This window comes from Mustela lutreola, chromosome 1 (genome assembly GCF_030435805.1).
Source record: "Mustela lutreola isolate mMusLut2 chromosome 1, mMusLut2.pri, whole genome shotgun sequence".
In the NCBI taxonomy this organism is placed as follows: Eukaryota; Metazoa; Chordata; class Mammalia; order Carnivora; family Mustelidae; genus Mustela; species Mustela lutreola.
Window position 1 is genome coordinate 43909238 of NC_081290.1, and position 144179 is coordinate 44053416.

Genomic DNA, 144179 nt, shown 5'->3' on the forward strand with positions numbered 1-144179 from the left:
TTTTCATTTTTTAAGAGAGAAAATCAACAAAAGCACACAACTCTCTATATAAATTTTAAAGCTTAAGAAATGTGCAAGATTTTCTGTCGAAGGGTTGGAACAAGACCTATTTGAGTTAAATGAGAAGAGTGAAGAGAGAAGTCTATTTCATAATATTTATTCATAGTGTGTGATATTATATTAATTAAATCTTGGGTTCTTCTTTGGGAAATGACTTCTTTCTTCCCATATTCCTCAGCATATTTAATTAATAGGCTTGGACTTAATATTTTCCTTCCATAATCTAATAGTCCACTTAAAATCTTCTCCTTATTCCTTCTTAGAATAGATAGCCAGAAGAGAGGCCTAATATATTAGACCCAGAGGAAACTAGGGATCTTGTAGGTCACCTCTGATTTTTCACTGTAGTGTTACTGAAGTCCCAGAGGGATTAATGAAGTGCTCTTCACTAGTAAATGTTTACAAAGCCATAAAAACTCAAGCTTTCCTTTGCCCTTGTCAAGTATCCTTCCCATTAAATAAAATAATTTTAAGAAATGCTGTTTAAAAGATTTTAGGATGTATAAACCAGGTAAAATTCTTTGGGCAAGAGAAGATCAGGTTTATACTTCAATGCAGTTTTAGTCTCTGAGCTAGGAGTCAAGGCAGTAGAACTGAATGAAAAGAATGAAAGAATATGCAACTTCTTTTCTTTCATAAACTCTTCCTGTTGTCACCAGGTCTGGGAAGATGAGTCTTAGTACCTTCTCTTCCTTTCTTTCTTTGTTTCTTTATTTTTTCTCTTCTTTCTTTCTTTCTTTCTTTCTTTCTTTCTTTCTTTCTTTCTTTCTTTCTTTCAAGTTTAACACCTTCCATGTATGTGAGTGAACATACTAATTTTTTCACTAATTGATAATAAAAGTGAGGTTATCCCTTTGTCTACAAAATTGTTTTTGTATTCAACAATTAGTCTTGAAAATCTATTCAGTAAATGTACACTACATTCATGGGGAACAGAGTAATAAAGCTTCTGTGGATTAAGGGGACAAGAAAAGAAACTCTAAGTATGATATTAGTCACTTACATGTTTAATGGAAAGTTATATTTATCTATTCATGTAAACATCTGAAGACCTCTATAGGTTATAATTGTATACATTTTGTATTGAATCAAATTCAGAATATGGATAACACACTACTCTCCCCAACACCAATATAATTAACTCCATATGGAAAATTGAACATCTCTTCTTGATTTCTCTAACAGTCAGAATTGCATTAAATATTATGAGTAGAAAGGATTTAATCCAAAGAGATATTAGAAGACTAGGTTCTGAACTGTGCCTCAGAACATTACACATTTAAATGATCAACCGAGGGAACTTTGATGTCTGACACAATCAGAAAAGTGGAAAATCAGGAGGCCACCATTGAACCACTGAGTCTGACATATTGGTTTGATGAACCAGAAAGTGGCGACACCTTCAAAACTATACTTAAGTAGCCGTGAAGCTAGAATTTGGATTCTGAAACAAAGTTACAAAACAAAATCACGTTGTTACAACTCATTTGCCATAAAAAACAACAGACCAGCCAAAATCAGCAGAAAGATAGCTTCTTATCACTTTTCCTTTTCAAAATGCTCTTACAAATGCATCTAATTGATACAACCTAGTTTGTTTCCAGTACATGCAAAAAAGTTTTTTTTTTTAAATAATTATTTTTATTTTTTTTATAAACATATAATGTATTATTAGCCCCAGGGGTACAGGTCTGTGAATCGACAGCACTCACCATAGCACATACCCTCCCCAATGTCCATAACCCCACCACCCTCTCCCTACCCCCGTCCCCCGCCCCCTCCCCCCACCCCCCCCCCCCCGCAACCCTAAGTTTGTTTTGTGAGATTAAGAGTCTCTTATGGTTTATCTCCCTTCCGATCCCATCTTGTCTACCCTCCAATGAATCTTACTTCACAAAAAAGTTTTTAACTCTCTGCTCTTATAGTAGAGAAAAACACCCTAGGAGGTGGTAGAAGTGGATCCTGATAATTGAGGATATTCAGCCCAGTTTATTGTAAAGTGCTCTAGTGTCTCTGTAGCTCTGAAGTTCAGTTCTGATTTGTTTGTCTAAATCATTGATAGCCTACTTAACTGCTTAAATTCTTCAAAAACCAGACATACTCCTTATATATAATCAGGCACTGTTCTGATAGGAATAGATACATATCAGAGCCACATATGATTTTATGTGTTCTTGCATTCTACTTTCAAATTCTATCATCTATCTATCTATCATCTAAATAACTTGATTTTTTTTTTTTTTGACCAAGATTTCCCATACACTAACCTATTTAATTTATGGAAAATGAATGAAAACATCTGGCCATCTCAGATTATTTTTAATTAAAACAACATCTTTAAGTTTGCAGGTAAATATATATTTGGACTTTTAAGCAAAATTTTTAAATTATAGATTTTTATATGTAAGTTTTCCTTGCTCAAAATTTGATCTTAGAATTTTACATTAGTTTGTTAGTACTGTTGTAATAAAATAGACCAGAACCTGGGTGGACTCAACAATGGAATTGTATTTTCACACAATTCTGGAGGCTGATAGTCTTAAACAAAGGTGCCAGAGGGATTAGTATCTCCTGAGGCCCAGCTCTTTGACTTGCAGGCAGCTGCTTTTTCACTATGTCCTTACATGGTCTTTTCTCTGTCACCCCACCTCCCTGATGTGTCCTCTTATTATTAGGACACTAGTGATACAGGATTGAGGCTCCAGGCTTAGGATCTCATTTAACCTTAATTAACTCTTTAAAGGCCCTTCCTCCAAAGACAGTCATATTGGAGCCTAGAGCTTCAAATGTGAATTTTGGGGGAACATGATTCGGTTTATATAAAATTTTATGGGATATCTGTGAATAAAGTAAAAATGCAAATAATTATAGATTCTGCGTTTTGAGTTAAAATAAAAACTCTCAACAAACAAAAGTCTAGGACCAAATAGAGTCACAAGTGGATGATACCGACTATTTACTTTTTTTTTTGTACCAACCATTTAAAGCAGACATAATGTCGATTCTCCTGAAACTATTACCAAAAAATAGAAGAGGAAGAACAGCTTTTCAATATATTCTACAAAGCCAACATTATGACCCTGATACCAAATCAAAAGACATGACATGAAAAAAAGAAAGATAGAAAGAAAGAAAACTGCAAGCTACTAGCCCTGATGCATATAGATGCAAAAGTCCTCAACAAAATATTAGGAAATCATATCCAACAATACATTAAAAGGACTACCACAGGGTACAGTGGGACTTATTCCAAGGATGCAAAAATAGTTAATACCAACAAATCAATATGATGTACCACATTTGCAAAATGAAATAAAAAAATCATGATCATCTCAAAAAAAGCATTCGACAAAATTCAAAATTCATCAGTAATAGAAAACATCAACAAATTGTTTTTACAGGTAATAGTAAAGATATATGATAAACTCACAGCCATCATCATTCTCAATGGGGAAAACAGAGCTTTTATTTTAAAATCAGGAACATCAGGACAAGACATAAATATCTGCTTTCACCATTTTTATTCAACATAGTACTGAAAGTTCTAACACAGCTATCAAATAAGAAAAAGAAATAAAAGGTATCCCAAATAGTACAGAAGAAGCAAAGTGTCACTATTTGAAGATAATATGATAGTATACAAAGAAAACCCTGAAGACTACACACACACACACACACACACACACACACACCCCTGGTAGAATAAATGAATTCAATAAAATGTTACAAAATTAATATACAGAAATCTGTTGGGTTTTTATATACTAATAATGAAGTAACAGAAAGAGAAATTAAGAAAACAATCCCATTTAGAACTGAATTAAAAAACAAACAAACAAACAAAAAACCTAGGCATAAACTTAATCAAAAAGGTAAAAGACCCGTCCTGAAAAGTATAAGATACAAATGAAACTGCCTGGGTGGCTCAGTTTTAAGCTTCTGCCTTGGGCTCAGATCACAATCCCAGGGTCTTGGGATCCAGCCCCAGCCCTGCATCAGGCTGTCTGCTCAGTGGGAAGGATGCTTCTTCCTCTCTCACTACCCCTGCTTGTATTCCCTCTCTTGCTGTGTCTCTCTCTGTCAAATAAATAAATAAATAAATAAATAAATAAATAAATTCTTAAAAAAAAAAAGATACTGATGAAACAAATTAAAGATGACAAACAAATGATAAAGTATCACATGATCAAGGATTAGAAGTATTGAATCCCTATGAAATGAAATTCCTATTAAAATTCCAATGGCATTTTTAACAGAACTAGAATAAATGATATTATAATTTGTATGGAATCACTAAAGACTTTGAATAGCCAAAGAAATCTCAAAAAGAATAAAGCTAGAGGTACCTCAATCCCATCCTTTAAGAAACACCAAAGTTATAGTCATCAAAGCAATAAGGTACTGGCACAAGAAAAGAAACCTAGATCAATGGAACTAAATAGAGAACCCAGAAATAAACCCATGTTTTTATGATCAGTTAATTTATGAAAACGAAGACAAGAATATACAAAGAGAAAAGACAGTTTTGTCAGTAAATGGTCTCCAAGCAAAACATAAAAAACAAACAAAAAACAAAAACAAACAAATAAAAAATCCCGAACCATTTTCTTAAGTCTTATAAAAAAATAAACTCAAAATGAAATAAAGATCTAAATGTGAGACCTGAAACCATAAAATTCCTAAAAGAAAACATAGGCAGAAATCTCTTGTACCTCAACCTTAACAACTATTTCTGGATAGGTCATTCAGGCAAGGAAAACAAAGTAAGACATAAACTATTTGGACTACACCAAAATAGAAATCATTTGCATAGTGAAGGAAACTATCAAAAAAACAAAAAAAAGTAACCTTCTAAATGGGAGAAGATATTTGCAATATAATCTGATAAGAAATTCATGTCCAAAATATATAAAGAACTTATAACGCACACACTTCAATTTGGTTTAAAAATGGGTAGAAGGGACGCCTGGGTGGCTCAGTTGGTTGGACGACTGCTTTCGGCTCAAGTCATGATCCCAGAGTCCTGGGATTGAGTCCCACACCGGGCTCCCAGCTCCATGGGCAGTCTGCTTCTCCCTCTGACCTTCTCCCCTCTCATGCTCTTTCTCACTGCCTCTCTCTCAAATAAATAAATATCTTAAAAAAAAATAAAAATAAAAATGGGTAGAAAACTTGAGTAAACTTTTTTTCTAAAGAAGACATTTGGATGGCAAACAGATACATTAAAACAAAAACAAAAACAAACAAACAAACAAAGATGCTGAATATCACTATCATCCTGGGAATGAAAATCAAAACTACATGGTTAACATCACCTCACACAAATCAGAATGGCTGGTTATCAAAAGACAAATAAGTGTTGGCAATGATGTGGAGAAAAGGAAAGTTTCATGCCTCGTTAATGATATTGTAAACTGGTGCAAACACTGTAGAAAACAATATGGAAGTTTCTTAAAAAAATAAAAATATAAATGCCATTTGATCCAGTAATTCCACTACTGAGTATTTACTTGGGAGAAAACCAAAATACAATTCAAAAAGATTTATGCACACTTATGAGTATTATAGCATTACTGACAATAGCTAAGATATGGAAACAACCTAAGTGTCCATCAATATATGAACAGATAAAGATGTGATATATAATGGAATATTACTCAGTCATAAAAAGAGATATTGCCATTTGTGAGTATATAGATGGATCTAAAGGGAATTATGCTAAGTGACATAATTCAGAGAGAAAAAGACAGAAACACTATATGATTTCACCTGTATGTGGAATTTATAAAACAAATGACCAAACAAAAACTGGTGGTTGACAGAGAGGAGGAATGGGGTGGTAGACAAAATGAGTTAAGGGGATTAGGACTATAACAGGACTATAACAGGACTCTGTTATAGAATGAGTACATCATGGGTGTGAAAAGTACAACATAGGGAATATAGTCAACGGTATTTTAATAGAATTATATGCTGACAGATAGTAACTACACTTATGGTGAGAATAGCATAACACAGAGTTGTTGAATTAGTACATTATATGCCTGGAACTAATGTAGCATTGTGTGTCAAATGTATTTCAATTTTTTAAAAGGGACAATGTATATGTCTTTGCCTTGTTATAGCATTTGTTTAGGCATTGAATATTAATAAATAACAAACAGATGGTAATTTAATTTTTTAATTTAGTAAAATAATTTTTCAAAATTATCCAGGTTATCTCTTGTTCATATTAGTACAAAATACATTGAATTAATACATGACAACTAAGGATGTGTTAGTTGCTCCTGTGACTGAATCTGCTTGGGTTCTGACCTTCTTGTTCCTACCATGCCCACACACTTCTGTTTAACCGGCTCACTTGCCAAACATTTTTAGTAATGTTTTATAAATATAAAACTTATCTTCAGATTATTTGTTTTGGGGTAATTATAAAAACACTACTTCTGTGCATTTACATTTAATGAACTAGATATAAGATATTCACAGTGGACATTCCAAGAGCATAATCTCGGTGCTCCCCCAAATATTTAAAAATATTAGCACTACCATTTTTCAGAAAGAAACAAATTTTTAGAAAATGTGTAGTGACTACATTAGAAGAAAAGAAAAGCCTAACTTTGTGAACTACTAATTCTGAAATCAGTTAAATATATTCCTAGTGAATTTATTTGTTCTTGATACTTTACTTGTAGTCCATCTGATTTCTATTTGTACTTCAAACAATAAAATGTTAAAAATTAAGGGTAAATCAGTTATCTTCAGCTTTTGTCATAAATAATTTTTTAAAAAAAGGTTGAACATATATAAAGTAAGGCAATGGAGAGACTAATTCCAAAATATTAGCACAGAGAATTTAATAATAAAACATGTTTAATGGGAAAGATTTTTTAGAAGATTTTGCTGTTAGGAGATTGGTTAAAGTTTAAATAAAGCCTTTCCTTTAACAATTGATGTATGTGCAAAACTTTGATATCTGTGCACAATCATGTCAAATTATGTTTTAAAATAGCTTGTCATTTTAGGATTTATGATAATGTGACTAAAGAATCTAACCTAACATGGTCTGGGTCCTATTCTGAAAAATGATTAATTAAGAGAAATGAAGATATTTTTAACTGCAGCCTACTTCTACATGATTTTAAATCATTGTTTCAAGAGAAATAAGCCAGGGGTGATGAGAATGAACACCTATAATAAAAAGACAGTGAGAATTTCCTGAGGAGACAATCTCACTAAAATGTTCATTCCACTGAAGGGTGGTTTCTGACACATCTGCCAATTAACAGCTGATCCTGAGAAGTAAAAGTAAACTTTCTAAGCTTTGGTTCTCAATAGTCTTTGCAGCCCTGAATCTTATTCATTGCCATTTTGACAGTATTGCTCCATGAATCAATTTCTTAAAAGCTGATTGAGGAAAAGTTGGAAAAAGAAGAAATGAGCTTCTCAGTACAAGCAGTATTCAAGGAGAGACCTAATTGGTAGGGTATTTTAGCTAAAAGACGATGGAGCCTTCTAATTGTGAGATTCTTTTCTATATGTCTGATAGAATTTTTTAATTCTGCTATTTACTTACACACATAAGTTTATTTTTTCTTTAATAATTCCTACACATAATAATTTTAAACTGGCTGCACATAATAAATACTCAATTATTCTCATTTTATAAATAGATTTTTTAAAAATATTTTGAAATAAGTCAAGCAGAGAAAGTCCATTATCATATGATTTCACTTCCTTGTGGAACATAAGGAATAATATGGAGGACATTAGGAAAAAGAGGAGAAAGATGAAGGGGGGGGGGAATCAGAGGGGGAGATGAACCATGGGAGACTATGGACTCTGAGAAACAAACTATGGGTTTTGGAGGGGTTGGGGTAGGGGTATGGGTGAGCCTGGTGGTGGGTATTGAGGAGGGCATGTATTGCATGGAGCCCTGGGTATTGTACGTAGATAATGAATATTGGAACACTACATCAAAAACCAATGATGTATGGTGACTAACATAAGACAATTAAAAAAAAAGAAATTCCAGTGTTATCAGTATTAATATTCAAAGAATATAAGTGGTTCTGGATGGTACTATAAATGGTACTGGATGTCAATTCAAAATAGGAGTTGAAACATACATTGCATGCTAATTTATTGAAAAAACCCCACATACTTGCAAAATAACAACAAAAAAAAAGTCAACAAAATTCAATGGCAGAATTTTAAAATGACTTTTATATCTTTTTTTTTTTTTTTTTAGTTTTCCCTAAAAACTAAAACACCATTTAAATTAAACTCCTACACCCATCAAAAATACCAGAAGGCTGATGACAAATTGGGTGAAGTAATAGGCAACATAAATAATTATAAATCTAGAATGACAGATTAATGAGGAAAGGCTAAATACATATATGAAATGGTGATATGTAGGTAAAAATCAGAGAAGTTTGATTTTGAATAAATAAATATACTAATTAATTTTAAATAAAAAGAAAAAGAAATATTTGAATAATCCAAACTTAAAAAAGGTACCTAGCATTTATAACTCTGAATATGTCATGAAGTTGATAAAATTAGTGTTTACTTTGAATACTAAATGCTCACATCCCCAATTTAACTCTGTTTTTATTATTAAAAAAAAATAAAACATTCATTTTTAATCATATAAAATAATCAAAATTTGTAAATACATTATATAGAAAAGCATGCATTTACTTTCCAAAATATAAATAAAATATTGAAATGTCCTATTTTTTAAAAGATTTTTATTTATTTATTTGACAGACAGAGATCACAAGTAGGCAAAGAAGCAGGCAGGGGAATGGGGAGAAGGCTCTCTGCCAAGCAGAGAACCTGATGTGGGGCTCCATCCCAGGACCCTGAGATCATGACCTGAGCTGAAGGCAGAGGCTTTAGCCCACTGAATCACCCAGGTGCCCCAAGAAATGTCCTTTATTAATTTGAAATGTACTTCAATATAGATTTTAATAAGTTTTAATTGTTCAAAAGTGAGGGATGTGATGTTCAAATTCATTAAATATTATACTTTCCTGTTAAGAAAATATATGATAGCTGATAGAGGAAATAAGTATTAAACTCTATTAACACTGAACAGCGAGGGATGTTGAAAAAGAAAATCAAAAGGGCATAACAATGCCTGACTTTAAAATGCTGTGGTCATCAAGACAGCATCATACTAGTACTAAAACAGACAAAAAGACCAATCGAACAGAAAAGAGAACCCAGAAATGGTCCCTCAACTCTATGGTCAACTAATCTTCAACAAGGCAGGAAAGAATATCCAATGGGAAAAAGGCAGTCCCTTCAATAAATGGTACTGGAAAACTGGGACAGCCACATCCAGAAGACTAAAACTGGACCATTCATTCTTTTACACCATAAACAAAGATAAACTCAAAATGGATGAAACACCTAAATGTTAGACAAGAATCCATCAAAATCTCGGGGAACACAGGCAAAAACCTCTTTGACCTTGATCACAGAAACTTCTTGAAAGACATTTCTCCAAACGCAAGGGAAACAAAAGCAAACATGAATTATTGGGACTTCATCAAGATAAAAAGTTTTTGCACAGCAAAGGAAAGAGTCAACAAAACTAAAGGGCAGCCTATGGAATGGGAGAAGATATTAACAAATGACATAACAGATAAAAGGCTGGTATTCAAGATCTATAAAGAACTTATCAAACTCAACATCCAAAAAACAAATAATCCTGTCAAGAAATAGGCAGAAGACATGAACAGACATTTCTCCAAAGAAGATACACAATGACCAAAAGACGCATGAAAAAATGCTCCACATAATTTGTCATCAGGGAAAAACAAATCAAAACCACAATGAGATATCACTTTTCACCAGTCAGAATGGCTAAAATTAACAAGACAGGAAACAACAAATGTTGGCAAGGATGCAACAAAATGTGAACCCTCTTACACTGTTGGTGGGAATGCAAGCTGGTACTGATGTTCTGGAATACAGTATGGAGGTTCTTCAAGAAATTAAAACTAGAACTACCTTATGACCCAGTAATTTCACTACATGATACTTACCACAAAGATTCAGATATAATGAAAAGAAGGGACACCTGCACCCCAAAGTTCATGGCAGCAATGTCCACAATAGTCAAACTGTGTAAGGAGCCAAGATGCCCTTCAACAGATGAATGGATAGAAGAAGATGTGATTCATATATACAATTAGCCATCAGAAAGGATGAATACCTAAAGTTTGCATTGACATGGATGGAACTGGAGGGTATTATGCTAAGCAAATTAGGCAATTAGAGAAAGACATTTTTCACATGGTTTCACTCATATGTGGACTATAAGAAACATCATAGAAGGGGCACCTGGGTGGCTCAGTCAGTTAAGCGACTGCCTTTGGGTCAGGTCATGATCCCAGGGTCCTGGGATCGAACCCCACATCGGGCTCCCTGCTCAGTGGAGAGCCTGCTTCTCTCTCTCTCTCCCTCTGCCTACCTGTGCTCTCTCTCTCTGTCAAATAAATAAATAAAATCTTAAAAAAAAAAAAAAAAAAACAGCAGAGAAGATCGTAGGAGAAGGAAGGGAAAACCAAATGGGAAAAAATCAGAGAGAGAGACAAAGCATGAGAGATTCTTGACTGTGGGAAACAAACTGAGGGTTGTGGAAGGGGAGATAGCTGAGGGGGTTGGAATAACTTGGTGATGGGTATGAAGAAGGACATATGATGTGATAAGCACTGAGTATTATACACAACTGATGAATCATTGAACGCTGCTTCAGAAACTAATGATGTAGTGTATGTTAACTAATTGAATCTAAATAAAAATAAAATAAATAAATAATTTAAAAGACACAAATAAAAACTTATTAAAAGACTAAACTTACCCCCAATCAATAAATATACAAACAAGTTCTAGAGAGAAAAAAGTAAATATGTAAAACAAACATCTAGAGAAAATTATATATTTAGAAAATAGACAAAGTGAATACCAGGTCCAAATATTTATAATTATCAGAAACAAAAATTTAAAAAGTAATGGAATAGAACATATTCTTGGGTATAGAATTCAATATAATTTTTAAAAAATTAAAGAAGTCTTGAACTCAACATTTTAAAGGACACCACAGTATGATTGTGAAAATGTCCTTGAATGTCTTCATCTGCATACACACCTCTAATTTAGGAAAAGTTTTGAGAGCATTTCATATCAAGTTTATTTATCTCCCTCTTCTACACGACACCATATTGATGGTATGCCTGCATACACAAACATTACTTTGAAGGACTGATTGCCAATTTCTATCTATGTGGTGTACTAGTTAAGAGGATTTAATTTATAGTTATTTTGCCTGAATTCAAATGCTAACTCTACCAACTACTACTTATGTGACCTTAGGTAATATGTCACTTTTCATGCCTTAATCTTCTCAGTTTGAAATTGCAGCAAATAATAATATTTATGTCCTCTTTTGGCATATGTAGTATGTTAATTAAAAGATAAATACATGTAAAATATGTACTGTGAATATAAAAAATGAGATGGTATGTATAGAACAGCTTTGAAAATTGGACTAGACAAAGTTAAGCTGGACATACACTTCCTATTAAGACTAATAGGGGTGCCCTGGGTGGCTCAGTGAGTTAAAACCTTTGCCTTTAGGTCAGGTCATGATCCCAAGGTTCTGGGATTGAGCCCCTCGTATTGTGCATCGGGCTCTCTGCTCAGCAGGGAGTCTACTTCCTGACCTCCCCACTAGACCCCACCTGCCTCTCTGACTACTTGTGATATTTGTCTGTCGAATAAATAAATAAAATCTTTAAAAAAGAGAGAGAGAGAATAATAATAAAACTATTCAATAAAAAAAAAAAAAATTCCAGGGCGCCTGGGTGGCTCAGTGGGTTAAGCCATTGCCTTCGGCTCAGGTCATGATCTCAGGGTCCTGGGATTGACTCCCGCATCGGGCTCTCTGCTCAGCAGGGAGTCTGCTTCCCTCTCTCTCTCTCTGCCTGCCTCTCTGCCTACTTGTGATTTCTCTCTGTCAAATAAATAAATAAAATCTTAAAAAAAAATTCCAACTCAGCTAAAAACTTTTCTGGAAACAAATGGAAAATATAATGCTAGCTTTGATTTAGAATGTTTAATTTTTTCACTTATCACTAGCAGGGTATTTAAAAAGTAACTTGGATGTTCTGAGTCTGTATTCTTATTGGTAAATTGTCAAAAATAAAAATAAAATGAAATGAAAATCCTAACTTTAGCATATTTCTTAAGAATGAAAAAAAAATCACCAAATTTTGACATAATTATACAGAATTTTAAACTTAGTATTATTTTGAAAGTGTGTGATTCAAGGTATTTTAATCATAATCAGATAATTCTTTTAAACAAGTTATCCCTCACTTAAAATGATATAGAATTATAGGGGTCCCAGAAGGAAAAGATGAAGATAGGAGCGGAATTCGTTTTTATTCGTTTTGGGGGTTTTTTTGTTTTGTTTTGTTTTAGATTTTGGTTAGGTTTATTCCTAGGTATCTTATGGTTTTGGGTGCAATTGTAAATGGGATTGACTCCTTAATTTCCCTTTCTTCTGTCTATTTATTTGAAAGACAGAGATCACAAGTAGGCAGAGAGGCAGGCAGAGAGAGAGGAAGGGAAGCAGACTCCCTGCTGAGCAGAGAGTCCAACGCGGGCTCGATCCCAGGACCCGGGATCATGACCTGAACTGAAGACAGAGGCTTTAACCCATTGAGCCACCCAGGCACTCCAGGAAGAGAATTCTTATTTGAAAAAATAATGACTAAAAATTTCCCAATTTGGAGCAGGAAACTGACATCCGGATCCAATAGACTTCCAAATAAGATGAACCCAAAAAAACCCACACCAGGATATATTCTAATTAAAATGCCAAAAGTTAAAGTTAAGAAGAGATTATTAAAAGCAGTGAGACAAAACAAAAACAAAAACTTGTTACATGTAAGGGAACCCTCATAAGACAATCAAATTTTTCAGCAGAAATTTTGCAGGCCAGAGGTCTGTACAACATAGTCAAAATGCTGAAAGAAAAAAAAAAATCTTTCAAGAATACTCTTGAAAAATCTAAGAATACTCTACTTAGCTTATAATTCAGAACTGAAAGAGATTAAGAGTTTTTCAGATAAACAAGAGAAAAAGGAATCCATCTTAAACCACTCATACAAGAAATTTTAAAGATGTCTTTAACAGAAAAGAAAGAGTGCTAATTAGTAACAAGAACATACGTAAAAGAATAAATTTCACTGGAAAACTAAATATACAGCAAATGTAGTGGATTAATTACTTATAAAAGTAGTATAAAAGTTATAAGACAAAAGTAGTAAGAATAACTATGATTATAACAATTAAGGGGTACACAAAATAAAAAAGACAAAATGTGACATTAAAAAGAATATGTGGGGGGCACCTGGGTGGCTCAGTGTGTTAAGCCTCTGCTTTCAGTTCAGGTCATGATCTCAGGGTCCTGGGATCAAGCCCCGTATCAGGCTCTCTGCTCAGCAGGGAGCCTGCTTCCCCCCTCTCTCTCTGCCTGCCTCTCTGCCTGCCTGTGATCTTTCTCTCTGTCAAATAAATAAATAAAATCTTTAAAGAAAAAAAAGAATATGTGAGGGAAAGTAAAAATTTTCAGCATTAAAATGAGATCATACTCAAGTTGTTACCAACATAAAATACATTGTTATAAATATAAGCTGTTATGTGTGTGCCTCATTGTAACAACAAAGCAAAAATCTATTTTAAATATGCAAAAGAGAAAGAGAAAAAAATATAATCATGCCACTAAAAAAGTCATCAAGCCCCAAAAGAGGAAAACAACAGGACAGAGGGACAAAGAAAGACTATAAAAATAACTAGGAAACAATTTTTAAAATGAGTAAGTACATACTTATCATTAATTACTTTAAATGTAAAAGGGCTTAATTCTCCAAACAAAAGACAGAGTGGCAGAATGGACATGAAAAATAAAACATTAAGAACAAACAACCAAAATCCCAAGACCATTTATTTGCTACCTACAAGAGACAGACTTTAGATATAAGGACACACACAGACTGAAAGTAAAGAAACGGAAAAAGATATTTCATGCAAATCAAAACTGAAAGAAACCTGGAGTAGCTATACTTAGACAAAAAAAACATTTTAAAACAAAGAGTATAATAAGTGAAAAAAAGGTATTACATAATGAGAAAATGACCAAATCAAGAAATGAAAATAATATTTATTAATTTCATGCACCCAACACAGGAATATCTAAATATGTGAAGCATATATTAGCAAACCTACAAGGAAAAATAGCAATACACAAATAGGGCACTTTGATGTTGCACCTACATCAATGGATAGGTCATCCATAAGAAGATCAACAAGGAAACATTGGCATTAAGTGACATGTAAGATCAGGGGTACTTGGGGGGCTCAGCTGGTTAAGTGTCTGACTCTTGGTTTTGGCTTAGGTTATGATTTCAGGATGTTGAGATTGAGCCTGGCATCAGGCTCCACTCTCAGCACCGAGTTTGCTGGAGATACTTTTCTCTCCCCTCCTCCCTCCCCCTGCCTTGCTCCTTCCTACTGCTCATGTATTCTTTCTTTAAAGTAAATAAATAAATAAATAGGATACAATAAATAGACTATTATTCAGCCATAAAAAATGAAACCTTATTATTGGTGAAAATCTGAATAGATCTCGAAGGCACATTATGTTAAGTGAAATAAGTCAGGCAGAAGGCAGGGGCAGTATGATCTCTCTTATGTGTGACGTCTACAAACAAAAACAAAAAAGCTAGCTCATAGAACAATTTGGTGGTTGCAAAAGGTGGGGGGTAAGGAGTGGGAGAAATGGGTGAACTGTTTTTGTGGGTTTTTCTTAGTTTAAATAAAAATATAAAATAAAATTATGCACAAATAAATATAACACAAATCTAAAGACCATTTTCTCTTTTACTCTATATGTTAAGTTGGGCTAAGAAAAGTTGAGGTCATTTTTTGAATATGTGTAATAATAAAATTATCAGTTAAATCCATTGTCATTTTTTAAAAAGAAAAACACCATAAACATTATAGAAAGTTTTGAATAATTAGCTAAATTCCACTGCAATTTACTTTCATCTTACCCTTGTCAATCACAAACTAACCTATAAACCTTAAACTGAGCTGTTTATATTAAGTTCACTAACCCTATCCTAAAGCGGCAGAAATCTGCAGTAAATATTGAAATTAAAATTGCATTATTTTATAAGCCGCCTGCTTGTCAAAAGTGAGTTAATGAATAACTGCTCTCCACTTTTTTTTTAATATTTAATTTATTTTTTTGACAGAGAGAGAGATCACAAGTAGGTAGAGAGGCAGGCAGAGAGAGAGGGCGAAGCAGGCTCCCTGCCAAGCAAAGAGCCCGATGCAGGGCTCCATCCCAGGACCCTAGGATCATGACCTGAGCCGAAGACAGAGGCTTAACCCACTGAGCCACCCAGGCACCCTTGCTCTCCATTTCTATCCATTTTTTTCTGTAAAAATAGATTTCCATTGGCTACATATTTAATAAAACAAGAGCATATCTTTATGGATCTATGCATTTTTAAAATATTATAATAAATGCATTGTCATAATTATTCAATACTCCCATGTAAAAATCCTGTTGATTGTCACTGTAGAATCTATAAATACATAGGGCAAATAAAAACTTTGGCCTCACAAATATATTGCCTACTGTTATGGGCTAAATTGTGGTCTCACAAATTTCACATGTGGACATCTTAACCACAGTATGAAAGTGACAGTATTTGGAGATAATGGACATAGGGTCTTTTAAAAGGTAATTACGTCAATGAAGTTATTAAGGTGATTAGGACACAAACATGAACAGAGGGAAGATCATGTAATACGCATCTATAATCCAGGAAAAGGCTTCTAGACATCTAGACATCTAGCTTCCAGAACTTTGAAAAAATATATTTTTCTTATTTTAGCCATCCTGTTAATGGCACTTTTTTGTGGCAGCCTTAGTGTCTCAGTCCGATTGGGCTGATATAACAAAAATATGGATTCAATGGCTTATAAACAATATAATTTATCTTTTAAAGTTCTGGAGTCTAAGAAGGCCAAGATCAAATCACCTCACACGGTAGGAAGCTTAGAATTTTCTGGCCCCAGTTTTATATGGGCAGTAATCGCATTCATGAGTGCTTCACCTTCAGGCCCTAATATCTCCCAAAAGCCTCACCTCTAAAAATCAACCCATTACAGATTGAATTTCAACATCTGAATATTGAGAGGTCATAAATATTCAGTCTCTGGCACCTTAGCAAGTTAATGTTCCTATTTGAGCGGCCACAATGTCATGTTGGGACCATTTCCTTCTCATCTAAGACCTAAGGATTCCTTTAAACTATCCTTTAAGTGCTAAGAAAAAGATTTTATTTTCTTTATTCTTCTTTTCTATTCTTCCTTCTTATTTTTTTATTTAACTAAATGAAAGATTACCCCCTTATTCATGTTTCATCATTAGGGTGCTTCTTTTCCCCTTTTTGAATTTGTATATACATACTGCAATAGAAAGATATTCAAAGCAATTTTCTCAGTAGTAATGTCATTTCATCTTTAGGATGACATGGATTCTGTTGATGATAATATTCTTCTTTGTTTTTGTTATTATCTAGTAGAACTGAGATATCTCTGTCTTCCAGTTTCTTCATCATTTTTTAACAAATGGCTATCTCGTTTATCCCTCCATACAAGTGTATTGCCTGACTTGCTTAACTACTTAACTAGCACGCATGACTCGATTGGAAGGTTTAGTTATAATAACATCTTTCCATTTTTAAAATTTTATTTAAATGTAGACTACTAGTCAAATGATTGGAAAATCAATAATATAAAATAGTGTTTAGAATTTCCTTCAGGTACAAGAGTACTTGCACTATGGGGGACATGATATTCTTGTGTGGCTAGGGTTAGTTAAAGGCTTCATCTGAGGCCATGTTAAGGGGTCTCTGTGCTCCTGGCCTGGCCCATAGTGTACTCAGGGAAGACAAACAACCGACTCTTCAGCCTTGGCTCCTGAGGACCCAGATCAGCTTTGGCTCCTCAGGAGAACCATGTTCCCATATCCTGCCCTATCATAACAAAATAATATATTTTATACTAATAAATTACTAATAACAATACACTGTAGGGGGGCTTATATTATTATTCCCACCAAGATAATAACAACAAAACTTTCCTTCCAAATTGCTCCACAAATGCAGTTATATAAGGCTTTATATTTCTACAGAGGTTTAATTATAAGAAGCCAAAGTATCTTTGTATGTAATTTAATGCTACTTATAAAGCCTAAATTTGTGTTTTTACTAATGACTAAACAACTGCTACCAGCCAGTTCTTCCACTGAAAATAGCAAGGAAACTTAACAAATAAACAAGGAAACTGAACTGAATAAAACAACTTTATAGTTATGTGATTCTTAACAAAGATAAACAAATAATGCAGCCTCTCCTTAATTGTCCCAACCTTTATCCCAATAAATTTAACAGATCCTAATATAGGAAGAGGAATTCATGCATAAGATGTCCATCCTGAATTAAGCAAAGGTTTAACCTAAGATGGAGAAGTTCAGATGGCTTGTATTTATGGTGGTTACAACTCTGAAGATAAGAGCTCAATTCAGAAAAAAAGAAAATGCTTCAGAAATCTATATGAATCCTTTTGTGTTCTTGCTTAATATCAAGATGTACATGTATAGGGTGAGAATCCACAGGCTCAGGAAAGGATAACTACCAGGAAAGTAATAAGCACTGGGGAGCTGACACAAGATTGAGAAACATTTCATTTCTGATCTGAATGGAAGTTTTTAAGAGTCCACCAAATATATTCCATAGATACACCAATCAAGCCATATTTTGGGACTCAAGTTTAACTATCTCTAGTGCCCAGATTAAAAGCTATTTCAGACTCAAAAAAATAATTTAGAAGATCTGATCTGCCAGCTTGGTATAAAAGTCAAACCAAACCAACCAAACAAATCCCAATATTCTTTAAATAAAAACCCACATTCAAAGTAAAATATTTACAATGTCTAGAATCCAGTCAAATATGACTAAAGAGGCCAAAGTAAAAGATGACTTGTAACCAAGAGAAAAATCAGTCAATTGAAAGTTCTAGAACTGAAAGAGATAAGTAATAATCCAACATTTTAAAAAATGGTAATTATAAAGATAGATCATTAAATAAATATTATAAATAAAGAGATAGAAACTCTATTAAAAAACAGATGTAACTTCCCCAGAGAAAAATACAGTTTTTGCAATTAAAAAAAAAAAATCAGCTTGGGCTCAAGAAAAGATTAGACACTTTTTAGAAAATTTCAGTGAATTTGAGAACATGGCAATAGAATTTGTCCAAACTAAAAAATAGAGGAAAAATGGCTGAAAAAAATTAATTTCAATAGACATATTGGGAAAATATTGAGTTTTCTGTTATATAAATGACAATACTTTGAGAATTGCAAGGGAATTTTAGAGAAAAATATATGTGAAGAAACAAGGACCAAAATTTTTCTAAATTTTATAACTACAAAAAAACCCCACATAATAATCAAGTCACTAAAAAGCACTGATGAATGAAATCATATATGTAGCCAAGGCGGCAGATAATAAATAATACAGAAGGAAACAAAAATAAAAACCACTGTGAACACCTCACGTCCAAAAAATGCAGTGTGGAAGACAACACATATTTAAAGTGTGGTGGTGGGTGTGGGGATGCCAATGAGAATGCAATATCTGCTCAAAATACACTTCAAAAATAAATAAAAGAATACAGCAAAACAGAAATTTCAAACTATTACATTGCAAGTGTTGCTTAAAGGTGTTTTTCATGCTGAGGGTAAATGATTTCAGATGGAAATTTTGATCCATAAAAAGGAATGGAGAGTACTAGACCTGGTATATGTATGGACTGAACGTTTTTTCTTTATGTAAGAAACACTGAAATTATGTTTGATGTTCAATAAAAAAAAAAGTGACAAATCATATTGTGGGTCAATGTTGATGTATAGAAGTGATTGGCAATAATAACATATGGTGTGTTGGGTTGGCCTGCAGCTGGTGTATGAAATTAAGAATATGCACTTTATAACCCACTGAATGAGAAGGCACAAACCACCCACAGGGGGCTGGTGAGTACCTCCCTCATCATCCACAATTCCACTCAGGGTTGTTTCAATTAAAAAAAAAAACAAGATTTACTACCTACAGATCTCAGAAGTGGGGGAGGTGTAAGGAGAAGTGTAAGAATAGTCAGTCCTCTCTGTCCTGTTCATGAGGAAGCAGGAAGTGGAGAGCAGAGTAGCAAGCATCTATTACTTATACGGTAGTCCTGAGGGAGGTAAGTAACTTTTAAGTGGGTATTTTAAAAGGTGTCCTGGAAAAAACAAATGGGAAGCACTGTAAAATGACAATTAGCAACTCAAAAGCTGTTTTTCCAACACACATGGGGCTGGAAGTATTCTGTTTTAAGGTTCTTACATAGGAACTGGTAAAACACTATAATTTTTTTTTCAATCACTTTGTTTCACCCTTGAAAGACCCTAAAACTGGTCATTCATTCAATACTTCCTTCATCCCTGGTTTTGTTGTTCTTGTTGTTGTTTCCTTGGAAGATTTTTCTACTGGATTTGAGTGTTTTCCAAATGTCCCTCATTCAATTGTGGGGTTTATAGGCAGCCAATAAAGCCTTTTTATTTTTTTTTTTTTTGACAAGGGGCACATTTTAATAGGTATGCTTTGTAAAGATTTGATTGTAATTTACAATAAATTTGAACAGTGATCTCCTTCAATTCCTAGGTCTTTGCTGCTCTCATCCAAAACAAAACAAACAAACAAAAACAGACAAAGGAAAACAGAAAGCTCACTTTTATATTCTACCAGAGACCTTTATGACCTTATATTTTATCCACCTTCCTTGTACATAATTAGTGTATTCATAAAATGAGTAGGAGTTTTTCCTTCCTCTTATAGTAAAATTTTCCAAATACTTATTTCCTTTGACTAATAAATGCTATTTCCTATTTACGTAATACTCCTATGCTTTGCAAAGTACTTTGTATTATCAGAAATATTTATTGGACCCTGTCTATAGGAAATCTGTGTTATTTGTTGCATTTCTCTTTCCAAGTAAATATCTTGACTTCACCATGATCTTCCTTGAAATTCAAGAATAGTGAAATTAAAGCAGACACACATTTAAAAACTACAAAGGATGTGATAAACAAAGGCTCTTTTATAAGCCATTTTGGATAAAGTATTACTGTGTTCAGTTATTAATTCATCATGTTTACTCTTATTCAGATCTTTAAATACTGTATTATAACTTATATGAGGTACTTTTTAATTCTTTGAAGCCCTCTTTTTTTTTCCTGAGAAGCCCTCTTATAACTACACAGTGTATTCATAGCAGTTTCATCACATGTTCACTATAGAACTTAACACATTACATTTCATAGTATAAAGTGGATTTATTCTTTATCACTTTTATTTTTCATTCCGCCCGGAAAGCATTTATTGTATAAATGATATGTTAAGTAGTCTGCTGGAAAGTTCTTAAAGAAAGAAAAAAATCATTTAAACACGTTAGTCTCCCTAATACTTGTAAGAAGTTGTAATAATATTTTCAAATGAATGACTGGAGAGGTGGATGAATGAATTTAAAAAGTTCCACTCTCTAGAATCTTTCTACATGGATATGGAGTTTTTAAAAAGTCACTGAACAGGAAGAAAATGTTTTTGTTTAACAAAAAAGTGAATGTTCAAATTTATAAAATGGTAATGACAACAAAGCCACAATTATAACATAAAACAATCATAACTGATTTTTTTTTACCTACCATAAAATTCAGTGGTAGAGGGGCGCCTGCGTGGTTCAGTGGGTTAAAGCCTCTGCCTTCGGCTCAGGTCATAGGTTCGAGCCCTGCATCGGGCTCTCTGCTCAGCAGGGAGACTGCTTCCTCCTCTCTCTTTGCCTACTTGTGATCTCTCTCTCTGTGAAATAAATAAAATCTTTAAAAAAAAAATTCAGTGGTAGACTTTTCTGGAACTTCCTTGTGGTCATGAATATATTCATAACTGTATTATTTAGTTTATAATAACTACTATAAATTAGTTGATTTGTCTTTATCCTCATTTTTCACAATTTCTACACATTTTACAGGCAACTTTTTTCAGTGATGATGAAATTACCCAAATGCATTATGTCTTTATTACATTTTGCCAATGAGAAATAAAAACAAAAAATGTTAGAATCAAAAAGCAAAAAGGAGCAAAACATGAGTTACAAGGAAAATATTATTTATAATAAGAAATGTGTTAGGCAAAAATTTGCTGACATATAAATAATTTTTAAAACACATATTTCTTACATTCATTAGAGAAAAATGTCTCAAAATATCAGTTGTGTACACTTGTCAAGAGAAGAGTGAAAAAAAAAAAAAAACTGAAGTTAAAAAATGCCAAAATAGATCCTAACTGAAATACTACTTTGACTTAAAAAATTATACATAAGAAACTAATAAAGTCTCCAAAGTCTTCATTAACTTTTCCCAGGCCTTATGTTGGTGTTAATTAGACTTTTGCATCTGATGTCTCTGGAATAATAACTCATCCTTGCCCACTGGCTTCAAATGTTACCTTTTTTTTTTTTTTGGTATAGGATTTCCAAATATTTCCTTTTCTAATAAATCTGTGCTGGGTCATAGGTCAATCAATATTCTATCTGCCTATTGACTTTCTAGTTTGGCCAGATTCTTCACATCTAATAGTTCTTCATGAATTGATTATCAACTAAAATCTTCCCATGATATTTTCTATTTTGATAGTCTTACTTACCATACAAATACCCAAATTAGAAACCTGTGATTTACTAAATGTACTTACTTAATTTACCTTAATTAATACATGAAGAAATGGATACCAAAAGATATACATTCAGAAAATAAATCCATTAGTTCTATATCCAGTCCAACTTTCCTTTCAGTAAGTGATTGTACAGACGAATATTCTCTTTCTCAAAATTTTTATAGAGTTTGGGAACATGCTAGTTGCATACAACATGTGTTGCCTTGAAACACAATAAATTATCTTACTTGCTTTTAGGTACTTAGATAGTATTTTGCTTTAGGGGAAATTGTGCCCCTCCTTAGCCCAGTGTAATGAGTCAAGGTTAGTAGACCCAACAAGATGATTCCATTCTCCATCTCGATATACCACCATTTTGGTTAAGTGTTGAATTCCAATGGTAAACTTAAGGAAAAATCTTTCACTTAAAAATAAAAGAATGATCTGCATTGCAGAAGACCCTAAGGAAAGAACAAGCATTGTACTGAAAACTAGAGGTAAAGATTATATGTATTTAATTAAGTAACAAAAGAGAACACTTGGGAAAAGAGAGTCCTTATAGTAAGTTAACCTGTTTCTTAGACTAAAACACACAAAATGGAATAGTGGAGAAAGAAAAACTGAGGCAATAATAAACATGATAAATCCATTTTAGGTATTTTAAAAGATCAACTTCAAAAATATTTGCAAATGAAGATAACAATATCCTGCTATTATCTCCCTATTTTGAAGTGGTAAGAATGAAACCTAGTGTTGTTTTGTTTTGTTTTTTTTAAAGATTTTATTTATTTATTTGACAGAGAGAAATCACAAGTAGATGGAGAGGCAAGCAGAGAGAGAGAGAGGGAAGCAGGCTCCTTGCTGAGCAGAGAGCCCGATGCGGGACTCGATCCCAGGACCCTGAGATCATGACCTGAGCTGAAGGCAGTGGCTTAACCCACTGAGCCACCCAGGTGCCCCAAAACCTAGTGTTTTTAAGAGACATTTACAAGGTTACACAAATGGTAAGCTGAATCGTGGCTCTATATATTCATTCCATCTTGTCAGTGTTCTTCATTTTCAACAGAAAACATAATGATACAGACTGAATAGGATGAGAGGTAAGAAAGAGAAAGCAGACTTGACAGCTTTCTTAGCAAGCCACTTGATACAGTTATGTCATATTGAGGGCCTTGATTATAATACTAGGAGGAGGGGTAGAATATAAAGAATGGTTTTTTGAAACATGCTAATTATGATAAGGCAAGATTTAAGAATACAAATACATGGGAATGGTTTAGCTGGAAGGGTCCAAAATGGGAAAAAAGGTGGTATGGTCAAGAAAAATGGCTTACTGAGAGTAAGGATAATGGTACTTAATTAAATTTTCATGCTTTTTTGTCATAAATGTAATAGACACTCATTGAAAAAAAATTAAGATGAAAAAATTAAAACTTCCATTTAATCCCATTTGTCCATCTATAACCAGACATGCCAAAAATAGTGCCTGGTAAAGACTATCTTTCCCATAAATATTCATTCCATAAAGGGCTTGCATTATTGGTGATATTACTGTAACAGTGATTAAGTGGTAGAGCAAGGACTTAAGTATCTGCACTCAGAGGGGATTTTTTTTTTTTTTGTAAATATAATCTATGACAGTGAAATAAATAATCCAGGGAGTAATAAGTAGCAATTTTTAAAGACCTCATACATTTTTTATATGAAGAATTTTTCATGTGACTAACATATGTAACACATATTTTTAAGTTCCAATGTAAAAATGATTTGTTCAATCTAAAATAATGTGTAACTTTAATTATTATCAAATTTATAGGCATTTATTTTTAAGATTCTATTTATTTATTTGACAGAGATCACAAGTTGGCAGAGAGGCAGGCAGAGAGAGAGGGAAGCAGTCTCCCTGCTGAGCAGAGAACCTGATGCGGGGCTTTATCCCAGGACCCTGGGATCATGACTTGAGCTGAAAGCAGAGGCTTTAACCCACTGAACCACCCAGGTGCCCCTACAGGAAATATTTTAAAAGAATTTTGATTCCTTAATTTGTTTTGGATTACTGCTACCATTAGTAGTTAATTATCATTTATGTGGTAAACCTGAGATGTTACTCAGGAATCTGAGAGTGAAAAAATGAGGGATGAATGACTAGTGAGAAAAACATTAAAAAAATGTCTGCTTCTCTTAGAAAATCTTCCCAGTGACCTTGCATTATGGGAATTTGGCCTTTCTTATACTGCTGAGGTGGCCTGACTTTATCATTTGTTTTACTCAGATGCCATGTTTCCAGAAAATACTCTCAGAAACTACTTTTATTAGAGCTCAGTCTAAAATAACTGCAGAAAATATAAATAAAAATTCACCAGAGGAAGAATACCAATGGTCTGAACCTAGATGCAATGACTTTGAATTCAGCATTTCTTTGAGATCTTTACAAACATTAGTGTCTGTAACTAATCCTCTCAATTTCTCCTCAAATCAAGGAAATGCATAACCTGCTTTGTCAGACAAACCTTTTTTAAGTACTACTTTTGGTATGTTATTCTCCTCCTCAGAAGCCTTCCTATTTTCTCCCACATCATTTCTAAATCCTTCTATTTCTGCCTCCATAATCTAGCCTCTAACTACCTAATCTATAGGTCCCAGTAGTGCTCAGCACATATCTCTCAATCTAAGAAGTCAAATCTCTTGATTGGTCCATGAACACAATAATATCTCTTCCCTTTGTAAAGGCTTTTATTATACATGCAATCTCTATCATACAATGATACTCTCATGTCAGCCTTCTCCAGTATATCCCCTATGCTGTTGTACAATGAATTTCCTATATAAGTGATTTTGATCACAGCATTCACCTTTTGAAATCTTTCATGTTTTTGTTAAGTGTGCTTGGGAAGTAAGAAGGTGCTTTTTCAACTCAGCTTAGTATACTGATTATTGATTATATGATCAGTAATTTTCTTGTTGTTTCACAAATACCTTGTTTTATTCTCACAATAATTCTATGAAGTGCATATCATTGCTGTTTTACAAAAGAGGACATTTGCTTTGTGTCTGGTGTGGGAATCAGACAGTTTTTTTGACAACACAGAAGGTCAGGTATTACACTTTTAGTTCACTGAATAGATGATCATGACACTTTCAAATGAGTAGTATGAACTCCTTACCCTGAGAGAGTCCTTACCATGTTTATATAACTAACTAAACGTAGTGGTACACTGTTGGTCCAGTTACTTAAACTTCATCATTTAGGAATACACACAGATAATTGGACCGATTATATTGAAAACAGCTGCCAGTAAGGTGTAAAATACCAAACTTCATGATAGATAAATTACTTTTCTAAGATTCCCATAATAAAGTACCACAGACTGGGTGTCTTATGCCACAGAATTTTCTTTTTGTTTCCAGAATTCTGGGGGCTAGAGTCCCAGATTAATGTGTTTGTTGAGTTAGTTTCTTCTGAAACCTCTCTTCTTGGCTTGCAGATGGCTGTTTCTTCCTTGCGTCTTTACATGGTCTGCTCTTCTGTACATGTCTGTGACCTAATTTCCTCTCGTATAAGGTCACCATTCAGATTGGATTAGCACTTGCCCTAAGGACCTCATTTTAATTTAAATCCCCCTTAATGAATTGATCTCTAAATATTGTCACATTCTGAAGTACTGGGTGTTAGGACTTCAACATAGGAATTTGAAGTGACCCAACAAACAATGTAGTAGCTCAATATAGAATATGTATATTGCAAGGAGTAAATTACACAATTCCAAGGGAGAACTTGGTTAAATGTTCACTCCAAAGAAGTTTCTAATATAGCCATTCTAAAGTGGAGATAGGCCAGCGAAGATAAATTCAGGGAGAAAACTGACATAGGAAGAGTTAAATTTGTGCCAGAATATATATATATTTTTCAGTTTTCTACAGAAACACAGTCCCATCTGGCAGAAGACCAAATAAGAAGGAGAAAACTTAGGATGTTATTTTGCTTTTGTTCATTTATCCATCTGTCTACATGAACCCTATGACATTGTTTTCCAAATGGAAGCCTACTAATGCCAGAAACATGGTACTTGGCCTGAAATTATCAGTGCTTAGCCAGTTTCAGTTTAAGAGAAGATAATGGTACTGAAAAATTTCTTTTCTTAAATGTGGCTAAACTTGCCAAAAACTAAAATTTTCCGTACCATTATTCAGTATATGCTTTTTAGCCTTTGAATCTGTATTCTATTGTGCTTCATATAAATACATATAAATTCTTTGTTTTCTGCTCATTTGTATTTTTCCAGTATTATTCAAGATATTACAAATTATGGCTTTCCATATCACTTTACTACAGAAATATACTAAAGATTTTTCAGCCCTGTCCTACTTATTGTTATAGTTTCTTTCAAATTAACTCATTTAAAAAGTAATAAATGTAACTTGCTTAACAAGGATTAAGAATGTTGGTTGACTTTTTTGAATAATATATTAGTTAAAATGTTATACTCTTACTATGCTTATTGTATTATTTTATGGGCAATTAATATTTTTATTTAGTTTTCTTTGTATCTTTTCAAATATCTTAAAGCATAATGTTTATCAGTAGTACAATTATATGATTTGTTGAAGCAATAATGTCTAGTCATAAATCACTATATCAGTCTATTTATCATTACCTACCTACCATCTATTATCTATCTATCTGCAGATGTACATTTCTTAAAAAATAAATAAAATATGTATTTTCCATTATTTTTGTTATTTAATTATATATCCATATTTCTTCTTTCTTATCTACCTAAGGAATTGTTTTAAATACCTACATTATGTAACAACTTTACAAAGTACAAATTATGTTACCATCCATAAAGTAGACAAAAAGTGATTGCTTATATCTATCCATATGCATACAGTTTTATATAGTTGAAAAAATCCTATGTGCATCCTTTTTCCTCCTAATTAGTATTGTTCCCATGTCCTAATAAACAACTGGGCTGAAAACTACTGGTATAACATGACCAGAACCTAAATGCATCATTTCCCTCTTTCAATCTCAACTTTATAAACAGATGAAAATCCTCAAACTCTCTATCAGACACATGAAAAAATGTTCATCATCACTAGCCATCAGGGAGATTCAAATTAAAACCACATTGAGATATCACCCTATACCTGTTAGAATGGCCAAAATTAGCAAGACAGGAAACAACATGTGTTGGAGGGGATGTGGAAAAAGGGGAACCCTCTTACACTGTTGGTGGGAATGCAAGTTGGTGCAGCCTCTTTGGAGAACAGTGTGGAGATTCCTCAAGAAATTAAAAATAGAACTTCCCTATGACCCTGCCATTGCACTCCTGGGTATTTACCCCAAAGATACAGAGGTAGTGAAAAGAAGGGCCATCTGTACTCCAATGTTTATAGCAGCAATGGCCACGGTCGCCAAACTGTGGAAAGAACAAAGATGCCCTTCCACGGACGAATGGATATGGAAGATGTGGTCCATATACACTATGAAGTATTATGCCTCCATCAGAAAGGATGAATAACTAACTTTTGTAGCAACATGGACGGGACTGGAAGAGATTATGCTAAGTGAAATAAGTCAAGCAGAGAGAGTCAATTATCATATGGTTTCACTTACTTGTGGAGCATAACAAATTGCATGGAGGACATGGGGAGTTAGAGAGGAGAAGGGAGTTGGGGGAAATTGGAAGGGAAGTTAAACCATGAGAGACTATGGACTCTAAAAACAATCTGAGGGGTTTGAATTGGCGGGTGGGTGGGAGGTTTGGGTACCAGGTGGTGGGTATTATGGAGGGCACGGATTGCATGGAGCACTGGGTGTGGTGAAAAAATAATGAATACTGTTATGCCGAAAATAAATAAAAAATAAATTCAAATAAATAAATAAATAAATAAATAAATAGATGTGGTTTACTCTAGATTTTCAGATGCTGCTGTTTTAAAGTTGAGTTTTTGGGTTACCTAAAACTAAAACTAAAGCTTTCTTATGAATACAAAAAATTTCATTAAACTTACATTTTTAAAAAATTTGTTTCTAGGATTTCCTTTTTTTTCTTTTTCAATATTTATTTATGTTATACAGAGAGTGCATGAGTGCTGGTGGGGGCAGAGGGAGAGGGAGAGAGAGAATCCTCAAGCAGAAGCCCCCCCCTACCAAGCCAGAGCAATGAGCCCAACACAGGGCTTGATTCCAGGACCCTGGAATCATGGGATCATGATTTAGGCTGAGATGAAGACTGGGATTCTTAACCAACTAAACCATCCAGGTGCCCCAGTTTCTCAGGTTTTCTAAATATAAAAATTTGAGAGAGAGAGAAAAAGAGAGAGCAAATTTTGATACTATATATATAGAGAGAGAGCATGCAAATTTTAATACTTTTATATATTCTTTTATGTATTCATAAGAATATATAATAAACGTTTATATATTCATAAGAAATTTATAGGCACACACACTATATAGAGTATAATATATAATATACATTCATTCAATATATTCATATGTATGTCACTAATATTGCTTCTCCTCATTTTAAATAGTATGTCTCAAATATTTTGAATAAAAAATTACACCCTAAAATAGAGATGGCAGAGATTAGTCCTTATCACTCTTCATAACTTTTTTAAGACATGTCTTCAAAGATCGATCATGAGGTTTAATAATGGTTATAGGTATACAGCAAATGTTGACTTTATAATAATAAGGTGGTTCTTTCTTGTAGATTTTAAAGGTTATACCATTCTTTTTTTTAGAAATGGATACAGGATTTTGTTTTATTCATCTGGGTATCAGTTTACATTTGAGTAAACTGATGCATTATTTGATATGTATGCAATATAAATAGATTCCAACCCAATTATCTATTCTTATGTCATGGAATAAAAACAAAAACAAATATGACTATGGCCAAGAACTTTCTTAAAACTTGCTTTTGTTTTGTTTAGTGGATAGTTTATGTTTCTATCAGTGTCACTTTTAGTTTTTTTTTTTTTAAAGCATTTATTTGTAATATATTAACAAACCAAAAAATATAAGTAATACATGCATGGTATGAATACAATAACACATGCAGATTTAAAAATAACCATCTACTTAAAAACTACAAAATTACCAAAAACAGGGAATCTCTCTATGTGCACATCTCTTACATACTGTTCTCCTCAACTTGCAAAAAAAATTATTTCCTTGTGCTTGTCATTCTTTTATAATTTATATTTAATTTTATCTTTTATTTCTGAGAGACAATATCATCATAAACAGATTATTTAGTTTTGCTTGCAACAGAATTTTATAAAAATAATGTTGCAAGTATGAAACATTCTATAACATATATTTTTTTTAATTTTTTATTTTTTATAAACATATATTTTTATCCCCAGGGGTACAGGTCTGTGAATTGCCAGGTTTACACACTTCACAGCTCTCACCAAAGCACATACCCTCCCCAATGTCCATAAACCCACCCCCCTTCTCCCAACCCCCCTCCCCCCAGCAACCCTCAGTTTGTTTTGTGAGATTAAGAGTCACCTATGGTTTGTCTCCCTCCCAATTCCATCTTGTTTCATTGATTCTTCTCCTACCCACTTAAACCCCCATGTTGCATCACCACTTCCTCATATCAGGGAGATCATATGATAGTTGTCTTTCTCTGCTTGACTTATTTTGCTAAGCATGATACGCTCTAGTTCCATCCACGTTGTCGCAAATGGCAAGATTTCATTTCTTTTGATGGCTGCATAGTATTCCATTGTGTATATATATCACATCTTCTTGATCCATTCATATGTTGATGGACATCTAGGTTCTTACCATATTTTTTAATGAAAAATATGTTTCTGGAATGCCTGGTTGGCTCAGTCAGTTAAGTGTCAGACTCTTGGTTTTGGCTGAGGCCATGATCTCAGGATGATGAAATGGAGTCTCACGTGGGGCTCTGTGCTCAGCCAGAGTCTGCTCATCCCTCTGCCTTTCCCACTGGTGCACAGGCTCTCTCTCTCTCTCTCTAAAATATAAAAATAAATAGAATCTTCACAAAATAAAAACATGTTTCTGAGCTTGATATATATGCACATGTTCATTTACCTTCATATGCAATTTATTATAAAAATGTTATATTTTCTCTTTTATACTTAAATCAACACATATAGAAATGATATTTATATACAATGAGTAGAAGAGAAGATCCAATTTCTTTTTGTTTGTTTAATATGAATAACCAATTGTTTCCACATCACTTCTTGAAAATTTTCTTCTTTTTCCAATTACTTATAATGCCACTCCATCACATAAGGAGTTTCTATTCCCCTTTGTTCCCTTTTGTACACAAGAGTATTTCTAGCATCTATATTCTGTTTGGTTGGTTAATTTGTCTATCTTTGTTGCCAATTTTTTACTGGTCCAATTATTGAAAGTATATAAAAAGGTCTAATGTACGAGGTTGGTCCTAGATACATCTATGATAATACAATTCAATTTATATAAATGGGTGAAACATGAAATATATGAACATGGTTTTGAGTTTACAGTAAATGAAGAAGTTGGTATAGTTAATATTATATGATCTAAAAAATAGTAGTATCTGACACATTTTTAAATTATATATGAGAATGAATTTGCCTAAGATAGTGAATTCTCTAGATGAAGGAGTTTTAATGCTACTCTTATATAAGACCTCAGCAATTTTGAATATCTTTTGAACATCTGTCACATTACAAAAATTATTTACATGTTTTTAAATGAGATGTATGCAAAAAGTCCTCAGCTATACAATTAACCAATGATGCTTCTACTCAGCCCAGGTCACAGAACTTTCTAATATTCTCTCCTTTAGTTAAGCTTCTAAAAGGAAGCTAGAAATAGGTGACTAAGGTTCTTTCCAATGTTCTATAAACAGATTCTGATAAAATGTCTCCTAACAAAAAGTTATAGAAATACTGAGAACACTCTGAATGACAAAGGTTCCTAATTCTTTTCTTTCCTTTTGAAGTGAATTTTGAGCAACTGCCTCTTTAACACCTCTGAAGAGAATTTAGCTTAGATATTTTTATGTAATGCCTTTGAATTCTGAACAAAAAAAAACACATAATTTGCATGAGAGCTTAGTAGAAATCATATTAGAATATTAGTGTGCTTCATTTCATCAGCATCTGGGATAGTCGGTGATCAGCTGGATTGACTTGATTCACATGCAAACTGTGCATGGTTCTTTTTATTTTCTTTATTGTGTATATTACCCCTAGAAATTTTAAAGTTATAAAAGCTAAGTTCAGGTGATTTGAGGTTAAAACAAAGTAGTTTGGGCATTCAAGATTTAATCAAAATCTCAGTTATTATATGTTTATATACAAAATTACAAAGTGATATTTGTCAAATAAAAATCTTAATGTCCTTAATAACGCCTGTATATACCTATTGTTTTGTATGTTATATAGCATTTATTTATTTATTTATTTAGCTAAAGTCTGCATTGAAAACACAAATCTATTCACATAAAAATAACCTTCTCGGGCGCCTGGGTGGCTCAGTGGGTTAAGCCGCTGCCTTCGGCTCAGGTCATGATCTCAGGGTCCTGGGATCGAGTCCCGCGTCGGGCTCTCTGCTCAGCAGGGGGCCTGCTTCCCTTCCTCTCTCTCTGTGATCTCTTCCCTTCCTCTCTCCTACTGTGATCTCTCTCTGTCAAATAAAAAAAAAAAAAAAAATCTTTAAAAAATAACCTTCTCAAAAGAAGGAAGAACATTAGCCCATATAAATGTCTATACACAAATGTCTATACACAAAAGTCCTGATTTCTACCACAGAAACTAGCAACTAATGAGTGGGATATGTAGACAGTAAAAATACACACACACACACACACACACACACACACACACACATAAAATTCTGGTCCTCAAGGAGTAAAAAGCTGGTTGTATTGAGATTTAGTGGATGATAATAGGCAATAATTTCCATCACTATATCAATGGAAATTTTCTACCAAGTGATTTGCCTCAGTTTCTTTCAATTGAGATTAAGATAACAGAGTTCCAATCCAAGGCAACGATGTAGGAAAATCCTGAACTCACCTCTTTCACAGACACACAAACTCTACACTTATTTATAGAACAGTTTCCCCTGAAAAACTGAAGGTAGACTGAACACCTTCTGCACAATAAAAGATATATTACAAGAACAGCAAGAGATACAGAGACTTTGTAACAAAGGGAATCACCATTGTCTGACACTGAGAACTGCAGGCAGGGGGAGGCCCTAAGTAGATATGTCTGGACTGGGGCATAGATAAAAAGCCATGATTTAAAAGAGCAACTAGAATATAAAGGCACTGACATAAAAACCCTGACAAATAGAAGAGGAGCTATAGGAAATCTCTCCGTATCAGAGAAGCTGGTGAGCACCACAGTTTACACTCTCTTCACCTTGATAGCTTAGACGGGGGAATGATCTGGACACCATAGTCACACTGCCTCCTCAGTGAGCCCAGGCTCTTAACACATACCAGCTCCAGATGCCCTGGGACACTGAATAATAGTCATGGTTTAAAAATAGCAATTAGATGGGGTGCCTGGGTGGCTCAGTGGGTTAAGCCTCTGTCTTCGGCTCAGGTCATGATTCTAGGGTCCTGGGATCAAGCCCCACATTGGGCTCTCTGGTTAGCGGGGACCCTGCTCCTTCCTCGCTCTCTCTGCCTGCCTCTCTGCCTCTCTGCCTGCTTGTGATCTCTGTCAAATAAATAAGTAAAATCTTAAAAAAAAAAAAAAAAAAAACAAGCAATTAGAATATAAAGTAACTAGCCATAGAATCTTACCGATAGGAAAGCTACCAGAGCTCACTTCAAATTAGAGGGACTCCTAAACATTATAGTTTACATTCTCCCTCCACCTTAATAGCATGGATAGATTCTGGGTGCCTTAGCTGACCTATGGCCTCAGTGAACAAGGGATCCATAGAACATACCACCATATACACCAAACAATGTGGTGACTGACAGGAAACACCTGGCCAGTGCTCATTATAGATCCAGCCATTAAACCAAGGTGACAGAAGCAGAAAGCACCCTGGAATACTCTAAACCCATATAATTTCAGCTCTAGATGGTTTGCCAGGGTACCCTGGCACAGACCTCACTAGGCCCCACTGGCTCACATACACAAGACTGTTTTTTTCAAGTTTAGGAGAAATAATTGTTCTGCCTAACTCATAGAAACAAACACAGAAAATAAAGCAAAATGAAGAGAGAGAAATATGCTTCGAATGAAAGAACAAGACAAAAGCTCAGAGAAAGAACTAAATGAAATGAAGATAAGCAATCTGTCTCATAAAACGTTTAAAGTGATGATTATGTAGATGCTTACCAGACTGGAAAAAAACTGTGGAAGTACTCTGTAAGAACTTCAACAAAAAGATAAAATATAAAAAAAGAACCAATCAAAAAAAAAATTAGAATTGAAAAATACTATAACTGAAATGAAAAATACACTAGAGGTAATCAACAGTATATTAGTGGATGTAGAAGAATAGATCAATGATTTGGAATACAATAATGGGAAGCATTCAGGCTGAAGAGCAAAAAGAAAAAGAAATTTAAAAAAAGATACGTTAAGGGGTCTCTTGAACAACATGAAGTGAACAAATATTCACATTAAAAGTCTCTCAAAGGTGTGTCTGGGTCTCTCAGGCTATTTAGTGTCCAACTTTTGGTTTCAGTTCAGGTCATGACCTCAGAATTGTGGGATCAGACACTGTCAGGCTCTGTGCTCAATGTGGAGTCTTCTTTAGATTCTCTCTCTCTCTTTCTATTAAATAAATAAATCTTTAAAAAATTAAAAAAGTCAAAGTGGTCTCAGAAAGAGAAGAGAGAGAAATGACATTTTTTTTGAAATATTTTTTTGAAAAAATAATAGCTAAAAACTTTCCTAAACTGAGGATGGAAACCCAGGAAGCTGAGACAATTCCAAACAAGATGAACCCAAGACAGTCTATACCATGACACATAATAATTAAATTTTCAAAAATAAAAGACAAAAGAGAGAATTTTATTTTTAAGACTTTTATTTATTTGACAGAGAGAGAGAGAGAGTAGAAACAAGGGGAAATGACAGAGGCAGAGGGAGACATAGACTTCCTACTAAACAAGGAGCCCAATGTGGGACTCATTGCCAGGACCCTGGGATTATGATGTGAGCTGAAGGAAGACACTTAACTGACTGAGCCACTTAGGCACCCCAAAGAGAGAATTTTTTAAAGCAGCAAAAGAGAACTAAAAAGTTATATACAAGGGAAATTCTGTAAGGCTATCAGATGATATTTCAATAGAACTGCTGGCCAGAAGGGCATGGCATGATATGTAATAAGTGCTGAAAGGAAAAAATGAATTCTACAGCCAAGAATAATCTACCTAGGAAGATTATCATTCAGAATCAAAGGAGAGAGAAAGAGATTCCAAAACAAGCAAAAATTAAAGAAGTTCATCATCACTAAACTGACCTAACCAGTAATGTTTTGTAAGGAGTGGAAGGGAAAGACATAAGAAACAAAAAAATTTTGAATAAAATGGTGCAAAATATGATAACATATAAATAAAACTTGGAAAGAATGTGAAAAAGCTGAGGTTGCAATACTTATATCAGATAAAATAGACTTTAAAACAAAGATTATAACAAGAGACAAAAAAATACATCACATAATGATAGAGGGATCAATAAAATAAGACAATATAACAATTATGAATTTCTAGACACAAAATATTGGAGTATCTAAAGGCATAAGGCAATTATTAATAGGCATAAAGGGTGAAATTAATTGTAATACAAAAATATTAGAGGACTTTAGCATTCCACTTACCTTAATGAGTAGATTATCCAGGCAGAAAATCAATAAGAAAACAGTGTTTTAAACAATATATTAAAACAGATGTACTTAACAGATATTTACAGAACATCCCATCCTCAAACAACAGAATATACATTTTTTTTCTTTCAAGTGCACATGGAACATTCTCCAGGAGAGATCACATATTAGGTCACAAATATCTCAATAAATTTAAGAAGATTGAAAGCATAACATGAACCTTTCCCAAACATAATGGTATGAAACTAGAAAACAGCCACAAGGAAACAACAACAAAAACAAAACAGGAAAACCCAAACATGCATACTTAAACAACATACTACTAAACAACCAATTGGTCAGTGAAGAAATCAAAGAGAAAATTAAAAAAACAAACAAACAAACATGGACACATGTAAAAATGAAACAATGGTAGAAAATCTTTGGGACATACAAAGCAGTCTTAAGAGGAAAATTTATAGAAACCCAGGCATACTTCAAGAAATAAGAACAATCTAAAATTAAAAAAAAAAACCTAACCTTATACCTAAATGAACTAGAATAAGAGAACAAAACTGGAGCTATAGAAGAAAGGAAATAATAAATATCAGAGTGGAAATAAATAGGAAGGGAAGGAGGAGGGAAGACGGAAGAAAGGAGGGAAGAAAGAAGGGAGGGAGCAAGGAAGGAAAAGGCGAGAAAGAGGGAAGGAAGGATGAAGGAAGGAAGGAAGGAAGGAAAACATTAATGAAACCAAGAGCTATTTCTTTGGAAAGTTAAACAAATTGATAAACATTTATCTAGACTCATCAAGAAAAAAAGAAGATTCAAATATATAAAACCATAAATGAAACAGGGAAAGTAACAACCAACACCACAGAAATACAAAGAATTATAAGAAACCACTATGAAAAATCATATATCAACAAACTGGATAACCTAGAGAAATAAATTCCTAGAAGCAAAGACTCTTCCAAAACTGAATCAGGAATAAATAAAATATTTGAACTGATCAATTACTGACAACAAAGTTGAACTGTTAATTTAAAAGAAAAAAATACAAACTCTGAACAGGGGTGTCTGGGTATCTCAATCAGATTAGCATCTGATTCTTGATCTTGGCTCAGATCATGATCTCAGGGTTATGAGATTGAACCCTTCATGAGTCTCCATGTTGAACATGAGTCTGCTTGAGATTCTCTCTCTCCCTCTGCCCTTCTTATCTCTCTCTCTCAATATAAATAATATGAATAAAATATTTGTATATAAATATAAATAAATAAAATATAAATATAAATAAAATCTTTAAAAAACTACACCCCCCCCCAGAAAAACAGAAGTCCAGGACCAAACAGCTTCACAGATGAATTCTACCAGACCATTTAATGAATTGATACCTCTTCTCCTCAAACTATTCCAAATAGGTGGAAGAAGAAGATAAGCCTCCAAATACATTCTATGAGGCCAGTATTACCCTCATACTAAAATCAGACAGAGACATACAAAAAGTGAAACAAATAAAGCTGCAAAACAAAAACAAAAATAACAAATGAAAACTTCAGGAAAACAGTACAGTTCCTCATTAAAAAAAAAAAAAAGGAAAGAAAGAAAATAAATTTAGCATATGATCCAGTAATTCCATTACTGGATATTCCTAAGGAAAATGAAAACACTAATTGGAAAAGACTGCACTCTTATGTTCATTGCAGCATTATTTATAGTAGTCAAGTTAAATAGAAGCATCCAAATGTCCATCAGTAGATAAATGGATAAAGAAGTGGGACACACACACACACACACACACACACACACACCACACAATGGAATATTACTCAGCTATTAAAAAGAATGAAATCTTAGCATCTGTAACAACATGGATGAACCTAGAGGGTATTGTGCTGAGTAAAATATACAAAGACAGACAAATATCATGCTTTCTAAAACAACAAAACAAATGATTAAACAAACAATAAGCAGAAACACCTATTGGGGAAAAAAAAAAAAAAAAAGAATGCATTGGTTGCCAGAGAAAAGAGGAGTGGGAGTTTAGGGCTTTCAGTTACGTAATGAATAAGTCATGGGAATAAAAGGTGCAACATAGGGAGTACAGTCCATTGTACTGTAATAGAGTTGTACTGTGACTGAAAGTAACTATACTTACGGTGAGAATAGCATAATGTACAGACTTGTGGAATCACTATGTCACCTATACTTCAGTAACATTAAAAAATAATAATAATAAGGGCGATAGAGATAGATATCTAAGGTGAAAAAGCAGAAAGCTTTTGATGGTAAGTTTTCAATGTGCAATCATCTACATAGGTAAGGTGCTAGACCATGGGGAGAGTGTCAGCTAAGTGACACTTAAAAACCTAAGGAGTAAACAAAAAAAAACTCTACAGTGGAAGTACATCCAGGCAAGAAGAAAAACAAGTATAAAGACTCAGATTTAGTATGGCATATTCCAGGAACAATGGGAGGGTAGCACAAAATTAGTGGAGGAAGGGGGGATGGGTGGTCAAGGGAATATGGGTCAAGATCTGAGAGAAGGCAATGAGGAGAGGGAAACCCACAAGGCCTGGGAGGTTTTGTAAGATTGCTTGTGAAACCTAGTTTCTACTCCAATTCATTGGTCAGAATTTACTTAATATGTAAAATATTTTGAAAGTATAAAAATTAAATTGCCATTCTCTTAGAAACCATTACTCCAGCTACCTGAGTTTATTAATGAGATACATTTTAAGCATGGATTCAGGTCTTCAAAGAGATCCAGAGAAGTTCATTATGACTGTTTATGAGAATAAAATAGTACCTCTGGGGTGGTGAAGTGGTGAGTGGTGAGGTCAAAAGGGTATATTCCAGAAAGAAGATTAAGAAAATGGACATAACTAGTTGAAGTAAGGAAAAAGCCATCAAACTTTTAACACTGCTTGCTGACAATTTTTTCCCTCAAAACTAATCCTTGTTGATTTTAGCCATTCTGACTGGTGTGAGGTGATATCTCATTGTGGTTTTGAGGAGACAAACCATAAGTGACTCTTAATCTCACAAAACAAACTGAGGGTTGCCGGGGGGAGGGGGTTGGGGAGAAGGGGGTGGGATTATGGACATTGGGGAGGGTATGTGATTTGGTGAGTGCTGTGAAGTGTGTAAACCTGGTGATTCACAGACCTGGGGATAAAAATATATGTATATAAAAAATATATGTTTATAAAAAATAAAAAAAAAAAAAAAAAAAAAAAAAACTAATCCTTGTATTTCTCTATAGATTGTTCTACAATGTCTTTACTAAAAATCATCTCCCTAGCTATATTTGGTGAGCTGGCCATATGCTACCAACTGATGATCTAGACTCTGGAAATTTTTTTTTTGTGTGTGTATATGACTATTTTCAATGTTGAAAATGCTTTTTCACACTTTTACCATGAAGTGAGATTCATAATGTTCAAAATACCTTCTAGGCAATAAATCTGCATCTGCTAACATGTCTCAGTATTTCCTTTATTTAACAAAACTGTTAACCTTCTTAACAGAATGGTATAAAAATGAAAACAGTTATCTTGTAAACATTCTTTGACATATAAACTATATACTCTATGGCTTACATTTAAAATGATTTATAGTAAATGATTATCTAATTATATCAAAGATGCCCATTAGTGCCTGGAACATTATAATTAACAAAAACAAAGTTTCTTATTATTAATATTATAATTAACAATTAAGTTGAGTTTATCCATGGGGAGTTTAGAGTCTCAAAATTGAATGTAAGACATGTGCATAAAGATCAAGCATCAGTTATATTTGGATGACCTATACTGCCTCACACAATCATTTTATCTACCTGTTGTTCTACCATCTGACACCTATTGATAAGAAATAGGTATATACTGTGCATTACTTACAACAATGTAAATTATTTTTTCTCCTAATAGTCAGATTCTTGGTTCTTTTTGGACTTCTCAGTTTATTTTGGGGACAGTCATAAACTATCACCCATGCCAGACCTTTGTTTTTGGACCCGTGTATAGTTATAATTTTAACACAGTATAAACAGTTACGCTTCAGGATGGGTACCAGAATTTTGGTGTCCCAACTTTTTTCTTTTTTTTTTTTTTTTTTTTTTTTTTTTTTAAGATTTTATTTATTTATTCGACAGAGAGAAATCACAAGTAGGCAGAGAGGCAGGCAGAGAGAGAGAGAGGAGGAAGCAGGCTCCCTGCTGAGCAGAGAGCCCGATGCGGGACTCGATCCCAGGACCCCGAGATCATGACCTGAGCCGAAGGCAGCGGCTTAACCACTGAGCCACCCAGGCGCCCCCCAACTTTTTTCAATATGTTTTGAAATACTTTTTTTTTTCTTACTGTGAAATAATTAAATGTATATTATTTGGCTGAGGAAGTGACAAGTCTAGAGCAATGTTTTTGCTCTGTGCATTATTATCAATTATGTTTTTATAGGATATGGATCATTTTATGTAATTTTTAATTATCAGATTAAGATTTGGTATCATTTTACTTTGACTTAAAAAAAAAGTGTTATATTAAATGTCCTGTTGAAAATTAAAAAATCTCCAAGTAGACTTAGTTTATAAAAGTATAATCAAATCTTAACTACATGTAAAATGCTATTACTATAGCTTTCATAAATGAAACCTTAAATATAAATTAAAGAGTTAGAAAATGCATTATGCTATATTTCAATGAATGTGGTATACCACAGCATGTATTTCTGAGCTCTCAGGGCTGTGGGTTTGTAATAGTTCATGGCACTGCCAATAATGAGTCTGCAGGAAGCTTTGTTATAAATGTCCCAATTCTTTCATTTGCTCTATGCCCAATGCATGCTGGGATGCCTAACTGTGTGAAATCAAGCCATGGATTATCCATTTACTGCCACTTTATCCCAGGGGAAATAAACTTGAAAACAAATAGGCTGTGCTCTTATAATAAATTCAGAGCAATATGTGTTTGTGCTCTACTGAAAAAATGACAAGTCAGATTTATTTAGAATTTGAAAACTTCACTTTTTTGCTAAAACATTGTAACTATTTATTGGCTGGAGTGTGCAAATACTAAAAATACCATATTATTTTTTTACTGCAGCAAATTCTATCATAGAGAATTCATATGTATATTTTTCTTAGTATATACTCATCGAGGAAGGATCAATCTTCTTGGAAATCTTTTACATTAAGTAGTAATTGTTAATATATAAGTAGTTGATTCAATTATAAGAAAGCCTAATTCCACATGGGCTTATCAACATAGAAAATATTGAAAAACCTGTTCCTGTGTTATTTTCTAAACTGAATTGCCACTGGTTTGGGTGTTTAATGTGATGTTTATTTTTTTATGGTGAATATTGTTGCTATTACATAAAATTGAAGATGACCATATCAGTATGTAATCTTATAGTTACATTAGTAAATAGAGTAATGCTAAGAAATGCTAGTCATTTTTAAGTACCATATTGAAATATTACACATGATGTATTTTTACTTAGTTTGGGAGTACAGACCTTAGACTATACTTTTCCTCATTAAAGAATGACCATATCACCTAATGTTCTGTATTTAAACATCAGTTGACAGCTCAACTTTCCAAACAAAGCCCTCTAAAAACGTGAATTGACTATTCAAAAGATAATTATAAAGCAACTTTCTACGGTAGTTTCTAAGGAAAGTAGATCTTAAAGACCTTGAATACAAATGAAATCTTCTTATGACAAAAGCAGAGTCTTTGGATTGCAGCATAAACTGAGGTGCAAAAGTTTTATGTAAATTCTTAATAAAGTCTCCTACTTCCTGGGAGCTTGGTTTTCCAAGCTTTCAAGTCACAAAATCTTCAAGTATTTAAAAATTATACTGTGATATCTAGCTCATATAGATAAAACTTTAATGAGGAAATAAGTACCTACTTTTTTAAAAAGTTAGTTAAAACTGAATATATTTTAACCCTATCTGATTTTCCCTGAATCAGATATATATTTTTCTAAATATTTTATTTATTTATTTAACAGAGAGAGAGGGAGGCGGGGGTTGGGGGGGACGAGCAGGCACCCTGCTGAGCAGGGAGCCCGATGTGGGGCTCCATCCCAGGACCCTGAGATCATGACCTGAGTGGAAGGCAGAGACTTTAATCCACTGAACCACCCAGGCACCCTGAATCAGATATATTAATACACTGTGCAATGTTAAGCTGTATATATTTTACCTTAGGTTAATTAACAGTCATTAATTTCAGTATGCTCCAGAACATGGCAGCATGGTAGGAGTTGCCAATGTTCCCAAGTCAAAAGGTAAAACAAAACAAAACAAACAAACAACAAAAGCTCATTAGTATTTGCCGTGTCCTAAAAAGAATCACCCTAGGTCTTACAAACAGATGGCAGAAATCTTACCTTCTTTCCTTTTGCCCCACTTGCATTTTTTCCCTATTTCAAGAAGAGCGGAGAAACTCAAGGAGAAACGTCATAGAGTCTACAGACCAGAATGAATGCACATTTGTGTTTTTATACTCCTTACTCATATTAAGGGATTGTTTACAATAATCATCTGCAAAAAGTGGTGATGGTTATAAGAAGACAACCAGTGCCATGTCACGTGGCCTGGTGGGACATTTGTTAAGGCAGAACACTTGTTGATAAGTCCTTCAATTTCATTTGCTCAAGGCGTGGGAAGAGAATTTGAATGAGCTGACAGGCTGGAGGAGGGTAAAGAGAACAGCCTGGCTATAATCAACAGAATTGTATGTCACATATTCAAATAGTTAATTCAACTCACAATTAATATCCTAATGTTTCATTCTATTTTGATGATTTATTTATGTATCTACAGATCCTCAATGATTTTCTCTCATTCTTCTGAGAAATTACCAATTCTTTTCCTTTTCAAAATCACATTTTCAAGTACTTTTATTTTCCTTTTGAAAGATTATTTTGACCCCAAAACACAAGGTCATCTCTGTTATATCCATATCAAATCTGTTGCTTTAGGAACAGAAGGTAAGATGTGTCATGAATATTTAAAGGTGAACCTGCAAATTCAATATGTGAAAATTTAGTTGTGACAGAGCTTGGCTTTTGGTGAGTGGTCAGTCTCCACACTTCTTGTTACATGAAGATATTTTTTAAGACTTGTGCTTTTTTTAAATGTTGGTATTAATGTGTAGGACTTAGAGTTAAATGTTAGTACTAAGATTCTACAGTTTAATTTATAGATTAGTTTTACAGACGTCTGAATATTGCACTTAAAAGTCTGCATTGTTCTATGGACATCAAATTTGTCTAAGTCCAAATATAATATATGGAAATCCTGCAAATATCACAAATTCTGTACATTTAATCATTGATCACTAACTCAGAAATCCCCCTCAGATAAAATTTAAGATAGTAATATCAATAAAGATTCTTATATGTAAACTTTCTCAGATAAAATTAAAATAAAAATAATATTGAGTAGTTTTAAGTATATATCAGTAAATTCACATTTTTATGTAATGTATTTAAACTTAAATATCTGGAAAGTAGTTCCATGAATACTGGTAAGTCAAAAACAATATTCAATAAGTTGTTTTCTGTTACCAATGTATATTAGCCTAACCTCAATCAGTGCTTATGGTGAATTAAATGCAGAAAAACTTTTATATACTTTTGTATTTTGAGGTTGAGTTCATATGATAAGTTACTTATATATACCATGTAATTAATAAAGTCTCCTGGTCATAGAGTTTGCTGATAAGAAACACTAAGCATGTATAATGACTAATACTAACAGCTAATGTGCTAACATTTTTCTATTATCAGCCCTACTGATTTCCCCACTCTCAGCAAGATTTGAAGCAAGGTTCTATATTTATATATATGGTATGAATTTCATCACCAATCATATATTTCATTTTTTATACTGAGAAATCAAATTTTTCTAAAAGTTGCAATACAAGTCTCTCTAGAAACATTCTTTGAATGAATTCATCCTAACTTCCTCATATACTGTATTCAAATCACAAAAAGAATTAGATACAAAATACTTTACAGAATCATTTGGAAAGTACCATATATTTTTCATGAAAAAGCTTCCCAAGGTATCTTTTGCAGTATACAAGATGCCAGAGAATAAGGACAACCCCTATCCCCAAATATACTGCATGGGCTTTTGTGGGTAAATTAGTGAAAATATAAGTCTGGGTCCTACCTTGGAACATTATAAACAACTTTATCACATTAAAACTATAAGAAATTCCTCACTGAAAAATCACTTTAAATCTGAGTAACTTGAAATTTAAAAAATAAGAGCCTTTTACTTTTGCATTAAACATCTTAAAAGGAGAATAGTTGTAGAACATACATGTTTAGATTCTGCGTATTGTCAAATGATCCATAATAACAGATTTGCTCATGGGTATTGCTTCTGGAAATACTTATTCTTACAATATTGTTTAAAAGAGAAAATTTAGCTGTGTGTTTTTCCTTGAATTGCTTGAAAATATTTTGAGTTCAGTTCCTGCTAAAATGTTATTGACTGAAAATAACATATTTGTAATTTAGCTTTATGGTACTATCTAAAGTGCCTGCTGTAGTATGACAATATCACCTGAGCTACATATGACGTCTGTCATATTTGAGGGTTTATAACTTTTGTATAAGTTTGTAACTCAAAGCAAAATTTTCATAATGACAAAACCTTGACTCATATTGCCTCTGAGTGGGGGTGAATCATTTTTTACATTTTATGTTAAAGACATGTGTACTTTGAAATTTAAAAAGGAGTTACCAATTTAAAGCAATGCAGGTCATTCTTATCTCTATTTATCCCTATAAGATTTTATATGAGAAACAGAACATAAAGAAATATGTTCAAGAACACAGTGAATATGAGTTAGAGTAGGAAAAATGCATCAAATTCTCTAAAATAATCTTTAGCATTTTTTATTGCATTTTTTTATACCAAGATTTTTCTCTTTTTTTTTCCTTCTAAATATGCTTATAGATACACACATTTCCTTTCTACAAATGGATTAAATACCGCTTAAAAAAAAAGTGGGTCCATTTCTGGGTTTTCTATTTTGTTCCACTGATCTATGTGTGTGTACTCGTGCCAGTACCATACTGTCTTGATGACTATAGCTTTGTAACATAGCTTGAAGTCTGGAATTGTGATCCATCTAGTTTTGATTTTCTTTTTCAGTAAGGATTTTTTTGACTATTTGGGGTCTTTTTTTGGTTCTATACAAATTTTAGGATTATTTGTTCTAGCACTGTGAAAAATACTGGTGGTATTTTGATAGCAATTGCACTAAGTCTGTAGATTGCTTTCGGTAGTATAGACATTTTAACAATGTTCTTCCAGTTCATAAGGATGGAATGTTTTTCCATTTGTTTGCATCATCTTCAATTTCTTATATGAGTGTTCTATAACTTTCCACATTACAGATCTTTTGGGTTTTTTCCTAGGAATCTGATTGTTTTTGGTGCAACTATAAGTGGGATTGGTTCCTTGATTTCTCCTTCTGCTTCTTCATTATTGCCGTATAGAAATGCAACGGGTTTCTGTACATTGCTTTTATATCTTGTAATTTTGCTGAATACATGTGCTTTTTTCTTTTTTTAAGATGTATTTATTTATTTGTTTGACAGACAGAGATCACAAGTAGGCATAGAGGCAGGCAGAGAGAGAGGAGGAAGCAGGCTCCCCACTGAGCAGAGAGCCCTATGTGATGTGGGGGCTAGATCCCAGGACCCTGGGATCATGACCTGAGCTGAAGGCAGAGGCTTTAATCCACTGAGCCACGCAGGCACCCCCAACATGTGTTAGTTTTAACAGTTTTTTGGTGGAGTCTTTCAGGCTTTCTACACAGGGTATCATCAGGTCATCTGCAAATAATGTTTGACTTCTTCTGTGTCTTTTTGGATCTTTTTCTTTTTGTTGTCTGTTATTGAGACTAAGCCTTATAGTACTGTGTTAAAATAGTAATGGTGGGAGTGACATTCTGTCTTGTTCTTGATGGTAGGAGAAAAGCAGTTTTCCCCATTGAGGATATTACCCGCATTAGCTGTAGATCTTGCATATATGGCCTTTATGAGGTTGAGGTACATTCCATCTATTCCTGCTTTGTTGAGATTTTAATAATGAATGGATGTTGTATTTTGTCAAATTTTTTTTTCTTCATCTATTGAGAGGATCATATGGTTCTTATCCTTTCTTTTATTAATGTGGTATATCACATTGATTTATGAATATTGAACCACCCTTGCTGCCCAAGAACAAATCCCTCTTGATTGTGGTGAATAATTCTTTTAATGTATTGCTGGATTCAATTTGCTAGTATCTTGGGAATTTTTACACTTAGTTTCATTAAAAATACTGACTGTAATTTCTCCTTTTTATTGGGGTTTTTGTCTCGTTTTGGATCCATCTATTTAAAAAGCATATCTTTGGATTCAGAGAACTAATTTTGAACAAAGAAAATTAGTAATAAAAACTATAACTAGATGGATACTAATTGGTTGTCTTAAAATGTGTCATTATCCAATACACATATATTTTATTTATTGTTTTATTTAAGTAATCTCTACACCCCGAGTGAACTCACAACCCCAAAATCTAGCATGCTTTTCTGACTGAACGAGCCAAATGCCCCTTATTTTGTTTCTGAATACAATTTAGCCTGACAATATGGGCCATGGAAAAAAGAAAAAGTACAAGATGGATGTTCTCAGAGTTCAAATTTTTGAATTGAAACAAATGCATATTTTATCTAAAGTTTTAAGTGGTCTGTTTGTCAGTGTGAAATCCCGCACACCCCTTTTCTATTATTTTTATATGTATTTAAATTATTATTTTATATCATATTCTTCTTTGAATTCCTAAATGTGAAATAACATTTGAAATCAAGTAAATCTTATCAAATATTATCAAATATGAATTCTGTTACAGATGAGTCAGTTTTCTCCATGTTAAAAGACATACAGTAGCATTTCCTATCATGACATCTATCTCCAGGAGTCCCATTTTATGAACACTGACTAAAACTACTTGATCTCATACTGTGCATTTTATTATGACTTCAGATTCTCTCATTTTGATTATTATACAGATGAATGCTTACAAAGACACTCAAGAAGCTAAATTTATCCATAATGCACATTACATACATGTATATGCACATGTATGTATGAATATATATCTACGTATAATATATATAGATATATATCTTTTTTTTTCCACAGTAGTTATGCTTTACAAAGTTTCTGTGAATACTGAATAGTGAATACAGAGCCACTGTTGCTAGGAGAAAAACGGTATGTTTCCTGAGAGCCTCTAGCCATATTTATTTATTTATTTATTTATTATATAGAGAGAATGTGCATGTATTCATGTGCATGTGCACTCACATGCAGAGGGTTGGGAGATGGGCAGAGAGAGAAGGAGAGAGAGAATCATAAGCTGGGCAGAGCCCATCCTGGAGCTTGATCTCATGACCCTAAGATCATGACCTGAGCCAAGATCAAGAGTGCAATGTTTCACAGACTGAGCCACCCAGGACTCCTCACAACCTTTTCATCAAGCAATGAACCATTAGCTTATTAAATATGTGTTTTGATCAAAGACTCCTCATCCAATACATGTTTCTTATAACTAATTTATGCTAGGTAATGTAGGCTAATTAATTTAACAAGTAGGGAAATCTACAAGTATGGAACACCAAGTAATGAGCATCAATTGTATTTTTAAGATCTTTTTAAAAATAGATACAACCAACATAGATCCAGGACCAACATCACATCCTAGAAAACATTGAAGGGGGACTCTGATTTATAGTTCCTAGACTCAAATTCCTCTACAATGGTCTGGGGTTTAACATAGTAAAAGGGAACAAAACAAAACAGAACAAAACAAAAAAACAACAACAGTAAAATTTCATGATATATTACTATTTTCTGTCTTATGTAAAAAGTGGGAAATGAAGACCCACAGAAAAGAAAGCAAGATAGTTCTCATTTTAAGTCTAGATGTGGTTTAACAGGGTTAAGTATCTATAGAAATTAGAACAAAAGAGGATTTAAACTCATACTCTTAAACATTAAACAAGACTATGTGGTTAAAGATGAATTGTCCTTTGTGAGCCTCATAGGTTATGATTTTTATTTGATCACGTCTTTCCTAACTCTAAAGCCTTCAGCTTACAGCAATTCATTTATTAATAGCTGGAATCTGAGTTTGGGGCAGGCTGGATATCAAAGTCCAACTTTTAAAGAGAATATAGTTTATTATAAACTTAATAGGAGAGTTGGTCAGTACTTAAATAAATTGAATAACTGTCACAATGTATCTTTAGTAATTATAAAGTAACTGAGTGTCAATGTTACATTTAAAAATTCAAGTTCCCTGTTTTGTGGTTAGTTTTAACCATAGGATAATTGATCACTTAATACATAACAATTTAAGAATTATAATAAAGTGGAGGTGACGGGGGGGGGGGGCTCAGTCAGTTAAGCCTCTATCTTCAGTTCAGGTTCAGGTCATGATCCCTGAATTCTGGGATTCAGCTGGCTCCCTGCTCAGTGGGTAGTCTTCTACCACTCCCTCTCCCTCTGCTCTTCACCCCTCCTTGTGTATTCACTCTCTCTCTCTCAAACAAATAAAATCTTTAAAAAAATCATAAGAGAATTTCTAAGAAACTTTAAAAATTATTCTAAAAGCCAAAAAATCTAATAAGAGCAATCCATTTTATAGAAAATTTATAATCTTCACTTTGTTCCCAAATTGTAATGTAATTTAATAAGGAAGATTATCATGAATTTTATATCCCATACATACTATAACAAAACAATTCCCATAAATATTGGAGAAGAATCCTTTAGTGTACCCATGAAAAGTTTTAAGTATGAAGCCTATACTCTCATTATTTGTGGCCACCTCCATTATTTGTTTCCATTATTTCATTTGTTTGGAATATTGTTATTCCTACCCCTTAACTAAGTAATTCTGTACAATCAGCTGTTAATTATTTTGTAAAGATATCCTGGTATTTTCACCTAACAAAACAAAATAAAAACTGGGTAGACATGCATAGTTTTTGCCTTGTCACTAATCTCTGAAAATTTACATGCTGTTGATTCTATCTCTATGGTACCATAAACCACTGAACACAGTTTATTTATTAACTTCCATTTCACCTTTATTGTGAAGTCACTTTCATAGGCTTATTTACTTAGCCTCTACTCTGTATTCCCATGAAAGATTTTACCTCTTCAATCTAGAACATGCCATTTTTTTGTACTTATTTAATACATGTTTTTCTCCCTCTCTAAAATATATATTATGGAGCATTAAATAAATCTCAGCCCCCTCCCTATTTGGAATATTTATAATGTCACTCAATACATAGTACTAAAATTATGAAGACAGGCAACCCACAAAAAATTAAGAACTTGCCTCCAATTTTTAATAAATTCTAAACTAAGGTATAGAGAATGCTAAGATGGTTTCAAATAGGTATTTTATTCTTTTCAATTTTTTTCAAAATTTTAATGGAAATGTTTATTTTGTTCATTGCTTCCCAAGAACCTTTACCTCTAAATATAGGCCATAATACAAATAGATACATTGTTTCCTCTTGATTGCTCAGTGACTATAAGGACTCAATCAAGTGGAGAGTAGGATAATCGCACAGTCAATCTGGGTAAGAAGAGGGAGCATAGAGAGCAACCACACAATGGTTCTTTCTTCAAGTCATGCAAAATAGCTTTGAAAAAAATCTGGAATTTGCTAATTATGGTTAAATCTTCTTTTTAATTTAAGCAGTATGACTTAGCAGCCTGAGTTCATTTTCAACCCTAGAGCTAAAAAAGTTCCATTGTTATATATTTTAAAGAAAACTTTACAGCCTTAAAGTTAAAATCATGATTGATGCAGTTTTGGCAAGTTTTCATGTCTAGTTCTTCCAGGAGTTAACTCTATTATAATAATTCTCATTAGAATAGTTATGAAAACTGAAATACATTCTCCACAGTTCACAAGGTGGTACATTTGCAATCCCTGTCAAAATATTATTTTTAAGTATTGTTGTGAATAATTAATTTAACTTTAACAAGTAATGTTCATGAAATATGCATTCATAAATAGCAGACCTGTTTCTATTATTTCTTTTTTTTTTTTTTTTAGACTTTAATTTTTTATTTTTTATAAACATATATTTTTATCCCCAGGGGTACAGGTCTGTGAATCACCAGGTTTACACACTTCACAGCACTCACCAAATCACATACCCTCCCCAATGTCCATAATCCCACCCCCTTCTCCCAAACCCCCTCCCCCCGGCAACCCTCAGTTTCTTTTGTGAGATTAAGAGTCACTTATGGTTTGTCTCCCTCCCAATCCCATCTTGTTTCATTTATTCTTCTCCTACCCACTTAAGCCTCCATGTTGTATCACCACTTCCTCATATCAGGGAGATCATATGATAGTTGTCTTTCTCTGCTTGACTTATTTCGCTAAGCATGATACGCTCTAGTTCCATCCATGTTGTTGCAAATGGCAAGATTTCATTTCTTTTGATGGCTGCATAGTATTCCATTGTGTATATATACCACATCTTCTTGATCCATTCATCTGTTGATGGACATCGAGGTTCTTTCCATAGTTTGGCTATTGTGGACATTGCTGCTATAAACATTCGGGTGCACGTGCCCCTTTGGATCACTACGTTTGTATCTTTAGGGTAAATACCCAATAGTGCAATTGCTGGGTCATAGGGCAGTTCTATTTTCAACATTTTGAGGAACCTCCATGCTGTTTTCCAGAGTGGCTGCACCAGCTTGCATTCCCACCAACAGTGTAGGAGGGTTCCCCTTTCTCCGCATCCTCGCCAGCATCTGTCATTTCCTGACTTGTTGATTTTAGCCATTCTGACTGGTGTGAGGTGATATCGCATTGTGGTTTTGATTTGTATTTCCCTGATGTCAAGTGATATGGAGCACTTTTTCATGTGTCTGTTCGCCATCTGGATGTCTTCTTTGCAGAAATGTCTGTTCATGTCCTCTGCCCATTTCTTGATTGGATTATTTGTTCTTTGGGTGTTGAGTTTGCTAAGTTCTTTATAGATTCTGGACACTAGTCCTTGATCTGATATGTCGTTTGCAAATATCTTCTTCCATTCTGTCAGTTGTCTTTTGATTTTGTTAACTGTTTCCTTTGCTGTGCAAAAGCTTTTGATCTTGATGAAATCCCAGTAGTTCATTTTTTCCCTTGCTTCCCTTGCCTTTGGCGTTGTTCCTAGGAAGATGTTGCTGCGGCTGAGGTCGAAGAGGTTGCTGCCCGTGTTCTCCTCAAGGATTTTGATGGATTCCTTTCGTACATTGAGGTCCTTCATCCATTTTGAGTCTATTTTTGTGTGTGGTTTAAGGGAATGGTCCAATTTCATTTTTCTGCATGTGGCTGTCCAATTTTCCCAGCACCATTTATTGAAAAGGCTGTCTTTTTTCCATTGGACATTCTTTCCTGCTTTGTCGAAGATTAGTTGACCATAGATTTGAGGGTCTATTTCTGGGCTCTCTATTCTGTTCCATTGATCTATGTGTCTGTTTTTGTGCCAGTACCATGCTGTCTTGATGATGACAGCTTTGTAATAGAGCCTGAAGTCCGGAATTCTGATGCCACCAATGTTGGCTTTCTTTTTCAATATCCCTTTGGCTATTCGAGGTCTTTTCCGGTTCCATATAAATTTTAGCATTATTTGTTCCATTTCTTTGAAAAAGATGGATGGTACTTTGATAGGAATTGCATTAAATGTGTAGATTGCTTTAGGTAGCATAGACATTTTCACAATATTTATTCTTCCAATCCAGGAGCATGGAACATTTTTCCATTTCTTTGTGTCTTCCTCAATTTCTTTCATGAGTACTTTATAATTTTCTGAGTATAGATTCTGTGTCTCTTTGGTTAGGTTTATTCCTAGGTATCTTATGGTTTTGGATGCAATTGTAAATGGGATTGACTCCTTAATATCTCTTTCTTCTGTCTTGCTGTTGGTGTAGAGAAATGCAACTGATTTCTGTGCATTGATTTTATATCCTGACACTTTACTGAATTCCTGTATAAGTTCTAGCAGTTTTGGAGTGGAGTCTTTTGGGTTTTCCACATATAGTATCATATCATCTGCGAAGAGTGATAATTTGACTTCTTCTTTGCCAATTTGGATGCCTTTAATTTCCTTTTGTTGTCTGATTGCTGAGGCTAGGACCTCTAGTACGATGTTGAATAGCAGTGGTGATAATGGACATCCCTGTCGTGTTCCTGACCTTAGCGGAAAAGCTTTCAGTTTTTCTCCATGAGAATGATATTTGCGGTGGGTTTTTCATAGATGGCTTTGATGATATTGAGGTATGTGCCCTCTATCCCTACACTTTGAAGAGTTTTGATCAGGAAGGGATGCTGTACTTTGTCAAATGCTTTTTCAGCATCTATTGAGAGTATCATATGGTTCTTGTTCTTTCTTTTATTGATGTGTTGTATCACATTGACTGATTTGCGGATGTTGAACCAACCTTGCAGCCCTTTCTCAAGAAACAAGAAAGGTCTCAGGTACACAACCTAACCCTATACCTAAAGGAGCTGGAGAAAGAACAAGAAAGAAACCCTAAGCCCAGCAGGAGAAGAGAAATCATAAAGATCAGAGCAGAAATCAATGAAATAGAAACCAAAAAAACAATAGAACAAATCAACGAATCTAGGAGCTGGTTCTTTGAAAGAATTAATAAAATTGATAAACCCCTGGCCCGACTTATCAAAAAGAAAAGAGAAAGGACCCAAATAAATAAAATCATGAATGAAAGAGGAGAGATCACAACTAACACCAAAGAAATACAAACTATTATAAGAACATACTATGAGCAACTCTACGGCAATAAATTTGACAATCTGGAAGAAATGGATGCATTCCTAGAAACATATAAACTACCACAACTGAACCAGGAAGAAATAGAAAGCCTGAACAGACCCATAACCAGTAAGGAGATTGAAACAGTCATTAAAAATCTCCAAACAAACAAAAGCCCAGGGCCAGACGGCTTCCCGGGGGAATTCTACCAAACATTTAAAGAAGAACTAATTCCTATTCTCCTGAAACTGTTCCAAAAAAATAGAAATGGAAGGAAAACTTCCAAACTCATTTTATGAGGCCAGCATCACCTTGATCCCAAAACCAGACAAGGATCCCACCAAAAAAGAGAGCTATAGACCGATATCCTTGATGAACACAGATGCGAAAATACTCAACAAAATACTAGCCAATAGGATTCAACAGTACATTAAAAAGATTATTCACCACGACCAAGTGGGATTTATTCCAGTGTTTCTATTATTTCTAACGCAGCAATTCATAATGTAATTGAGTGAAGGTAAAATGATAATGTCTAATCTCATTTTCTTGCCAACGTCCCGAAGCCTTTTGTCTATTCCATTTTATACTCAGAACATGAAGTAAAATAAAATGAAGTTTCTTCTTGCAATTACAGAGAAAGAATGATGGGGAAAGAAAGTAAATAATTTTAAAGAGTTGTGTTTACGGAACTGAGTGTTTACACAATGGGAAACATTTCAATTACTATAGCTCATATAGCCCTTCATGTCTGTATCACTCAGGCATAAAGGACGTTGACCACAGTTAGACCTTTATGTCCTAATGCATTCTTCATAGCACCTCACTGTGGTGTCTATTCTGTTTCCAGATAGCTTTCTCACAGACTTTTCATTTATGACTGACACACATCTTTTCAAGACTCAATGCCTCTAACAAACTCTCATCTGTACATGTGAGCCAGCGTGTAATCATGCATTCCATTAGCTGCAGGGCCTTGCTTGTCAAACTGGATTGGGCCTGCTCTTCAAATACTCACAATCTGGGAAACTCACTAATAATTCTTACTTAAAAACTGATGAGTAATATGTATTAAAAAAAAAAAACACAAAATACCGAGGAGAGACATATTACAACCGGGTGCCGCTCCAGGGTTGGAAAGGAGTTATTCAAAAGGAGACACATAAAGAATGTACATGAGGGCACCTGGGTGGCTCAGTGGGTTAAGCCGTTGCCTTCGGCTCAGGTCATGATCTCAGGGCCCTGGGATCGAGTTCCGCATCAGGCTCTCTGCTCAGCAGAGAGCCTGCTTCTCTCTCTTTCTCTCTGCCTGCCTCTCCATCTACTTGTGATTTCTCTCTGTCAAATAAATAAATAAATAATATCTTTTAAAAAAAGAAAAAAAAAAGAATTCACCTCTTGATTTAAAAAAAAAAAAAGAATGTACATGAATTTGAAAAATAAAAAGACAGAAAGAAGATTACTACTTTTTTTGAAGTAAAAGAAACCAATATCATAAATAGACTATGGAGTCAGTTACTGGTTTGGGTCCTGTACATTTCCATGTCTTTATAATTGTTAATCTGAGAAAGAGCATTTGACTAATACCAAACACAGTGTAAGGGTAATGCTCACACTCTCTTCAGGAAAAACTAGGTCAGAATAGATATCTTCCATATGCATTACATGAATATAATATATTCAAACATGCATCTACATAATAAGCTAACATAAGGCAAGTTTTTAAAAATATATTGTAGTACTAAGGAAAAGCAAAGCAATTCTAACCACCAAAAAGAAGTTTGTAACAAAACAACTTATTACATAAAGCAAAAGTATACTACTTGGAATCTTAAATAATTGCGTGTGGTGGAGGGAAGATAGTGTCTATAAAGAAACAGGAAGCTATTAAAGGAAAAGTAAATGAAAGGGTAAGGAAAAAATGAAGAGGGCAATATTAAAATGCATTAAGATGAGTAAGCATAGATTTTAAAAATAACTAAATGGAAGCAGAAACAATCCTTTAGAATACAGAATCAGTGACATGGAATATAAGTATAAAAAGGCAATCCAGCATTCAGAGGAAAAGAGCAAGCAAATAAAATAAAGGAGAAGCATGCTAGTTTATAAAAATAATTAAAATGAAATAATTAACCATGCAAAATGCATGGTTAACTAAATTCAAAATAAAAATTAGGACAGCAAAATACTAACATAGGATATGAATAAAATGACAATGCTGAAATGAAAATAAAACATTTTTAAAAAGTGCTAATTATTGAAAAGCTAATAGGTAAACTTCAGTGAAATCTTATTACAGAAAGGGAGGAGAGAGAGAGAGAAGTAACAAACTGAACCCAAAACAGTCAATAAAAATTATGTTACTATGAAAAGGAACACAATAATGTTAGTTTTTTAAAATGAGACTATATTGACTAATAAAAAACTAGTTTGAACACCCTGATGGTATTTTTTTGATAAATTATAAATGAATTAATAAATTTTAATAGCCATAGGGAGAAATTCAGTTTTATCAGTGTTTCCTCAAGTTCTTAGGGTCAGATAATTTTTTAAAAATATTTTATGCATTTATTTGAGAGAGAGAGCACAAGTAGAGAGAGAAGCAGAGGGAGAGAAATAGGAAGCAGACTCTTGGCTGCGCAGGGATCTCAATGAGGGACTCTATCTCAGGACCCCAGGATCATGAAATGAGCTGAAGGCAGACCCTTAACTGACTGAGCCACCCAGGCATCTGGGTGAGATAATCTTAATTATTCTGTTCAACTCTTTAAGAAAACAGAAAATCTCTAATATATGAACTAATTCAGGTTATTGAGAAAAGAGCTAACATTATGGAACTTATTTTATAAAACAAATCAAACATTGAAACCAAAACAAGATATAAATAGAAAACCTTTTCATGATCAATCTTAATATAGACACAAAATGCTAAATAAAGTTTAAGTCATTTATCAAAATCAAAGATCTTCTCCCTTTCTTAAATGTAAAGTCATTACAAAAATATAAAAGCAAAAATAGTGCCAATTGATAACATTCCCTTTTAATATATTAAATATTGTGTTCTGATTTTTAAAATTAATATCAGAAAATTAAAAATTTGGGGACAGTTTATTATAAAAATACTATCAAATAGTTGAATATTTTATTTTAAGGGTGAAATACTAGGACAATTCTAAGATAATACTAGACAATTCTAAGAAAGTTCAAGGATGGTTACTATTAGCATAACGATGATATAGAAAGTCTAACTAGTGCAGATAAATAATAAAAGGAAGAATTCTCACTGATATAAAAAAAATACAGGGATGGATGACCATGTTGTCATACATATAGAAAACCTCAGAAAAATAACTTAGTGTTTTTTAAAGTTTAGTAAGGTAACTGGATGGAAGATGATATTGTATACTTTCCCATTTCTCATAGCTTTATCTACAGTCAATTATAAAACATGGAAAAAAGCAATTTGAACTTTCAGATTAACATAGGATACACAAAATGAACACTGTAATGTGTAGACTCTAAAAGAAGGGGAAAAAAACCTACACATTTCTTAAAAATAATCATGAAATAATCCTAAATTGAAAAAATAGTTATCAAATTTTTTTTTCCAAATTAAAACTATTAATTTTTTGTTTGTTTTCATGGTGTGGAAATTTGAATAGTTTCACTCTTCCTTAGACTCTTCCTTCTTCTCCTTTTTAGCTTTATAAAATTATTATAAAGTTCAATTATAGGTAGTGATAATTAGAATTAAAAGAAAATGTAAAAAATGATTTAAAAAAAAGAAAAGTAATGACTTGCCTTTCTGGAGTACAAAATTGATTATAAAGCCATAACTAATACAAAGTGAAATCTATTCATAAAAGAAATAACACAAATCATTGGAAAACCTACAATGAGACATACATATTTAAGGAATGAGTACTTAATCTGAAAATGATTTATGAAAGTAATTAGAAGTAGGACTTGTAATTTAGTTATGTTTCCAATGCTTATTTTCTTTTGTATTTGCCTTCCCCTCAGGTTGGTTATTTTGATGTAAATTGTGGAATTTACATTCACTATATTATATATTATATTCACTTATATATATATTATATATAATATAATATATTATATAATATATTATATAATATATTCACTACTTAATAACTGTAAATTATGTAAGTAAGTAACTAAGTAAGTTATGGTAAGTTATGTAAGTAGTTACGGTAATTTACTAAGCCACAATATTTTCATCTTTAAAAAAGTAATTGAACCTATTTACTTGCAAGTTAAGTGACTGACCCTTAATAAGCTCTCAATAAATAGTACTTTAAAAATTAAATAAATGAGAGTGGGAGAAGAATTGCATTAGTTTTCATTTCTATTACCTTTGCTTTATATTATTTATGAATATTTGTTCATGCCTTCGTTATCTTCCATAGCACAATCAAGACAATATCTGCAGTATTTGAAGAATAATCTTTAGATTCTAAATCTTTGTGCTTATTTATTTTTTTTTTTTGTTATTTAAACAACACATGGGGTGCCTGGGTGGCTCAGTGGGTTGAAGCCTCTGCCTTCGGTTCAGGTCATGATCTCAGGGTCCTGAGATCGAGCCCCCCATCGGGCTCTCTGCTTGGCAGGGAGCCTGCTTCCTCCCTCTTCTCTCTCTACCTGCCTCTCTGCCTACTTGTGATCTCTCTCTGTCAAATAAATAAATAAAATCTTAAAAAAAATTAAAAAATTAAAAAATAAACAACACATAGTCATCAAGAGAATAAAATTAGATAATCCAATAAAAACACATTATATACACATAATACATGTTATACATAAAAATGTTAAGGTATGGGTAATATCTCATCTTGATGAGATTAGACAAGTACAGTTTTATTCTTATTTGCTCAAAGTGAACATTTTTCTTGAGACTTTTTGGGGGGCTATAATAATAATGTTGGGTAAATTCATAGCTAATTGGATAATGTACCCAATATTTTATTTACTATAGAGTATTGCCAACTGTAATAGAATATCTGTTGCTTCTCAAATTCTTGAGGTAATTTAATATGGTGAACAACATGGGATGTATGATTTTCAGCAAGATAATTTCCAAAATTCATTATTATTAGTAAAATAAGGAGGAGTAAAATAGTACCTACTTCATATACTTGCTATGAAAATAAAGATTATAATAATAGGACATAAGAAAAACCTAATAAATAATCTTTACTGTTTTCTGCTACAATGATTAATGTGGTTGTTATTGTAGGTTATGTTGCTATTATCAATGTAAATTTTAACATGCTTACTAATTAACTAGGATAAAGCTATGCATTCATATGGTCAATTGATTTTCAATGAAGAAAACAAAACAATCCAAAGGTGAAGAGAATCTCTAATAAATGGTGCTGGAAAAACTGGATATTCATTATGAAAGTAAATGAACCTCAACTCATACTTTGCATCACACACACACACACACACACAAACATACCCCAACTGAAAACACCATGTGTTATAAGGATGTGCAACTGATCTCTCAAGTTGTTTTTGAGAAAATAAAATGATATAACCATTTTAAAATTAATCTTATACTCCTTAACAAAATTACACATTCATTTACCTCTTCCTCAAGAATTCCAATATGTTCTCAAGAGAACTGAAAATATGCTCATGTAAGAGTTAATGCATGGAAAATCTCAGAAACCTTATTCATAATAGCAAAACATGGAATGGCCTAAGTCTCCATTAGTAGAACAAGAGCTAAAAACAAAACAAAACAAAACAACTGTGGTTTAATCACATAACAAACCATTAGTCATAAGAGGAACAAAACACTGACCAATGCATCATGGATAACATAGATCCTGAAATAAATGAAATGGAAATGAATAAAGTGAGTCAAAAATAATTACATAATTGTATGTTTCCAATTATATAATTTCTCAAAATGGAAACACTAATTGATTTTAGGAAAATGAGATTGGCTTGCATTTGTTAGGATACAGCATGGGTTTGATTGGAAATCAGCATTACAAAACTTTCAGAACAAATACTAGTGTATATCTTGAGAAGGTCTGAGTTACATAGTTAGATGCACAGGTCAAAACTCAGAAAATAGATGGGAGCTAGGGAAAATGGTGGAGTAGGAAACCCTAAGCTCACCCCAAACCACCCTTACAACTAAATATTACTCATATCCCAGTAACAATCCACAAAATCATCCAAAAACCGGCAAAACAAATCCCACAACTATATGTAGAGAAGAAGCCACATCAGAGAGGTGGCAGAAATGGTGGTAGGGAGCTGCCTGCCAGTGGAAGGGATCAGCAGTTAGGGAAGGGAACCATCAAGGACCCCATGGTGGGGGGGGGGGGGGGAATCTCCATAATATCTGGCCTTGAAAACCAGGAGGGCTATTAAATTCTGTGAGTTTGTATAAAAAGCATGACATGCAACCCAGAGCTTTCAAAGTCAGCTGATAGATGATAGCTTGGTCTCTACCCTTAAAGAGACAATCTCCCTGGAGAGGCAACATAGAAGAAAGAGTTGTTCAACATGTGGGGAAAATGTGAGGGAACTCCATTAGTACTGATTTTGGAGCCTGTTGGGGGACTTCTCAGGGAACAAAGAAGATGGCAGAAGCGGTTTTTGCTTCACCTTCCAGTATAAGCGCAGAGCCACCTGTGGGAGGCAGAAATGCACAGACACCTACTACCTAACTTGCTAGAATTGTTCCTGCCAAGTTATCCTGAACACTGACCCCCTCCAAGCCTGCTGCCCTTGGCATGGCATTCAGTGCAAGATTTGCTAATGTGGCATGTGCCCCACCCAGCCACCACATCCATGTGCTACCCTCACAGCCACCATGTTTCTGGGATCAAGCCTAGGGCTAGTAGGTCAGTATAAATTTTATTAACACCACTGCCCAGCCCCTGAACCCTCCTGGGGTCATACCCCTACCCCCCAAGCCATTTTGCCTGGGTCTTATTAACAGACTCTATTAACAGACTCTATTCTTTCACAGAGAGAAAGCACAGCCCATGCTGACATCTGGACTGAAAGGAAAAGCAACTGGGAAACAATAGCAGGATTTAGACACCACACAGAGGAGATTCCCCTAAAGTGTCAGCTTCCGGTAAACAGGGACAATGCATTCCAGGACACTATAGGACCTCTTCTTTTGAAAGCCACTATTTCCAAGAGCAGAATATGTAGCTGAATTCCTGTTATAAAGAAACTGACACAAAGGAAAGACAGATAAAATGAGAAGGCAAGAAATGTTAAGGAGGACTCAGAGTAGAAAACAAAATCCATGAGAAAGAAAGATACGAAGCACAAAAGCAAAAAATATGTAATTAAGTATACCTGTAAAAAACAGTCAAGAGAGGCACAAAATAAAAGGATGTAAAATAGGATATCAAATACCTGAAATATGTGGGGAGGGAAGTAAGAGTAAGTTAAAAATTGTGACCATCAGCTTTATATAGACTGCTGAATGCAGATGTTAGAAGATGTTAGAATATAAACCAAATGATAACCACAAATCAAAAAATAGTAATAGATATGCAAAAAATAAAGAGTAAGGAATTCAACTATATCACTAAAGAAAACCAGCAAACCATGAAAGAGAGCAAGAGAAGAAAGGATCAGAGAAAGTCTGCACAAGCAACAAGTAACAAAATGACAACAAATACATATCTATCAATAATTACTTTGAATGTAAATGGACTAAATGCTCCAATAAAAAGATATGGGGTAAGGCAGTGGGTTTAAAACAAACAAACAAACAAAACAAAACAAATAAAAACATTACAAATAAGACTCTTATATATGCTGCCTAAAAGAAATTCATTTCATACCTAAAAACATCTATAGATTGAAAGTGAGTGGATGGAGTAACATCAATCATGTAAATGGATATCAAAAAGAAAGCCAGAATAACAATACTTACATCAGAAAAAATAGACTTTAAAACAAAAACTTTGAGACAACAAATAACATTATACCATAATAAAGGGGAAAATCCAACAAGACCTAACAATTATCCCACATGGGAGGACCCAAATGAATAAAGCAGTTAATAACAGCATAAAGGAAATAATTAATAATAATACAATATTATAGGGGACTTTAACTACACTGATGGACAAATCATCCAAACAGAAAATCAACAAGGGAAAAGGGTTTGAATAATACACTGGACCAGATGGATCTAACAGATATATTCAGGGTATTCCACCCTAAAACAACAGAGCACACATTCATTTCAAGTGCAAAAGGAACATTCTCAAGAATAGATCACATATTAGACATCAAAACAAGCCTCAAAAAATTTAAAAAATTGAAGTCACACCATACATCTTTTCTGACCCCAGCACTCGGAAACTAGGAATCAACCACAAGAAAAAAAAAAAAATTAGAAAGACTACAAATACATAGAGGTTAAATAGCATGCTATTAAACAATGAATGGATCAACCAAGAAATCAAAGAAGAAATTAAAAAGCACATGTAAACAAATGAAAATGAAAACACAACAGTCCAAAGCCTCTGAGAAACCACAAAAGTGGTTCTAAGAGGAAGTTTATAGCAATACAGGCCACCCTTAAGAAGAAAAATAAATTAACAACCTACCCTTACACCAAAAAAAAAAAAAAAAAAACTAGAAAAAGACCAAACAAAACCCAAAGCCAGCAGAAGGAAGAAAATAATAAAGATCAGAGCAGAAACAGATGACACAGAAACTAAAAAACAACAGAACAGATCAATGAAACTAGAAGCTGGTTCTTTGGGGGAAAATTGGTATTAACTCTAGCCAGACTCATTTAAAAAAAGAAAGAAAGAAAGAAGGAAGAAAGGAAGGAAGGAAGGAAAGAAAGAAAGAAAGGATGAGCGCAAGAAAGGACTCCAACAAAATTACCAGTGCAAGAGGAATAGCAACCAATACCACAGAAATGCAAACAATTGTAAGAGAATGTTATGAAAAACTATATGCCAACAAATTAGACAACCTAGAAGAAATGGGTAAGTTTCCACAAATATAGGACCTACAAAAACTAAAGCAGGAAAAAATTAAAAAAAAAAAATAGCAGACTAATTACCAGGAAGGACATTGAATCAATAATCGAAAAACTCCCATCAGAGACATCTGGTTTGCTCAGTTGGTAAAATATGGGATATTAGATTTTAGGGTTGTGAGTTTCATCCCTACATTGGATGTAGACCTATCTTAAAAATAAAATATTAATGGAAACAAACAAACAAAAACCTCCAAACAATAGTCCATTACCAGATTGCTTCACAGGCAAATTCTACCAAATATTTAAAAAATTAAGACCTATTACATTCAAATTATTCCAAAAAATAGGAATGGAATGAAAAATTCCAACTCATTCTATGAGCATATTATTATCCTGATATTGAAGCCAGATAAAGACATTTAAAACACACACACACACACACACACACACAACTACAGGCCAATCTCTTGTGAACATAGATGAAAAAATGTTCAACAAAATACTAGCAACCCTGAACACCAGGGTGGCTCAGACGGTTAAGCACCTGCCTTAGGCTCAGGTCAGGATCCCAGTGTCCTGGGATCAAGTCCTGCACTGGGCTCCTTGTTCAGCAGGGAGCCTGCTTCTCACTCTCACTCACGCTCTCTCTTTAGCAAATAAATAAAAACATAAAAACAAAATATCATCATCCAGCAGCGATAATAACGACCCTCGGTCCAGTTGGGTTTCAAAAAAAGAGCTTTATTTCATATGGTCATCACTTATAGAGGGGAGCTAAGCCAATCAGCATAGACAGCGATATGCATCCACCAATCTTAAGCTTGTTATCAAGTACCCACAGCATAGCAATAGTTCAACAGCCAATAGGTAGTACTTCCTGTTTACGATCAGTCACTCTAGACACACCTTCTGGCAAATCACCCGGCCCCATTTTGCAAAGCTCTGTGGTTGACGGATCTCCAGGCCCCTGGAGCATCCGCCCTGGACAACAAAACAAACAAAAAACTAGCAAACCAAATTCAACATACATTAAAAAAAAAAAAAAAAAGAATTATTCACCATAAATAAATGGGATTTATTGCCAGGATGTGGGTGGTTCAATATTTGCAAATCAATCAATGTGTTAAGTCACATCATGAGAGAAAGGATAAAAACAAATAATTCCAATAGATGCAGAAAAAGCATTTGCCAAAGTAGGACATCCATTCATCATAAAAATCCTCAACAAATTAAGTCTAGAGAGAACAAATTTTAACATAATAAAGGTCATATATGAAAACCCACAGCTAACATCATCCTCAATGGGGAAGAACTGAGAGCTTCCCCTTTGCAGTCAGGAACAAGACAAGGATGTCCACTCTCACCCCTTTTATTGAACATAATACTGGAAGCCTTAGCCACAGAAATCAGACAACACAAAGAAATAAAAGGCATCCAAACAGGCAAAGAAGTAGTAGTAAATTCTCACTCTTTGAGAACAAGATACTATATGTAGAAAACCTGACATACTCCATGAAAAGATAACTAGAACTGATAAATAAATTCAGTAAAGTCATGGGATATAAAAATCAATGTGCAGAAATCTCTTGCTTTTCTATATACTAATAATAAATAAGAGGAAAGAGAATTCAAGAAAACAATTCAATTTATACATGTACCCAAAGTAATCAAATACCTAAGAATAAATCTAACCAAAGAGGTGAAAGATCTGCAATCTGAAAATAATAAAACATTGATGAAAGAAATTGAAGATAACACAAAGAAATGGAAAGATATCCCATGCTCTTAGATTGGAAGGACAAATACTGTTAAGAGGTCTATATTACCCAAGCAACTCACACATTTAATGTAAATTCCTATTTTTCACAGAACCAGAACAAAACATCCTAAAATTTATATGAAAACCAAACCAAACAAAACCAAACAAAACAAGAAGAAAAAAACAAAAAATCCAAGTAGTCAAAGCAATTTTGAAAAAGAAGACAAAGTTGTAGGTATCACAATTCCAGATTTCAGGTTATATTATAAAGGTATAGTGATCAAATCAGTATGATACTGCCACAGAAATAGACATGTAGATTAATAGAATAGGAAACCCATAAATAAGCCCACAATTATATGATCAATTAATCTTTAACAAAGCAGGAAGAATTTTATTCAAGAGGGAAACAGCCTCTTCAACAATGGTTGACTATATGCAAAGAATGAAAAGACCATTTTCTGGAGGACAGGAATACAAATGGCGGCCTCCTGGTAATTGGACAGCCACATGCAGAAAAATGAAATTGGACCATTTCCTTACACCACACACAAAAATAGACTCAAAATGGATGAAGGACCTCAATGTGCGAAAGGAATCTATCAAAATCCTTGAGGAGAAAACAGGCAGCAACCTCTTCGACCTCAGCCGCAGCAACATCTTCCTAGGAACAACGCCAAAGGCAAGGGAAGCAAGGGCAAAAATGAACTATTGGGATTTCATCAAGATCAAAAGCTTTTGCACAGCAAAGGAAACAGTTAACAAAATCAAAAGACAACTGACAGAATGGGAGAAGATATTTGCAAACGACATATCAGATAAAGGACTAGTGTCCAGAATCTATAAAGAACTTAGCAAACTCAACACCCAAAGAACAAATAATCCAATCAAGAAATAGGCAGAGGACATGAACAGACATTTCTGCAAAGAAGACATCCAGATGGCCAACAGACACATGAAAAAGTGCTCCATATCACTCGGCATCAGGGAAATACAAATCAAAACCACAATGCAATATCACCTCACACCAGTCAGAATGGCTAAAATCAACAAGTCAGGAAATGACAGATGCTGGCGAGGATGCGGAGAAAGGGGAACCCTCCTACACTGTTGGTGGGAATGCAAGCTGGTGTAGCCACTCTGGAAAACAGCATGGAGGTTCCTCAAAATGTTGAAAATAGAACTGCCCTATGACCCAGCAATTGCACTATTGGGTATTTACCCTAAAGATACAAACGTAGTGATCCAAAGGGGCACGTGCACCCGAATGTTTATAGCAGCAATGTCCACAATAGCCAAACTATGGAAAGAACCTAGATGTCCATCAACAGATGAATGGATCAAGAAGATGTGATATATATACACAATGGAATACTATGCAGCCATCAAAAGAAATGAAATCTTGCCATTTGCGACAACATGGATGGAACTAGAGCGTATCATGCTTAGCGAAATAAGTCAAGCAGAGAAAGACAACTATCATATGATCTCCCTGATATGAGGAAGTGGTGATGCAACATGGGGGCTTAAGTGGGTAGGAGAAGAATCAATGAAACAAGATGGGATTGGGAGGGAGACTTAAGTGACTCTTAATCTCACAAAACAAACTGAGGGTTGCTAGGGGGAGGGGTTTTGGGAGAAGGGGGTGGGATTATGGACATTGGGGAGGGTATGTGCTTTGGTGAGTGCTGTGAAGTGTGTAAACCTGGTGATTCACAGACCTGTACCCCTGGGGATAAAAATATATGTTTTTAAAAAATAAAAAATTAATTTAAAAAAAAAGACCATTTTCTTACATGATACAAAAAATAAACCCAAAATGGATTAATGACCTAAATGTGAGACCTGAAACCATAAAAATTAGAAGAGAGCGCAGGCAGGAATGTTTCTGACATTGGCTATTACAACATTTTTCTAGATACTGTCTCCTGAAACAAAGGAAATAAAAGCAAAAACAAACTATTGGCTCCATGTTTAAAGAAAAAGCTTCTGAACAGCAAAGCAAACAGCCAACAAAATTAAAAGGCAATCTTCTGAATAAAAGAAGTTATTTGCAAGTGATATATCCAGTAAATGCTTAATATTCAAAATATATAAAAAGCCTATACAATTCAGAATTCAAAAAAAAACAAGTAATCCAATTAAAACTGGGCAAAAGACAGACATCTCTCCAAAGAATACATACAGATGACCGACAGACTCCTGAAAAGATGCGCAACATCACTCATCATCAGTGAAATACAAATCAAACTCACAATAAGATTATCACTTCATGACCTGTCAGAATGGCTAAAATCAAAAGCATAAGAAACAACAAGTATTGGGGAGGATGCAGGTGGAGTAAAAGGAATCCTCTTTCACAGTTGGTAGGAATGCAAACTAGTGCAGCCACTGGGGAAAACAGTATGAGGATTCCTCAAAAAATTAAAAATGGAGCTAATGTACAATCTAGTAATTATAATTACTAGGTATTTACTTAAAAATACAGGAAGAGTAATTCAAAGGAAAACTCGAACTCCTAAGTTTATAGCAGTATTACTTATAATAGCTAAATTATAGAAGGGGCCCAAGTGTCCAACCATAGATAAATGAATAAAGAAGTGGTATATATATATGTGTAAGTATATATTTATGCAATAGAACATTATTCAACCACAAAAAAGAATGGAATCTTATTTGCAATGATATGGATAGAGCTAGAGAATATAATACTAAGAAAAGTCAGAGAAAAACAAATATCATATGATTTCACTTATAAGTAGAATTTAGGAAGTAACAAATGAGCAAAGGAAAGAAAAAGACAGATTAGGAAACACATTCTTAATTATACAGAACAAACTGATGGTTACTAGAAGAGAGGTGGATGGGGTGATGGATTAAATAGGCAATGGAGATTAAGGAGGTCCCTTGTGATGATGAGAATTGGGTGGTGTATGGAAATGTTGAATCACTATATTGTAGAGCTGAAATTAATATAACCCTATGTTAACTTTACTGGGATTAAAATAAACAAAACAAAACAAAACAAAATAGCAGGCAGGCATGAAATACATTTTAAAGAAATGAGAGAAATTTAGCTGTAAGATCACAAAACTAAGCTAAGAAGTATGATAATAGTAGCATTAATCATTGATATGACAATATGTTGTTAACATTAAGTTAAATAGTTAATTTACTTGAAAAAACTCAGCAAATGGGGGCACCTGAGTGTCTCAGTCTGTAAAGGGTCTACCTTCGTCATCAGGGTCCTGGGATGGAGTCCCATGTCAGGATCCCTGTTCAGCAGAGAGTCTCCTTCTCCCTTTGCCCCCTCCCCTGCTTGTCTTCTCTCTCACTCTCTCTCTCAAATAACTAAATTAAATTTTTAAAAAATCTGCAAATGTACATACACATTTCATGTCAGCAAATTTTATTGCAAAAGAAAAAAATACTAAAGACAACTCTAGTGATGTGTGTGAAGTTTTGAGGAAAATTGAATTTACATCTGTAATTTTGAATTTATCAAAAATTTAAATGGGCTGATGCATGGCTAAAAAGATAACTAATGTGATAGATAATGTGATCAAACCAGTATATTCAACTATTAATGGTAGAGCTTAGGTATTGGATATGGGTGTTCACAGCAAAGTTCTTTCAAATTTGCTGTATGTTTGAATATTTTCATAATAATACTTTGGAAAAATTAAACATAAATGTATAGTGACACAGTGATTCTATTTCCTAAGAGAATAGCAACATGTGTTCACAAAGGGGTGTTGTATAAGAATATTTATAAAAAAAAGTTTTATTCATAATAATAATAGTATTCAAGAACTGGCAAAAGCCCAGGTACCTATCAACAACTGAATGCATAAAACAGATTGTGTTATGTTTATACAATGGATTACCACAATGGAAACAATCAAACTGCTCATATATGTAACAACATAGAGGAATCTCAACAACATTATGTTGATTGAGAAAAAAGTATAAATTAGTATATATTGAATGATTTCATTTATATAATGTTTTATAACAGTCAAAACTAACTCATAGTGACATAAATCAGTGAAATAATTGTCTGAGAGGTGGGGGATCTTTGCCTGGTGATGGAATTATTCTATATATTGAATGGAATCTTGGGTTCCCTGGGTGTATAAATTTAACAAAATTGATTTTACTATATATTTAAGATCTATGCATTTAACCATATATATAAATTATACCTAGATAAAAAATGAAAAAGAATGAGTGTATGTATGTATAACTTAGAATTTAGAAGGTCTATACATAAATATGAAGACACTGAAATACATATAAAGAAAAGTTTAGGACCATGTTTCTCAAGCTATAAGGTCCATTTCAGTCACCTGGCGGTTGAATTCATATTTCTGGGATGGAGTCTTTTTGCATTTTTATCAAATTCTCATGTCATGCTAATAAGACCACTGATCCACAGATTTTACTTTGAATATAGTGAGGGTTGGCAATGGAGATATTTAGCTCAAATAAAAGACCCAATAAGGCAAATTCTTGTCTTCAGATATTTAAAACTATCTCACATAAAAAAGGACTATATTTTTTCTCCCTTACATACATAGAATAGGATCAATGATAATTTATGGGGAGGCAAATATGTACTCAATGTAAATATATAATTTCAAATAATTAGATAGTAACAATGCAACATGTTGTCTAAAAATAGACTTCATGACTAGAATTGATCAAGCAGTTCTCAACTCTTCAGAATATAGTAGAGGGGTGTTTGTACATGGGTGCATGTATGTTTAAATTTGCAGCAAGACTGCATTAAATTGCGTCTAAATACCTATCCTATCTATGATTCTTCAATAGTGAAGAAGATACAACTATTCCTAAACAAATCCTATATCAAACCTATAAGTTGTAGGTGTTTTTGAATTGGAGATAGAAGTATTAAAGTGACAATTTGGGTTTATTTAGTCAAGTAGACAGACTCTTTAGAAATTTCATGTTATATTTATATTTAATATTCAATTTAACCACCAAAAATGCCCAGTTGAAATAATGTTGTCTGTCTTCATTAAATATTTGGATATCATTCAACAATAAAATTATCTTTAATAAAAAATTACTCATCATTAGAATTTTGATTCTAGTTGGTCATTATTTCTATTTTTTAAATTTATGCAGAATGTTAAATTGCATTAATATAATGACACATTCACACACTGTGCTCAAGATGCTAGCAGGAAAACTTACTTTCTTCCTTTTCCTGGATAAAGACAAATTGTGCTACAACCAAAATAGCCTCATTTTGTTCCCCTTGTCACGCTAGAAGTAGGAAGATGTCATTCAAAACAGCTAAGTATTCAGAAGATGTGCAAAATCACACAACTGGAACATTAGGATACATCATTAAACTACCCAAGTTACTTACCTGTCATCAGTTGGCTTTATCCATAGATTTCCAAATTTCAACTTTATGTAACCATCCATATTAACTATAAATTTTCAAATCTTACCAAACACAAGTGGAAACAATGTCATATTTTACAAAGGTTAATTCTGAAACTTTCATATTCATGATGATAAAACAGTTTCATGTATATGACCTTAAACTGTAATGAGTAAAGAAATCTGTAATGTTTATTGAACACATTTAACACATATATGCCTTCTGATAATATTCCTTCTGATAATACAATAGAATATACAAATTGCATGAAGAAGTGAAAGAATGTTCTAATTAATACATTCAAAAATAGATTGTTCTTTCAATTCAATTACTTAATATTCACAAAGTACTATAATGAGTAGTCTTGGTCAGAATTCCAAGTAAAGAGAATAAGATGATTCTTTGTTATTGTTGTTTAAAAAACCCTGGATTTTTTCTTCTTTTGTTATAATAATATTTGGTCATCACTTATTTATGGTTTTATAATTGATATTTTCTGTTTGCCTGCTTTCTTAAGGACATTCAAACTGTCGTCCTCTAGGCCACAAATGATGCAAGTCACTTCACTTTAGAAACTTGAAGCCAAAAAGGGAGCTGAGTTTTGGGTGCTACACTAAATAATATTTTTGATTCAACTTCATTTTCATTCTGACCGCTTATTTATTTAAATATGTAGCTAGACAAAAGGAAGATGCAATAAAATGTGTCTATGATGTAAAAATACATGTGTGTCGACATGGTATATAAATCCTTGAAAAAGACAAAAGTGAAAAGAACAAATTTGGTTATTTGGTAATGCTAATGCTATTAAAAATAGTTCCATTTACAAAAAGTATAACTAAAATCAATTTGATGTGACTTTTCAGGTATAGAGTTTTAATAATAGATTAAGAATAAACTATGTAGGGGCACCTGGGTGGCTCAGTGGGTTAAAGCCTCTGCCTTTGGCTCAGGTCATGATCTCAGGGTCCTGGGATGGAGCCCCGATTCGGGCTCTCTGCTCAGTGGGGAGCCTGTTTCCCCCCTCTTTTTCTGTCCGCCTCTCTGACTACTTGTGATTTCCGTCTGTCAAATAAATAAATAAAATCTTTAAAAAAAGAATAAACTACTTTTTTTTTTTTTTTTTGACAGACAGAGATCACAAGTAGGCAGAGAGGCAGGCAGAGAGAGGGAGAAGAGGAAGCAGGCTCCCCGTGGAGCAGAGAGCCCAATGTAGGGCTTGATCCTAGCACCCTGGGATCATGACCTGATCTGAAGGCAGAGGCCCTAACCCACTGAGCCACCCAGGCAGGCATACCTAAACTACATATTTTAAATGACCTAAGAGGAAACCACTTTAATTAAGCATGCATTGCAATTAACTTATTAAAATTATATATAGCTTCAAATAAAATTCCTCAGCATATCAACTACCTGTCCTTGACAAGAGTGTTTTATTACTGTATTTGCATACCAACAATTTGAGTAATTTTTTTAATGGAACTTGAAAAATGTGTATTCTTTCATAGAACACCACTTATTAAGAGTAGAGAATAAAAGTAAAGAAAACTCATGATTATTTGCCAGGCAATATATGTTCTGAATAAGACATGGTCATTACTGGGAAAACTAGGTAAAAATGACAAAAGTCTAACAAATCAGTTAAGGAAATATAAAAAGAGTCAGTTTTAATGATGCTGGGAAAATTCAAAGAACGGAAGACAAACCAAACAACTACATTGGTAGAAGTCTGAAACGGAGACAATCTTCAGGATTTCAGGAATTGGGGCTGAGTAGGTAGCCATCATTATCTCTTTTTACGTATAATGACTCCTTCTTTATCAATGTTCTTTATTCTCCCAGAATGCCTTTCTCCTTAACACTAAAACCATGGTTATCATAATCTATGTTTAGCAAATCCAGTTCAGAAAATATTAGACGAGGTCTCTGCTTGGCATGAATGGAATTACATTCTGAAAACTGCATTTGATGGTAAAATAAGATTGGGGCAGAGGTCTGCTTTTCAATATTCTGATAACCAGAGAAGAGGGACTGGCAAATATAGTTCCCATTTAGACAACACATGGTTGCAGGCTATAGGGAAGCAGGAAGATACCAGGAAGAAATAAAAATGGTATTCTCAGGAGGTGCCTGGATGGCTCAGTGGTTAAGATGCTGACTCTTGATTTCAGCTCAGGTCATGATCTCAGGGTCCTGGGATTGAGCTCCACAGGACACCACACTCAGCAGGGAGTGTATTTCTCCCTTTGTCCCTCCCCCTTATCACACACATGCTTGCAATCTCTCTCTGTCAAAAAATAAAGTCTTAAAAAATGGTATTCTCAAAAAAGAAGAGGGGATTTGAAAGACAAAAATCACATTTTAAACAAAGTGTGTTCAAGAAAATGTAATAAGTGCTAAAACTGAATTTTGTACTCAAGAAGAAAACTTCAAATATAGTTGAAGCTATACATAGGAAATGGCAAGAGGGAATATAAACTGCAGATAAATAGCACATTTTGATAGAGATTATAAATACCTCAAGAATTTAGAAAAGTGGAGAACACAGCTTGTCCACAGCTAATAGATTATACTTTACCAGGAGGGTGGTATTCAAAATGAATCTTTAAAATGAATGCAACAGTTTATGTTAGAGAGTGAGCTCTGCTGAATAGAACTCATATAAAGCCTATATCCTGAGTATAATATTTATTTATTGGGCTATTTAATTCTCATCTATGTGCCCCCTTAACTTCATCATCACCACCTTCCTAGGAAGTTATGTAACATTTACTTATTATTATTTTTTAAATTATTTGTGTTTGTACATGTGAAACTTAATAAGAGTCAAAAATAAATGAGAAAAAAACAAATAGAAATGAAAGCAACAATGTAAATTATTAACAAAAATAATAATTCAGTATCATCTGTAAATAAAGTAACAGGATATATGTGTTGATTTAGTTTTCATTGACACTGGTACCCTTTAATTGCATTCTAATTGATGTTCTTTAATCATATTTTCAAATATTTTCATCTTTCAACAAGATTTTAAGAAAGAAGCATTATGTACATAGTAAAAATAAAAGTCAATACATCTTACCAAAGTCAAAGCTAAAATTTAAATCTCAGGGATACATGGATACTTTTGGTTCCTTCTTCTCCATTTTGCTGTGAAAGTACAGCCTTTTAAAACAAACAAACAAAATAAACAAAACAAAACAAGCAAAAATCCTTACTTCCTCTGTCTCTGAAACTTTTATAATCTAGGGATAGCTATAAAGATAGTGTATTTCTAACATCAGCAGTTTTTATGTAGATGGTTGTATATAGTTTCTATAAACATACACGTGATTTTAGTAAGAGTATAATGTACATGTTCTACACTTTGCATTTTTCTTTACTCAAATGTAATCTTTTTTTGGGGATGCCTCGGTGGCTCAGCTGGTTAAGCGTCCAACTAAATCTTGATTTTGGCTCAGGTGTGTGTGCGTATAATTAAATAATAATTATAATGATAATTATAATTAAATATATATCTATTAAATACCTATTAAATATATTTATATCTTTAATACCTATTAACTATATTTATATCATATATACATATATTCTTTCTTTTGAAATTGGCAACTTAGATTAACTTCCTTGTTTCTAGTAACTGTATAGTGTATCATTTATCAAATTTACCATGTTATTTTATAATTTATCATTTCTATTTTATAAATTATTTTATTTCTATCTTATAAATCTCCTATATATAAACTCCTTCCAGTTTTTTATTATATACTTATGCAGGCTTGATAAACATCCAGAATTAGAATTAGTGAATATATTTTAAATTTAGTTTGCTTCTCATGCCATACACACTAGTTGTTTTAGTAATCCATACTTTCACCATGAGTGAATGAATGTTCCCTTATCTTGGAGTCAGAAAGACTCTGGTGAAGTAAACCTGAAAAAATTTAGATCACTTTGGAGAAAGTTTGATGGAAATAAATGAAAATCCAAAAAGGACACTGTGAAAACTGTACTCAGTGCTACCTGCTCTCTACAGTTTATCTTGAATTACAATTCTATGATTCAGTTTTATGTAGATTGAGTAACACATTTCAATTGGAAAAAAGGATAGTAACAAAGACCATATAATAGGAACTTTCCAAAGGTAAACAGATGAAAAGTATTGAATGAATTCCGATGGGCCATGCGAAGTCCCGGATTCTAGTCACAGTCTTTTACCAGTTGAACTTATGACTTTAAGTGAATTATTTTAAATCATTGGTCCTCAATTACATGATATGCATAGTAAGGATCAGACTATATTTTTCAATGTCCCTCCACAGCTGATTTTATATTAAAATTTATAGATTTAGCAACGTAGCTACTTTGTTCATAAAAATTATTTTGTCTAATGGGGAGAAATAATTAGTCTTTGCCATTACACAGTGATACACTAAAATTTCTCTAATTGAGATTTCTGACTCTCCAAATTCAGAAATAAAGTAAAGAAGGTAAAGACATTAAATAAGTTGAAGTAGATTTTCTCTAGCATGCAACATTTCTGCAAGAAGAAAGCTCCCAGTAAAAGCAATTGATTCTGAGAGGACACAAAGTTCTATGAATACTTGAATTAAAAATTAGGAAAGCAATAAAATACACAAATCTATGAATTAAAGAAACAATATTTTTAAGTTAGTAGCATTGGCTTTTACTAATGGTGTTTGGTGATGTTTTTTAGCACCTGGGTTTAGTTGACATTGAAGTAATTTCTGTTTCTAAAAGTGAATAAGTATTAATCTCTAAGTCAGGTAAACAACATCTGAGGCATCAACCTAGTGTTCAGGTTGTAAGCTATGCACTCCTATTGAATTTTTAAAACCTCTTGAAATTTAAATTAGTAGACTTGGAAGTTTGAATGTAACTCTAGCAGAAGAGCTCCCTTAGAGAATAAGAAAGCAATCTTTGCATATAGATTATACCATAATTAATATTAAAATATTTAGAAATATTGTGGTTATTTGGATAACACATTATTTATAACTGGAGTCACTATATCAACTTCCTAATAAATACAATGCAAAAAGGATTTCTAAAATGTTATCTATGTAAAAGGCACAATGACATTTTTTATCTTGGTAGAAATAAAGTCACAAATTCTATATTAGTGCAGTCTTAATCATTGAGGTTTTACATCCTTGATGCTAGGATACATAATTGGGGTAGGATTTCTGCTCATATATTTTTACTTTCTGACTGAGTCAGTCATATAATATAAAACATACCCTTAAACTGTACCTAGATAAAAAAAATTTCTACCATATAAACTTTTGTTAGTTTGCTTTATACCCACTGGATATAAATAATACATTTTATGCCAAGTAATCTCATTGTCACTTTATTGTCCTATTATCATGATCACACTATTGAAGCACACAAAGCATTTTCTCAATTTTTAAATTTATGTTCAGGAAATTATAGCATAAGATGGGCATATCTGACCTTAGTAATATAAAAGTGAGAATAGAAAGTTTTCAGAAAGTTTATAATGCCTGTCTGCTATCTAAATAAACAGTGGTCTTGAGTGTGTTAATAATGCTTTCAATGAATTATTAGTTTTACTATTTTCAATAAATAGCATTGCATTTTTTAATTAAGTTCACTGAAGTTCCAATGCATTATTTAACTTACAGTGTCTGAAACTATACTGAAAATACACTAAAGCACTGGATGAACTTGGTCTGTCATCGGATTCAAGTCATTAGCAGACAGGAAATCAAAGTGAACTAAAAGCTGTTATTCACACTTAATCACATATTTACTTGGTTAGAAGGTGTGTATATGAGGGATATACATATTTCATGATAATTATTACAAGTAGTTGAAAATGTCAAAGTCTTGGAGTTATTTATCATTTTGTAAAACTAATAATATGAGCATCTATTATATACAAAACACAATAGAATTAATGATAAATGATATTAAGAAAAGTTACTGGATGAGACTTCATAACTTCAAATAAATGAAATAACTGAGCATGAAACACAGAAAGGAGACTTTAGAAGAATCAAGAAGGGGCAGGTCAATTAAAAAAAATTGATACAAAAAGGAAAATGGTATTAGTATAACAATATGGGATAATGGATAATATTAGACACATCTATATATGACAAAGTACAAGAAAACTATAATTATGCTTAATTAAATAAAACCATAAATAAAAAAATAAAAAAACACACATATCAGAAGATTCTAAAATTCTCTCTCCCTCTTGGATCATTATTTCCAGGGGAGGGAAGCTCACATAATGTGAGCAAACTTATGGAGGAACTAGAGTCTCTATACAACAGACTATGATGAATAAGGTCTGCAAACAACCATGTGGATGAAATTGAATGTGGGTCTTTTAGCCCCAGAGACACCTGGAAGTGACTGAAGACCTGGCTGACAGCTGATGGCAAACTCATGAAGGACCAGAGGGAAATGGCAACTAAACCACTCCTGGATTCCTGACCCACAGAAACCACAAGATGATAAATATTGCTTCAAACAGCTATGCTTTGGGATAATTTGTTACACAGCAATTGATAACTCATATATTACCCAAATGTCCACCAATGAAAATATATATATATATATATTCTATTTATACAATGACATATTACTCAACAATTAAAAAAAATAGCACTGCTGCTACACAAAATAATATGCATGCTTCCCACAGGTCCAGTTATGAACAAAAGAAGCCAAGCCAAAAAGAACACATATTGTAAGATTCTTTCCATATCATGTTTAAATATATTAAATAAAGCCAATATATAAAGGCAGAAGTCAAAATAATTGCTACCTTGGGGAGTACTGAACATAAAGGGGCAGAAAGAATCCTTTAGGATCTTTTATAAATTAGAATCCTAAATCCACATTTAGGGATCTGTAAATGTATTATACCTTAATATTTTAGGTATTTATATCATATACATAAGTAAAAATTAAGCAAGATTTATACATAAGATTCATATATTTTAGTATATGTACATTTGGCCTCAACAAATATAAATTTTAAAAAGAACAGAGGAGGTAAAGTGTGTTATGAAGATACTACATTTTCAAGACTTCCCTATATGGATTTGAAGTACAACCTGTCTAGTCTATAGTACAATATATGGATATAGGGATACTAAGGCTCTGAAATTATATGAAATAGTATAATAGCTTTATAATGGTTAGTTTGATGTGTTAAACTGACTGAGGAATGGTAGTTCATAAAACATATTTCTACTGTATCTTTGAGGGTGTTTCTGGGAGAGATTAGCATTTGAGTTGGTAGACTGACTAAAGATCTCTCTCACTTGGGGCACCTGGGTGGCTCAGTGGGTTAAGCTTCTGCTTTTGGCTCAGGTCATGATCTCAGGGTCCTGGGATTGAGTCCCGCATCAGGCTCTCTGCTCAGCAGGGAGCCCGCTTCCACCTCTCTCTCTCTCTGCCTGCTTGTGATCTCTGCCTGTCAAATAAATAAATAAAATCTTAAAAAAAAAAAAAAGATCTCCCTCACCAAAGAAGGTAAGAATCATTCAACTCATTGATGCTTGACTAGAACAAAGGTGAAGGAACGGTGAATTTATGAGTCCTTGAGCTTGGTCATTTATCATCTCTTCCCTTTGTACATCAGTACTTTTTGTCCACAGGCTTTCAGATTTGTATTAGGATTTATACATTTATACATCAGCTCCCCTGGTTTTCAGGCCTTAAGGTCTGAACTGGAACTAAACCATAGACTACCTTGTGTCACCAGCTTGCAATGGCAGGTTGGGGGACTCCTCTGCCTTTATAATTGTGTGAGTCAATCCTTCACAATAAATATCTTTCTATATATTAATATAAATCATATTGATTCTGTTTCTCTAGACAAACTTAATATAAGCTTTTTGAGTCATAAATATATAGATGTACTTAGAACCATCACAGTAAAGTTGATTGCTCATGTAGAACATACAGAATGAATCATGGGATAGAACAAAGATCATAGAACTCTGAGGAAGAAGAACATGTGCATAAAAATGTATAGAAGAGCCAGGAAAAAGAAAATAAGAGAAATAAGAGAAAATAAGCTTCCATTGAGACCAAGAAGCAACAAAGTAGAATCAAGAAAATTCCAGGTCATTGTTGTTTTCCAGTAAGAAGGAGGAGGTCAATGCATCATGCATTGAAGGATGGCAGGTTAAGTAGGGATTGAAAGTCATTTATTTAAATTATAGAAAAAGATTATTTCTAACCATAAGGAAATAGTTTCCTAAAGGAAAGGTGAACTAAGGTCATCTCCATAAGATCTTGTGCAGAATGGATTTTCAATTCATGATATAAAATAGAGACAAAGTTAAGTAAGTTTCTGGTTGTCATAAAATCTTTTCTCTAATTATATATTACAGTCCATCTGAACACACAAGAACCTGTCATACTTAGATCAGCAAAATAAAGTTGAATTCAGGCAAACAACCTGTTATTGTCAAAATGATGCCAAATACCACTTTAGATTGAATGTAATACTTTTCAACTAGTTATATTGGTGTCATATGGCTATAGTTATGAAGTTTCTATCTCAAGAGTTTAGGGGCTTCACAAACTTTAAATAATCCTGAAAATGTATTGTCAACTCCTCCCACTCCACGAGAACTAGTCTTTCAGATTTTCAGGCAGAATATGGGAATTCCATTTAAATTGTATTTGCTATTATTCATGAATTTCTCATAACTATTAAAAATAATATGATTCTCTCATTGAAAAGAAAGGAGGGGCATCTGGGTGGCTCAGTGGGTTTAGGCTCTGCCTTCGGCTCGGGTCATGATCTCATGGTCCTGGGATCGAGCCCTGCATTGGGCTCTTTGCTAGGCAGGGGCCTGCTTCCTTCTCTCTCTCTGTCTGCCTCTTTGCCTACTTGTGATCTCTCTCTGTCAAATAAATGAATAAAATCTTAAAAAAAAAAAAGAAAATAAGAGAAAAGAAAGGGGAAAGACTGTTATTTTGGAAAAACATTTCTCATTTCATCAGTTTAGAGCATCGCTTCTATAGGTGCAAAGTTAGATTTATCATTTCTCAGAAAACATTGATCTTTTTATGGGTTCAGATAACTCAGGAAGCTTTTTCACCCCAAGTACTTGCTCAGACTATCATAGCCACCTGAGGAACAAACAGTCTTTATATAGGGAATAGAGAGACAGAGGACATACGCTGTTATGGGTCACATCAACTTGAAAAATAATCTTTAAGAAAAAGTATATTATCATAAAAATGCTCTAGCTTAGTATCCAGCTACAAAACTATGGGTTATGGGTTTGAGTGTAGCTGTAAAGATTCTTATTCTAGTTAACTTATAAGAACATCTGAGAGACTGGCTAAAGCTCTAAACCTTCAGGTACAATTTAAAATTAAATTTGAGAAAAAAGTTGATTACTAAATCCAGTAAAAAACTATTTGAATCTGGATACAGTGTAAATGGACTATCTCTTCTCCCCCCAACAAAATAATTCATCTACATAATATTGCTGATGCCTGAATATTATATTTATTTAAATTTCTCATTTGCCTAACTTACAGTTTATTATGTTTATTCATAATTTCCATTATTTACAAAAGAAATATGTGCAAATAAAAACCAAGTTTAGAAGTTTTAATATGTGCTAAGGGTAAACAGATTATTTTGCTTACCAATCATGTTTTTATATCTTTATTTATATAGATTAATGACTTTTAATTGAATATTTGTCAATATATTTTCCTTGTTTAAGATCATGTTTAGCTCTGTCAACTTGAGCAGAAAATTATACCAAGATAATAAATGTTAGATATGTGAAGAAAATACTGGAAGTTTACCTGAGATTATAAGTATTTTGTTATAGTGGGAGACAATCTGAAACGAAATATCTAAGAAGTATTTTTGAAGGTCTATCAAAGATTTTTCATCAATTTCAGGGAAAGCTTCCACTAAAAAAAACAAAAAACAAAAAAAACAAAGCAAGTTTGTTCTGAGGTATGATTAATTAAAAAAATACTATCTAGGTAAAGAGGAGAAGACTATAGACAGATTCTAAAGATAGTTATGTGATGAATTCCACAAAAGTGAGTGAATTGATATGTGAATGTGAGAGACAGGTATAGGATATGCATGACCTGGAATTTTATTGTTTATGTTACTAGAACTGTAGGGATGCCATTTGTTGTAACAAGTTATCCTGGAAGAAGTAACCTATTTGTGTTAAAAGTCATGACCTCCATGAATTTAATTTTGATTTGTTGGCTTTGATGTGTGTTTCAACATCAATGACATATCAAAGACTAATTGGACATATGATCTTATATTTCAGGGGAGGTGTCTAAGATGAATATAAACAGGAAAGTCATCTGCATACAAATAGAACTATAAATAGAACTGGAGGATTTAAGGTCAAACAGGGAAGGGATTAAAGTATATGATGAAAAAGTGATACTAACCTGTGTTTGAAAAACTGAAATATTCAGTAATGGAGTAAAAGAGGATGAGCATACAAATTAGATGCATACTGAGAGGCAGAGATAAATATGGTCCTTCAGGAAAGCGTGGTGTCAACGAAGTTAAAGGAAGAATGCTTTAAGGAAATGATTGACTGGAGTATTATCAAATGCTTGATGTGTGGCTGAATAGTAAATTAAGAGAAGGATTGAAAAAAAAAAATCCCTTGGTATAACAATATGTAGGTTATAGGTGTATAGGTGGCCTCCCCAAACACTGCTTTTGTGGAATGACTGGGACAGATTGAAGTTAGAGTAGTGTGGTGGCCATGAAAATGCATTTCAAGGATCTGCTTTGACAGAAGCACACTTGACTGGTAGTTCCAGGTGTTGCTTTCTTGGATGCACCACTGTGTTGACAATAAGGCCGTGCTTGCTATTGGGATGCTCCCAGACAATAACTGAGCACACCAGGGTAATAAGAAAAGGCTATTCATGTGAGACATGGGATTCCTCCATTAAGTAACTTTCATTCAAGGACTGCCCACTGGTCTAGTCTCAACTTTCTTGAACTACTTTGCATTCTAACACCTTTCCTATCTAATCCTTCCATAGGTCAGTCCTTCCACAGGTGAAAGGTCTGCATCAGAGTCTTAAGACTTATGCAGTTGGCACTGGAATTAGTATGAGAAAATAGGTGGTTAGAAAGGACTGGTCAATCACTCTCAAGCAGGTGAAATGGGCATAATCCTGAGTGGTAGGTGGGCACAGATAGTTTCTGGTGGAAGGTGGTGTTGAGTTGGTAAGGATTTCATGGACAGCAATATAGGAAAGCAACCTTGAGGAAGAAAAATATTGCTGTTGGTGTGAGGACTCAGACACAGAAAGCAAATTGAGGAATAATATGTACAAAGAGCAGGATTGGCTACTTACTGCTAAGTTGCATTCCTGGCCAACCAGCCTTGAGAAAATATCTTAGTACTATTTATGCTGGTGTGTTTGTATGCATGTGGGAATTGAGAAGAGTTACAACAACATACCCTCTAAGAAGCTGACATGATATTCAGAACAACTGGAAAATGAGCTTTACTAACAATTCCTCTGAACATTTCTTTATACTATCAAATATGTATGTTATTTTTCCAAAATAGAAATTTGTCTTCAGAATAAGACCCAAAAGCGTGGCTAAGAGCATCATTAGACCACTAGTTGATTCTAAAACAAATTATTAATTAATGATATAATATATGTTGGCTAATAGAATTAAAATTTAAAGAAAAAACAAATTATTGATCTAATTTTAGTATGTTGTATTTTGTAGAAAATAACTTTCCTATTATTTTGTCTAGGGTTGGGACTGAAATCTCTAGTGTGAAGAGAATGGTAAAAAGTGACCAAGGGTAGTATTATATGCCTATACAGCTTGAAATTAAAAATGAGTCACAAACATCTTTAACCAAAGTGATAGCTATTACCTTATCAGAAATAAATGACATCATCACTGTTCCCAAGGCAGAGGAAACACAGATCTAGGATAAATATTATCTAGAAGATGCCATTTAATTTCAAAATAATAACTGGATTCAGATGGAATCATATGAGTTTAGACTTTACAAAGACAAAATTAAATCAAATGGAATTAAATTAAATCAAACAAAGTAGACTTTGTGCACAGAAGTTTGCATGTGTGAAAGCTATAATGCAGGGAAGGGGCCACACCAAACAGGTTGACTGATGGCCAGACCTGACATAAAGATGTTTCAAGAATGGCCCATTAGAGGTACATAACAATAGAATTGATTATTTAGCTTTGGAGAGTAAGAAATTTCTTATATTGTGATAATGTAAATTTTGTGTGTTGACATGTAACCTCTCCAACCTCCCAGTCCCACCTGCCACTCCAGGGGGAAGCATGGTAAAGAATGAGCCTGTTCCTTTGTTCTCTTCTGCTTGATCAGCTCCATGTGCTACATAGATGGCTAGGCCCTTTGCACTTCAGATGTGCCTCTGTGAGAAGAGAAGCACTGAAGAGACAGATAATTCATTTTAGTGTGTATCCCTGATTTTGTGTGTTATCTTTATTCTCTGCCTTTCCTGGTTGGGTCAGTTGGGCTCCAGCAGGAAAAAAGAAAGCAAACCAGTTGTTTTAACAGAGAGAATGTAATATAGAGAATTGATTGAACAAGTATTGCACCAAGCTGTCCACTATAACTGCTGCTGAAATCAAACAGGATATTTGAAGTAGAGCCATAAAGTACCTTATACGTGCAGCTTGTGAGGCCAGGACTTTCATGGATTGTACTTCTCCGTCTCCACTTATATGGGGTAACAGTTATTTAAAACAGGGTTATCATGTTTAAATGAAGTCTCACTTGTCCGACCATCATCATTGCTAAGTGGTACCGACCTTGAAGATAGTGAACTCATTTTCCAGGTGTTGAAGCTTTATAAATTGGCTTGTGATTTTAGCCAATTTGGTAGATTTCTGCTTTGATTGCCTTCCAATCAAAGAGCAATTCTGGCCTTTACTGACACCAAAAGGAACAAGTAGACCTAAGTGGTTTATGATGGATCGAGGGGAATGTAGTTAAAAGTGCCATGTTCTGTGGTAAAGAAAACAGACACATTTGCTGGAGATACAACAAACTTAGTTTCAACAAGTTGAGCTAAAAAGCTAACAAGTGTTTTGTAGAAATTGTATGTGAAGATACCTAGAAAGTGATTTGGGTTTAATGGAAAGAACAGGGATCCAGGGAAAATCCATCCTGAATATATAAGTCAAGCTATTAGAGTGGTGGAGATATCACAGGGAGATGGTGGGGGCTGAAGATTTTTCCCAAGTAGGGGGCAAGATTTCTCTGGAACCACAGAATTTAGAAGCTAGGACAGGAAAATATTCATTCAGGAATGAAGGGATAACTAAAAAGAAAATACCTGAGGAAAGTTGGGTCATAGAAATCAAGATGTTTCAAGAATGCAAAATATGGGAGAAAATGCCCTCAATATTACATGCTGCATTTGTCAAATGTGTCCTGAGAAGAATCCACTAAATTAACATAAGACTATTGATACATTGAGTAGTGGAGAATGAAACAAGATTTCACTGGTTTGAGGGTGAATGTCAAATGAAGACGTAAAGCCAACTAGATGAGATCATCCTTTCTCAACTGCTATGTAAACTATAGCTATAGTCTGAATGCTAATAGAAGAAAGGACTTGGCAGTGAGAGAAGGGCAAGGGTATGAAGGGAGAGCTTCAGCAATTTGACAACTTCCTATATTAGCAATATTAACCCTTAAGTTACAGTATTTTTGAAAAGGGTATTCTTTACCAGAAATTATTTTGGTAATAACAGTAAATTCAGAGCTATTAACTCCTGAGTAAGTTGGATTTTTGATTAATTTTTGGAGACTTCTTTTCTCTCACCGTGCTCTATATTAATTAATCGGTTTGTTTTAGAAGATGAAACCTTTGAACTTCAAAATGTAGAGAGACATTTAAAAAGGTTTCTCAGAAATGTCCTTTTCATGTTCTAGTGAAATGCTAGTAAGTCAAATTTAGGTATTATAACATATAACATGTTGTGAGATTTCTTTGAGGTTGGCTGCAAATGTCTGAAGAGGGAAGGGACTAGCAGCTGACTCCTGTGCCCACCTCAAACACACACACACACACACACACACACACACACACACATAATTCACAATTTTAGGGCAGATCATAAGAGATTAATTCATGGCTAGTTTCTGTGAACACAATCAGGTATTCATGTGCTCAGGTAAAATTTTGCTTCTCCCTCTTTTACAAAAATGATTTAGAATAAGTGATCTTGACTTCTGGTTTCAGAATTCACATGTAAAAAGAGCTTGGAGGTTGTCACCTTGTCCTAATAACAAACAAAAAGCTGAACAGACTGGAAAACCAACAATCCTTCTGGAACTTTTAAGAGAGGGGAGAATATAAGTCAAACTGCTTCTCTCAAGCTGAAGAGACTAACAGGTAAACAGAAGTCATCAGGACTTACCAGAGCAGGGACCCTCAAGCAGAAACCTTCCAGGGAGAGAGTTCTGGGGTAGGAAAATCAGAATCGTAATTGATGAATTGCTAGAAGCTCAATTCTGACAAGTCCGAGATCTAAAATCTCCAGGAGGACGCCAGCTACAGAGGGCTCCCACACTTTTGTAAGTATTGCCTCCAGGAGCTCAACCTGATGACTAGGAGAGTAAAATTCCCTCAGGCTTCCTGGAGGAGTAAGGGAAAATGAATTATTTTTAAAGAAGCCAGAGTGCTCCACTCTTAACAAGGTCTGCCCTGGGAAAACTAAACAAAATTTAACCTGTTAGGGTATTGTCAGATCCTAACTGACCTGGAGGAAGAGAAAAACCCAACACTTGTCAGCTGTGGTCATTCCGTCCCACCTAAGAGGGGAGGAAAAATCGGAGGAACATTTTTTTGAAATGTATGATCCAGGAGCATAGGGTCACTAAAAAACTCAGACGTAAGCATAAGACCTACAGAACACTTCCCCTCCACCCACACCTCACAACCACATTATTAGAAACCTTTTTACAGCAATTCCTTTTACATTATGTCTGGCTGTGACCTCCAGCTACAAGTTTTCCTATCTCATTGGAAACATTGAGTACAGTATTTAATGATTTGGTCATTGAAATTTAATGATTTAGGTCATTGAAATACATAGAAAAAAATCTGCTTATTTTCTCATGTATGTATGTATGTTTGTATGTCTTATTTATTGCTTTATTTATTTTGTAAAAGGTAACTTGTTTCTTTGGCCTAATCCTATAAATAGTGTGCTCATTTACTAACAGCTTATCAATAGGGAACACATGAACTTCCCTAATGAAATAAGAATTAGTACCTGACAGGTACAACTAGGCCTGCAAAGCAGAGTTCTGCAATCATTTTCTGGCATGTTACCCTAACAAGATGGCAAATGAGGCATGGGCCACAGATGAAGTGGGTGAAAAGGACATAGTAAAATATGACGGACAAACAAATGATCTTTGTTCATAAAAAAGTCTTGAAAGGGTTATATAAGGATGTAGGAATTAATGGATGACAAGTGTGACAACCTCTGTGGTAAGTAACAAGATATATTACATTAAAATATCCAAATTATGTAAATTGCTTTGACTTTATATCTTTCAGAAACCATAAATCAAAGCTTAATTGAATATAAATGAAAAACATTAAATGATGTCATATTCTAAAGTAATATTTTCAAAGTACATGACTGTAAGACTTGCTTTTGTTTTCCAATTCCAGATAATTTTAAAATGAGTCAATGTAATATATGTGCTTCATTCAATCCAAATCAGAATTCATCAAGTCTGTATGATAAATGTGTTGCTCTACATAAAAAAGAAAAATAATAAAAATAAATTAAGTCATTATACATAAGAATTTTAGGTAATTTCTTTTAATTGCTGTGCAACATCAATTATCTAGGGGCACAGAAGGCTTTTAACCTAATTCTCAAGCCTCTCAATGGCCTATACCTTTTTTGATCTATGAACTCTAAGAAAATAACATTATACAAAGATTTTTTTCCCTGATGACTTATCAAGTTTCCCCAAGAATTTTCACTTGTGGTAGAGCAAAATTTATTTTAGAAATAAAATTAAACTAAGAACCAATTTAAAAAAGATCTTGCATTCACACGTAATGTGAAATCACATTTATCACATTATTTATCACCTTTTTTTTTTTCAAAAATACTTTTTGGTATTCTAATTGTTTTTAATAATTTTCAATGCAATTTTTATTTTCAAATTAAATGTATAATTATTTTAAACAAGAAGACAGAGAAATATCCATGTTACCTCATTTCTGATATTTTGAATTCAACCATTTTCCTCTACCAACAGCCACATGCTCATGCAGTGTTGATTCTTGCATTCAGTGACTATTGGCCATGTGAAGATCATTTTGATGGGTATATTTTAAAAAGGCAAGCAAATAAAAGATATGGTCTCTCTTTTTGTAAATTAACTTGTTGAAAAACAAAACGAAGATTGTTACAAAAATGTTACCCAAATGTTAGCCAATTTGGTGATTTCTTTTGTATGCCATACTCATTTCACTCTTTAATATTTAAATACTAAATATCAAATTTCCTTATTACATGTGATGGGAAACCCAGTATTTCCTAATAGCGTCATCACTCATCAAGAGGTTTTAGTTCCTTTTTATGTTCAATGTTGGGAGGCCATTGACTCTTTGTATTCCTGCATAAAAGCTATACTGAATATGTATGTCACTGCCTTCTTCACTCTCCAAAATAACATGATTTAAGAACTTTTAGTTAGTGAGAGTGGAGTTCTCTCTCAGCATATAGCTCAACATGGGAATCACTTTCTTGTAGAATATGCTGGTTTGGGGTGTGGATTATTCTGCATAAAATTCAGGCTGTATGGAATTCTGGTTCTACTAGATCCCAAGTCTGTGAACATGGGTGATTTTCTTTATCTGTGTCTCCGTTGACACACTCAGTTGACTTACCTGAAGATTGTGAGAATTCTAAGTTAATATTTGCAAGTTTTATTGCTGGACTACTTTCTCTTCCGTTTGTTGGCACATTGCTCTAGCCCCCACACCTGCAGTTTTAGGGATATCTGAGAATCTTAAAAGTTTTTCCATTTTATCATATAGAGAAAATTTCTTGCCTTTTTTTTAAAAATATTTATTTATTTGAGAGAGAATGAGAGAGGAGAGAGAGAAAGAGAGCATGAGTGGGGGGAGGGAAGAGGGAGAAGCAAAATCCCTGCTAAGCAGGGAGCCCATGTGGCTCAATCCCAGGACTCTGGGATCATGACCTGAGCTAAAGACAGACGCTTAACTGACTGAGTTCACCCAGGTGCCTGGAGAAAATTTTTCTTCTCGATTTTTCTCCATAGCCTATTTTGGTCATGACTTCAAGGTTGTTTTTATATCACTTAGTCATATCAAGATATTGCCCTGTACCAGGATTTGGCAAACGTTTTCAGGGCCAAATGATTAATATTTTAGACTTTACAGAACTTAAGGTATATATTGCAACTACTCAGTTCTCCTCATATAGCTCAAAAATACAGCCATAGAGAACAGAAACACAGGGCACACCGTGTTCCAATAAAATTTTGCAAAAACAGGGGGATTTTGCCCATGAGCCATAGTTTAGCTATCCCTGTAATGAAACGTGAGTGTGTTGAGCAGTACACATACACATAAACTATAGTTTGTTGACCCCAGCATTGAAAAAAGGCAGATTGATGTTTTAAGATAATTTTAAGAAATATTTTACAAATGCAATTTTGTGTTATATACATGCCATATACAGCAAAACAATACTAGAATGAGCAACTGAGAATCCAACATCTGAATTATCCAGTAGAGCATGATCAGTACAATTAAAGTTCCCTCTGTCACCCTTTTAATTATGTGGCTTCCTTTTTCAGGTCCCTCCACCACTACTCTCACTCCTCTCTGAAAAGAATTACTAATTATATACGTTATTTCTTTGGTTTTCCTTATCAGTTGGTCCTTCTTATTGATGATATTTATGTTGCATAAAATTGAGGTGAACAATCAATTAGCAATTACAGAACCATTGCTCTTAGGCAAAGTTGGAGACACACACACATCTCACATAGATAATTGTCTTTAACCATAAAAACAACCCACCTTGTTAAATTTCATTTTATTTTAAGCAAAAGGAAACAAGGTTCAGAAATGTTATGTGACTTACCTGAGGCTTCCCCCTAACAGATGTGAGGGTTGGGGTTCAGTCCCTGTCCAACTGGCTGCAGAGTCAGATTTTCTTGCACTACAAAGCACTGCCATCTTCACCTTCTGGCCATCTCTGTGAGAGCTGGAACAAGACGACACAGTTTTGCCTTGTTAGACCTCAACTGGGAACTCGTGCCCCAGTGACTCAGATTTTTTCACTTTTCTGAGCATGTCTGCGAATGATCATGAAAATGTCCCGAGTACTGATTTTGTGATCACAAATACATGTAGCAGGTAGGAGGATTACAAGTACAGAATAAGTCTTAACCAGAAGTTCTGTTAAATAAATATGTATATATTTTGGTTTTTATACTTTCGATTTTTATTTAATTGGTAGCATACCAAATGCTTGCTTGCTCATTTATTCATTCATTCATTTATTACAATGTTCCTGTCAGGCCACATGTATCTCTGAGAGTGCTCCATATAATTTGATTGCCTGTGACTCATTCATTTCTATTTTTGTAGTTAATTCTAATTTATAGCTATATAATTTCTTGTCCACTCTTCTACTTGGGGGACATTTTGACTGTTATGTTTCTTCTTATTACAAACAATCATGGTATGAATATTCTTGGTCATGACTGTTGGTTAAACAAAAAAGGTTCCTTGGGCTATGTTATCTTTATGATTATTTACTTGATAACAGTTTTTATCTCTTTAATCACTTTATGAGAAGATAACACTAGTAGCTTTTCTAATCTTAATCCAAGCTAGTTTATAAATAAGGGATAAACTAAATTAGTTATAATCTCTTATATCTTAAAACTTAGTCTGATTATATTTTCCTTTTTTTTTTTAAGCTGATTTTTTAAAATATTATTTATTTGAGAGTGAGTGAGAGAGCATAAGCAGGGGGAGCGGCAGAGGGAGAGGGAGAAGCAGACTCTGAGATCTTGACCTGAGTCAAAAGCAGATGCTTAACTGACTGAGCCACCTGGGCACCCAAGATTAAGTTTTTCAATGTATTGTTTAAGTGTTTTGTATTCATGATCATTTGTGTGAATTGTCATATAACGTTTTTATTAACTTTTTTTTCATCTGGTGTTAATAAAATCCCTTTTAAAATTAGATGGTGTTTTCAGTTTTTCTAGTCTTAAAATTTGTGCATCTGTTCTTTAGAAATATGGTAAAATATTTCCATAAAACATATATTCTGATTTTTTATATTTTATTTTTATTTTAAAATGATAAATTTATTCACTAAATTTCCCCTTAAAATAACTTGAAATGTACAATCTCTATTTCTAATTTTTTGGTGATTCTTTTTGAAAATTTATCATAATCTATTTAATTTCAAGAAGTAGACAATTGCTTTCTAGAACAACAAATATATACTGGAATTCTTTGCTGGTCATAATTCCCATTATAGGCTTATACATTATCATGATCCAACAATTAGATGTTACTACTACTTTCTTAACATATTTGCTTAGAATTTTATGTATCTTTTTAAAATTTTTACTTGTCTGCCAGTTTTTCTTACCTCCCTGTTTTAGATATCCTTCATTTTTTTGTGTGTGAAACTCATCATATATGCTTGTGTATGTATATTTATGTCTCTGTGATATCTGTATTTTAGGGAGAGTCTGTTCATGGTAAGTTTTGTTAGGTTTTATGTATCTTATCCTTATTCTTTTAAATAATCCTATTTAGGATATGTTGAAATTTTTCTTGATTACCTATTTTCAAACATTTTTGTTTTCCTCTCTTATAGACTACAATGATGTATCAGAGCTATTCGCTGAAGAAATTTAGGGAAACTTTATAATTAAGCTTGTATTCCAAGTTAGCCTCTAGAACATGACTTTTTCCTAAAGACATCTTGGATTAATAACAAATTAAAGCCTTATGCTTTAAAAGACATGTGGTTATTTGCATAAAGATTAATAAGCACTACTGAGGAGAAAAAGGTGGTGTGTTAAAATAATTTTTCACCTTTATACATACAATTGATTCCCTCCCCCCACTTTATTTTTTTTTTAAAGAGAATGTGCTTGTGAGCAGAGAAGAAGCAATGGAAGAGAGAGAATCCTAAGCAGGCTCAGCAGAGAGCCTAACTCAGCCTGGATCTCATGACTCTAAAATCATGACCTGAACTGAAGTCAAGCGTCAGGTGCTCACCTGACTGAGTCAGCCAGATGCCACCTCTACATACATTTGACTCTTAACTCTTATCTATCTCACTTTCTTTTCACATATTGAAATTTAGAAAATAATTAATATTGTGTTTGTTTTACATACTTCACACTGGCTGAATATCCCAGGCAATGGTGCCATAAAAGGATTCAGTGTTGGTCTCTGCTGCTGGCATATTGACCACTCAGCAGGAGCCATAGCCAGGAGGTCTTTGGTAAGTAGAAGACTATAATGCTCAGCCCATGTATCTCCATCCCTGCTACCATGGCCATTTTGCCCATTAACTCACTAGGCAAGGTGGTTAGGAAAAGATGCTAACTGATATCCACAGAACAAACAGGTAATTCCATCCACTTAATAATTGAACTCTCTTCTGAAGTCACTCTTCTGGGAGCATTTGGATGGGATACAATATCTTCATGTTTTCTGCCCATTCTGAGAGATCTAGCTATATGTCTTCCCCAAATTTTGTTGACACAGTTTTGTAGTAATGTTCCATCCAAGTCCCTGACCATCCAGCCAAACCTTTGTCTGCAGTACAAGGATTGGCATATAATTATACATGTGGCCATTTCTCTGTCCAAGTAAAGTGAATAACCAGGTGCACTTCTTGAACTTCTGCCCGTTGGGAGACTTTTCCTTCACCACTGCCCTTCATGAATGTCCCAGAAAAGGTCTGTAGCACTGCAGCTGTCCACTTTCTGGTGGTGTCTCTCTATTATGCAGAACCATTTGCAATAGGCCTAAATCTTTTCTTCTATCAGTCAGTCATAGGGAACTCCGTATGGTGCCATATGTGTCAGCTGGAAGTGAGAAGCAATGCAGCGAAGTAGAGATCATGGGCATTTGGGTCTCTTCTTCACCTAATTTACTTATGCTTTCAGGTTCTTCTAGGGCACTATTATATACATACCACTTCTGTTCGGTGACAGAGCGTTGCTATTCATGCCCAACTTAATGGCCTGTTGGGTCAGATAACATCTGGTTCATGATGAACTTATCAGGTCACAAGATAAGTTGGTGGTCCGTGGTTAAGTGTTGAGTCTCTACTAAGTCCCGGTAGTAGGCCAAGAGCTGATTCTCAAAAGGAGAATAGCTATTTGTGGTGTATGGCAGAGCTTTGCTCTGAAATGCTAATTACCTGTACAGTGATTTACCTCTAGGAGCCTGCTATAGGCTACAAATAGTGTCCCTACCTGCCAGTGAACTTTAAGCACCATTGTATCTGCTGGATCTTATGGCCCAAGTGACAGAGCAGGTTGTACTTCAGGCTGAACATATTTCAGAGCCTTCTCTTCTAGATCCCACTCAAAACTGGCAGTTTTCCAAGTTCCTCAATATATGGAGCAGAGTAATATAACCAAATGAGGAACATGTTTTCTCTAAATTCCAAAGAAGTCCACTATGGATTGAACTTGTTTTTTTGTTGTTTAAGGAGAGGCTAGATGCAAGGACTTCTCCTTTAACTTAGAAGGGATATCATAACATGCCCCATATTAACGGATCCCTAAAACTTTCACTGAAGTAGAAAACCTCTAAACTTTTATCACATTTAATTTTTATCCTATGGCATGTACATTACATTTCTTACCAATAACTCTAAAGTAGTTTCTACTTCCTGCTCACTAGTTCCAATCAGCCTATTATCATCAAGTAATGGAACTTTGTGACATCTTGTGGAAAGGAAAGGCAATCAGGATCCCTGAAAAATACATTATGACATACGGCTGGAGTCTCATTATACTCTTGGAGTAAAACAGTACTTCTATTCTTGACATTTGACGGTATCATATACAAAATCACATTGCTTCTTGCTTCTTATAAGTTGTTCGAGTACCCAATGGTGGCATTTTATATTGCTATTTTATATTGCTGTATTGCTCCATTGCTAGATCATGCCACAGATAAATTAGTGTTCTTTACTATTAGACATCGTCATTAGCATGTAGATTGGAGAATCAATTCCAGAAAACCCCCCCAAAAAGAAAATAATTCTTAAAATTCTGGTTTTCCAGAACTATTTTCACTACCAAGAATCTGCATTAGTCAGGCATCTCCAGAGAAATAGAACCAACACGTATGTGTGTGTATGTTGGGGTGGTGTTTGTGTACACACACATGATGGATAGATAGACACACATAAATAAAGGATTGGCACATGTGATTATGGATATGAAGATGACCCAATGTCTGCCTTCGACAAGCTGCAAACCTAGGAAAGCCAATGCTATAGTTCTATTCTGAATCCAAAGTCCTCTGAGTCATGTGAACCAATGGTATAAGTTGCAGTCTGAAAGCCTGTAGGCTAGATTTTGCAGCTGATTTTCCAGTTTGTACCCAAAGGCTGAAAAATACTCCTGTCCCCAGTCAAGCAGTAAGGTAGAAGGAGTTCCTCTTACTCAACCCTTTTGTCCTATTCAGGTGTTTATTTGATTGGATGAGGGTCTCCCACATTTGGAAGGGCATTAGGCTTTACTCTAACTATCAATTCAAATGTTAATCTCACCTAGAAACACCCTTAATAGACACACTTAGAGTAATGTTTGAACAGCAGTCTGGGTACCTCAGGACCAGCTGATTTAATAATAACCATTGGAGGCCTTTCCCAGGGTTTTGAACCAAGGATATGATTTAATTATCTGAAACAAAGCAAAACAAACAAACAAACAAAAAACCCTAGTGATGTGTTGAGACTGGCTGAAATTCAAGGGTAGAAGTAGGAAGATCTGTTACAAGTAAAAATTCCAGGGGTGGCAGCTGTGGAGCTCCTGAGAAGTAATAAAAATCATAGATTTTTGGATGCAGAGCCAACAGTAGTAGGTATGGGTTGAAAACACACCAAAGGAGACAAGCACAATGCCAAAGTTTTTATTTTAAAAAATGGAAGAGTGGAGTTGACATGATATGATTTGCTGTAGTAACTAGGTAAGCACCTTTGGGAGAGACAAGAACAAGATTTGCAGTTGACACCTTAATATGAGATGTCTATTAGACATTCAAGCGATTATTCATTTATTGAGGTATTTGTTAATAATGAATTAAATTTTGACTCTTCCAGGAAGCTTGACAATTTTCATAGACACTCAAAAAAAGAAAAAAGAAAGATGTAAAATTGCAATTATACTTCCATAGCTGAAACTTATGGTATATCTTCAGATGGGCTCTACCTGGGCATTTACAAATCATGGTACATTTTTGAAAACCTAGTTTCACTTTACATAGCCTGGACTTATAGCCATTCTTATCTGAACACACAGCTATGTGCTGGAAAGTAGGAAGATAAGAACATAGACCAGATGACTTTCACTGTTATGCCAGTCTCTCCATGACTTTGTCCCAAACTGCTCCCTTTCTAGCTTCATTATTCATTGCCCTCAAGCATTTTTCTCCAATATTTTACTTATTTCTGCTTGTTAAAGTCTTTTTCCTACCCCATATCTTTGCTCATGCTTATCTTTTAGTCCAAGAAGATCTGGTCTCCCATTTTCCAATTTTAAAATCATTTATCCAAAAACCTTAAAACAGCTACTCTCTCCTCCATAAAATTTTTCTAATGTCAAAATAAGTTATTTTCCCCCTATGCCTCCATCACAGTTTTAGAGATCAATAAATATTTAAGGATATTGCTGTGTATTATAGTTTGCCATTATCTGCCTGTTTCTCTCTCTTTTTTTTTCCCTTCGTAAGACTGCATTCATACTGTGAAAATACAAACAATGTTACTATGAACATCACTTACTTTTTTATCCCCCAACACTTTGCAAGCAGTAGGTCCTTAACATTATGTGATTATTTTATTCAGTTGAACAAGTCAAGTATTTCAAGAGCAGTGAATAAAACAAAGAACATTGCAGGCTTTCAAAAATCATTGTTATTTTAGACAATACTTTAACATACTTCAAAAATCACCTTAACTTGCCCCCCATAAATGCTTGGTACTACGGAAACAAACGTGAAATCCATGTTAAATATCGGTAATAATCTGCATGCTTATTTTCAACCTCATGTGTTTTACCTTGATATCAGTGATGGGCACATTATTATTACATAGTAACAAGAATAACAACAAAAGCACACAGATAAAATAACAACGAAACATTTATGGAGTGTAATAATTAAAACACGCATTTATATGTATAATGCTTGTTTACCAATGTTTACATTTTTATGTAAAGTGTATAACATTATTTAAAATCAATAAAAAGTTTATATTATGAAGAAGGAACAATTTATATGATTAAGATACGAAGAGACAAAGAATGTCTAATTTGCTCCATTATTCCTTTGTAAATAATCAACACCATATTTGCAATTGCCTGTGATTTCCACAGATTTATAGTCTGACCAATACAGAGACTAATTGGATGTTTATCTCATTCTATGCATGTGCATTGTTACTATTTATATAACTGTGGGAAATCATCATTAAGAACTAAACAAATTATTCAAATAGTCATTATAATTAAGTATCTACAAATGAGAAAAATTTTTAATAATTGAATTATTTTTAAAAAGTTGAAATAATATAATTTTATGATTTCTTAATGATAATAAAGAAAATACAGTAGTAGGTTGTATACTAAGATAATTAATTTGACAACCTAAACTAGGCAATCTTCAGCCAAGTATAAAAAAGGTGAAAAAATGGTGCTAACCACCCAAAATTAATGTCATAAAGTCCACATAGTAAAACTGATGCTCTTTAGATACATTTTTTTTAAATCTACTCAGTCCTCAGTCAGAACTAACCTCTCTTATTAAAATGTTAATCTGGCATGGTTTAATTATTTCATGATCTATGGTTGGAGGAGTAAATTGAAAGTAGAGAAAAGCTATGAAAGAAAAAAATCTGACAATTGTAAGAGGAAAGTCAAGACCATAACACAGAATCCAGAGCCTTCTCAGACACTTCCAATATCTTTTATATAAAAAAATAGAATCTGACCATGTAAATTTTGAACACCTATGTATGGCATCATATTTAATACTGTCAATAGAAGTGAGAAAACTGAGGTTTACAAAGCTTAAAATGACAGTTTCTATTAGTTTGTATTATTTAGTATGTGACCACACTGGACTAATACTCTCTTGAAAGCACAAGGGTTATTACCTTGAAAACACACAGAGGATCAGGTTGAGGTCCCAAACTATTGGACTGGATTCCTAATGACTTTGGCGAGCCATACTTCTAGATAGATCAGATACTCTGAAGCAGACTTCTTAACTCCTTTATGAAAACAAGATAACTATAATGTCTGGTTTGCAATAACCTGGATTTTCAAAGCTGTGAATAATCCTATATTTATGAAGGAAAATATAATGAACTTTCCAACGAATAAACTGAATAGGCAGATCTATGTTCCTTCACAAATAAGAATATATGTTATTTGTTGAAATGGGGCAACATGGATTACAACTGGATCTGTAAGTGAGCCAAAGAGCTGCTGCTAATAGTACTGTTTATCTTTGAAGAAACCGTAATCTGTGAAAATAAAGACAGTACAAAATATGAGAGAATAGCTATAATTCTACAGTCATCTTAAGTGAAGAAAAAACTTGGTAGCATTATCACTTAATATTCTTTATTAGAAAAGTTTTCAGGGGACACCTGGGTGGCTCAGTCGGTTAAGCCACTGCCTTCAGCTTGGATCATGATCCCAGGGTCATGGAATCAAGTCCTGCTTCGGGCTCCTTGCTCAGCAGGAGGGAGCCTGCCTGCCTCTGCCTGCCACTCTGCCTGCTTGTGCACACACACTCTCTCTCTTTCTCTCTCTCTCTGACAAATAAATAAAATCTTTAAAAAAAAAGTTTTCAGAAAGAAATGATAATAAACACAAATGTCATTTATGAATAAACATAGCAGTTAATGTCATTAAACTTGCATCAAAACAAAGAAACACTTCATTGAAACTTAAATTCATAGTTGCTATCAGCCGAGGTCAATTGCCTGCTTCTGTCTCTCTCTCTCTCCCTCTCATTCTTTCTTCTCTGATTTATCCATCCATTCATCCATCCTTCCATCCAAGTTTTAATTATTTTTTAATCAATCCACATGCTCCATCTTTCTAACATTTATTGTGCTTTTTAAGCACTTGTTTGCCCTTGATTGAATCCCAGCATCTACCTCTGCAATTTTTTTTTAATATAATTTTTTATTTTTTATAAACATATATTTTTATCCCCAGGGGTACAGGTCTGTGAATCACCAGGTTTACACACTTCACAGCACTCACCAAAGCACATACCCTCCCCAATGTCATTAATCCCACCCTCTTCTCCCAAACCCCCTCCCCCCAGCAACCCTCAGTTTGTTTTGTGAGATTAAGAGTCACTTATGGTTTGTCTCCCTCCCAATCCCATCTTCTTTCATTTATTCTTCTCGTACCCACTTAAGCCCCCACCTACTCTGCTATGTACTATGGGGAAGCTGCTGCTGTATTTCCGAAGGATTCTAGTCAGTTGACTTCTAACTAGGGATGATCCATGGAAAACATTGTTGGGAGACTTGTCAGTTGGGGTAGAGAAGAAGTGGAAGAATTTAGCCTCTTCTCTATCTTGTATTACATAGTAGTGGTTGTGTCTCCTCTGTGACTGCAAATGTTCCCAGCTAAACCATGCATTCTACCTCCCAGCCTATCATGAGTCTGGGTCCCTCCAAAAAACCCTCCTTCCTTTATCCCTTTAGCCTGGAGATCATAGTAGTTACTCGGTATTACTAGTCTCTGGGCTGATCCATTCTCCCAATTTTGCATTCCTAGCTTTTCTTTCACTTGAATAACCAATCCTCTGCATTATTCTGCATATTCAGGTGGTTTATGTCATCTGGGTAGACCTCATTAACACAGCAAACTAAGTATATACCTCTTCATTCTAAAATGGTGTTTTGGATACAATGTGAATAAAATAAGTAATATCTGAGGATATTTTCCATTTTCTCTGTGGAATAAAGGGAATTCTGGTTCTGCCAGTTGGTTTCTTCCACTCCTCTCTAATTTGTTTATTGCTAGATACATTTTTTTAAATTTTTTATTTTTTATAAACATATAATATATTTTTAACCCCTGGGATACAGGTATGTGAATCGCCAGGTTTACACACTTCACAGCACTCACCATAGCACATACCCTCCCCAATGTCCATAAGCCCACCCCCCTTTTCCCAACTCCCCTCCCCCCAGCAACTCTCAGTTTGTTTTGTGAGATTAAGAGTCACTTATGGTTTGTCTCCCTCCCAATCCCATCTTGTTTCATTGATTCTTCTCCTACCCCCTTAACCCCCCATGTTGTATCTCCACTTCCTCATATCAGAGAGATCATATGATAGTTATCTTTCTCCACTTGACTTATTTCTCTAAGCATAATACCCTCTAGTTCCATTCACGTCGTCGCAAATGGCAAGATTTCATTTCTTTTGATGCATTTTTATGATGATAAAAATTAGATTACTTGTGAGATCATTTTCATGGAAAGAAGTGTAACCAGATATCCGCTTTGTGTGCAGGAAATGTTTTTTTAAAATGGATTTTAAAATATATTTCTTTGTGCTACATTTATATTAACAGTGTAAAATAAATAAATAAGAGTTGTTTAAAAAGTATGTTTGTGGGGCGCCTGGGTGGCTCAGTGGGTTAAAACTCTGCCTCCTCCAGCTCAGGTTGTGATCTCAGTGTCCTGGGATTGAGGCCAGCATCTGGCTCTCTGCTCTGCAGGGAGCCTGCTTCCTCCTCTCTCAGCCTGCCTCTCTGCCTACTTGTGATCTCTATCTGTCAAATAAATAAATAAAACCTTAAAAAAAAAAGTATGTTTGTGGTACTGTGTGTCTTCGGACATATATATCACATGGGGTATTCTATAGGAAACAAGAGATTTTCCTTATAATGGCAGTAGTGATGGTTTATTGCAAGAAGCTTTTTTTCGTTTTCTTACATCTGTTTTGTTTTCCTTCACTTGGTTTTCTATTTATTTTTTCTCTTAGTTTTGTTTTCTAATAGAAGTGATTTTTTTTTTTAATTTAGAAGTTCTGAAACTGGAATTCTGGTTAGTAAAAATATATTTAACAATAATATTAATAGGTGACATTTATTTTCTGCTGATTATATAACAGGTGCTGGTACATATGGTTCATAAATAATACTTTATTGAATCCCCACCAGAATTCTGTGAGTTCAGCAACATTATTGTACTCATTTCATAGCAGAAAGAACAAGTGTAGAGGTCAAATTGAAACTCTGCCTTCTGAGTTAAGGTACTAAATTTTTAGCTGTTATGGTAAGGAGAAAATACAGAATTTACTGAATATTATGAAAACATAAATGAAAGTAAGTTTGTTAGTTTTTAAATTTCAGATAAGAATAGTGAAATTTGGGAATGATAGACTTTGCCATTAACATGGCTAGTAGCAAATAGAAGTAAATAGCTCCTTAGCTCCCATGTTGAATTGTAGATAGAAATTTCATAATTGAAATATATTTAGAATTTTCCAGAAGCAAACATCTACAGAAATAGGTGGAAACTGAATTCACAAAATTAAAATGAGCTGAACAATTACAGTCAATTATTTTCTGAGCGACTTAGCCACAGAAACAACAAAAAGAATACACTTATTTGACTTACGTATTTAAGAAATAGAAATGAGACCACAAAAATAAATTTATTGTATATTACTTCTTTTGTATTCTAAATATTGATCAAGACTTTATACACAAAATTTCAGTCATTTCCTTTCTCTTTTTTTAAAAAATGTGTTTAGTCCTGTGATTTTTTTCTACATATCTTTTATTGGTAAAAATCAAACTCATTAGAAAATTATTGGCTTGAAGAAGATAACAAATGTACACGAATCCTTGTTATCTTTTGGCGATTGTATTTCATGCTGAGTTAATGGTCTAACAATTCCCAATGATATTTTCATAATCAAGTGGTTAAGTGTCTGATTATTTAAGATAGAGTTTGTGCTCTGTGAAAAATCTATGAATTCATTATTGAAGTTAAAAAGTAGGATTTTATTCAAATTTTGCCCAAGTTTCTCTTTTCATATCTGTCTTTGGTGGCTTCTCTTCACTTAGGGTTTATTTTTTCACAGAAGAGATATACTCCCTTCCTATTATTCATTTGGGTCCATACTTTTTTGGGTGAAAGGATCAATTCAATGTTTGATAACAACTTCAGTTCTTTTTTAAGATTTTATTTATTTATTTGACAGACAGACATCACAAATAGGCAGTGAGGCAGGCAGAGAAAGAGAGGAGGAAACAGGCTCCCTGCTGAGCAGAGAGCCCGATGTGGGGCTCGATCCCAGGACCCTGAGATCATGACCTGAGCCAAAGGCAGAGGCTTTAACCCACTGAGCCACCCAGGCACCCCACAACCTCAGTTCTTATGAAAAATCTGAGGTTCTTTTTTATGGCTGAATTCAATGGGCACTTCATCCTCTTCTGTTATTCTCATAGTCAAATACATATGATTTCCACTTATCTAGAGATATTTGACAAACAGTCAAAAACTAGGACAGCATTAAAAAAGGAAAAAAAAAAAAGAGCTGCCAAAGTTTTCATTAGGTTATCTACCATATCAGGAATCTAGGAGCAATAGAGAGTTCCATATTTTTCAAATACCAGCCAAATGGTGAATTGTGGCATTCTCCCAAAATACTTGCTCAAGTATTTGCCATTTACATTCTAGTTCATCTTATAAGTATTTCTTCTTAACTTTTCCTGGAACTTGCCCATCACCCTTGTTATTATGGGTTGAATTAATTCCCCAAAGAGATAAGTTTAAGTTTTAAACTCCATATCTGTGAATGTGACTTTATTTGGAAATAAGATCTTTGAAGATATAATCAAGTTGAGGCAATCAGGGTGGGTCTTAATCCTGAGGACACCTAAGCAAGTGTCCTTATAAAAGAGGTATATTAATATACACAGAGAGTTAGAATGTCATGTGAAGACATACACACAGAAGGAGATGGCCATATGAAGACAGAGGCAGAGATTGGGATTATAGTGACACAAGATAAGGAACAATTGAAGGTACAAAATTTGGAGGAGGCAAAGGAATGAACCTTCTCTACAGGTTTCAGAGCCAGCATTACCCAGATAACTACTTGATTTTGGAATTCTAACCTCTAGTATTCATTCAATAAATCTTTTTTTTTAAGTCACTCTATTTTGAGTACTTTTTTGTGGCAGCCTTGAGAAACTAACCAACCCTTGACTTCAATCATACAATGAACACAATTTTATTAATATACCCTCTACTGAGGTTGACAACTGTCTTAGTCAGTTGTGCTACAATAACAAAAATACCATAGACTGGGTGGCTAAAACATTTTTTTCTCACAGTTATGGAGTTGTGAAAATCCAAGGTCAATGCACTGGCATATCTGATGTCTGATGAGACCACTTTCCTTAGTTTTCAGACAGCTATCTTTTGCTGCTATCCTTGCATTGAAGAAAACAGAAAAACAGAGAACAAACTCTTATATCTCTTCTGAGAAGTACAATAATACTATTAATGAGAACTTCATTCTTACTATCTAATTACTTCCCATAGTCCCACCTCCTACTGATACCACATTGAAGGCCATGATTTCAACATACAAATTTTGGAGGAACATAAACATGCAGTCCCATGATCAAATTTTTAGCTTATTCAGTGGACTTGTCTCTGCCATTAGAGGTACACTAGTAACAGTGCACACCAGTCCAAAAACTAGCATTGTCATCATGAATATGGATACAAAAAGTTCATCTCCTAAAGCTCATGAGTTTCATTCTCAAATTGACTTTTATGTCCTTACCATTACTCTACTCTACTCAATTTTTATATCCAACTCTAAGAAAATTAGTTCTTCTGATTCCCCTGCTCCATAGATGATTAGAAACAGCAAATTGGGTGAGAAGGAATGGATTCAAGAAGTATCATCAGAATAGGAATTATTACAGAGCCATGAAGTGGTAAATTTAAAATCTGCCTTAGAATGTAAACTGTTACTAATAATTTTCTGGAGATTAGGAATTCAACTTAATTTTCCAAGATTCACTTTCTTCATTTGTTAAATGGAAAGCCATAATACTATTATTATTACAATTAATGATGCAACATTTGACAAGTACCCAGAACAGACATATAATAGGAATTATTGTCAATTCAGTTTTTCTTCATTTTATTTCAAAGGGGATATAAGTGTAGCAACACTGACTATACGGATAAAGCCTGCTCGTGTATTTTCATTTAGCGCTAAAATTGCTAAGCATGGAGTTGCACTTGAATCTTCAATAAAATAATTAAATTATAATTAATAATTAGCAAGAATGCATGCAATCCATTTTGGAGCTTGTATCAGATTTCTAATGCTGCTGTAACAGCATTAGAAGATGTAGCTTAGAAGAACACACGTTTATTTATTACTTTAACATTTGGTAGGTAGGAAGTCTGTCACAGTTTTCTCCAGACTAAGATCAAAACTTCAATGGATCTGAGTTCATTTTTGGAAGTTCTAGGGTAGAATTTATCCTGCCTTTTCCAACTTCTTAGCAGCAGCCTGAATGTCTTGGCACATGGACCCTTCCATCTTCAAAATGAATACCCTTTTAATTCCCTGACTTCCCACAGTCATGTCTTTCTCTGGCTACACTCAGGAATGATTCTCTACTTTTAAGAAATCATGTGATTTGACTGGTTCCAATGGTGTAATCTAGGATAATCTCCTATCTCAATATTCTTAAGTTTAATAACAGTTTGAAAGTCCTTTTGGTCATTTAAGATAACAGATTCACAGTTCCATGGATATATAGACATCTTTAGAATGGTGGAGTGGGAGATGGGAACATTTTTCTGCATATCACAGAATTCTTTAATCCCTACATGAGTTTCTAATGGTAATGAATATTGCCTTGAATATTCATCATATGTAATGGCTATTTTAAAGAAATTTTGGCCAAATGATGTTGAATATTGTTTGTGAAATCTACTTGATACTTGATAATTAGTAGAATCTCTGAGAGCCATTAATATTCATGAGTCTACACTAGACTACCACATACCTAACTATTCCTGTTAGTGAAGGTCTCTTAAATATTATACTGATGTATTAAATGTTAATTTCCTCTATAATTTAGACTATTTTCTAGTTGGAGTATCTACTGATTTTCTGATACTTTCCAGAATTGTTCAATTTATTTACTTCTTGTGCTAATTCTAAATTCCTACTCCCTAATTGGAAATTTGTTAAATGTATTACCACAAATATCAAAGCCTCAAAATAGAAAGTAAAAATGAGGAATAAAAATAAAGTTGTCTAAGTCAACATATAATATTTTGCAATTTTATTGTATTTATTATTTTTTACATGGGAATAACATTGTTAATTCTCCTATAAACACAGAGTTCTAAATAGATTAACCAAAAAGCAAATCCACTAAGGATTTACACAATGCCTATAAATTTTATGTATTTGAACTCTAAGAGCTTTACAAACAAAAACAGGAAGAGTAGTATCTAGGTATAGCTAGTATAGTTCTTTTGAATTAAAAAAAAATAGTGAATGTTAAGAGCTAGACATAACTGTGTTCAAGAATTATTAGATTAGATTATCTCAACATATTTATAAAGCTGGATGTTAAATTGAATTGAATTTCACTTTGGACATACTAAAAGACTTAGGGGACAAAATCATACCCACAGAATAGCCTGAGAGGTAAGTATAAGTATGAACTCAGTTACAATTTACACAACAAATATTTATTTGGTGCCAGGCATTTAACTAATTACTATAGAGTGGGGGATGAAGAAAGATCTTCCAAAGTCCTTCAGAGTTTATAAGTGAAGTAAAGCAAATTCATCGAATAAATATGCTTTTATCTTCCTCAGAGTCCTTCTACCATTTTACTGATGCCCCCATCATTCCCTTTCCCTAATCAACTTTGCAGTTCTTAAACAATAACTCAACCAACTTGAGAGTTAATTCTAGCTTGTATTATCAGGTACATTCTTGTATAATTCCACTGAAATCAGAAAATCTGGGAATTTAAATAAACTTCAAATTTTAGTAAAGAATTAAAAGAAAAAAATGTGTAATTCCAGCAAGATGGGAGATACTTGGGGTAAAGAGATCTATAATAAGCACATTCAAAAAGTCCGATTTTGGGCCCCTGGGTAGCTCAGTCTTTTAAGTTTCTGCCTTTGGTCAGGTCATGATCCCAGAGTCCTGGGATCCAGTCCCCCATTGGGCTCCCTGCTCAGTGAGGAGCCTGATCTACCTCTGCCCCTTCCCTCCATTCATGTGCTTGCTCACTCTCTCTCTTGCAGAAATTAAAAATATATATATTTTTAAACATACCATTTTAAGTATAGTCACTAAACAATTTTAGAACTGACAGATTTAGATCTTGTTTATTAAAATATGCAGTAAATTTACTATTATAAAATGAGAATTATGATTAAAGAAAATAAATATGCAATATGTATACTAATTTTCATTTTAAAATCCTTGTGTATTCTCTTCTAGATATTATGTTTTATTGAAATAAAGGAAAAGAAGGTAATGAGTTCTCTTGTATATATTGACTTCAGCAAATTGGGAGAAACCCCACCATCACCATGACTGACATCAAAGAAATAGCTACAGACAACTCATTTCATAAAAGTAGAGAGTTGAGAGTCATATATTTTATTTCTATAACCTGGTGTTCTCTACTGACTCAATTTCTAAATTAAAAACAAATCACTCATTGATAATGCATATTTACATGCCACCATTTTTTCTAAGAGGCTAAAAGATTTATTTTCTTTCTACTTCAGATTTTTTGCAAAGTTTAAAGAAAAAGAATCATGATGTCAACCATTGTCCCACAAATTTATAAATAAAATCTGTTAAAAAATTTTGATCACTTCTGATTAAGATTGCTAAGTATAAAATGCCATTATTAACTACACATTGATTACAAATAGCTCATTATTGAATAATAACTTTAAAACTTAGATATATTCACTGCTATTTTGAACAGAAAGTGTTTATGTAGAAAGAAGGCATTCATTTTGGAACTTCAAAACTGAAATGTCAGATAGTTACAGTGCATTTATTTGGGCCATAAATGAAAGAAAGAAAATGTGCATTCCACCTACACTACTCAGTACTTCCTCCTCACCATCTATTCTATTTTTTTTTTAATGCATTAAAATTATTCTTTGGGTAAAGTGTCCATTTAAATGATTGCTATGTTTTAAACAATTTTTTTAAAAAATATGATGGAATGGCCATTTCTCCTGCTGTCCAGGTGTTCTGGGCTAATTCTGATGGTTTAAGAGACCTCAGCTACTGGGAGAGTGACCATAGGAAAGAGTACTGCAAATTGTAGGAAACCGCAAAACCTAAAGTCACTACTTATATTTTTTCTTGTTCTTTTTCTTCAATTAAAGTAGTTTTTGCTATATTCAGAATGCAAGGACATGGATTGTTTTTTTTTTTAATTTTTTATAAACATATATTTTTATCCCCAGGGGTACAGGTCTGTGAATCACCAGGTTTACACACTTCACAGCACTCACCAAAGCACATACCCTCCCCAATGTCCATAATCCCACCCATCAAAAGGATTGTTTTTTTTTAATTCAACAAATATTCACTGAAATACCCTGTGAAACTTTCCTTTTTGGTCCACCTACAAATCATCAGTTGGCTATAGTACATCTTAAAATATAACATGGCTCATTGAAGGGTCAACTTAAATTTTAATTTCTTCTTTCATTTTTTTCTTTTTAATTTGCCAGATCCTTTGAGGCATACTAACAAAGAAATAAGTGCTTTTATATCCATCATGATTAAAATGACTACTCTGTTTTTAAGGGATCATTTATACCAGTCCCCAAACCAATGTTTCAGACTTTGATTTTAGGTCCCATTTTGAAAGACAGCAAAATAGCTGTCAAAGATGCAAGTAACTATTTTGTTACTGAGAGAAGCAGTGTCTAAAGAATACATAGATCTCATTGTAGCTACACTATTGAACTCATTTACTTATAAATATCAAAGGTCTATTTCTTCTAACAAGTGTCACTATTTCTGCTATAGTTGGTAAAGTAACACTTGGCAACTCTGTGATGAAATCTGAATGGAAAGAAGAGCTTTCCAGTCATACAAACCTGAAGATACTTTGTTTCATTTATAATTTCTATCTCCATCTTTATTTAAATCTTTATTTCCTCCTCTCCTGATTATAGACCAAAGGGGAAATCTTAGTTGTTTGGAGTGGAGGGAAAAAAAGTTCCTTGGGCAATAAACAAATTTTGCTCTCTTTTCTATTAACAGCCCCTTAATTTATTGGCAGGAAAGAGGGATGTAGGGGGAAAGGTAAATATTTCTTAACCAAACAGTCAGGTGACAGTCCTCTTTCCTGGTTGATCATCCCATCTCTCTTGCTAACACTACCCAGTATTTAGTTTCCTTTCTGGGATAAGTATCCTTGTGGGTATTTCAGAGAGGATCAGCAGGCACCCTCCCATTACAAATGTTGCTGACTTGTGATACTCAGTGCTACTAAGCTGAATTCCAGTCAGTGTCGATGTCCAGTTGTCTTTCCTGTGATCTTTTACTGCCAGATCACCCTGCCTAAGGAAGCATTTTGTTATTTAAGGAACCTGTCACATGGGTCAAGCTCAGATAACTACTCCATTCAACCTAATCATGCCAAATAATGAGGGTACAGGCATCTCTGTTTTGCCTCTCTGTCAGTTCCAGGAAGTCTCCTTATTTATAACAGTTTCTAATGGAATAGGGACAAATCAGTAGGTCTTTTGACTAATAGTTAGTTATACCATATAGCAGCAAGATATCAATCTTCAACTGTTGCAGGCCCAACTAATTTTTATAAGTGATTCTCTTAAAGACTCTACTCTGTTGGCTTTTGAGAGAATAAAGCAGTCCTTAGACTACCTATCTCCCCAGGAATACTATACCCCTAAACAGCTTCCACATGACTCTTCTCAGTCTCTTTTTGAAAATTAATTATTTATTTATTTAAGTAATTGCTATACCTGATATGGGGCTCAAATTCACAACCCCAAGATCAAGAGTCAATGTTCTTCTGACTGAGCCAGCCAGGCAGCCTCTCATTCTCTTGGTGAATAAAAGGGGAACACGGGGATTAAGTATGGTTGATTCTACTCAATGGTTTATATGAACATGATCTCCTGGGATAGCAAGCCTCGAGACCATACTCCTCTTAGAATTTAAATTTGACTTTGCAAATATTTATTGAAGACCAACAATGTAGAAAGAGCTATTCTGGGTGCTACGAAATCAGCATGAACAATTTTCTTCATGCAGTGAAAATGCCTAAGGGGGGATAAAAAACCTTAAGTAGATAAGGATAAGTGTTTTGAGAGAGTAGTATGTCTGGAAGTTTTTAATGGTGGTGGTGCTGTTTAAATATAGCAATTACTCCCCTCCAGCAACCCTTGGTTAGTTCCCTGTAGTTAAGAGTCTCTTCTGGTTTCCCTCCCTCTCTGTTTTTATCTTATTTTATTTTTCCTTGCTGCTGGTGGGGAGGTGGGTGGGGGGATTGGGTAATTGGGTGATGGGCATTAAGGAGCGCACTTGATGTTATGAGAATTGGGTTTTATATGCAACTGATGAATCATTAAATTCTACCCCTGAAACTGATAACATGCTATATATTAACTAACTCAAATTTAAATAAAAATAAAATAAAAAATAAAGTAAAATAATGCAACTACTGAAAGTCATACTGGAAAGAGATTATTTGAACACAGGCATGAAGTAGGTCAAGGATCATGGGTGGGGTGGGAGACTGCTGACCGTGGAAGGAGTTCTAGACAGATGAAAAAACAAGTGGTAACAGTCTGAAGCGGGAACATGGGAATTTTTTCATGAAGCTTAACATAATATGGGGGGTATTTCCAGCTGTTTGTTTTTAACTATTTTCCCAGTCCAAATGCAGGTGCTTGAGATTTAACACCACACTGCTCAACAATATTAAGGCCATGCCAGTCTTGAACTCTTGTTGACATGACAAAACTATTTGAGCAGGATCCTGCTGTTAGTAACATCAAACCACATTCTTTAACACATTGTGAACTCTTTTTTTTTTTTCAACTGAGGTATAATTGGCATATAACATTATGTTACTATTAGATCCATAACATAATGATTAAATATTTCTATATTGTAGAATGACCGTCAGATAAGTCTGGTTAACATCTGCCAACATACATAGATATGTTTTTTTTTTACTTGTGATAAGAGATTTTAATATGTATTGTATTAGCAACATTCAAACATGCAGTGGAGTGTCATTAGCTATAGTCACCATGTTGTGCAGTACATACCCATGACTTACTTATTTTATATAAAAAACCCCTTTTATATAGAAACATACACTTAAACTCCCTACTTCTTAGTATTTAATGGATGACAATAAACACCTGCTAAATGAGTAAGTCAAAGCTACATATTAGAGCTGGAGAATTTGTTTTGTGAGAATGAGTAATTTGACCATTTCCTCCATCAAGTCTTCACAACTGAATTTGCTCTGAATTTCTTGGTCACTGTTATCTAGCCTCTTTGAGAATGGGGCAAAGCCACACACCCAGTAATCATTTCCAATAACTACTCAGTAATTGATACCTTTTATGAAAAGTTTATTAATTTCCAGGCACTATGAAAAGCACTGTACATTTAATTTCATCATAACTTCAGTTTGGTTTTAACATCTTCTAAAGATAAGAAGTGAGATTTTTAGAAATTATCGTATCACTGCAGGTTGTAATAGTATTAGGGAGGTAAAGAGTCTGATGTTTTTTGCTTGTTTTTAAGATTTATTTACTTATTTTAGAGAGAGAGAAAGAATGAACAGGAGGGGAAGAGAGAAAGGGAAAGAGAATCTCAAGCAGACTCTGTGCCAAGCATAGAACCTGACAAGGGGCTCGATCTCACAATTCTAAGATCAGAACCTGAACTGAAACCAAGAGACAGATGCTTAACCACCTGTGCCACCCAGGTGCTCCAAGATTCTAATGTTTATGAAGAATCTTGGATTTTATTATAGACAAACTAATCACATATTCTGAAAAAGCGAGGAAGAGAAATAATTTGATGTTCAAAAAACTTGGAGGCTTATACCATGATATTTTCAGTGCTTTGTTTCTCCAAATACTTTGACCACTCTTTGATTAAATTTTGGGAACTTAGCAACTTAAGTTTGGGAAAAATAATAGAGTTTGGTCTAACCTGGATTTGCTATTTGCTAGTTTTAAGACATCAGGCAACTTCTCTGAGACTCATTCAGATTCGTCACCTGTACAATAGCAGTAACACCTAATTTGTTAGTGTAAGGGGTAAATGAGAAAATGCAAAGACCTGAACAAAAATATATGAAGAACTCAGAAAAAATGTAGATAGCACACCAAAATAGTGTCCAAGAAACAAATCTTAGAGCTAGGATCTAGAATGTAAAATCAGATCTGCCTCATTCTAGAGCCTAGACACTGAGCCACTGCACACAAAGTCACCTATGTAACTTTTCAAGCAGTTCGCAGTGATTTCCTGGTGTCACATACATATGTCTATTTTTTGCAGTGATTCTCTTCTTTATTTTCTTGTGTCTTTTATAGAAAATGAGGGATAACAGCTCACATCGGTGTTCCATTAAGAGACCAAGAGTGTTTCCTGCCGTGTCTTGAAAGTATTCTCCTTTTGTTCTTAATATCTCGTGAAAAAAAATTCAATAATCCAATCCCTTAGGCAGTCTAAACTTATTCAAATTCCTAAGGGACATTTTTAAGGTGAAAACTTCACTAGAGTGTGTTTCTCTTAAATAAAAGAAGTGGTGAGAAGCGGGGAGTAGATTTCACCATCCATACTTGTTAAGACACCTGCAGAAAAATAATTCTCACCATACTTGGCTAAAGGCTATAGCTTTTACAAATATAACAGCTGGTGATGGTTTATTTTGGCATTTGTTCACTACTGGGAGTTAGATTCTGAAGACACAGTAAGTATTTACAGGTCGTGGCAAAAGAGGATTGAAATGGAGCCGATGGTCCTAATTCACTTATCTATCATCTAAAAGGTCAATCATACCCAATCACCTTGGACTGTATAGAAATGAGACAACTGTATTTCATACTGTGTTTTTTAGCAATGGCAAACAACTTCCGGAAAAAATTACTTGATAATTATTTTAATAAATGAATTATATAAAACTGAGATCTTACTAAAATTTTCCCCCTTCAAATACCTTTCACAGTTTGTAAACTCTTGACACAAAAATAATAAACTTAGCACTAATGCAGCTAAGATGTCAATTTCAAATATCTTTGAAAATAGAACTATTTTTCACATCAAACTTGAGTAGTCCTATAATATAAAAAATGGATTAAATGGATGTTCCTTTAGAATAAGTTTATTTGGTAAGTTCAAGTTTAAATTATGTACATATGAAAAGCCAATTCATGAAAATAATGAGCTGATTATGATAAATACATGTTAGTCTTTTTGTTATAGGTGCCAATTGCCTCTTTATATTAGTTTTAGATCCAGTTTTTTTTTCCAGTTACATAATACTGAAAAATAGGAACCTACACAGACAACAGAGAGCAAATGGAAGTAGTTCTCATAGTACTTTTGACAACCTCAAGGTACTGTCGATTTAAGCAAAGTTTTAAAGGAAGTAGGGGATTTTTGTATTAAATTTCAAGGTTTAGTAACTCTTCCCATTCCTGTTTATAACATAACAAAAATACTCAAAACTGACAAATAAGCCCAATAATTATATCTCAATATTATCAATTGATAAAGAGTGAAAAGAATCTCATGAATTTCAACTAACATGTGGCAAAGAGTACATATCCCTGAGAATTAACTGACATACAGTTATGTGTGTCATGTCATGTCATATGTTTCACAGTGAGCTTCTCAATACAAGTTTAGATGTTTGAGCATACATTCATCTGTCTTTAAAACACTTGAATTCCAAAAAGCCCCTTTTTCTTCTCCAGGATATATTTACAAGAAATAGTATATGCACAGAGATAGAAAGGGAAGAAGAGAAGAAGTCTAATTTCTAAAATCAGCACAAAAATAGTGGAATAAGTGAATGTTTACAAAATATTAAATTTGCTTTATAGGTATATATCAGAATCAATCCTTTCTAAACTTTTCACTTTTATACTTAATATTACTTAAAAACATATTTAAAATTAAGCTCAAATCTGATTTGTGGGAACACTGAACACCCGAAAAGCATAGTTTGAAAAACATTGCTCTAGTTCAATATTATCTTCCAAGTGAAGCAACAGAGAGAAAGAGAGGGAGAAATTATACTCAAATGTATTTTAAGTCAGAAACTGATCAAGAATTGACACTCTCTGAACATTTACTTAAGCTTCTTTTTTTCAGATTTTAATTATTTATCCATCAGAGAGAAATCACAAGTAGGCAGAGAGAGAGGAGGGAAGCAGGTTCCCTGCTGAGCAGAGAGCCTGATGCAGAGCTCAATCCCAGGACCCTGGGATCATGACCCAAGCTGAAGGCAGAGGCTTATCCCACTGAGCCTCCCAGGCACCCTATTTCAGCTTTTTATTATTATTTTTTTTCTTTTTTTTTTTTGTTTTGTTTTTTGAATAATTTCTTTTTTTTAAATTTTTTTATTTTTTATAAACATATATATTTATCCCCAGGGGTACAGGTCTATGAATCACCAGGTTTACACACTTTACAGCACTCACCAAAGCACATACCCTCCCCAGTGTCCATAATCCCACCCCCTTATTATTTTTTTTAAATATTTTATTTATTTATCAGATAGAGATCACAAGTAGTCAGAGAGGCAGGCAGAGAGAGAGGGGGAAACAGGCTCCCTGCTCAACCGAGAGCCTGACTCGGGGCTCAATCCCAAGACCCTGGGATCATGACCTGAGCCCTGAGCCGAGGGCAGAGGCTTTAACCCACTGAGCCACCCAGGTATCCCTCATCTTTTTTTTTTTTTTTTTAATTTTTTTTGAATTTATTTTTTATTTTCAGCATAACTGTATTCATTATTTTTGCACCACACCCAGTGCTCCATGCAATCTGTGCCCTCTATAATACCCACTACCTGGTACCCCAACCTCCCACCCCCTGCCCCTTCAAAATCCTCAGATTGTTTTTCAGAGTCCATAGTCTCTCATGGTTCACCTCTCCTTCCAATTTCCCCCAACTCCCTTCTCCTCTCTCTCTCCCCATGTCCTCCATGCTATTTGTTATGCTCCACAAATAAGTGAAACCATATGATAATTGACTCTCTCTGTTTGACTTATTTCACTCAGCATAATCTCTTCCAGTCCTGTCCATGTTGCTACAAAAGTTGGGTATTCGTCCTTTCTGATGGAGGCATAATACTCCATAGTGTATATGGACCACATCTTCCTTATCCATTCATCCGTTGAAGGGCATCTTTGTTCTTTTTTATTTTTTTATTTTATTTTATTTTATTTTATTTTATTTTATTTTATTTATAAACATATATTTTTATCCCCAGGGGTACAGGTCTGTGAATCACCAGGTTTACACACTTCACAGCACTCACCAAAACACATACCCTCCCCAATGTCCATAATACCACCCCCTTCTCCCAAACCCCCTCCCCCCAGCAACCCTCAGTTTGTTTTGTGAGATTAAGAGTCACTTATGGTTTGTCTCCCTCCCAATTCCATCTTCTTTCATTTATTCTTCTCATACACACTTAAGCCCCCATGTTGCATCACCACTTCCTCATATCAGGGAGATCATATGATAGTTGTCTTTCTCCGCCTGACTTATTTCGCTAAGCATGATACGCTCTAGTTCCATCCATGTTGTCGCAAATGGCAAGATTTCATTTCTTTTGATGGCTGCATAGTATTCCATTGTGTATATATATCACATCTTCTTGATCCATTCATCTGTTGATGGACATCTAGGTTCTTTCCATAGTTTGGCTATTGTGGACATTGCTGCTATAAACATTCGAGTACACGTGTCCCTTTGGATCACTACGTTTGTATCTTTAGGGTAAATACCCAATAGTGCAGTTGCTGGGTCATAGGGCAGTCCTATTTTCAACATTTTGAGGAACCTCCATGCTGTTTTCCAGAGAGGTTGCACCAGCTTGCATTCCCACCAACAGTGTAGGAGGGTTCCCCTTTCTCCGCATCCTCGCCTGCATCTGTCATTTCCTGACTTGTTAATTTTAGCCATTCTGACTGGTGTGAGGTGATATCGCATTGTGGTTTTGATTTGTATTTCCCTGATGCCGAGTGATATGGAGCACTTTTTCATGTGTCTGTTGGCCATCTGGATGTCTTCTTTGCAGAAATGTCTGTTCATGTCCTCTGCCCATTTCTTGATTGGATTATTTGTTCTTTGGGTGTTGAGTTTGCTAAGTTCTTTATAGATTCTGGACACTAGTCCTTTATCTGATATGTCGTTTGCAAATATCTTCTCCCATTCTGTCAGTTGTCTTTTGATTTTGTTAACTGTTTCCTTTGCTGGGCAAAAGCTTTTGATCTTGATGAAATCCCAATAGTTCATTTTTGCCCTTGCTTCCCTTGCCTTTGGTGTTGTTCCTAGGAAGAAGTTGCTGCGGCTGAGGTCGAAGAGGTTGCTGCCTGTGTTCTCCTCAAGGATTTTGATGGATTCCTTTCACACATTGAGGTCCTTCATCCATTTTGAGTCTATTTTCGTGTGTGGTGTAAGGAAATGGTCCAATTTCATTTTTCTGCATGTGGCTGTCCAATTTTCCCAGCACCATTTATTGAAGAGGCTGTCTTTTTTCCATTGCACATTCTTTCCTGCTTTGTCGAAGATTAGTTGACCATAGAGTTGAGAGTCTATTTCTGGGCTCTCTATTCTGTTCCATTGATCTATGGCTCTGTTTTTGTACCAGTACCATGCTGTCTTGATGATGACAGCTTTGTAATAGAGCTTGAAGTCCGGGATTGTGATGCCACCAATGTTGGCTTTCTTTTTCAATATCCCTTTAGCTATTCGAGGTCTTTTCTGGTTCCATATAAATTTTAGAATTATTTGTTCCATTTCTTTGAAAAAGATGGATGGTACTTTTATAGGAATTGCATTAAATGTGTAGATTGCTTTAGGTAGAATAGACATTTTCACAATATTTATTCTTCCAATCCAGGAACATGGAACATTTTTCCATTTCTTTGTGTCTTCCTCAATTTCTTTCATGAGTACTTTATAGTTTTCTGAGTATAGATTCTGTGTCTCTTTGGTTAGGTTTATTCCTAGGTATCTTATAGTTTTGGGTGCAATTGTAAATGGGATTGACTCCTTAATATCTCTTTCTTCTGTCTTGCTGTTGGTGTAGAGAAATGCAACTGATTTCTGTGCATTGATTTTATATCCTGACACTTTACTGAATTCCTGTATAAGTTCTAGCAGTTTTGGAGTGGAGTCTTTTGGGTTTTCCACATATAGCATCATATCATCTGCGAAGAGTGATAATTTGACTTCTTCTTTGCCGATTTGGATGCCTTTAATTTCCTTTTGTTGTCTGATTGCTGAGGCTAGGACCTCTAGTACTATGTTGAATAGCAGTGGTGATAATGGACATCCCTGTCGTGTTCCTGACCTTAGCGGAAAAGCTTTCAGTTTTTCTCCATTGAGAATGATATTTGTGGTGGGTTTTTCATAGATGGCTTTGATGATATTGAGGTATGTGCCCTCTATCCCTACACTTTGAAGAGTTTTGATCAGGAAGGGATGCTGTACTTTGTCAAATGCTTTTTCAGCATCTATTGAGAGTATCATATGGTTCTTGTTCTTACTTTTATTGATGTGTTGTATCACATTGACTGATTTGCGGATGTTGAACCAACCTTGCAGCCCTGGAATATATCCCACTTGGTCGTGGTGAATAATCTTTTTAATGTACTGTTGAATCCTATTGGCTAGTATTTTGTTGAGTATTTTCGCATCTGTGTTCATCAAGGATATTGGTCTATAGCTCTCTTTTTTGGTGGGATCCTTGTCTGGTTTGGGGATCAAGGTGATGCTGGCCTCATAAAATGAGTTTGGAAGTTTTCCTTCCATTTCTATTTTTTGGAACAGTTTTAGGAGAATAGGAATTAGTTCTTCTTTAAATGTTTGGTAGAATTCCCCTGGGAAGCCGTCTGGACCTGGGCTTTCGTTTGTTTGGAGATTTTTAATGACTGTTTCAATCTCCTTACTGGTTATGGGTCTGTTCAGGCTTTCTATTTCTTCCTGGTTCAGTTGTGGTAGTTTATATGTTTCTAGGAATGCATCCATTTCTTCCAGATTGTCAAATTTATTGCCGTAGATTTGCTCATAGTATGTTCTTATAATAGTTTGTATTTCTTTGGTGTTAGTTGTGATCTCTTCTCTTTCATTCATGATTTTATTTATTTGGGTCCTTTCTCTTTTCTTTTTGATAAGTCGGGCCAGGGGTTTATCAATTTTATTAATTCTTTCAAAGAACCAGCTCCTACTTTCGTTGATTTGTTCTATTGTTTTTTTGGTTTCTATTTCATTGATTTCTGCTCTGATATTTATGATTTCTCTTCTCCTGTTAGGCTTAGGGTTTCTTTCTTGTTCTTTCTCCAGCTCCTTTAGGTGTAAGGTTAGATTGTGTACCTGAGACCTTTCTTGTTTCTTGAGAAAGGCTTGTACCGCTATATATTTTCCTCTCAGGACTGCCTAAGTTGTGTCCCACAGATTTTGAACCATTGTATTTTCATTATCATTTGTTTCCATGAATTTTTTTCAATTCTTCTTTAATTTCCCGGTTGACCCATTCATTCTTTAGAAGGATGCTGTTTAGTCTCCATGTATTTTGGTTCTTTTCAAACTTCCTTTTGTGGTTGAGTTCTAGCTTTAGAGCATTGTGGTCTGAAAATATGCAGGGAATGATACCAATCTTTTGATACCAGTTGAGTACTGATTTAGGACCGAGGATGTGATCTATTCTGGAGAATGTTCCATGTGCACTAGAGAAGATGTTTATTCTGTTGCTTTGGGATGAAATGTTCTGAATATATCTGTGATGTCCATCTTGTCCAGTGTGTCGTTTAAGGCCTTTATTTCCTTGCTGATCTTTTGCTTGGATGATCTGTCCATTTCAGTGAGGGGAGTGTTAAAGTCCCCTACTATTATTGTATTATTGTTGATGTGTTTCTTTGATTTTGTTATTAATTGGTTTATATAGTTGGCTGCTCCCACGTTGGGGGCATAGATATTTAAAATTGCTAAATCTTCTTGTTGGACAGAACCTTTGAGTATGATATAGTGTCCTTCCTCATCTCTTATTATAGTCTTTGGTTTAAAATCTAATTGATCTGATATAAGGATTGCCACTCCTGCTTTCTTCTGATGTCCATTAGCATGGTAAATTCTTTTCCACCTCCTCACTTTAAATCTGGAGGTGTCTTCGGGCTTAAAATGAGTTTCTTGGAGGCAACATATAGATGGGTTTTGTTTTTTTATCCATTCTGATACCCTGTGTCTTTTGACAGGGGCATTTAGCCCTTTCACATTCAGGGTAACTATTGAGAGATATGAATTTAGTGCCATTGTTTTGCCTCTAAGGTGACTGTTACTGTATATGGTCTCTGTTCCTTTCTGATCTACCACTTGTAGGCTCTCTCTTTGCTTACAGGACCCCTTTCAAGATTTCCTGTAGAGCTGGTTTGGTGTTTGCAAATTCTTTCAGTTGTTGTTTGTCCTGGAAGCTTTTAATCTCTCCTTCTATTTTCAATGATAGCCTAGCTGGATATAGTATTCTGGGCTGCATGTTTTTCTCATTTAGTGCTCTGAAAATATCATGCCAGCTCTTTCTGGCCTGCCAGGTCTCTGTGGATAAGTCAGCTGCCAATCTAATATTTTTACCATTGTATGTTACAGACTTCTTTTCCCGGGCTGCTTTCAGGATTTTCTCTTTGTCACTGAGACTTGTAAATTTTACTATTAGGTGACGGGGTGTGGGCCTATTCTTATTGATTTTGAGGGGCGTTCTCTGAACCTCCTGAATTTTGATGCTCATTCCCTTTGCCATATTGGGGAAATTCTCCCCAATAATTCTCTCTAGTATACCTTCTGCTCCCCTCTCTCTTTCTTCTTCTTCTGGAATCCCAATTATTCTAATGTTGTTTCGTCTTATGGTGTCACTTATCTCTCGAATCCTCCCCTCGTGGTCCAGTAGCTGTTTGTCCCTCTTTTGCTCAGCTTCTTTATTCTCTGTCATTTGGTCTTCTATATCACTAATTCTTTCTTCTGCCTCATTTATCCTAGCAGTGAGAGCCTCTATTTTTGATTGCACCTCATTAATAGCTTTTTTGATTTCAACTTGGTTAGATTTTAGTTCTTTTATTTCTCCAGAAAGGGCTTTTATATCTCTCGAGAGGGTTTCTCTAATATCTTCCATGCCTTTTTCGAGCCCGGCTAGAACCTTGAGAATTGTCATTCTGAACTCTAGATCTGACATATTACCAATGTCTGTATTGATTAGGTCCCTAGCCTTCGGTACTGCCTCTTGTTCTTTTTTTTGTGTTGAATTTTTCCGTCTTGTCATTTTGTCCTGAGAAGAGTATATGAAGGGGCAAGTAAAATACTAAAAGGGTGGCAACAACCCCAGGAAAGTATGCTTTAACCAAATTAGAAGAGATCCCAAATCGTGACGGAGGAGAGAGAAAGGGGATAAAAAGAGGTTCAAAAAGGAAGAAAGGAAAAAAAAAAAAAAAAGAAAAAAGAGAAAAAAAAAAAAAGAAAGTAAAGAATTAAAAAAAAAAAGAAAACACCTAAGAAAAATATAAAAAAGAAAAAATATATATATTAGATAAACTAGTAAAAAATCGTTAAAAAAGAAAAAGGTAACAGTTAAAAAAAAATTTTTTTTTACCCGAAGGCGAGAAAAAAAAACAAAAAATGAAAAAGAGAAAAATTAAATTAACCGCAAGACTAAAAAAAATCACAGGGAAAAAGCCATGAGTTCTGTGCTTTGCTTTCTCCTCCCTAGAATTCTGCTGCTCTCCTTGGTAGTGAAACTGCACTCTTTGGTAGGTGAACTTGGTCTCGGCTGGATTTCTTGTTTGATCTTCTGGGGGAGGGGCCTGTTGTAGTGATTCTCAAGTGTCTTTGCCCCAGGCGGAATTGCACCGCCCTTACCTGGGGCCGGGGTGAGTAATCCGCTTGGGTTTGCTTTCAGGAGCTTTTGTTCGCTGAGCGCTTTCCGTAGAGTTCCGGAGGACGGGAATACAAATGGCGGCCTCCTGGTCTCTGGCCCGGAGGAGCCAGAGAGCCCAGGGCCGCACTCCTCAGTGGGCGCTCAGAGAACCGCGCCCAGTTACTCCCGTCTGCCTGACCTCCGGCCGCGCTCCGAGCTCACCGAGCCTGCAACTGGTTCAAGGTCACCCCGAGCTGCGAGCTTACTGTCGGCTCTGTCTCTGTAGCCGGCTTTCCCGTTCCAATACCCGCAAGCTCTGCGACACTCAGACACCCCCGATCCTTCTGTGACCCTACGGGACCTGAGGCCACGCTGACCCCGTGTTGGCTTTGCCCCGGGTAGCCTCTGGAGCGATGTCCCTCAGCGGAACAGACTTTTAAAAGTCCTGATTTTCTGCGCCATTGCTCCGCCGCTTGCCGGGAGACGGCCCCTCCCCCCGGGGTCTATCTTCCCGTCGCTTTGGATTCACTTCTCCGCCGGTCCTACCTTTCAGAAAGTGGTTGTTTTTCTGTTTCCAGAATTGCTGTTCTTCTTCTCTTCGATCTCCGATGGATTTTCAGGTGTTTGCAATCTTTAGATAAGCTATCTAGCTGATCTCCGGCTAGCTGAAGTAGTCTCAGGCTGCTACTTCTCCGCCATCTTGACTCCTCCCCCTTCGGGCATCTTTGTTCTTTCCACAGTTTGGCGACCGTGGCCATTGCTGCTATGAACATTGGGGTACAGATGGCCCTTCTTTTTTTAAAGTTTTATCCCACATTGCTTTAGACCAAATGTTCTCAACTGACATAATTTTGTTCCCAGTGGTGCATTTAGAATGTCTGGAAGCATTTTTGGCATCAAAACTATTAAGGGGGAAAGAAAAAAAAACTGTTAAGGGGATGGTGCTACTGGTCCCAGTGACTAGATTCCCACTAAACATCCTCGAATGCCCAAGACATCCCCTACAAGAAACAATAATGTAGCACAAAATGTCAATAATTCCAAGGTTGAGAAACACACCATTAAACCACTAATGTTAAATTTAAAACATTTATCATTATGATTTTTACTGGAAACTCTATGGAAAGATATTATCCTATACATTCCTATATTATTTAAATAGGATCTCAAAGTAATCCTAAAAGTTATATAATATTTGATACCTAAATATCTTTAAATAACATTACATATATCACAAATGTTTTAAAGTTTCTAAAAATGTTTGGAATAATTTCCATAAACCATGGAGTCTAATGATAATGCCTTGGTTGAAGAGACAGAACAGTAACACATAATTACCCTGTCCTTATAGAATATTTGTCATCTTGATGACATCTGATCATAGAGTTTCCATGCATTGTATTCTGAAGCAAGGTCAGGAACCTCCACATACTTTGACATTTTGTTTATACAAAGATTTTGACAGATGTATTGTATCAGTAACATAATTTACTTTAATTGTTCCCAAATTCAAAAATTCTCTAGATTATTTGAAAATGGCCTTCTTTTGCACAGGATATTTAGGTTATTTCTTGCACTATGCATTCTTGCTCCAAATTATATCTTTGAAAATAACATCCATATTAAAGTTATCAGGGCCTTTTTTTTTTTAAAGTAAAGAATACCACCACACTTTATGAGTGTAGTTTTATATGATGAAGGTTTGTATCATATGTAATTACAAAACTTCATAAATGCACATGCCATGTTACCCTTAATAGTAATTCAAGAGAGGTTCTCAGGCATCACTGAGCTATAGAACACTGGAAGTCAAAATTCGCAAGTTAATGGCTTGCCCTTTTCTGACAGCACACCAGATTTTCACACTATAACTAACACTTTGCCTCATTCAACAACTGAACTGTTGACAAGGGCACTTAAGCTAGTCAGAAGAATAAAAAATTCCAAGTACATCAAAAGCTAGAGAATATGGAAAGAAAATAACAAATTAAAGAAAACAATGAAGTAAAGAATTCTGGGCTTTTCATAATCTTGATACAATATCTCAGTTGAGTTTTCCTATACCATTTATGTTACATACTAAATAAAGAATAATTTTCTCTGTTAAAGTATATATTTTAAGATAGTTAAATGAACAAATTGATACCTAACACCAAAACTTATTTTAAAGGAAAATTTAAAGACTTGAACTAATTATTTCCATTTTCATTCTCTTTGTATTGAATGATTTTCGCTAGAAACACTGTCAATAAATATACTGATATATAGAAAGATGATATAGATATAGATATAGATATAGATGATATAGATATACATATGGATATAGATATAGATATATAAATAAATGGAGCACGTGGGTGGCTCAGTGGTTTAAGCCTCTGCCTCGGCTCAGGTCATGATCTCAGGGTTCTGGGATCAAGCCCTGCATTGCAATCTCTGCTCAGCAAGGAGCCTGCTTCCTCCTCTCTCTCTCTGCCTGCTTATGATCTCTGTCTGTGAAACAAATAAATAAATAAATAAATAATCTTAAAAAAAAGAAAACAACAAGAAAATATTTTTCATAAACATTAAAGACATATTCAGAGCCATTCTCAGAAATGGGGCAATATTCCAGGTGGACTAGTGTGCATTAGCTAATAAGTTTTATTTTAAAACCAGCACTCATTTCATTTATCTCAAATCAGAATATGTTTTGAGCCAATGTCCATTTGCAATCCTGAATCACTTGTTCTCAGACTTACTAGAACATTAAAAAAAGAAAGGAAGGAAGGAAGGAAGGAAGGAAGGAAGGAAGGAATCCATGGCAAATGGACATGTGCTTTGGTTTATGAATTTGAGTCTCCTGTCTTAAGCACATTTACCCACTTTACCAACCCACCCAACCAACAGCTTCATTGTTAAGAATCTTAGAGATAGATAGGAATTTGAAAAATCAAATACTTCAGCACAAACAGAATATTTTAGTCTTAAAAGTACTGTTGCATAGTTATTCAAGCAGAATAGATGGGGGGCAACTGGGTGGCTCAGTCAGTTGGTCATCTGTCTTCAGCTTGGGTCATGGTCCCAAGGTCCTGAGATTGAGCCCCAAGTCAGGCTCCCTGCTCACTGGTAAGCCTGCTTCTTACTCTCCTACCAACTCATGCTCTCTCTCTCTCTCTCTCTCAAATGAGAAAAAAAAAAGAAAAGAAAGAAAGAAAAAAAACTTAAAAAAAAAAAGGATAGAAGATCCTTCAAATTCACTTATATGGAAAAGGTAATGAATATCCATGTATAATCATATTTTAATTAGAACTTAATATAGTCAGTATTCTCTTTTTAAATCATTCTGTTAAAAAAAAAGTAACTGGAAAATATAAACCAAAATATATGATTTGATTCCTTAAAGCCTAGTGGATTATATTCCATTTGTAATTAAAGAAATGCATTTTAAGACCATAAAGTTCACAGTATATAAAGAAGAGGAAGGAAGAGTTTAAGAGACTGAACTTCTTCCAACACTTATCTGTGAATTTCTATGTCCAGGGGATCCTCTTATACTATCTGGATGACCCTGGTTTTCTTGTCTAGAGTACATGCTTTGATTCTTTTTGTAAATGAATTTTATTCTATACAACTAACAATATTTCATTACTCTTTCTTTTAACTTTGAGACAACATGGTATAATGATGAAAAGAATAACCATAGCTGTATTTTAGACTTGTTTCTACTACTCCTCTAAACTTGGAATTTCTCATCAGTAATATAACACTATTAATATTATCTGGCATATGAATTTATTGACAAATTTGATAAGATAATGCAGTAAAACACTTAATACTTTGTTTCTACATAAAAGGCTCAAAAGCAATATTATTGTGTTGGCTCAAAATTATTAGAAAATTTAGAGTCTAATGAAACTAAACAATAATTTTCATGATTCTGTATAAATGGTAAATCCATTCTTTTATGGGGCTTCCAGTATAAATGGAGAGAGCCTTCTTTTAAACACATACATACACTATGCCACCAAAAGCATCATAAACACTTCGAGAGCACCCAGAAAAGGAAACTGATTTTTCCTGTAAGAATACAAATCTATCCTACTTTATTTAGAAAGAAAGAAAGAATTATGCAAGGACCCAATGGAAAGTTGTGGAATTATATATAATTGATAACAAGGGCCACAAATTAAGAAATTATTCCCTCTCCTACCGATCTATGTAGCACAAAGGAAAATAGAAATATTAAAAAGGACCTCGGGAGACTTTAATTTCAGAGATCAGCTCCTAGCTACACTTTTTAAGCATTATTATCATTAATTTAATGAGGAAACACCAGAGACTGATACCAGATAGTGGCATAGTCTTTATTTTCATCATATAAAGTATACATTCTAAGCTGTATATAACTATATTTTGGATATAGATTCATCTTAAGGATTCCTTTTTTTAAGATTTTATTTAATGATTAGAAAGTGAGTGAAAGAGAGAGCACAAGCAAGGGAAACAGCAGAGGGAGAGGGAAAAACAGACTCCCCACTGGGCAGGAAGCCCAACACAGAACTTGTTCCCAGAGCCCTGGGTTCCTGACCTGAGTCCAAGGCAGACGCTTAATCAACTGAGCTGCTCAGGTGTCACTCATGCATTCTTTTAGTTATCCTTCCTTCAGTACATAATCATTGAGGCTTTAATCTGTCCCATCTATTCTGCCAGAAGCACTGAGAATTTATCAGTAAACGAGATAGACTTAGTCTCTGCTCTTGCACGCAACTCAATATAAATAAGGAGATAAATATTGTCTTAGAGATTAAAAGTGTCCAGTATTAAGAAAGAAGTTAATGAAGATTCTTTAGAGTTGGGAAAGAGAATATAGGATGAGCAAGGAGGCTAAAGAGTATGCAAAAAAATAGCACATGGGAAAGCTGGCATCAAGAGTGAATATGGCTCCACTAAAGCCCTGAAATAATTAGTTTATTTATTATTATTATTTAGTTTATTAATTATTAGTTTATTATTTATAGATATGTGGTGAAGTTGTAGTGAGGTAAGAGAAGAAGGCAGGTAACAGACTAAAGAAACAGTTTCATGGTGAACTAAAACCGAGCTGAGGATTGTCTCAATGTTGGGCCACCATAACAAAGTACCACAGACTGGTTCACTTATAAACAACAGAAATTTGACTAGCAGTTGTCTTATGTACTTGGCTGTTTCTGTATTGAGGGCATAAATATTTACAATTTTTAGGTCTTCTTTGTGGATAGACCCTTTAAGAATGATGTAGTATTGTCCTTCTTTATCTCTGACTACAATTTTTAATTTAAAATCTAGTTTATCTGATATGAGAATCGCTACCTAGCTTTCTTTTGAGGCCCACTGGCATGAAAGATGCTTCTCCATTCTTTCACTTTCAGTCTGGATGTATCCTTAGATTCAAAATGGTTCTCTTGCAGACAAGAGAACTTGTCTGTCGTTTTATTTAATCCACAACCCGGTGCTGTTTTATAGGAGCATTTAGGCCATTCACGTGGAGAGTGATTATTGAAAGATATGTTTTATTGATATCATGTTGCCTGTGAAGTCTTTGCTTCTGTATGAATTTCTGTTCTATGACACTCTTGGTTTCTTTCTTCTTTTATAGAACCTCCCCTTAATATTTCCTGTAGCGCTGACTTGGTGGTCACATACTCTTTTAAACCTTACCAGTCTTGGAAGATCTTTTTCTCTCCATCCATTTTGAATGTCAGCCTTTTTCTCATAGTTATGGGGGCTGAGAAGTCTGAGACAAGGATGACAGTATAGTTAGGTGAAAGCCCTCTTCCCAGTGGTAGGCATCTTGTATCCGCACGTGGTAGAAGGAGCTAGAGTCTCTTCTATAAAGATACTATTTCCACTCATAAGTGCTCCACTCCATGACCAAAGCATTTCCCAAGACCCAATCTCCTAGTACCATCACACTGGACATTAGAATTTCAACATATGAATTTTGGAGAGACACAAACACTCAGATTACAATGATTTCACAATTTATGTTATTTAGTTAAAGGTCCAAGAGATTTATTTGGACCCAGCCTACCTGTTGTTAGTCACTCATTTAAAAAAATACTTATTAAACACTTAATATTTCCTAATATAGCTGAGTTATATGTCGTGGGTACAAAAGGTTGGCAACAGACATGGGCTAAACATGGGCCTAAGTGAATCTAATGGAACTTACCTAATAAAACTATGATCTAGTAGTAAGAAAAATAATGAAACTAGTAATTATAATGAAATGTAATAAAATTGGTGGTGTAATGCAGACACATACCACGGTCTACAAAGTATCATAGTATCCTAAGAGCATGTGTATTTTTAAATTTTATTTATTTATTTGAGAGAGAGAGAGTGAGTGAAATTTAAATAGGTGTCTTCACACTGACTTTAGAAGAAATACTATAATTCAATAGCCACCTTTATCTTCTGAGAGACAGGTTTCTTTACTTGTTTCTTATAGGTATTGACATAAGTCCAAGAGTTTGTAAATTAATGAGTCTCTGGCTTCATTCTATGACATAAGCAGGAAAAAGAACAAAACAAAACAAAATAAACCCTGACAAAAGGGAGTGTTGATATTTGCAATGATCACACTTGGGAAATTGTACCTACAGAGTCTTATATCAGCTATGTCATTAATCACAACCAATAGTGTGATTTTGAGCAAATGATTCAATTTCCCCAGGTCTCCGCTTCTCCATGTGGAAAATGTGAGTGCGAAATTAGATAACTTTAAATTTAATTAGAAACAAAATTACTAGGACATTTTACATATGGAATATAAATTAAGTGCTACAAGATAATTTAACATATAGTATTTAATGACTATACTAAATTCAGTTCCCCTTTTGCCTGGTTTGGCAAAGATCTTGAGCATATCAACACTCACTCCCCACCTCTTTCTAACTGGCATCTAACACTCACTTTAAATGCCTAAATGTAGAGGTGAATAGAATTACTGTTGTCATGGACTAAGGAATATCTCCACCAAAGTGTTTGAAGAAATCTTATCTGGGCATTAAAACAAAGACACAATGTAAAAGTGGATGTCTCGAGTGCTGTTCAGATTTCCATTTTAAGACCTTAATACCAAGGTTTTCATTTCTCTAGCTTCCGGGAATGGTGGTGGTTGACAATTCACAAAGGCATACATTTGCCCTTTGTGGGGTTAGCTATCATATTCAATGACTGGTTCCATGCTGGCTAAAAAGGAATTGTCAAAGCCTGAATTCAGAACAAATAGGATGGCATTGCCTGACACCTCCTTCGTTTTTTTGTTTTTGTTTTAAATTTTTAATTTTTGTATTATGTTCAGTTAGTCACTGTGTAGTACATCATTAGTTTTTGATATAGTGTTCAATAATTCATTAGTTACATGTAATACACAGTGCACATCACAACACATGCCCTTCTTAATACCCATCACCCTGATACCCCCTTCTACCACCCCCCACCCTTCTGAAACCATCAATTCATTTCCCAGGGTCCATTTTATTCTCATTGTTCAATATTTTTGAGGATCATATTCTGAAAGATTTGGTATTTCCAATTTCACAGGTAATAGAACGAGGACTAATCTAAACTTTGTTTCTAGCCTTGAATACCTAAGATATCTGCACCTCCTCCAAAACAAATCTGGAAATGGGGTTTAGTAGGCATCTCCAACTTCCTAAAACAATGACACTTACTGGGGATAAATATGTGCCTTTTGTAAAAACAAACGAACAAACAAACACACATTCAGGTTTGAAACTTAAGAATTCTATGAGTCACCAAAATAATCTTTTTTGAAAAGTAGAGAGTTAAACTAGGAGACAATAAACTCTTGAACTTGATTCTCTAACTTTTAGAGACCAGCAGCAACAGAGCTGGTCTCCTTATACCTTGTGGCATCTGTGTGGAAGGTTATTTTTTGTTTGCAGCATGATGCAGTGGTTAACACTGCCAGTGCAATTGGGTTAGGTGCAGTTAGGATTTGTTCCCATTCTGCAGAGCAGCCCAAAAACTCTCTACTGAGTGGATGAATGAATATGGACAAGTGCACTCATCATGCTATACCTTGACTTCTACCTGCAAAATCAGAACAAGAATACTACTACTCTTCCAAAAAGTTTGTTGTAGGAATAAAGGAATAAAGGGCAACACTATTCTTGGAATATTGTAACTAATAATTTTATTTTATCAGCTATCTTTTTTGAAAATTTTATATATATATATGTATTTAATTCTAGCTAAGTGGGTCAGGCATGCATATATATATATATATATATATGAATGAATATATAATATAAATATATTATAGAAATTTAATATAAATATACTATAAATAATATAAATATATCATAGTTATATATTATAGAATATGAATTATGATGTTATGAATATATAAATAAAATATAATATAAATAATAATATAAATTTATATTTAAACAAGTTTAACATTATATGTATGTATGCACACACAATGGAATATTACTCAGCCATTAGAAAGGATGAATACTCACCATTTACACTGATGTGGATGGAATTGGAGGGTATTATGCTGAGTGAAATAACTCAATCAGAAAAATACAATTATAACATTGGCTTCATTCATAAGTAGAATATAAGAAACAGCACAGAGGATCATAGGAGAAGGGAGGGAAAATGGAATGGGAAAAAATCAGAGAGGGAGACCAACCATGAGAATCTCTTAACTATAGGAAACAAACTGAGGGTTACTAGAGGGGAGATTGGTGGGGGGATGGCATAAATGGGTGATGGGCATTAAGGAGGGCACAGGATGTGATAGGCACTGAGTATTATATACAACTGATGAATTACTGAACTCTACATCAGAAATTAATAATGTACTATATACTGGCTAATTGAATTTAAATTTAAACAAAATAAAAATAGAGCTACCCTATGGCCCAGCAATTGTACTACTAGGTATTTACCCAAAGGATACAAACATAGTGATCCAAAAGGAAACTGCACCCCAATTTATAGTAGAAAAGTACACAATAGCCAAACTATGGAAAGAACCCATTGTCCATTGACAAGTTAATGGATGAAGAAGTTGTGGTGTGTATATATATATATATACATATAAAATTTCAATTTCAAAATTTATTTTCAATTTCCCCATGTCTCTACTTCTCCATGTGGAAAATGTGTGTGCTAAATTAGATAACTTTAAATTTTAATTAGAAACAAAATTACTAGGATATATTACATACAAAATATAAATTAAGTGCTACAAGATAATGTGACATATAGTATTTAGTGACTATACTAAATTGAGTTCCCCCTTTGCCTGGTTTGGCAAAGATCTTGAGCATATCAACCCTCACTCCCCACTTCTTTCTAACTGGCATCTAACACTCACTTTAAATGCCTAGAGGCATTTAGAGGTATGTAGAGGTGAATAGAATTACCGTTGTCATGGACTAAGGAATATCTCCACCAAATATAAGTGTGTGTGTGTGCATGTGTGTGTGTGTGTGTGTGTGTGTGTATAATATTACTCAGCTATCAGAAAAAAATGAAATCTTACTATTTGCAATGACATGGATCTAACTAGAGGGTATTATGCTAAACGAGATAAGTCAATCAGAGAAAGACACTTATCATATGATTTCACTCATAGGTAGAATTTAAGAAACAAAACAGATGGTCATAAGGAAAGGGAAGGAAAAATAAAATAAGATGACATCAGATAAGGAGACAAACCATAAGAGATTCTTAACTATAGAAAACAAACTGAGGGGTGCTGGAAGAGAGGAGGGTGAGGGGATAAGGCAACTGAGAGACGGACATTAAAGAGGGCACTTGTAATGAGCACTGGGCGTTATATGCAAGTGATGAATCACTAAATTCCACCCCTGAAACTAATAATATACTACATGTTAATTAATTGAATTTAAATGAAATAAAATTTAAAAAAAGAACTAATAATGAATCAATATATTTTCTTTACATGTATAATATGACATGGAAGGTCTATATTTATTAGATGTAGAGTTATAATCTATTGATAAAATTGTGCAATAGTATTTCTTATATATCATAAAATAGAAAAAAATTAAATCTCTTGTCAGTATATGGTTTGACCAATTCAACACTTAAAAAAGACTCATACATTTGTAGCAGTTTACTTAAAGGACTTAGGATTTATTCTGGCTATGGCAAAAGAGTTCTGGATTGATTTCTAGTGAAAAAACATAAGTGTTCAGCACATTTCCCATATCTCTTTTACATGTGCATACACACACACACACACACACACAAGCTATCAGTTCCAGATATATATTTATATATAAAATATCTAATATAACTTATTTATGCTTGGATGAATTCCTTTGTGAAGATTATGACAAAAATTTCCCTTCACATAAACTTCACTACACCAATTCTCCAGTATTAAAATGAACTGCAAGTACAAATATCTGGAATTAGATCAGTTTAAAGACTAACACAATAGCTAAAAGTATATACATTAGAGACAGACTGCTTGGATTCAAATCCCAGTTAAGACTTTATTACCTGTGTAACTTTTAACAAATAATTTAATTTCCCTTTCCGTAATTTCTTTATATATAAAATGGTAAAAAAATATAGAATCTATCTTAATTGCTGTGAGAATTTAATTCATTAATTAGATACTTAAAGTTTGTCCTATCACTGAATGTTAGCTTTTATCAGCATCACATTCAACATTGTTATTTTGTTTTATCAAAGTTTAAAAAATAAAAATGGACATTTAAATTCTCATTTTTAAAAATGTAAAATTTTGATATGACCATTACATTCAAATTTTTGCTAATATAAAAGTAATTAACAAACTATGGCCTGGATCACTTTGCATTTTATTTTTTAAATTTTTTTATTTTGCGTTTTAAACACGTCAGTATTAATAAAACATATATTTCTATTGTTCATTTTAATTTTATTTTTATTTTTTATTTTATTATTATTTTTTAAAGATTTTATTTATTTATTTGACAGACAGAGATCACAAGTAGGCAGAGAGGCAGGCAGAGAGAGAGAGAGAGAGAGAGGGAAGCAGGCTTCCTGCGGAGCAGGGAGCCCGATGCGGGGCTTGATCCCAGGACCCTGAGATCATGACCCGAGCCAAAGGCAGCAGCCCAAACCACTGAGCCACCCAGGAGCCCCTTGTTCATTTTAATTTTAGAAAGACAAAAATCATAGTCTCCTTCATATCAAAAAGAATATAAACCACAAATTAATATTCTAAACAAAAATGATTTATGGTGATTCAGTTTACAGGATTTTGTCCAAGTGCAGCATGAAAATGAGAGAACAGAGTATTTGAATAGTGAGTGACCAAACCTTACAATATCTTCTGAATTAACTTTGTCACTTAGCATTGCTAAGAGGACAGAGCTCTCAAACTGTACTGATAAAAATAATATCAAAACTTAAGGAGAATTTTTGTATCTGCTGAGAAGTGGTACCTGAGATATGTCTATATCCTAATCCCTGGAGCCCATGATTATTACTGTATCTGGCAACAGAATGAATTTTATTTGATATTGTAAAATAAGTGATTAAGTTAAAGATCTTGTGAAGACAGTTTATTCTAGATTTTCTAGGTAGGCCGTAAATACAATGACATGCATTAAAAAAAAAAAAAAAAAAAGACGCTGAGTGAGCTTTGGAGAGAGGAGAGGAGAGGCAATGTGGCCATGGGAACAGAGGTTTCAGTGATGTGGCCACAGGGCAAGAAATACCTATACACAACAGATGCTAGAAGATCGGAAATTGCCTCTTGGAGCCTATGGAGGGAGTATGGCTCTCCTGGCACCTTGATCCCAGACATCCAGGATCCAGAACTATGAAAGAATGGTTCTTCTGTTTTAAGGCAACTGGTTTATGGCTATTTGCTGCAGCAGCCTCAGGAAACTGATGGACCATTCTTCAACAATAGTGATCGCTGTTAACATTATAGATGTGAAAGTAGTGTGATTCCAGAGAGAATCCAACCTTACTTTAACATACCCAAAGATTTATTCTTTGATAAAAGGTATGCATGCAACCATTGTCACTATCATAATTTATTTATATGTAAAATCTACCTTTGCACTAAAATATCATATTTTAGGCTGATAACGTTTAATGATGCGCTCACTATGGGATGCATTCTTCTGTAGAGCTGTTTTGGTAACAAGGGAGACAAACTACTAAAATAACCAAAATTAACAGGTATTTATTGAAAAGATACACACGGATATACTGAAAAATGGAATCTAACTCATGGGGCCAAGCATAAAGTGAAAAATTGAACCACTAGATCCTTGTGGAGATTACAACCTGCTTCTAGCGTTGCAACTAGAAAACAGTTCACCAGCAAGGCCAGTTCTAGTGAACAACACTGGTGCTAATTAGTCATTTACATTGGCTCCTTTGTCTCTTTTTAGTATGTTTCTGTCTCAAATTCTGAGAACTCAAACTTGCACTCAAATTCTCTTTAAAAAATAGTTTTATTTATAGTTAAAGTTACTTTAGAGTCAAATAATAGTTGTTTTTTTCTTCTATAATATCTTCAATTGACCAGTCATTATATATTGTGAGTAGTAGTCAATCATTCAGGAAAAAAAAAAAAAAAAAAAAAAAAAAAAAAAAAAAAAAAAAAAAAAAAAAAAACCTAATGACACTTTTATGTAATTATTTAAAAAAAAATCTTATTTCAGGGGGCACCTTGGTGGCACAGTCTATTAAATATATAAGACTCTTGATTTCAGCTCATGACCTCAGGGTCGTGGGATCAAATCCTGTATTGGTTCTGTGCTCAGTGCAGAGTCTGCCTGATATTCTCTTTCCCTCTACCTCTTCCCCCTTTCTCTAAAATAAATAAAGAACTTCCTCATAAAAAAGGCTTATCATGAAATTAGTATATTGCCAAGTTATGTAGACTAACTTATCATTACATTTTTCCATAAAATAATATTTTAAAAATATACTGTTGGAAAAGATGGTAATTATATTCTAAGTATCTTCAAAACAAAATTTGGAGGCAAATAAATTAACAATATGTAAGGCATAATTTTCTAAAATCTACTATAATAATAATTTGCCTAAAAAGGAAAAAAATAACAGAAGAGCAAGTGTAAGATATTTTATAGTAAGGACATGGTTTTTAAAATTTTGAAGACTTGGGGCCCCTAGGTGGCTCAGTGGGTTAAAGCCTCTGCCTTCATCTCAGGTCATGATCTCAGGGTCCTGGGATCAAGCTCTGCATCAGACTCTCTATTCAGCGGGGAGCCTACTTCCCTCTCTCTCTCTTCTTGCCTCTCTGCCTACTTGTGATTTCTGTTTGTCAAATAAATAAAATCTTTAAAATTTTTAAGCCTTATTAGTTAATATAGTGCCTGGTGATTTCCAGACTCCTGCAGTCTATGTGTTTATTGTTGAGCTAAAAAAAAAAAAAAAAAAGCTGAAAGTGGACATGATCAAAATATATTAAGTGAAAAATGGTAAGATATATGTACACATATTTCATAAAGGAGTCTATATTGAAACTGGAGAGTGGAAAGTTTAAGAAAGAGGGGATATTAATCTATACAAACTTAGAAACAATAAAAGTTACTATCATAAAATTTCTTCAGCCATAAAACAGCTACACTTTTTATCTGAGATGGGATCATGAAAGAATGATTATTTAACAGCCTCTTCCCTGGTGGCCAAATCAGATAGAGGTCTGTTTATATTAGACTATTGGGCTCCTCCAGCATGACTAAGTCTAACTGACTATGAGCCAATGCATTCACTCATTGATTCACATGCAGTTAACTTACAGAGCTCCCTTATGTACCAGGTGTGATGTTACTAACTACCCTGTGGAACTGGAGAGGTGGAGAGTGTGGCAGATAGGTAAATAAAGAGTTAGCTATTAATCAAAGTGGGAGATGTAAAGGCTAGTGAGCCTCTAAATCAGCCTGGAGGACATGGAGCACAAACATTACTCACTGGTCATAATGCCTTAAGGTTATTAATTTGTGTAGCTGAGCCTGGGTCTGGAGGAAGTATAGTACATAGTGCAGAACATGGGCTTGGAGTGCAATCTATAGTTTTGAATGATTTAAGTACTGTTTGAGATTACTTAAATATTGTGAGGGATTTCTTTTAGTTTTGAATCCTGGCTCCAACAGCTGAAAGACATGTCCTCAGGCAAGCTATTTAAACAGCTGGAGATTATTTTGCCTGTAAATTGAATATAATAATTATATCACCTATTTCGTGGAGTCATTTAATTGAGAAAATGGATGTGAAGCACAACACTGTACCTGTTACATGGTCCTTGTTGCAGGTTGGGCTCCCAGAAAGCCAGCTCTGAGAGAGATTAGTATCTAGGAAGAATATTAGGAAGTGCTTTTAGGATGAAAACCTGTAGGAGAAACAAAAGATGGGTAATAGAGAAGATCCTTAGCCTACCACATGAGCAGGGAGTTGGCATTTGATATGCCAATATCAGCTTGTCACTAGATGCAGGCTACTCCTGTGACATAGACACACCAGCTCATTGGGCAAATGGGTCTCCTGCACCAACAATTCCCTGAATGGGTTAATAGCTGCAAGGTCTTGCTGGCAATATTCCCAGGAGCTGGGGAGTTAGTCCTGGAGGGGAGTCCTGGAGAGAAAATCCAAGAGTATCCTCATGGGAGCCACCACAGAATTCAGTGGATGTTAATTATTGAGTATTACGTATTGCTACTATACTACCAGTTTAAGTGGACTTCAACTAGATGAGAGAAAGTAAAAATGATGATAGAAATGCAGGTCATGCTCAAATTTTACCAATAATATCAGCAACTGAAAAGTTAAAAAGAAGTCCTGAAAACATTGATTCACTTTAACTCAACAATTACATTCCTATGAATGTATCCTAAGAAAATAATATGGAGGCACAAAAATCTTTAACTTTAAAATTGCTTGTAAAAACGTTATAGTAGAAATTAAAAAATACAACAGTAGTGAATGCATAAATCATACATCCATTTTTTGATATATTATGGCAAATTCAAGGTCATTAAGATAATACTTTATCAAATGCTCATTGACATAGTATAGGGAAAAACCTGAGGGTTGCTGGAGGGGCAGTGGATGGGGGGATGGGATAAATGGGTGATGGGCATTAAGGAGGGCATGTGATGTAATAAGCACTGGGTGTATAAGCAAGTGATCAATCACTAAATTCTACCCCTGAAACTAACATTACACTATATGTTTACTATTTTGAGTTTAAAGAAAATCTTGGAAGAAAAAAAAAAAAAAAGCACAGTTCCATGGCATGCAAAGTGAGAAAAAAAATCAATTTACAAAGTCTATCTACTACATAATATTTTTTTATGCACACCCAAAGATTTATTCCAAGTGTCTGTGAGGATTATCTCTGAAGACAGGGGTTGTGGGAAATTTTATTTTCTTTGTCTTACTGATTTGCATTTTATTTTCTTTCCTTTATTATGAAACATAATATTCACATAAGAGAGCATTTATAATGTATGTACACAATCTACAAGAAACTGATAAATGAAACAAGATGGGATTGGGAGGGAGACAAACCATAAGTGACTCTTAATCTCACAAAACAAACTGAGGGTTGCTGGGGGGAGGGGGTTTGGGAGAAGGGGGTGGGATTATGGACATTGGGGAGGGTATGTGCTTTGGTGAGTGCTGTGAAGTGTGTAAACCTGGTGATTCACAGACCTGTACCCCTGGGGATAAAAATATATGTTTATAAAAAATAAAAAATTAAAAAAAAAGAAAGAAAAAAAATATAAATAAATAAATAAATAAATAAATAAAAAGAAACTGATAAAAGGAAAACACACACATTTATCTCCAAACCAATATAATAATAATAATAATATAATATGATATATTCTACATACCATACTAGAGTAGCATAATAATGATTATAAAATAAAATAAAGCTATTATAATCACATTATACTTAAAATGCCTAGATTGTCTCATCAAAATAAGAAATATGATCATGGAAGAATACAAGCAAAAATTTTAGGAAAGCTCTTAGATCAGTCCAAAGATGATTTAGTTAAGGTTATATCCACTAAAGGTATAGATTTGGATTGTTCAAATTTAGAGGGAGTATGATCTAGTGTTAAGAATGCAGGCTCTAAAGTCACTATTGTAATTTTAGATTTTATTCCTTCCAAACTGAAGGGTTATTCCATAAATGCTCTGAGTAGAAGTATATAAAGAGAGAAGTGTTCTTTAATATGAATGTTACATTGTTATAAAGCAGGGTAAATTTGTAATCCAGATGTTGGCATCCAGTATTTATACAGAATTTTGTTTTGTTTTATATTCTGCAATTAAAGCTAACTTATTTTTGCAATTTAGCTTTTCAAATGATGTATTACACTTTGCATTCACATTTATTAATTTTGCCCCTACTGTTTTTGGCAGCTAACTAAAAAGATAATAATTTTTTGTATTAGTATCTAAACTGCCTTTGATTGATTGATTGATTGATTGATTATCTGAACTCTTCACAATCTGAACTTTTTACAAATGAGGTGCTGGGAAAAGGCCAGGACAGAGGCATGGAGACCATATGGAGGATGTTGTGAGAATGTCTCTACTAGCTGCTCCTTAAAATCTCTTCCATCAAACCCCACAGTCTCACCTTCCAGAGGTTCCAGAGGTTCTTACCTTCCAGAGGTTCAGAGGGAGCTGAGTCTGTATCTGGGAATTACCTTTGTCTAATGCAGCTGCTGGTCCCAAGGTTATGACCTCTTCTATGAAGCAGCCCACAACTATGACTAATTGAAGTGGGATTAAAAAGCCCTGACCCCTTTGTCTCAATTCAGACCAACCCTGAATAGCCATCCTAGATGCAGAACTCCTAGTGGAATCAGCCGGAGGCCTTGAATGCAAATGTATCATAGGAGTTCTATTTCCTCCTCTACTCAACCCAGCTACCCTCACTCCTTATAGCTGTCATTCCTCCTAAATAATCTCCAAAAAATTACCTTCACTGAAATCTGTCTCAGATTGCTTCTCAGATGATCCAACCAAAGGCAACCCTGATTATCAGTCTACTCATAGGCTCATATTTTTCATTTATAAAGATAATATAACAGTCTTTAATTACTTTTGTTAAATACATCCATAAAATTAAGATATGCACTGCTTATAGCATCTCTCAAAACTTTTTGTTTAATAACTCCATTACATGGTTCATTTAGCATGGCTTGTTCTTACTCAACCCTTGCTATTGCCTAGGAATCATAATTTTCCCTTTCAAAAGCCTATAACCAATGTGCATCACCAATATGCTTCCCAGGGTGTAGTTAATGAGATCCAAATATTTTTGTTTTAATTTTTTTATGAATATAAATAAAATATTTGCATGAGTGGCTTACAACATTACCATTTTTTATAACTCCGAGAAATCACCCAGACAAATTCTGCAAGCATAAGTTACTTGAACTGCTACTCTATTATTACTACTTTTAAAATTCTAAAATAATACTAGATGTCAAATATTTTTTAGAGCATTTATTTACCAGACATTGTGTTGAGAGCTTTATGTAAATATTTCATTTAATTCTCCAACAATTCATGAGGCACAGTCATTGTTTCTATTTTGGAACTGAGAAAAAACAAAACAAAGAAAAATTAAATTACTTACTCATGGTCATACATCCACCAATTACATGCCTGGGATATTAAAGTTTGTAATCTTGACCACCGGTGCAACTCTGCCACTTCAAATTTCTTCTTGTTTCCTGGTATCCATTTGGACTCCGAAAGTGGCACTTTGGAAAGCAAATAGGTGCTCCCTTTTGTAAAAGCTTAAGTATATTAAATTGTCCATTCTTTTGAAATTCCCAAATCAGTAGCTGGCTTAAGAGCATAATCACAAGTCAGCCTTGTGTTCTATTTCACCCTTTTTCATTCTAGCCTAGCCACAGGAATTTTCTGGCTGATCCTTGGACACACCACACATGTTTATGCTTGAGAATTTGATATTTTTCTGTTTCTCTCTATCTTGAATACTCTTTGCCAAGTTATCACTATGGATCAATCTATTTCATATCTGTCAACTTCTTAGTGATTTCGTCTAACCTTACAAAAAGATTCTTCCTTGAAATCTGTTCCCAGCACTCACTTTCTCTAATTTATTTTTCTTCCTAGATATAGCATCACTGTCATTTTTGTTTGTTTATTTGTTTTGTTTTTGTCTATGCTCCTGAAATAGATTTTAAATGCTATGAAGTGTTTGTCAATTTAAATCAACATTAAATCTCCAGGAATTACAATTGTGTGTTACATAAAGTGAAGACTCAATATATTTGCTTAAAAATGATGAATGGAGGGGGAAAAAAAGTAATTGGTCTAAAATCATTTGGTTAGAATCACTTTTAGAAGATGTATCAAGTAATATTAATCAAGAATATACTTGAATGCATCATTTCAAAGAAAAAATAAACTAGTAGCATTTATTTGGCATTTATTATATTTAAGGCAGTATTTTAGATATTAGGGGTACCACAATGCAAAATCTAGGTAAAGTCCCTGCTCTCACAGTGACGGCATTTAAGCTCACTTTCCAGCATAAGCTTTTATCACTCTGATGTCTACACAGGTTTTGGGGACGGGAATGAAGCAAATAATATACAAACATCACTACAAAAAAAATATTTATTGCAGCTATTTTTTCTTTAAAAATATTTCTTCTTGGCAATAAGTTTGGTACAGGAAACCCACATTACCAGTTACTTTCAGGACTTAAATGATAATATTTATTGAACATCTAAACTACACTAATGCAAAAGAAAACAATTATATTATGGATATTTTATTACTATTTGAAAATGCCTCCAAATCTGAGAAACTTTCCCTTATGCCTTGTGATAAAATGAAGCATTTACTACATATATGTAATATTTTACTGCATTATCTCAAAATAACAATATTAAATGGAGTATTCTTAGAGGAATATGCCTGCTGATGAAATGAACATTTCAAAGGAAATATTTTAAAAATTATTATTTTAGCTAGCAATATTCATATTTGCATAAACTTAGCATAATAGCTTAATTTAAAAATGTCTTGCATTTTTCACCCCATTTAACAATTTCTCATATTTTTTAAGGATAGTGTGGTGAATTAATGTGGGAATATTTGCATTATCTTATAAATAACATAAGTTGTTAAACAGGAAGGAAGCCAAGTTCTTTAAAAATTTTGCACATATCTATTAATCATTTGATTATGTGTCTTTTCATGCTCTTGCTGCATTGCTTCTTTGTACTTGTAGAAAATGACTACTACATGGATACATATTAAATTATTGCTACCAAAAATGAAATATGAATTTTCTTAACACAATGTTTTTATTATCATATTTAATAACACTTTAAATTTTTAAAGCATTAAGAATGCACTCTAATCTTGATATATTTAATAAAATAGATGTATAACATTATATATTTGCATGTATTTTATATACTCATATACTTTAGAATCACTGAGTTGAATGAAAACTACTATTAAAAATCATGTAACCCAATATATACAAAATTGAAAAAATTGTGGTAGATATAAAAATACTAGAAAAATTTGTGCTGAGAGGCACCTGGGTGGCTCAGTTGGGTAAGCAGCTGCCTTGAGCTCTGGTATTGTTCTTGGAGTCCAAGGATCAAGTCCCATGTCCGGGTCCTTGCTCAGTGAAGAGCCTGGTTCTTCCTCTGCCCCGTACCTTACTCATTCTCTCTTTCTCTCAAGTAAATAAAATCTTAAAACAAAAAAGAAAAAAATAATGAAAATGATCCATAAAATATTTAGATAGAATTTTTCAGTAATATATAAAAGGTGAAATCATATTATCAATATCATAGAGCAATGTCATAGAAAATAAATATACACTAAATTTTATATTATCAATAATTTGAAGAAAATTGTCATTTGTCCAAGGAAGTTGCAATTTAAGTGGACAAAATTAAGACTGATAAACTTATTTTGGAAACAGAGGAAAGAGTAAATCACCTGATGGATCACATGCACAGTCATGAGTTAATAAAACTGGTGGTACTTTCTTATGATTCCAGTAAAGATCTGAAGCTCATTAGGAAAAGCAGTGCATAGTGAAAGTGTTGAAATATTAACATATAGTTGACAAATAGATATGAGTTTAAATTTTGAAAGTTAACCTTAAGTTTGAACAAGTAGGTCAATATCTGCAAATGTTGTGAAATGGGAATTATGATCACAGCCTCACAGTTTTCTATGATATTAAATTAACTAATGCATGTAAGTGTACTTAACTCAGAGCCAAATAAAGATTAACTACTAACTAAACTTAGCATTACTATCATTATATCTGCTTGATGGATAAGAATCCCTATTCTTGCCCCCTGTCTGGAAAACTACAGAAGAACACAACCTATGCTAATCCTCAAAGTCCTTCCCTCTGATTAATAAATACCAGTTGCAAACAATGATAATTTGCTTGCTAATTCACAGTTTATTGAATACATTCCATTTTGTCCCACTTTTCATTCTCTGCTGTTGTTTCATTGATCACTTCCCAAATATTGCACTACAATCTTTATTACAAAGTTTTCTTCTGGATAAACCAAATCTTATCTGGATAAACCAAATAAGAAAAATTGGAAATATAGCTTTAATAAAAGATACATAAATGAGAGGTTGGACTTTATTTAATGTTGAATTATAAAATAATTTTATATTCTTTGGGGTGATATAATATGAGTAGCATTGGAAAAGGTGAACTAGGAGGTAGACTGGTAGGTGGAATGAAAATATGAAATGCTAGAGAAAGGAAGGCCACTTAGGAATTCAGTATAAGTGGGTAAAATTATTAGGATAAGGATTTGAATAAAACTTTAAATAACAAGAGTAAAGAAAGGAAAAATAAGAAAAAAATAAAATAGCTAATAGGAAAGAATAAAAAATTAGTGGTAAGTTGGTAGGGTAAGGGGTCAGGCAATAGTTACCATTCAAAGATTGAGTATATTAATATATGTTTAAAAAATTACAGAAGAGAAAAGAGTCATATTTTATGATGATTCATGTGTCTGAATTATTTATTCTTAAGAAAACAGTGAAGATATTTTTTTACTGAATTAAAAAATGGAGAAAGAAAAAAAAAATACCAGCATACAAATTTTCAAAATTACATAAAAGAGCAGGAAATTAATGGGTGTAAAACTTGTCAGTCATATGTGATCACATAAAATAAATTATTTTTCCTTTATTCTGCTACATTATTTGAGGTTTTAAAGTCTTCCTCTACTCATTAACTGCTTTCATGCAGTTCTGTTCAAGCATTCTGTCATTTCTAAGTAATTTATGTTATGGTATTAAGTGCATTAAAAGGCACAGATAAGTTTGTAATAATTACATTAAGATAAATGAGAATGAGAAAAATAAATGCTGTGATAGTTTAAGCCTGGTCCATATATCTGATTTTGCCTGAAATAATACTCATATATGGGAAACAAAGAAGCAGATATTTACCATATGGCATAATTTCAGTGATACAAAGGATTTATTATTCAAAGTATCTTTCAGAATTAGAGATAGCAGTGAAAAATTTAAAACCCAGTTGTTAATAATTAATCTCTTTGGTTACTATTTTTTTACTTTATTGTTTAAAAACTGAACACCTTATTATAAGTGTATATGTCATCAACTGCTGGACTTTGCAGTGGGCAGGGGAACACAGGAATAGAAATTGTACTGTAAATTGCATTCTAGACAAACTAACATAGGAAGATAATCTGAAGCCCAACTGCAGGGTTCTATAGCATTAAAAAACTGTAATGGAATGAGACAAATATAGCAGCATGTGGCAGGGGAAGAGCTCACATTTATGAAAGAGACATAAAATTTGCCAGAACTTTTTGGAACAAAAAATAAATAGCAAATGAAAAGATGAGAAAAAAATATCTCAAAATCTCCCTGTCTTAGAACCTGATAGCTTTTTCTTTCTCATGTGAAGAGCAGCATTTTCTATATTTTGTGTATTCTCCAAAAGTCAAGGAAAGACCCAGTGTTTCCCCTTTTCTATGCCACTCTTTATCTCATGCTTCCAAGCAAAGATAACTCATGCCCCTAAAATTGTAAAGGATTGGTGCTACTTTCTTTTATTGTTAATAAGAAAGAAAAAAGAGAAAAATGTTGGGGGGGGGCGAGAAGATAAACCAAAGCGAGAGAAAAAGAGGATGAGGAAAGAATAAAGCAGTGGGGAGAAAAAATAATGGGCAACAAAAAAGAACATTTAACATTGTTTTGTTAGCTAAAACATAGAATATAAGATATAGCAGAGACATTAGAACTCTTTGAATTGACCACCTCACTTCAGACAAGGAGACAGAAGACTTGAAATGTTAACCATTGTGGTTGGTATCCATGAGTCCATTCACTAGGATTTATTTAGTGCTTAATACCAGTCAGCTTTTGGTCTAAATGCTATGACAGAGCAGCTAATTAAAAAAAAAAAAAAATCCCTGTTTTCAGGAATCATCTTTACAGAAGTAACATTCTAGTGCAGACCTTCCTATTCCCAAATATTCCATTTAACTCATTGTACTCCTGTCCTCATGAAAATAACTTCACTGATGCCATGAGCCTATGTATATTCTTGGAAGAAGTGGCTGTATTTAGTATCTCTTCATGCTAAGAATGGCTGGTCCTAAAAGTAGTTGTTAAAAGCATCAGAGTATTAACTAGATACGTTTACATTTTGGTTCATAATGTATATTGAAGGTGTGATTTACTCATCAAAAAAAGGATAGATGACTTGTGGTTGTTGGATCACAATAGCAAAGGCATCGTTCTTAGGAAGTTATAGTCTTCCCTGTTTATTCTTTCAATCTTTTAGAGTGTCCTCATTATTATGAAACACACACACAAAATGCCCTTAAAATAGTTACAACATTATAAAAAGTGCTAGGATAAGATAAAGGCCAACTGAAAGAGCACTTCAGAATACTTGGAAATAATGTATATGCAAAATAGATGGAAGGGTTGCAGAAAATACTGCATTTTTACCTTGGTTGGCGTACATGGAGGAAAGCGATTTGCTTGGGGCTCATCCAACCATGGTATGCAACTCAAAGGTATTCCAAGTGATATTCTATAAGCTAGACATCTTGTCACTAGAAACCTCTGTTAATTGTTGAGTATGTCTGTTTAAAATTACATTTTTGAAATATCACTTTTTATAATGCATTAGTTTAGTATGGTTTTTTTGGTAAATAAATTATTCTGGGGAAAAAAAAAAAGATAATCATTGCCTGCAAAGAGATTAAAAGCAAAAGACAAAGGAGCAGTTTAGCAAAAAAGCATGAACTGAACAGACATATGTCAAGGAAGTCCAATCATTCTCTTGATTTCACTTTTGTTTTCTTTTTCATTTCTTTTTTTTTTTTTCCATTTCCAAGCTTTTTTTTTTTTTAATTTTTTAAAATTTTTATTTTTTATCAACATATATTTTTATCCCCAGGGATACAGGTCTGTGAATCGCCAGGTTTACACACTTCACAGCACTCATCAAAGCACATACCCTCCCCAATGTCCATAACCCCACCCCCTTCTCCCAACCCCCCTCCCCCAGCAACCCTCAGTTTGTTTTGTGAGATTAAGAGTCACTTATGGTTTGTCTCCCTCCCAATCCCATCTTGTTTCATTGATTCTTCTCCTACCCACTTAAGCCCCCATGTTGCATCACCACTTCCTCCCTATGACCCAGCAATTGCACTATTGGGTATTTACCCTAAAGATACAAACGTAGTGATCCGAAGGGGCATGTGCACCCGAATGTTTATAGCAGCAATGTCCACAATAGCCAAACTATGGAAAGAACCTTGTTTTCTTTTTTTAATCAGTGTTCATACATATTCCTTCCTCCCCAACCTTGAGTGAGTGTCTGTCTATTCATCAAGGTCAAATTCAAATGATTGCATATTGTGAGGCTGCTCTTATTTTCAATTCTGCCTTACATTGAAACTCTTCCTCTCCTGCCTCCCAAATCATTTACATTTATGTTTTTGATTTATTTATTTATTATTTATTTAATTATTTAATTTATTTTTTACAGTTCTTAAGAAGATGTGTTTTTAAAAGTCTAGTCTTGGCAGGTATGCGCTATTGATTGGCTCAAAGTGGTGAGGTTGGGGAGGCAGGGACACTAGGTTAAAAATCTGATTGTATAATCCAAGCAAGAACTGATAAAATCCTGACATAAAGTAAAACAGTTGAGACGGACAGAGAGAAAAAATGATAGGTATTAGGAAATATAAAATAAAACAAGTAAAACTAAAAAGTTAAATAAACAAAACAAAACAAACAACCATACAAACAAAAAATAGCAAGCCAAATCAAACAGGAAAACTTTTTTCATCAGACTAAAGAAAAATAGAAAAATTTGGATGAATATATAATATCATCATCCAAATTAGGAAACATTTTAAAGGGGTAATAAAAAGAAAAGAGAGAGAGACAAACAATAGGCCCCAAATGGACTTAGTTGTGCTAAGCCTCACATTAGCAAACCATACTTTCAGCCTTTCCTGGGAACATATAACCTTTACCAGTCAGTCTGGAATTACCTGGTCAGCACTAATGAGGTAATCCACTCAATAGTTTCCTTCCAACCCCCAAAAAAGTGACTATGGCTAAACCATTTCACTCTTTTCCTTTTCTTACTCCCTTTCTGCTTATAAACATTTTCCATTTTCTACAGCTCTTCAGATCTGCTTTCTATTTGCTAGACGGGATGCTGCCCAATACATGAATTGTTGAATAAAGCCAATAAAATTTTCAAAATTTTCCAGCTGAATTTTTCTGTTTAGTAGGAGATACTACTGATAATTAAATCAGAATAAGAAGCTGCTGACCATGGCAGATTCAAGCAAACCAGGGCATCTAATCCCCCCAAGTGCAATGGAATGAGTGCTAAGTTATGTGTTGAGAAGTATATAAATCATAATCTAAATGCAATGCTACTCATCTGGGAAACTTTTGGAAAATTAGCTAAGTGATTTGGGGCTTTGTTTCAATTCGTCAAAATTGGTTTAGATATATTGATGGGGGGAGATAAAAAGGACTGAAATACAGGTATCTTGCTACTTTTTAAAAATTATATGAAAACAAAAAAAAATTCATTTTTCTCCCCTCTTTGCTCTCCACTGCCCAATCCCCAGATACAAATAAACAGTGAAACCTCATCCAAAGAAGCCAGGTGTTTTTCATGATCTGATTGCAAACACACATGAAGATATTGCTCTTTGCTAATGAAAATTATTCTCTAATTGATTCAGTCCCAAATCTTTAGCACCATACTTTTACTGATATCTTCAAAATGTATATCTCCCATGTCAATTTCTTTACTGAACTCAGATTTAATATAACCTATGGTCTACTCAACTAAAGTTTTTAAACTCATGTGTATTTTACACATAAAAGACATCTCAATCAGATACTAAATGTTAATTACTTCATTTGCATTTTATTTCCATAAAATTTGTAGTTAAAAATGTAGACGCACAAACCAAGTTCATCCAAACATACCTAAAAGTTTTTATTATTATTATTAATGAATTGATTAACAATTTTTAAATTTAAATTTAGTGCAAGCTACCACAATAGACAGTTCAGGAATAACAGGTGTTTTAAATTCAAAAAATCCCAAATTAAATGTTTACCCTATCTCCTAATCTGCTCCTCCCCTACCTAGGCTTTTCCCCCATAACACCTATCACAGTAATCTGCTTGTGGGCCAAGATAAAAACAAACAAAAACCTCAAAACTGGAAGTCAGCCTTGATTCCATGCTATCTATCTCCACTCCTATCTAAGGGAACCCTTAGTTTGTACACATAAGTATCTGACCACCATTGACCACTTCTATTGTCAAAACCCTAGATATCCTCTCACCTCTTTGTTGATTCTTATTTCATTTTTGGTGCCGTTATATTATTTTATAGACTATTAGTCCAACTAATCCTTTTAATCTAAATGTGTCATTTCTTTGCTCAAATTTTCTTCAAGGTTTTTCATCGCACATAGAAAATACATTAAAATCCATAATCCAACCGACCTTGTTTTTGCCCGTTCTGTTAACTCATCAACCATTTGCCTCTCACTGCAGATCATTCCGAATGTTTTCTTTATTTTTCTCTAAACCCAGGAAGCACAGCCCCGATTCAAAGCTTTATTTTTCCTGATCCCTCAAAGTTTTTTCTTATCTGGTTGCATGGCTAGCCCCTTCACTTTCTTACTGAGGCTCTCTCTGATCCCCTTAATGAATATTTCTCCCTGTACATATTCACCACTATTTTCTATTAACAAGTTCTGCTCATATGCTTTTCAGGACTTTTATCACACCAAGAACTACCATGGCATTGTGATCAAGAATACAAATTTCGGAGCCATATTTCCTAAGTATCATTATTTACTAGTTGTGTGACCTTGAACAATTTTATCTTACCTTCATTCCCTCCATCATAAAAATAATAATAATACCTGGTAATAATAATGTTACTTTATTTACAGTATTTGAAATAGTACCTGGCTCATTAAGAATGCTAACGTTGTTATATATCTATTGGTTATTATTTATTTTTCTTATTAGGGTAAAAGATACACAAGAAAGAATGATTTGTCAATTTACTCTTATCTTCCTAAGTCTTAGAACAACGTCTGGCCTATATATTTGTTAAATTAGTACAGGAATAGAAAGAACAAAGTTAAAGAAATAGAAATAGACACAAGAGGAAATTAACAACAATTCAAATTAAGTAAGGTAACACTGAGAGGAAATATGGGAATAAGAAAATTGCGAGACGCATAGATTAGAGAACATTCACCTGCACTGTTTTGAGTTAAATGAAATTGATCTTTGAGTGTCACTTCTTTCGTATCACATTTATGCTTCCAGCTCTTCATTTAGTATTTCACTTGGTTAAGGCTAATTTGCTTTGGCTAATCAATGAGACGAAACAACGGAAAACCAAGATACTCTGTTTGAAAACATGCCATATAATGCAATGTAGACAGGACCGTATCAATACTTAGGATCCAGGATTGATTTCTTGGCCTTACTACTAACAGTTAATGACATCACTACCTTTCTCATCCTTAGTCTTCTCATGAATGGAATAAGGAAATTGTGGTAAGTGGTTCCTATTAACTTTCTAGTTTGATAAATTGCATTTTTGTGATGTGCTCTGGCTTTCCTTTGAATGTTTTTTATGTACCTCTGTCTTCTCTCTGTCCTCAACTGCCACAGGCAGAAGAGATCTAAATGATGTTAATATTGTGGTAAATATACCATAATTGCAAAGATAAATATAATTCACAAAATTGTATGCCACACATGTGTATTCAAAGGATAGTTGAATTTTCTGCTATTCGGATTAGCATTGGTAATTATTTGTTATCTTGTACAACCAAATACGGTGATATAAATTCCTTATATTTGATAGGAAAGACAAATGGCATGAAAATGAAGCAATAAAAGTAAATGAAGTAAAGAAAAGAAGGGTACAAGATAAGATTAAAAATGGGCAAACAAGAGAAAGGAAAGACTATACCCATCATTTATATATAAACTACAACTTCAAAATCTTTCTGATTTTATGGATAAATAAAAGCTGCTTCAAATGGAATGAGTGAATGGAGGATAACAAACTTAATCTTGAACTGATTTTTTTTTAAATTTTTTATTTATTTGTTTGACAGATTACAAGTAGGCAGAGAGGCAGGCAGATAGAGAGAGAGGAGGAAGCAGGCTCCCTGCCGAGCAGGGAGCCCGATGCGGGGTTCTATCCCAGGACCTTGGGACCATGACCTGAGCCACAGGCAGCGTCTTTAACCCACTGAGCCACCCAGGTGCCCCTCTTGAACTGATTTTTAAAGTGGACAGCTGATTCAGTTAAGATGTGTTGTTCTCAAGTTACAATGTAACTTGAATGTAACTTTGTATAATTTTATAATACAATGTAACTCTGAATAATTTTGGCTTAAGTAGTAGGCAATAGTATGTTTTCCTTAACAGAAATTCTAGAAGTGGGAAATATTACAAAGAATCCTTCAGTGATGTGAACTAGTGAAGACTTCTCAATAGTTCTGCCCGGTATGCTGGCTATTCTCCTGTTCATAAAACATCAGAGTTTCAACATTTTGTCCTCAACATCTGAAAGCAGCAAGGAAGAAATACTAGGAGGTTTTTTTTTTTTTTTTTTTTTTTTTTTTTTTTCCTACCCTCTGTTTTCATCAGGAGGGATATTACTTCTCAAGGCCTATAGTATTTTCTCCCTATGGTTTATTCTAAGCCAATCACTGGCAAAGTAAGCAATTTCGACGAGTAGGCTTCACTCGCTGTGTTTAGGATGTCATCCTCCCTAAGCACATTGGCACTCCTTATTACAACATTTGGGGCTTTCTTAGCAGAGAAGTGGGGTGAGGGACAGGATGCTGGGAGATAGTCCAAGTGTTTTTATTTGCTTTTATTTTCCATACATCCTTAAAAGCTCTAAATAAGGCCTGTATTACTTGTGGTCTTCACATGAGATTATGGTCTATTTCTAATCATCTTCACTACTCATTTTTATACTACTGTTTCCCAGTTCTCTCTCCTTGCAGGGATTGGGGTTGGGAAGATAGAGCCCTTTCTCTGGAATCGTTTTGCTTCAGGTTTTTGTATGAATAAATCTGATGACCACACATAGAAACCCATTTTTGGAC